Below are 111,126 nucleotides of genomic sequence, written 5' to 3'. Positions count from 1 at the left end.
GCGACCCCTCTTCCCCTACAGAGCTTCAATCTCCAGAGTTCCTTGGGATGAGGATTGATTGTTAAACCAATCTGGCAACTGTAGGAGTCTCCTAATAAAATAAAAAAAGTCCTCATTAAAATTCATTTTAGCATGAATTCCTCCCAAATAGACACATTTTAGTTTACAATTTCCCCTTATATATACATTTTTGCAAAGCAATTTCCCCCTAATATAATGCATTTTGTATGTTATTTTTACTACTATAATACATTTATTTGCACACTTTACCCTAGTATATGCAGTTTTATATATATTACTTGGGTAGAGAACTACACTGCAAAATATGGAGAAGTGCAAATTTTGAAGGATGCATGTGTTTCGGGTCATGCATTGTTTTGAGAAAGAGTTAATTAGGTAGGTTCATCTTTAAATGTGAAACGAATACAATTTCTCCCTATCCCCAACTGGGGTCAGAATGATCTGTGAATTTCAGTTCTCTCAGTTTCTCATAATCTTAAATTTGGTTCTCTGCATTTCTGCAGCAATTCACAATTTATTTACTTATTTTTTTAAAAAAATTCTCATGAAAATTCTTCAGCATTTTAGTGTGAATTTCCCCTAATAAATACATTTTTGTACGTGGTTTTAATTAACATACACATGTTTGCAATCAATTTCTCCTGATTTAATGCATTTTTGTGTGTGATTTTCACCAGTATAATCATTTTGTACACACTTTCCCCTAATACAATACAGGCATGTTTGTAAACATTGCTTAGTTGGAGAACTGCACCGCAAAATTCAGATAAATGCTAATTTCGAAGGATGGCTGTGATTCAATTCTCATATTATTTTGGAACATGCAAATTTGATACATTTACCTTTAAATGTGAACTGAATTGAATTTCTCCCCCATCCCTAGCTCCAAACAGGGCCAGCACCAGAGGGCAGCCAAGTCGGGCCCTGGCTGAGGGCCCCTCCTTAGGGTAGGTGAATAGCACTCCCTTCTGTGATCTGCGGCAGTGTCGGCTCCCAAACCTGCTGCGAATCGCAGTGAGGGAGTTCCCAGACTTGGCCACCATCTTGGTTGATGGCAGGCTTGCGCTCTCTGCGCAACCAACATTTACTTCAAGGGAGAGGTAGGTGGAGCATGCAGGTGGCCGTCGTAGGCCTGTGTGGTAGCAGGGGGGTGCCTGGGAGTTCCCTATCTGTGACCCATGGCAGGGTCGGGAGCCAACACTGCCATGGATCACAGAAGGGAGCACTACCCACCCACCCTAAGGAGGGGCCGTTCACAGGCCCCTTGGGCCCCAGAAGCCCTCAGCCAGGGCCCGATCTGGCCGTCCTCTGGTCCCAGCCCTGATTATTCCACTTTGGCTTCCCCCAAAGAATCCTGGGAAGTGTCGTTTGTTAAGGGTGCTGAGAATTGTTAGGAGACCCCTAATCCCCCCACAGAGTACAACTGCAACAGTGGTTTAACAGTCAGTCCCTCTTCCCAGGAAACTCTGGGAATTGTTACTTTTTGAGGGGAATAAGGGTCTACTAAAAACTCTCTTCACAAACTACAGTTCCCAGGATTCTTTGAGGGGACTGATGACTGTTTAAAGTAGAATAATAGTGGAATAAATGTATGCTGTGAATGTGGCTCCAGAGGCATCTGTCTGGCAGTTGCGAGAAACCGGATGCTGGACTAGAAGATAGACCTCTGGTCTGATCCTGCAGCAGGGCTCTTTTCATTGCTTATTCTATATTATTTATTTCAGCAATATATGTACCACAACACTGTAGATGGGTGCATGTACCATGAGGTTACAGAAGAGAAGCCAGAGATAAAATCAGTGACAATGAACCATAAATATCAGAAAAGCTCACCTAACTGCCTTCTGTAATATTTCTAATGGGAAGAGCTTGGGCTGCACTGAGCAGGGCGAGGCCAGCCAGTGTCTTGCTCAACACCATTTCCCCAGGCAGAAAAAAAGCCCTGGATTTCCTGACTGAAAGCCCTGTTTTGAAACCCTGCTGCGTCACTCAGACTGAGGCAGATTGGCCTTTGAAAAATCTCTGCCACAAAAGCTCTCCTGGAAGGACAGACGACAAAGACTTGAGAGAGGAGTGGGCAATTGTTTGCTTGTATGTTGGTTGAGGATCACTTCCCCTCAGGAGACTTAGGGGGTCGTATATTGGGGGTGGGAAGGGCTGAAGTCAAAAGTGGGTGGAATGGGTGTATCCATCTTCCTTCTCCCTCTCTCTTTCTCTGTAATACCCCTTTCCTGCCATCCTGTTCTCTCACTCTTTCTTTGTCTCTTTTTGCCACCCTCTCTCTCTCTCTGTTTCTACCCCCTATCCATGCACCCTCCCTCCCTCCCTCTTTCTGCCACCCCATTTCTTTCTCTTTCTGTCTTTTTTCTGTCATTTACTACCATCTCTCCCTCTGTGGTGTAGTGGTTATGCTGTTGGACTATGAATCCCCACACAGGCATGAAGCTCACTGGGTGACCTTGGCCAGTCACTGCCTCTCAGCCTCAGAGGAAGGCAATGGTAAACCCCCTCTGAATACCGCTGACCATGAAAACCCTATTCATAGGGTTGCCATAAGTCGGAATCGACTTGAAGGCAGTCCATTTCCATTTTTCCTCTCTGACACCCCTTTCTCTTTCTCTCTGACCCCCCCTTTTCTCTCTCTTTCTCTCTGACACCCCTTTTTCTCTCTCTTTCTCTCTGACACCCCTTTTCTCTCTTTCTGCCACTTCCTTTCCCCCTCTCTCTTTCAAAGGCCACAGGTTCCCCTCCCTTGGGGGACGAGGTGATTCATTCTCCTGTTATCGTTTTGTGGCTTCTAGGGTGGGTTTGCGAGGGAGTTTTGTTTGTTTATTTCTTTTTCCATTTCCATTGTAATTGTTTTATTCTTTTTGCAAACCACCCTGGGAATAGAACTGAAGGCTGGCATAAGAATACTTAAAATCAATCAAATAAGAAATAAGCAAGCAAGCTCTCAGAATGCATGCTTGCTTACTAAGGAGGACGTCCCATTGAACTTGGTGTGGTTTACTCTTGAGGGAACATTGTATTTTAGTTTGTTACAATTAATGTCTTAGGGCCACCTTTCAGTTCAAAGGCTCTCAGAGTACATGGTTTAAAATGACCAATAAAACAAAACCATGTCACGTAATTATAAAAATTACAATATATATATATATATAAAACAGGTAGTGAAAATAGTACGGGGCGGAATAATAGATTAAAAACTCGGCCGGAGCCTGAGAGATCCTTGAAAAACAGGGAAAGGTGGGAAGGTTTAGTCGCTTGCCAAGTCTTCTAGACTAGTTGTTTGTGTGGATCTCTCTCGATACGGACCCTGATCCAGAACTGCAGCTATTAAGAGTCTGATAAACTATTGAGCTACTGTCCTGGTTTTGGACTAGGTGGACTTTTGATCTGATTCAGCATGGCTCTTCTTGTGTTTTTATCAAAATACCATGCCAGGAGAGATTATTCTGAAGGATATCCACACATACATATAACAGAGCTTGGCAAAGTTACTTTTTTGAACTACAACTCCCATCAGCCCCAGCTAGCATGGCCACTAGATTGGGCTGATGGGAGTTGTAGTTCAAAAAAGTAACTTTTCCAAGCTCTGCATATATATCATGCATGCCATGACAGCCCCCAAAGCCATGCCCCCAAGGACAATCCAAAAATACAAACAGCTATGTTGATCCTATGGATCCGGTGATGGGAATCTTTGGCCCTCCAAATGTTGCTGAACTGTAATTCCCATCAGCCTCACCTAGCATGACCAATGGCCAGAGATGATGGGAGTTGTAGGTCAGCAAATATCTGGAGGGCCCACACCTGCTATAGATATATAGATATACACATACATACACACACATAAGCAGGGTCAGGTGTGGTCAGTGCCTGGTTGGGAGACTGCCTGGGAACCATATATAAGCCGCCTTGGGTTTCTATCATGAAAAGAAAGGCGGGGTGTAAATGTAATAAATAATAATAATAATACCCAATTTATTAGGATCAGCATGACTACAGTCTTATATGCATAGCAAAAATCTGTTAGCTGAAAAGCAATTTTTAACTTATTATTAGCAATGCAAACAATCTTGCAATGAGCTGTTATCATTTGAACTGCTAATGCATAAACAGGCAATCTTTTTGAGCCCAAGAGTCACATGCAGACGTGGGTGGTGCTCGGGGGCTTTGTCTGACTAGGTGTGACTGCACCAGCCATACATATACCCCCCCAACACTCATTCATAAAGGCACGCGTACACACACATGTACACACAAACTAATGGAGAGATAGACGTACAGTGTGGGTCATCTCAGCACATCAATCTCTCCATTAAAATCAAACACCCCAAGTATGCAAAAAAGCTATATGGCAGATTGGAGATGTACAATTTAAATGGGGAAATAGACATGCAGAGATGACCCTCCCCATGCACCTATTTCTCCATTAAAATCACGCCCGAGATTTGGCGGGCTGGAGGGCACGATTTTAATGGACAGACAGATGTGCAACGAACGTCATTCCTGTGTGTCTGTCTGTCTATTAAAATGCAGAAGATGAATGTCCCCATGCTGCTGTGGATTGACAGTTCTAGAGGGGAGGGCAAAGCCTTCCACTACCATTGCCGCTGAACACTGTATTAGCTGTGCTGGAGCAACATCTTTTCCCCTGGGTAGCTTGGCGGGTCACACACACACAGAGAGAGGCCAGGGGTTGTATGTGGCTCACAGGCCATGGATGCCTAGTCCTCATCTAAATAAACAAACCAATCAAGAGGTCTGCATGTTCAGATACAGATGTTATGAGATGGTGGGGGGAAATGGCAGGGAAGGGGTCTTGCCATGCCCTCTTTCTCCTCTGATGGTCTAACTCTGGGTGTGTATTCACCCACAGTTTCTCTGCACCTCTTTCTGATGGGAAGTCATGAATTGTTTCTTCTCACTTCCCTTTTCAAAAGTCCTGGTAGTTAGGACACCAGAGGAGAAAGAGACAGTAGGGAGGGCCAAGACTGTAGAACATGAAAGTTACCTGTTGCAGAAGGGGATGTGGTCTAGATCAGTAGTGCGGTGGCAAATTCAGAAGTGCAGCGTCCCTTCATGATAGTCACACCACACTCCCTCACAGTCACGCTCTCCCATCCCACTTTCCCTCATCTCTCTTACTCTCCTTGTCATCTCAAGAGTCCACATTCCACAACAACAGACATCGCTAGGAGCCAATCAGCATGAAAGGGGAGGCTGTGTGTTAGCTATTGAGAATCATAGAATAGTGAAGTTGGAAGAAGCCTATAAGGCCATCGAGCCTAACCCCCTGCTCAATGCAGGAATCCAACTGAAAGCATCCCTGACAGGTGGCTGTCCAGCTGCTTCTTGAATGCCTGCAGTGTTGGAGAGCCCACCACCTCCCTAGGTCATTGGTTCCATTGTCGTACCATTCTAACTGTTAGGAAGTTTTTCCTGATGTTCAGTTGAAATCTGGCTTCCTGTAACTTGAGCCCATTATTCCGTGTCCTGCACTCTGGGATGATTGAGAAGAGATCCTGGCTCTTCTCTGTGTGACAACCTTTCATGTACTTGAAGAGTGCTGTCACATCTCCCTCACTCTTCTCTTTTCTTCTCAAGGCTAAACATGCCCACTTATTTCAGTCTTTCCTCATAAGGTTTTGTTTCCAGTCCCCTGATCTTCTTCGTTGCCCTCCTCTGAACCTGTTCCAGTTTGTCTGCATCCTTCTTAAAGTGTGATGTCCAGGACTGGATGCAGTATTCAAGATGAGGCCTAGCCAGTGCCAAATAGAGGGGAACCAATACTTCATGCAATTTGGAAACTATACTTCTGTTAATGCAGCCTAAAATAGCATTTGCCTTTTTTGCAGCCACATCACACTGTTGGCTCACATTCAGCTTGTGATCAACAACAATCCCAAGATCCTTCTTGCATGCAGTATTACTGAGCCAAGTACCCCCAGAGCTTGGAAAAGTTACTTGCTGGGGCTGATGGGAGTTGTAGTTCAAAAAAGTTACTTTTCCAAGCTCTGAGTACCCCCATCTTATAACTGTGCATTTAGTTTGTCTTTCCTAGGTGTAGAAATTTGCACTAATCCCTGTTAAATTTCATTCTGTTGTTTTCAGCCTAATGCTCCAGCCTATCAAGATCATTTTGAATTTTGTTTCTGTCTTCCAAAGTATTAACTATCCCTCCCAATTTTGTGTCATCTGCAAATTTGATAAGCATTCCCTGCACTCCTCATCCAAGTCATTAATAAAAATGTTGAAGAGCACTGGGCCCAGGACCAAGCCCTGCGGTACCCCACTCGTTACCTCCCCTCAGTTTGAGAAGGAACCATTAATAAGCACTCTTTGAGTATGATTCTGTAGCCAACTGTGGATCCATCTGATAGTTGTTCAACCAGCCCAAATTTAGCTAGCCTACTTATCAGAATATCCTGGGGTACTTTGTCAAAAGCTTTGCTGAAGTCAAGATATATTATGTCCACATCATTCCCACAGTCTACCAGGGAGGTTGCCTGATCAAAAAAATGATATAAGAAGATTAGTCTGGCAGGATTTGTTCTTCTCAGTGACTGATTCACCTCCTGTCACTCTGATTGGCTCCAGTCAGTACAAAAGGACAAGAACTCTTCTCAGTGGCCTTTTCATGCTGATTGACTCATACATAGGGACCTGGCTGGAACCCTGTGTCCCAAAAAAGTAACAGGTATTTGACTCCTGCAATCCTGGATGACTGCATCCCTGGTCTAGATTCAGAGACAGACACACAGAGAGAGGGGGTGGTTGTGTGGTGATAGCAGAAGCCTGCAGCCTTCACTCCAATTATAACTGCCTTTGGATTATCAGCCTTCATTTCAGCAAAGACTTTGCAAGCCTCAAGAAGGGTGATGAAATCACCTTAGTCAGTCTACAGAAAAAAGACCTCCATATTCTTCTTAAATATGAATGATTCCACAGCCTCATTATTGTTAGCAGGCTGGTGATTATATGTCTGTTTAGGGAGAAGGCAGTATAAGAGAAAATTATTTCAGCAAGGTCATCTATCTATATAATGATATATTCCTCATTGTCTTGATGATAAAACCCACTGAACTCAACTCATTTTATGAATTAACAAAGAATGAGCTAAGGAGCTAGTTCACATTAACCCCCTCCCCGCAAAAAAAAAAACATTCCTGAGCCTTCAATATATGCAGGTCTTCTCTTTTAAAAATTGAAATGAAATTCTGCATAATTTCAGAACATGCTGCGGGGGCAGATCTCTGTTTTGTTTTGAAAAAGTAAGGCCTCACCTGCACCAGACATTTAAAATAGTATTGTATCTCTTTCAACAGTCATGACTTCCCCAAGAATCCTGGGAACTGTAGTTTGTTAAGGGTGCTGAGAGCTGTTAGGAGATCCTTGCTCTACTCACAGAGCTGCAGTTCTCAGAGCGGTTTAATGGTCTGTCTGTCTTTCCAGGGAACTATGGGAACCGTAGTCCTGTGAGGGGAACATTGATGGGATACATTGCTTATTTTAAATTGACTCTTAACAATATAGAAAGCGATCATTTTCTACTAAGTACAACACTGGCATGCTAAGTGGTGGTCAGTAATGTCCATTTAGAATTCCAGTTCCTGCCTAATAAAGATCTAGGCATGTCTGCTAATAAGAGAATTAAATGGTCATCTGTAGTTGATTCAGCTTTAACTCATTTCTTGCAGACTGAGGATTTTGGGGCTGCCCCCATGCTGCTATTCTCTACTCAGGCAGAGCAGTCCAAACTATAGGAAGCCAGTGTAATTTATGCATCATTTACCTCTTATTCAAACTCTAGTTAGGAGCAGGGCTACTGCTGAGCTGGCCTGAGCCTGCCAGAAAGAAAACAAGCCTTTAAAATAAAGTTTGATTTATACCACCTGTTTTACTAGTGTTTTTCCGCCTAGGTTGCCAGGTAAAGTGACTGAACTGAATGGTGTTTGGGATGGAATAAATCTCCCTCTGCTCTGTTCCACCCCCACCATGCCCCTTGAGCTGGGATACAGGATTTATGCCAGCATATCTCCAGCTGAGCCAGGATGTGTGAGTTCAGCTGGCGTAGTGCTGGCTGGGCGCATGCTCAGCCAGAGATTGCTTATCTGGGCTGCTTTGGGGTTTGGATTGTTCGCTGCAGAGACTACAAATGTAGACATTTGTTTAAAAACAAAGGTAACTCCTGGATTTAGCAGCACGTCTATATCAGCAGATCTAAATGACAAAGACACCCCCCCCCCCGTTTTTGAGTAAACAGCTCACTGGACATGTAAGAGCTTTTAAAAAATATTTGGGCATGCCTTTACAGTTGTCTGAAGTATGGTCAGCTCAACAGGACTATGTAGTAGAAAAAACTATTCGGAGTGCTCGATATTTAATGAGTTTCTTCCAAGCACACGTACCTGCTGCGCTTGATGTTTTTAAGGCTAAGCCATTCGCTCAGTTATTTGATGGGATTCAAGTCTGGGCTGGTGCCAATTTAGCTGGCAGTCGTGCAGTCTAAATTCCTTGGACACATTTTCTCCGTATCAGGATGTGTTTTGAATGGTGCGTTGTGATTCGAAGCAGGTCTCCCCTTCATCCTCACACAGGCCTGGGTCATTCAGGACATTTCAATATTAGCCCTGGGTTGAATTAAACCCCTCCTGGCTTGCATCCCATAATTCTGCCTGAACTGCATGAAAGCAGTTTGACGAAAGCCATTGGCTTAAAGTTATGCTTTTTGGACTTTTGACCACAACAGTTACTAAGATGAGGTCTCAGTGAGGCAGAGGTCCCAATGAGACAATTCCTGTTTGATACTTTACAATGGAACCATCTATCTACAATGAGAAAACTGTGCTCCTGATAGGTTTGTTTCCCACCTCATCCTTGTTATACAGTGACATCTTATCTACAAGATCTAACTGTTCTAAAATATAGAAGAGCTCTTTCAAGCACATGATTTGAATGTGCTACTTTCAGTAGCACTTGAAGGCTATTTTAAGAGAGAACTTCATTCCAAAACTGCATATGTCCATGTAGAGATGTTGGCACTGAAACATTGGTTCATGGACGGCAATTTTGCTGTTTTCACAGAGATTTGTGTTGAGAGTGAATCATCCCATTATTACCACCTTTTCCAGGGTGTTCAGCTGATTATTACGTGACTTTTCTCCTTGCAGATCAAGATGAGCTGGTAGCAGCAAAGACCACATAATTACTGGCAGCCCCTATTAAAATAAGGGCCATGATGACTCTTTCTGAGTTTTAAACTGTATCATTTTTAATTTAATTTGGCAATTTTAGCTGCTTAATGTGTTTGGGGAAGGGCTTAGCTCAGTGGCAGAGCACATGCTTTGCCTGCAAAAGGTTCTAGGTTCAATCTCTGGCATCTCTAGGCAGGGCTGGAAAAAAGAGACCTGCCTAAAACCCTGGAGAGATGCTGCCAGTCAGTGTAGACAATACTGAGCTAGATGGACCAATGGTCTAACTCAGTATAAAGTAGCTTCCTATGTTTTTCCCATGTTCATATAACTTTGTACTTTGTATACAAATTGTAATGGCTTGTGAAAATCTCTCTCTCTCTCTCTCTCTCTCAAAAAGGAGACTGAAATAGGCTGATTTGTCCATCCCTAGTTTGGCAGGGGGCAATTTTCATTATGGTGAAGTGGGAATGGTTCAACCCTCTTTCCCATGTGCTACTATCCCAATAGCCATTATATGGAAGAAGTAAAAATTCGACACATTCAGTGCAATCATTCATTTAACGCCATGCCTCTAGGCTGGCCTTTTCACTGGCCACAATCCAACTCAGAGCAATGTCCTCTTAAACCCATTGGTTAATTTAGTTCAAAGACCTTTTCTGGGCCATTCAAAATATATGCCTGTTGTCAGAATCACCTGGGGATGTACCTTCCATGGAGAAAGGCACCATCAGCCTGCCCAGGACCAAATGGGAGAGACCCTAAATTCCTGCTGCTCAGAGAGCTGTCCCACCAACTCATTGCTTGCCCAACCAGTCCCCACATTTCATATTCATGGTCTTTCAGTGTTACAAAATGTACTGACGACAGTTTGCAAAGCATAACCACTTCTGCTTTTCACAGGTATATCTTTCCGGGGAACTCTTTTTTTCCAGCAAAGCTATTCTGATAAAAGAACAGGACAGGTGCATTGGCCCATAGAGACTCCTGGAGAGGGTCTGGCTGAATGCTATAGCCATCACAAGCCAGGAAAGAATCCTTTTCTTCTTGTTGAGCAGGATTCAGCCCCAAGGTAAGAACGTTTAGAAACTTTTCAGAGGGCAGCCACTAAGACCACAAGACTTTTAAAATACTTAATTTGGGGTGTGTTTCACTCATATTGTCTTGGCTTTATTGTCCGTGCAGTCATTTTTTTTCTGATTTTTTGTAGTTCTTCAGTTTGTTCAGCTGGGATATCTCATGGCTGAAGCTTGTTTGGTTATTTTGGAATTTCCTGGTTATGTGATGTGACTTTACAATGTCATAAAAGAGGCCGGTGTTGTTGTTTTATGATGTTCCTGTTCTTGCATTGGAAGGAATCTTATAGAAAGCTATTTTTGCTATTGTATGCCCTTGGTGTACAGATAGGAAACTTTATGAATCGCACAGGACCTTGTACCATGGAGAACGTTGAAGAGTTCTGTGTAGCTGGAAAAAATACCCTGCATATTTGTACATCGCCAAGTTGGTCCAAAATAGATATTACTCTACCTGTTTTCAGTGCCAGACTTACACACAAGCTATTCAGTGTTAGTCCTACTCAAAGCAGACTCACTGAAGTTAATAAATATGAGGAACTCAGGTTCCCTAATTTTATTGGGTCTACTCTGAGTAGAACTTACTTGAATACAACCCTATGTAAGGTATTTCTTAGGGCAGGTGTGGGGAACCTTTAGTCCTCCAGATGCTGTTGAACTACAACTCCCATCATCCCTGGCCATTGACCATGCTTTCTGGGGCTGATGAGAATTCTAGTTCAGCCACATCTGGAGGGCCGTAAGGCGTCAAATTATGAAGGGCTCTAAATACAAAAAAAAATACTAAACTTCAAGTTGTACATAATTGGGGAAAAAAGAGTCTACTTGGAAAACATATGCATTAGTTAGATTGTTAGTTTTTAGTTGCATGCTTGTCTATTTACTATTATATATGTAAATATAAAACATTATTATTTCTATTTTCATTGTGCTTTCTGTTGAAGTAACACAAATTTTCCTGTTCATGCTATGGGGCCTCTTGGCATAGTTTAGGGCCTCAGCATGTTTTTAATCCAGCCCTGCCCATTATATAAACTTGTCCCAAATACTTTGGCCTAATGCAGCAGTGGGGGACCTTTGGCCCTTCAGATGTTGCTGAATTACAACTTCCATCATCCCTAGCCACTGGCTGAGCTTGCTAGGGATGACGGGAGTTGTAGTCCAGCAACATATGGAGGGCCCAAGGTCCTCCACTGCTGGCTTAATGGGATTGTATCCAGAGTAGTATGTGCTTTGGATGCTTGTGGAAAAGAGACTGTTCTTGATGAAGATACTGGGAGTTGTAGTTCAGCAACATCTGTTTATATATAGATTACAAGAAAGAACTCAAACTTGAAGAAGCATCACATAGAAAACTTGGGTAGGGATAGGGGAGAAAAAGAGACTGGATTGATAGCTATTTTGTTGGGAATGGATTTCCTTCATTGAGCAGGGGGTTGGACTAGGTGGTCTAAGGCCTCCTCCAGCTCTGCAATTCAGGGAGAGGCATGCAGCTCAGTGGTGGAGCATCTGTTTAGCATGCAGAAGGTCCCAGGTTCAATCCCTTGCACCTCCAGGTAGGGCTGGGAGAGATTCCTGACTGAAACCCTGGACAGCTGTGGCCAGTCATTACTGACAGAGCAAGGTGGACCAACGGTCCAACTCAACATAAGGCAGGTTCCTATGATTCTATTTTTTTTTCCAAAAAATAAAATTGGGCAATTCCATCATGAACACCCACCGTCTTGTCTGTTTTGATCCTCATCTTGTCCCTGAGAACGTTTCCTCAAATCCTCCACAACACACAATTGTTCCTTGGTAGACAAGTCAACGTGGAATGGATCCCTGACATTAGAAAGTTTGAAAGTTAAAATATAAAGATAAAAACCGACACCCATATTAACATTTTAGATAGAAAGACTAGCCTTTGGCTTTTTATTTCATTTATTCCCCCCCCAAACCCCCCCACAATGAGTATCTGTAAGATTAGTATATTACAAATATGTGTGCAAATATATATTTTATTTATACTAATAACAGAGGTGTTTGTTTAGAGAGATCTAATTTTGGAAAAATCACAAGTCACTTTTGCAATCTGTATGTATGGATAGGAAGTGGTCAAAGAGAACAAACAAGCTGAAATGCTTTGAGGAACCTTGTGTTCTAGGAAGACGAATGTGTGGCTTGAGCTCTCAGTCTTGCTTTCAAATTACAATCCCAAGCATGCTTATTCAGAGTAGGATCAATGCTAGTCCTATTCAGAATAGACCCATTACAATTAATGGTCATCACTTAGGTTCATGAATTTCAATGGGCCTACTTTGAGCAGAACTTAAATACAACCCTCAGTCAAACCCTTCCAAGTTTAATGAGTCTGCAATGTGTACACATTTACCTAGGAGGAAGCCCTTATGAATTGACTAGAGATACTGTTCTACATCGACATGCACGGGATCGCGCTGTTTGGTACCTGTAGGTTGGATCCAACATTAGTCCTACTCAAAGGAGACCTACTGAAACAAAAGGACTCAAGCTACTTGTGTCCGTTGATTTTGATCAGTCTACTCTGAGTAGGACTAACGTTAGATACAACCCTGTGCTAGAACCAGAGGCTTACAGGGAAGGAAATAGTAACAGCAAGAATTTGCGATGGCAGATCATGTTTCCTTGATGGGAAGGCACTTTGGGGCATTTATCTTGGTAAGCTATTACATTTTGGTTCCTCTCTAATTTCCTGTACATTACAGTGGCCACCAGTGATTCACTTCTATTTAAAAATGGAGAGAGAGAAACTATAGGAGTTTCCAGACTTGCTGTTTATTGTGCACTCACACTTATAATGTTTGCATAAAAGTTGTCCAGAAGTTATACAACATCATCACGTCATCCAGTAGTGTAGTGGCAAATTCAGAAGTGCAGGGTCCCTTCATGGTAATCATAGCCATACCCCTTCTAAGATTATACAACCTAATATTATAGAATAACCTGGCCAGGTTTGAAAACTGCTTTCTGCTTCTCTATTCTTGCTAATGCCTTCTCTCAGAACAGATGTCCCTAGGAGCCAATTGGCATGAAAGGGGAGTGTGTTAACTACTGAGAAGAGTCTTCTCAGTGACTAACTCACCTCCCTTCACTCTGATTGGCCCCAATCAGCAGGAAAGGACAAGGAAGCATGCTAGAAGACTCTTCTCAGTGGCTAACACATTCTCCTTTCATGCTGATTGGCTCATAGGATGCTGGAGACAAAGGGACCCTGCTCCCAAAAATGTAAAGGGCCTAAGACACCCCAGAAACCTGGACAACTACAACCCTGATGTAATTGATTGATTGAGCACTGATCCTGATATGTTTGTGTAGATATTATACAACACTGGCAGCTAGTAGTTATAAAAATATTATCACACATAATTAAAATGCGCAGTAAGAACAATTTCATCAAAACATTAAAATAAACATCCATAATTAATTAAAATGTAAAAATAGACAAGGCCTTCCTTCAAGGTGATCTCCTATTTTTTCTTTGTGACAATTCAGTAAGGACAGTTTAGGCTGAGAGATAATGACTGGTCCAAGGTTATGTAATGAACTTCATGGCTGAGTGGAGATTCGAACCTAGGTTTCAATATTTCTAATCAGAAAAGTGATGGGATCATTGCACTAGAACATGGGGGATAGCAACCAAATTTTGTGCAAATAAACAGCCCTGTGCCTAGGAATTTTGATGCGTCTTCACTTGAACCCAGGGTAAGTAGTAGCAGCCTGTTCTGTAACTATATTGGGATCTTTTTAGTTTTTTTAAAACAAGCAAGCAAGCAAAGGGAAGGATGTGATAATGGTTTATAAAATTATGCATAAATGTGGAGAAAATGGATTGTTGTTGTTATGTGCCTCCAAGTCGACTACGACTTATGGCGACCCTATGAATCAGCGACCTCCAAGAGCATCTATCATGAACCACCCTGTTCAGATCTTGTAAGTTCAGGTCTGTGGCTTCCTTTATGGAATCAATCCACCTCTTCTTTGGCCTTCCTCTTTTTCTACTCCCTTCTGTTTTTCCCAGCATTATTATATTTTCTAGTGAATCATGTCTTCTCATGATGTGTCCAAAGTATGATAACCTCAGTTTCATCATTTTAGCTTCTAGTGATAGTTCTGGTTTAATTTGTTCTAACACCCAATTATTTGTCTTTTTCGCAGTCCATGGTATGTGCAAAGCTCTCCTCCAACACCACATTTCAAATGAGTTGATTTTTCTCTTATCCGCTTTTTTCACTGTCCAACTTTCACATCCATACACAGAGATTAGAAATACCATGGTCTGAATGATCCTGACTTTAGTGTTCAGTAATACATCTTTGCATTTGAGGACCTTTTCTAGTTCTCTCACAGCTGCCGTCCCCAGTCCTAGCCTTCTTCTGATTTCTTGACTATTGTCTCCATTTTGGTTAATGACTGTGCCTAGGTATTGATAATCCTTGATAATCATTGTCAACTGTAAAGTTACATAAATCTTCCGTTGTCATTACTTTAGTCTTTTTGACGTTCAGCTGTAGTCCTGCTTTTGTGCTTTCCTCTTTAACTTTCATCAGCATTTGTTTCAAATCATTACTGGTTTCTGCTAGTAGTATGGTATTGTCTCCATATCTTAAATTATTGATATTTCTCCCTCCAATTTTCACACCTCCTTCATCTTGGTCCAATCCTGCTTTCCGTATGATACATTCTGCGTATAGATTAAATAAATAGGGTGATAAAATATACCCCTGTCTCACACCCTTTCCGATGGGGAACCAATTGGTTTCTCCATATTCTGTCCTTACAGTAGCCTCTTGTGCAGAGTATAGGTTGCACATCAGGACAATCAGATGCTGTAGCACCCCCATTTCGTTTAAAGCATTCCATAGTTTTTCATGATCTACACAGTCAAAGGCTTTGCTGTAATCTATAAAGCACAGGGTGATTTTCTCCTGAAATTCCTTGCTCCGTTCCATAATCCAATGTATGTTTGCGATATGATCTCTGGTGCCTCTTCCCTTTCTAAATCCAGCTTGGACGTCTGGCATTTCTCACTCCATATATGGTATGAGCCTTTGTTGTAGAATCTTGAGCATTACTTTACTTGCATGGGATATTAAGGCAATAGTTCGATAATTACTGCATTCCCTGGGATCCCCTTTCTTTGGAATGGGGATATATATGGAATGCTACCAGTCTGTGGGCCATTGTTTAGTTTTCCCTATTTCTTGACAGATTTTTGTCAAAATTTGGACAGATTCAGTCTCAGTAGCTTGTAGCAACTCTATTGGTATGCCATCTATTCCTGGTGATTTGTTTCTTCCAAGTATTTTAAGAGCAGCTCTTTTTTTAACAAAACAACACAAATTGCTACAGACATGTGGAGAACTGAATTTAAGACTGGAAGGAGAAACCAAGAAAACTGAAACTTATAGATCCTTCCTTCCCTACCTATCAGTCAGGTTGACTATGTGTTATCCTCCCACCCACCCTTGCACCCGGATCAGAGGCAATTTACCTCTGAATACAAGTTGCTAGCGAACAACAGCAGGAGTGGGCTGTGGCGCTCATGGCCTGCTTATAGATTTCTCCCAGAGGTATCTTGTTGGCCACAGTGGGAAACAGGAAGCTGGACTAGGATCCTTTGGTCTGAATTAGAGTATGACTCAATGGAGATGGAGAAACCTTCCCCACAATTTTCAATCTTTCCCTGCAATGCACAGCCACAGAGGAGCGTCGGGTGCATTTTAGGTCACTTTCTCCAGGAGGAACTACTTGTTGTTCATAAGGTGTAACACTTAGCTCTACTCGCAGTTTGAGAGGCTGAATAATGCTCCATGGTGAAGTGTGTATGCATGCCTGAGAATAAGCCCCAGAATCTTTTGTGGCACCCAGAGATTCCATAGCAGACAAAGATGTGAAAAGGATTCCCTGAATGTAGGCATATTGAAACAAAACACTGCTCTGTTCTAAGTCTAGCTCCTTTTCAATTCCCTACCATACTCTCCTAAATCTCAACCTGGCTTCTTTGATCCTATCCCTAATAAACCACTTAGAGGTCTTTACATTCGAGAGGCGCAGACATTTTATTAAAAAAATAATAGGTATAGGTGGACAGAAAAGAATGTAAAATTTCATTTTCTACCTTCAGTGTTATGCAGGTATGCAGTACATCTCCACGTCCCCAAGGGCCCATAGGGGGAGAGAACACTCTCATTTGGTCCTCTTAAACTATGAAAGATTCTCTGGAGGGCTAATTGTTAAACCACTCTTATCAAATTATCCTGCTAGGTCTCCTAGAAGCAATTCTCAGGCCCCATCCGCACTATACATTTAAAGCACTATCATACCACTTTAAACAGTCATGGCTTCCCCCAAAGAATCCTGGGGATTTTCGTTTGTTAAGGGTACCAGGAATGGTAGCTCTTTTAGGGATAAATTATAGGGTTCTTCGGGGAACATAATGTGCTTTAAATATATGGGGTGGGTGCAGCCTTAGACAAAGATACTGTCGTAATTGAAATAATGAATGAAATTGCTCTAATATCTTCTCCACAGTAAAATATTATAGGAACATGGGAAGTTGCCTTATGCTATTTCAGACCATTGGTCCATCTAGGTCACTATTGTCTACGCTGATTGACAGTTCTCTCTAGGTTTTCGTACAGGGGTCTCTCGCAGCCCTACCTGGAGATGCCAGGGATTGAAACTGGAACCTTCCGCATGTAAAGGAGATGCTCTGCCGTGAAGCCATGACAGTATCTCGGTTAACAAAAATCTCTGCTAATCTCCCCATAGTGTTGTACGAACTCACATGATTAGCATGACTATATGAGCTGCCATGGAACTGGGCTCCTTCTGGGAGGAAGGGTGGGATATAAATTTAATAAATAAATAACAAACTTCCAGTAGTTGTGAGAAGGCTATGAGCTAGTTTGAATTACGATGGGGGTACATGTCAGTTCAACTCTTATAACAATCTTTGCATCTAGAAGTGATCCATTAGTACTGTTCATATATGTTACAGGATACATGATAGTGCCAATATGTTGGTTCCCCGTATGCCATGGGAAACTGCATGCCTGATCCATGTCTTCATGCTGTGGCCTTTTCCTGTGATCTGAATACTGCTTGGGGGGAAAAGACTGAATTAAAATAGCCTACCTTCTGGCAGAAGAACCAAACAAATATTTGTGTTTTGATTGTCTTGTTTTTGTAAACCACGCAGAAAGCTCTGCTGAAGGGTGATATCTTTTAAATAAAGAAGTCAATCCTTTAGTTTGGTGGGCCCCTATGCTTTGGAACTCGCTGATTATTAACATTAGGCAGACACCTTCACTATTTTAGATGCTTGCTAAACACTTTTATTTCACCAAGCCTATCCAGACTCATAATTTAGGGAGCAATTCTGACTATGGGAAGCCAGCCGAATTGATGATGGCTTAAATTAAGCCAGTTTAAAGTATGGCAGATCCAAACCCCATTCAGAAGCAAGGCCACTGCCACCTGACTTGGCTCAACCCTGGCAGGGGGAAAACGAGGCTTTAAAATACAATTTGATTTACACCACCCTTTTTTATATATATACGTTACATCAGGCTGAGCAGGGATGAGGGTCTCTGGCTGGGCCATGGTTGGAGGCTTATGCCAGCATAGCCCTGGTTCAGCCAGAGATCTGCCAGTTGCTCGCCTCCATAGCAGTCTTGATGCCCCTTTCACATCTACTGTAGTCCCCAATGAGGTGTCCAGTGCAACATCTGCTGCAACTTCTTGGGAACGGTTTCAGTTGATGAGGCCTGATGACGTAGACAAGGTGCTTTCAATGATGCGGCCAGCAATGTGTCCTCTTGACCTTTGCCCTTCTTGGCTTATTAAAGCTTGCCTCGGGGGGTTGACCGAGTGCATCCAGGGTGTGGTCAATGCATCATTGCGGGAGGGAGTGGTTCTGGGCGCCTTGAAAGAGGCGGTGATCCGACCACTCCTGAAAAAGCCCACCCTGGACCCATTGGTTTATGACAACTACCGACCGGTTGCAAATACCCCCTTTTTAGGAAAGGTGATTGAGAGGGTTGTGGCGCAGCAATTGCAAGTACTCTTGGATGAAACACATTATCTTGACCCATCCCAGTCTGGGTTCAGGCCTGGTTATGGGACTGAATTGGCCTTGGTTGCCCTGATGGATGACCTTTATCGGGAGAAGGACAGGGGGAGTGTGACCCTGTTATTCTTACTTGATCTCTCAGCGGCTTTTGATACTATTAACCATGGTATCCTTCTGGGCCGACTTGGTGAGATGGGTATTGGAGGAACTGTTTTACAGTGGTTCCAATCTTGTCTCCAAGGTCTCTCTCAGAGAATAGCAATGGATGACTATCTTTTGCCCCCCTGGCAGTTGTACTGTGGGGTGCTGCAGGGTACCATCTTGTCCCCCATGCTGTTTAACATCTATATGAAGCCCTTGGGAGCAGTCATCAGGAGCTTTGGGGTGAGGTGTCAGCAGTATGCTGACGATACCCAGCTCTATTTCTCTGTAACATCTGAATCGAGAGAGGCTGTGCAAGCCCTGGACAGCTGCCTGGACTCGGTGGTGGGCTGGATGAGGGCCAATAAACTGAGTCTGAATCCTAGCAAGACGGAGGTGCTGTGGGTTGGTGTTTCCCAAGTTTGGATAATTGGTCAGTTGCCTGCTTTGGATTGGGTTGTACTCCCTCTGAAAGAGCAGTTCCGTAGTCTGGGCATGCTCCTGGATCCATCTTTGTCGCTAGAGGCGCTGGACCGGGATAGCCTGACAATTGTTGTCCATGCACTGGTAAACTCCAGGCTGGATTACTGTAATGCGCTCTATGCGGGACTGCCCTTGAGGTTGGTCCGGAAGCTGCAGCTAGTGCAAAATGCAGCAGCGACACTGCTCACTGGGGCAGGGTATCGCCAACATGTCACCCTGCTGCTGAAAGAACTGCACTGGCTGCACATTTGCTACTGGGCCAAGTTCAAGGTTCTAGTTTTGGTGTACAAAGCCCTACACAGCTCGGGACCAGGATACCTGAAAGACCGTCTTACCCCTTATATACCCAGCCGATCACTGCACTCTGCAGGTGAGGGCCTCCTGCAGATACCATCTTAATCAGGAGGTTCGTTCTGCACAATATAGGAAATGGACATTTAGTGTGGCAGCACCTACCCTGTGGAATCCCCTCCCCTTCAATATTAGGCAGACGCCATCTCTGCTATCTTTTCGGCGCCTTTTGAAGACTTTCCTCTTCCAACAAGCCTTTTAAGTTGAGACCTATCCCAGTCTGCGTCTGTTAGAATTGCTTTTAATATGTCTTTTAATATGTCTTTAACCCTTTTTTTCTTTTACAGATGTTTTTAAAGGTTTTTTTAAAATGTTTTTAACGTTGTTTTGTTTTAATGTATTTTAATGTTGTTTTGTTTTAATGTATTTTAGAGGTTTTTATGATGTTTTAAAGTGTTTTTAGTGTTTCTGTTTGCCGCCCTGGGCTCCTGCTGGAAGGAAGGGTGGGGTATAAATAAAATAAATAAATACATAAATAGATGTTTATTTTTTTTTGATTAAGCGGTTTTTGCATTTTTCTGTCAAAAAATAAAATAAATCAAATAGCAGTCAGAGAGTGGTGATGCTGCAAAATTCTTCAAAGGGAGAGTCATTCTTTCAGTAACTACTTTCTTCACTTCTCATTCTTTCAGTTTCTTGGGATCCTAAAGTGGACAGCAGAGTTACAAAGAGACTGACATTTTTGGAAAAAGAAGCAAGATGAGGTGTCCCCTTGAAGTCTTGATTCTTGGACTGGTCTCAACCTGCCTCCTTTGGGAAGGTAAGGAGAAGGCTGTGAGGGCTGAGCTATGGGAACAGCACAGAGGCTACATCAAGGATGGAAGAGAAATTTGATTCGGTTCACGTTTAAAGCTGAATCTATCAAATTTTCACTTTCCAAAACAATATGAGAACTGAAACACAGACATCCCTCGAAATTTGCAGTTGTCCAAATTTTGTTAGGCAGTTCTCCAGCCAAACGGGGAAAGTGCATAAAAAAATGAATATGTTAGTGTAAATAAGATTACAAAAATGCATTATGTTAGGAGAAATTGCTTGCACTAATGTAGACTTCAGTCAACGCGCATACACAAATGAATTTATTAGGAGAAATTTGCACTAAAATGCTGAAGAATGTTCATGAGGATTTCTCCTTGCAAATAGCTGCAGAAATGTGGAGAACTCAATTTCAGATTGGAAAAATGAGAAACAACCAAAAGTGACAGGTTTTTCCATCCTTAGGCTACACTCAGAATGATCCAAAATTTTTCAGGAATGGGGGACAGGGGGGAAGGGACTGGTCTTCTGATGGTTGAGTTTCTCATCTTCGCCTCCATGCAGGTGTGCAATGCAAAACCAGTGAATTCACTCTGATGGTCCCCAAAGAAGTTGTGTCAGTGCATGAGAGACTCTGTGTCATCATCCCCTGCAGTTTCACTTACCGAAGGTTAATGGACACTGATGAATTGCATGGATATTGGTATCGCAAAGGCAGGAACCCTTCCTGGCATGATCCTGCAGTGGCCACCACCGATGGGAAGAGAGCAATAGAAGACTTCGCTCACAATCGCTTTAGTCTGTTGGGGGACTTGGAAAAAGAGAACTGTTCCCTCATGATCATTGATGCCCAGCAAATAGACCAAGGGGAATATTTTTTCAGAATGGAGAAAGGCTATTTAAAATATAGTTACCCGGAAACAATATCTGTGGAAGTGACAGGTGAGTGCCTGCAAGCCTGCCTGGCTGTCTGCCAAAGCCCCCAGCTGCCCATGACCCTTTTACGTGGGATACAAATAGTAGCAATAAAATACACAAATAAAATCCCCATCAGTTCAGGACCACACAAACACACAATGCAAGATGATCCACAGGGCACCCTGGGCACAGATGCGGAAGCAACAAGGTGCAATGCGATGCGCTTCACAAGCAGAAACAAAAGGGGGCAAATATTAGACTGGATGTTGCAGCCGTGAGGTCAGCTTGTAGCCCCAGTTCCAAGATGGAGACTGAAGGCGGGATAAATCCCTCCCAGGTGCTGCAGATACCAGATTACACACCTGGTGTTCTGGGATAAAGAAGCAATGGCTGATCCCCTTTTTTGAGAAATGAAAGTATGGCTTTTGTGAGTGCATGAAGGAAGTGCTCCCCCCTCCCCCCATACACAGCCCCAAATGACCTTTAGCCATATCTCCATGATGGGGCATCCTTAACCTGAAAGATAACTAGCAGAGCCTGTTCTTGTGTCCATGGAATTAACAAAGGATGTGGCTTCTTTTACCACTGTTTTCTCATCCGTACCCATTTTTCATGCTGCTCAAAATGCCACACTTCTCCATAAAGGTATCCAGAGATCCTGAGCTGCGCAGATAAAGATGCACTTTCCAACATAAAAAATGTAGCAAAGGGATCCTGGCTTTAAACTACAAGAAGTGACCAGAAACCCATTGCCTCTTCTTCTGAAGTGATCCCAGTGTCCACCATGAATACAAGGCTGGCCGGGGTAACTATATACTGATGCCTCTTTTTTCTTCATAGGTAGCAGAAACCCCAAAATACAAATACCGGGAAAGCTTCAGGCAGAACGTCCTGTAAATATCACTTGCACGGCCCCACTGAGTTGTTTCCAGAAGCCAAACATCACTTGGGCAGGCATTTCTGGAAGCATCACCTCAAGGATCCATGTGTTGCCCAGAAATATCAAGCTTCGCAGCACCTTCACACCCTCAGCTGAGGACGATGGCCAGCAGCTCACCTGCATTGCCAAATATGACAGTGGAACTAATCCTGTGCAAATGGAGAAGAGCCTCCAGCTGAACATCAGTTGTGAGTAGGGACGGGGGAGAAATTTGATTCAGTTTGCATTTAAAGGGGAATTTATCAAATTCACACTTTCTGAAACAAGATGAGAATCGAAACAGCCATCCTTTGAAATTTGCAATTATCTGAATGTTGCAATGCAGTTCACCAACCAAGCCATGGTTTTAAAATGCATGTATTAGGGGGAAATGTACATAAAAATGAATGGAATGCATTATATTAGGATAGATTGCTTTAAAAAAATGAGTACGTTAGGCAAAACTCCCTACAAAAAATGTTTGTATTAGGAGAAATTTGTAGAGATAATGGGAAGCACAGTCCAGCAACACCTGGAGGGCATCAGGTTCTCCATCTCTGCACTAGAGGCAGCAGGGAAGCATGGAGTCAATGACGATTAGAGGAGAAAGCTGCAAAGTCTTGGTGGGGGCTGAGTCGGGCAAACAAAGCAGGCCAGATGTGGCCTGCAGGACTACTCACTAAGGAAGATGTGTGTAAGTGTGATATCCTGGGATCAGGCTCTCTCCCAGCCTTTGTTAAATCCTCCTCAGATGGGTTTATTCACCCAAAGGGCTTGTGCTTGTCTTCCAGACCCACCTCAGATGCTACGGTTCAGCGGGGAACTTCGACACTCCAATGGAAGTAAGTTTTCTGTGCATTCGTTATCCACACCATGATATAGTCCCAGAAATAAAGGTGGCAGCTTAACCCACAGTTCCTTGAGGCAAATAGCAATAAATTTGTGTGTGTCCACATGCATGCGCATGCTTCGAAGCATGGGCCCTTCATGGGTAAGGTCATGTGTCTGGAAAGTAAACACTGTCCAGCAGATAAAGCATTGCATGTGAGGCAAGAGAGTCCCAGTGAAGGTGTAGGTCCCGAGCCAATCACTGAGATCATCTGGGGGAGCACTGTTAGTTGTCTCCTGTGGACCAGAAGCCCCACTCATGTCAATGAGGAGTTGCGTCTTCAGTTTAGTGGGCCCAACTCTATGGAACCTCCAGTTGAAATCGGGCAGGTATTATCCCTGCTACATTTCAGGCACTTGGTTAAAACTCTTTTCTTCTAGGAGGCCTTTGCCCCATGAATGCTGTTCTGATGCTTTACTCTCTGGTGTTTAATTTATATTTTAAATTTTTTATACTGTATGTTTTTATTTTGTAAGCCACTTTGGGACCCAGATGTTGAAAAGCAGGATATACGTTTTTAAAATAGATAAACCAATTGAAATCCCATCTCTGCCATGGATCCTCTCTGTGCCCTTGGGCATCACAAATGCCCAGCCTCTGTTTCCTGCCTGTAAAACAGGCACAGCAATGACCTGCACCAGAGGATTTGGTAACCCCAACAGTCTTCTTGGGAACAACTTCCTCCTCACACAAGCAAGATGCATCCACTTTATTTTGTGTGGCACCCGGAAAGGATTGGATAATTACTGTTTTCTTAGCCTGGAGTGGGAGGGCGGCCAGGTCAAAGTTTGAGAACTGCTGTGGCATCCCATTGTCCCTTTGGGAATCTCACAGGTAGGAGGAACTTCACAAATGCTTCCAGGATTGAAGCCCAGGAAGGTGACTGCATCAAACTGCACTGCAAGGCAGACGGCAACCCCTCGGCCAACGTGACCTGGGTGAAGGAATCGCAACACTCAGGGACTCTGCAGCTCACATCAGATAATACTCTGAAGCTTTCCAATGTGAAACTGGAGAACAAGGGGAGATACAGATGCCAGGCACAGAACACAGAGGGCTCTGCCGAGGCCACTTTCCGGATCTATCTAGCATGTAAGTGAAGCAAAACGGGGGTCCACACAGAGGGATGTTGCTGGGAGATAAAAGCTGTCAAGGAGATCCTGAGGCTTGTCCTCAAAGGGGGCATTTGGGAATGTCGGGAATGACTTTAGAATTTCTTCCTGGGCCATTGTTGGGGTTCACAACAGTGGCAAATATGGGAGCTTGGCCTGGTATATTCAGTGGCATAGTGGCAAATTCAGAAATGCAGGATCCCTTCATGATAGTCACACCACAGCCACTCACAGCCATGCTTCCTCACAGCTCTGCCCCCGTCTAAGATTATAGAATACAATGGGCTTTCAGTCTCTTACTTTGTTTGGAGTACTTCCCTTACTGCACCACTCAATGCAGATCTCCATGTGTTGCATTTCAGCTAGATTTACTATTTTGTGTGCATGTACATGGGCTACTGTACTAAGATGTTGTACATCAAAGAACTTCCTTTGCTGAGTTTTCCTTCTTGATTATCATACTAAGGCTCAGATTAACTGCATTTGGACAGAGCTTATGGGTTTTAAGAGGAAAGTTAAACATGCAGATTCCTGATCCTAACCCTCTGGTGTTGGCTGCAACACACGCACGCACACACACTTAGGCACTTTCATTTTCATTTCAACTTACTATGTACAACACATGTTATATAGAACATCATGAAAAGCTGAAACACCATCATACACATTTCTCACCCCCCAAACATATTTTTTCTCTCATTCCCTCCTGTTCCCCTACCACTCTTGGCTTTGGGCTATCTAGCATGTAAGTGAAGCAAAACTGGGGTCCACACAGAGGGATGTTGCTGAGGGATAAAAGCTGTCAAGGAGATCCTGAGACTTGTCCTCAAAGGGGGCATTGTTGGGAATGTCGGGAATGACTTTAGAATTCCTTCTTGCAGTGGGATCAGGGGTCTTGGGTCTTGGGGAGGAGTCTTAGATCCCTAATTTTTGGGGAGCATGGTCCCAGCAGGGTCCCTATGCCTCCAGCATCCTACGAGCCAATCAGCATGAAAGGGGAGTGGGTTAGCCACTGATAAGAGTCTTCTAACATTTTCTTTGTCCTTTCCTGCTGATTGGAGCCAATCAGAGTGAAAGGAGGTGAGTCAGCCACTGAGAAGATTTTTCTCAGTAGCTAATAAACTCCCCTTTCATGCTTATTGGCTCTGAGGAACATCTGTTGTTATTTATTTATTTATTTATTTTATTTTATTTATAGACCGCCCATAGTGAATAGCTCTCTGGGCGGTGAACAGCAGAGTTAAAATACAAAGTTACAATAAAACATACAAGGTCAGAACAAGGTAGAGTAAAAAACATTGAATATAAAACATGAACGTTAAAATGCCTGGGAGTATAACCAGGTCTTAACCTGGCGCCTAAAAGAAAGTACCGTAGGCGCCAGGCGTATCTCCTCAGGTAAGCTGTTCCATAGTTCGGGGGCCACCACAGAAAAGGCCCTGGATCTAATAACAATCCTCCGGGCATCCTGATGGGTTGGGTTGGCAGAAGGCATTAATAAGGTTCTCATTCTCAACCTAGCAGCAGCACACACACACACACACACACACACACACACACACGCTCACGCTCACGCTCACGCTCACGCTCACGCTCTCACGCTCTCACGCTCACGCTCTCACGCTCTCACGCTCTCACGCTCTCACACTCTCACACTCTCACACTCTCACACTCTCACACTCACACACTCACACACTCACACACTCACACTCATACACTCACACTCACACACACACAAAGGGAGGAGGGGGAGTGGCTGTGACTATCATGAAGGGACCCTGCACTTCTGAATTTGCTACTACACTACTTAGTGGGCCATTGTTGGGGTTCACAGGTGTGGTGAATATGGGACTTTGGGGTCGTATATTGCTGCAAAGGAATCAGGTTGCACTATAAAACCCCTTCCTGCATAGGGACTGTTGGGGTTTTGCTCCCATAACTTCCCCAAACCATGCAATCATTCTTTATATTTCCCCACTTCACTTTAGGAACACTTCCTGCAGACATCAGTTACACAGTTAGTGAGGTTCACTACCCCTTAAAAAAAAAACAATTACAGGTTTCGCATATCTGACATTTTTCATGTCCCAAGTTTGAGAATCACTGGTCTAGTAGGATGAATAAGTTGGAGTTGCTCCTTTTTTATTTCAACCTGAAAAATCAGTCACTGAACCTCTAAGACCTCAAATTCTGACACTGTATTCAAAATGGCAGCCCCCAAATCAAACCACATAAAAGTACATTTGCCAGCAAAGTATACAGAGCCCAAAGTAGAAAGAATGTGGTTAGACCTAATGTACTCAATCTGGCCTTTGTAGAAAGTGGAAACCAGGGCAAGGGCTGGCAAAGACCCTGATGCTGACTATTCCATCTGATCCTTTTCCAGACAGCCCTAGGCCATGTGAACAGGATCCTTCCCACTGCTGGAGAGAGGACAACAGCTTCTGGTGCAACTGTTCCATCTGCTCCTATCCTGCCCCCAGGATTCAGTGGCAGGTGGATGGGGAGACCTTGGAGGGAAACACCACCAAAGGGAAGTGGCAGGTCACTTCTTGGAATGAGGAGGAAGTAGCCGCCAGTACTCTGCACTTGACAGGGAACTGGGATGGAGAGCACCCTGTTGTCTGCCAAGGAACCAACCCCAGCGGAGAACTTCCCATGAAGTTCTTCCTGTTTAGTTCAGGTATGTCTCTGGGATGCAGAGCGGTCCAGTACCATTGCCAAGAGCCCTGTTCCAGAGAACAGCCATGCTCGCAGGCCACATAAAGGGTTGCCAACAGATGCAGTGCATAAAGACCAGCCTTAAAACACACGCAGACACAACCCACTAACAATACATTTATATGGGGGTGAAAGGTAAGAATACCATGTTTATGTTGTTCAGACAATCAAAGAGCTCTGCCGAATTGTGTATTAATGTGTGTGTGTTAACATGTATGAAGGGTATGTGAAGGTGAGTATGTTTATATACATATATTGAGGGGGCACACACGCATGCATGCATGCATGCATGCACACACTTTAACACACACATCATACATGTTAACACACTCGAACACAGAGCTCCTCCAGATGAACTGTTTGTTTAGCATTCTTTCCAAATGCAGAAAGCTTATGCAGACTATGCCTGGTCTTCATTGGGCATTAGCTCTGATTCGCTTATGGGGTGGTTATTCAACAACGAGCACGCATCCAGATTTGTTTGAGGGATCTTTACATGGCTTCCCATTAAGTATTCGTTCATCCCACAGTTTTCAATGCATTTCCCTAGCATGTTCCTAGCTGCAAAAAGTCTGTTTTAAAAGTAGATTTAGTGCATTAAGGTGACAGAACACTTGAATCCACTTGAATTGCACAAATCTAAATTTCTGGTATGTGCATGAATCCCTCCCACGAACAGTGACAGGCTGGCGGCCCTTATCTTCCTTGCATGGGACTATAGAGCAATATTGATTGAATTAAGATAAGCTCTTTTTTCCCCAAAGAAACCAGTCAGAGAATGGACAGATGACTCAGCTGTCCCAAATATGAATTAAATATGGGCCAATAGTGGTTTATTTCCATTCTGGATAATAATTAATTCCTGCAAAGAGAGCCATTGGACTTTGGGACTGCTTGGAATCTGCAGAGTCTGGCCTGGATGTTTAGCGCACTGCCCTCTCTGTCCCAGATGCAGTGACTAGAGATGGGGGAGAAATTCAATTCCATTTGCATTTGAAGGCGAACTTACCAAACGTTCACTTTCTGAACCTTTATGAGAACCGAAACACAGCCGTTGTTCAAAAGCTGCACTTCTTCAAATTTTGCAATGCTGTTCTCCAGCCATCTAATACGTATAAAAATGCATGTGTTAGGCAGGGTAAAAGGCATATATTGGTGAAAATAACAAACAAAAATGCATTATATTAGAGAACATTGCTTGCAAAATATGTATATTAGTCCAAACTGAACATAAAAATATGTTTATTAGGAGAAATGTGCATTAAAATGCCAATGAATTTTCATGAGGGTTTTTCAAAAAATAAAAATTTGCAAACTGCTGGAGAGCTGCGTAGAACTGAATTTAAAAATGGAAAAATCAGAAACTTGGAAAACCGAAATGACAGATTTGTCCATTCCTAGTGTTTACTCAGTGGCATGGGAAAGCCACTCTGTACATGTTCAGAGGCACCTATTTCTTTACTCGCATCTTGTGGACTTGTAAATAGCTTCTCCAAGCGAGGGAGGGTGTTTTCCCTGGCTGAAACAAAGCCCCAACTCTACATCTATATGCTCTCTAAAGTTGAGGGTTTTATGATCCATTCCCCAATCTTCTGAAGAGCTTCCAGCATCTGCCCTGGAGGCAAGCCCAACTGAGATTTCATTAAGTGTATCAGCGTTAATAACTTTAATTTTAGAGATAAATGATTGCTATTAGAATAATTTAGTGCTGAACTCTTAAAAGATCATTATTTTCGTTATAACAGCTTAGCAAAAAAGAAAAGAAAAAAGATTAGCACCACTACTTCCATGTATTTGTTTTTAATTGAAGAGATAATGCCTTCGATCTTTTAAAATAATCACAATGATTTTAAGTGCTATTTTAACTGGGGATAATGTTGGCAATTACCGCCCATTTAATGCTAGGCAGACCACTGGCAGATGTGGATGCATGCAGTGGATGCTGTGTTTGTAAAAGATGCTCCGATGGCTCTTTGGGGCAATGTGGTGGTAGTTAAGACTGCAGTCCCACTTTCCTAATACCCACTGCTTCTGAGTGGAGATGTGTAAGATTTCACTGGCACAGTCCGAGGTAAGAGCCTGGAAGCTGGGGTGGCCACTGACACATCTCTCCCCCCCCCAAAGAAATGCATCACCAAAAAAGAGGACAAAAAGAGGACACATTTGCCTGAAATTTGCATATGTATCAATGCAAATTTAGGGGAGGAAACCCTATGATTGCAATGGAAATTCAATACATCTCTCCATAATGGGAAAGACTCTGACCGGGTGACTTGTGTGTTGACCCAGTCTGCTGCTGCTGGGCAATTTCAATGCCCTTCCTGTTCTCCCTTCTTAGAGTCCTTTATGTTCAAAATGAACTTGAATGGGAGAGTCCTTCAATCAGAGGACACCTTCAAGTAGAGGACTGTCCTCTATAAAGTAGGACACATGGCCACCCTCCTTAAAGCCCTTGGTTCAAAATTTCACATCAGCTGTGAACTCACTGATGGCGATGACCAAGGCAGGATCTTTCTGCCTCGGTCTTCCATCTGCAATATGGGAACAACAGGGACAGAGGAAGCAACCTTATATTGCATCGGGCCATTGGCCCATCTGGCCCAGTACTGTCAACAACGTTGACTGGCAGTGGCAGCCGATCTCCTGGGTTTCATACAAGAGTTTCACCACCACACCTCCTCCTCTAGGCCCTCAGCATTTTCCGCCTGAGGCACCTGTCTGCTTATCGATAGCCCTGGTTGCTTTTAGCTCTCTGGGATGAACAGAATGAAGCCCCTTTGACCGTTGGGTTGCGATGGGGAGAAAAGGAAAAGAGGAAGCTGGCTCTGTTCTTCTTCATCGTATCTGTTTTTCTCAAAACCAACAGGGAACATTCTGAAACAGAACATAATCAGTGGAGTGTTTGGCGCCCTTATCATGTTCACTGCCGTCATGTTCATTGTTCTGTTCGTCTTCTTGTGTTCCAAAAAGTAAGTAATGCTGAGCATTTGTTTGTTTCCGGAGCACTTGAGGGACGGCTGAGAGTTGGGTTTTTTGCAACTGGAGGCTGATGGAATGGAAAGCTCCATCTGGAGTGACTCTTGATCCACTTTGGCACTCTGGGGTGGCGGGAAGAGAGGACCCATTGCTGTAGTTAGTGGCTGGTTCACACCTCAAAACCAATGCAGTGATGACTGTGTGGGCTGAGTAGATTTTGAGCCCATCACCCCCTTGTGAAGAATCCTACAGGGATGATTGGGGGGAGGGGGCTTTCTGGCTTGCAAGAACGGCACATTTGTGCTGGCCAGTTGTTCAGATCTTTTCAGGCGCTCATCCTTTCCCAGGGAGACTGAGCAGACATGACACGTCTGCTTGGGCGATGTCATCCCGGCAAGTGCCCCTATTGCGGGCTTTTCCCTAGCAATCAGACCGCTAATTTGGATTGCTTGGGAATTGTCAGGTCCTGGCAAGGGGCAGTGATCCAGGCAATCAGGGTTCATACACGGGAAGGGGAGCAAGTTCGTGGGACAGGTGGGTCAGAAACATGTACATTGTTTGGACTCTAGCCCCAGACATCGAGCCCCAGAGACAGTAGAGGTTGGTCCATTACAGGCAATGGGGCACTGCCCCACCAGCCTCAGTCCATCCTCAGCCAGCCCCCACCTGCCTGCCACCCTGTCAGCTTCCTCCTCCTCAATCACAGGGCACATCCACATCAGACATTTATTCCACTTTGAACACTCACAGCTTTCCCCAAAGAATCCTGGGAACTGAGGTTTGTGAAAGGTGCTGAGAGTTGTTTAGGAGACCATTATTCCTCTCGCAAGCTCCACTTCCCAGAATTCACTGGAAAGAGGAGCTGACTGTTAAACCACTCTGGCCACTGGAGCTCTGTCAGGGGAAGTCTTCTAACACTCAGCACTCTTCACCAACTACATTTCCCAGGATTCTTTGGGGGAAGCCATGACTGTTTAAACTGGAATAAATCTAGTGTGGATGTGGCCTCGGTGTTGCCCTTATAGAACAACCCAGGGCAGAGGATGGGGAAATTAAAATCTAATGGCTTTGCCTGGTTTTGACTTCATCTATCATAAGAGCCTATCACAGGCTCTTATCTATCATAACGGCATCGGACCGCAATATCTGATGGAACGCCTCTCTCACTATGTACCTACCCGTTCACTGCGCTCGACATCTAAGGCCCTTCTCCGGGTCCCAACTTATAGGGAGGCCCGGAGAACAACAATTAGATCTAGGGCCTTTTCAGTGGTGGCCCCCGAATTATGGAATGCCCTCCCAGATGAGATACGCCTGGCGCCTTCTTTGTTATCTTTTCGGCGCCAGGTAAAAACCTACCTCTTCGCCCAGGCATTTTAAACTTTTAAACTTAAATTTAATTTAATTTTAAACTTAACTGTAATTGTATTTTTATTTTATTCGTATTTAATTTTGTTTTTAAATATGTTTTATATTGTATGTTTTAATCCACACTTGTTCGTTTTTTAAATGTGGTTTTATTTTGCTGTACACCGCCCTGAGAGCTTGTTGCTATAGGGCGGTTTAAAAGCGTAATTAAATAAATAAATAAATAAATAAGAGTAGGCTCCACCTACTGTTGGTCTTCCTGCTTTCTGCCCTATCAGTCCCCATGGGCACCAGACTCCATTGCCCAGAGGAGCAATCTCAGAGAGGGCATGTGGCAACCTCATCAGCCAAGAAATAGATTACTCAAGCTGAGGAGCATGTTCTGAGGCCTAGGGATTTTAGAGATTGGCAAGCAGTCTTGTATTCACCCAGAGAAGGACTATAGCTCAAGAGAAGGACCGTAGCTCAGTGGTAGAGCATCTGCCTTGTAGCCTTGTATGCAGAAGGTCTCAGGTTCAATCTCCATATCTCTGTGTAGGGCTGGGAATGTCCTCTGTCTAAAGCCCTGGAGAGCTGCTGCCAGTCAGAGCAGGCAATGCTGAGGTAGATGGACCAATGGTCTGCCTTGGCCCACAAGCAGGACTTGAAAGCAAGAGCCAGGACTGGCACCTGGCATGACTGGGACCTTGGGAACCAGCCTGCCCCGGGCCCATGGCACCCGCCCGCATGTGCCACCTACCTCTTCCACTGTGGTGAATGCTGGCCATACTGTGCATGCATACCTGCCATTGACCAAGGTGGTGGGGGCTTCCCTAAGGGGCTGATGCCTCCACCACCATCTTGGTTGATGGACACATGCATGCTATGCATGTGCACTTCCTGCCATCAGCCAAGATGACAGCCATCTTGGTTGATGGCAGATATGTGCGCATAGCGCGCACAGCATTCACCACAATGGGAGAGGTAGGTGGGGCATGTAGGCAGGCATTGCGGGCCTGCAAGGTTGTATGGGTGGGAGCTCCCTCTCTGCAATCTGCAGCAGGAGGCAACACTGCCACGGATTGCAGAATGGGAGCGCTACCCCTCCCTAAGGAGGGGCCCTTCAGGGGCCGACCTGGGCACCCTTTGGCGCCGGCCCTGGCAAGAGCACTCTTCCCACTTCTGATTCTCAACGAGTGGCATTAAGAGGCATACTGCCTCTGACAGTGAAGGTAGTTTTATGTACTTTTCTGGGGGAAGACAGCTGTTGTGTGTGATATCACTAACAGGTCTATCAGCAGTCCTTTCCCTGTCTCCCTGTGCTTGTAAATCTCTCTATCTCTCTTTGGAAAGATGACCTACAATTGGGATAGAGGAAACTGTCAGTTTCAGTTCCTCACTTTTCCAGTCTTCACAGTTCTGCATCACTTTGCTTTTTTTAAAAAAAAGGTCTTCAAGGAAATTTATCAGTATTGTTCACATTTTTCCTAATATACGCATTTTTGGAGGCACCTTTCCCTAATGTAATGCACTTTGATGTGTTGTTTTCACAAATACAGTGCATTTTTCATGGACATTTCCCCCCAATATAACTTTTTTTGTACACTTTACTTGGTTGGTGGATTGCATCACAAAATTTGGAGATGTGCACAGTTCTAATAATAGCTGTGTTTTGGAAAGTGTAAATTAGCTTGTTTTGCATTAAAAAGAATCTAATTTCTCACCCATCCTTACTTACAACAGAGCTTTCTGTAAGATTTGTTTTAAAAGCTTCCTTTGCATTTCGTACGGAGGCTCATCTCTTCCTCTTTGTTTATGTGCCGTTTGCAACATTTCAGTCTCGTTAATGTATTCTTCTCTTACTCTGCCTGCTTCTTCATTAATTCAAGTATGAAGAAATCTTTATGAATTCCCCCACATATAAGCTTTATTAGTTTCCCATACAGTTAGTTTATCCTTCTCAGGAGTATTATTAAGTCTGAAAAATCCCCTTAGTTCATCAGTACGCAACCTCGTTGTCTGACAATAACAAATTATTTAATTTCCTCAAGCAAAGTTGCTCTTATTTATAATTGATCAAGTTAAATATGTTGTGTTGCAATCAGTTTTTATACTGAAGTATCTATTGGGAAGCCGGCCAAATATATTTCTTAAGCAGGGAAGAGATCAGACCTATGAAACCTGCCTTAATACTGACTTAGTTTGCATGATCAAATCCTGACTTAAGAAGCCATGATATGCACCACCTCTGAGCACCTGCACACAGCTCTTTTGCTGCTGGAGGCAGTATGGCTCTGAATTTCAGATGCTGGGGAACACAAGCGGGGAGAGAGCTGTTGCACTCAGGTCCTTCTTATGGGCTTCCTGCAGGCATCTGGTTGGCCACTGTGAGAACACGATGCTGGACTAGGTGGGCCTTTGACCCGATCCAGCTGGGCTGTTCTTATGCTCTGCACAAGCAGGGAAACAATCTGAGATGCTGCAGTTAACTGCAAGTTTCCGTTATGTCCAAACTGGGAAAATGAAACAAACCAGTTTTCATAAGCCAAAGTTAACCCATAGCTCCATATCCTGGCTTGTTTGGAAGTAGAGTTGCCAGGTTCATGGCCTGAGACTGATCCTGTATCTTTAGGAGAAGAGAAAGTCAGCCAAGTGCAGGTGTTCTTACAACACTGTAATGGGAAAAACCACAAGGTGCAATTCTCCCTTCCCCCTGCACAACTTTTAAAGATACCAAAGACCTCTTGGAGGCTGGGCCTGGCAACCAAGAGGTCTTCTGTATCTTTCAAAGTTGTGCAGCGGAAAGGGAGAATTCCACCTTGTGGTTTTTCCCATTGCAGCATTGCAAGAACACCTGCACTTGGCTAACTTTCTCTTCTCCTAAAGATGCAGGATCAGTCTCAGGCCATGAACCTGGCAACCCTATTTGGAAGCCACTGACCTTAGTTTCCTGGTGAAGATGTAATCTTAACTTTGGTTAATTGATTGTTTCTCCACCTGCGCAAGGAAGGAGCAGAGTAGGAGCAAAGAGACTGAATTCAAGTGCTCAGGGTATCTTGGCTAGGATTTGACTGCCCAACCATAGCCACTGTGTCAGACCATTAGCCTATTTAGCCCAGCATTGCACTCTGATGGGCAGTGACTCTCAACAAAGTGCTTTCCTAGCATTCTTCCTTGGTGCCCCTTTTAAACAGGAGGTGCTCAGGCAGCTTTACCCAACTTGGTAGCCTCCTTGTGGTGTTGGATTTCAACTCCCATCGCCCCTGACAATTGGTCATGCCGGCTGGAGGCTGATTGGTGTTGTTCGAGAAAGGTCGTAGTTCAGCAGTGCAGCACATGCTTTGTGTACCAAAGCTCCCAGGTTCAGTTCCTAGCATCTCCAAGGAAGGCTAGGAGAGACCCTTGCCTGAAACCGCAGACAGCTGCTGCCAGTCATTGTGGACTATACTGAGCTAGATGGACCAATGGTCTGAGTCGTTAGCAGCTTCCTATGTACAACATCTGGAGGGCACCAGGTTGGGGAAAGCTATGCTAGGGACTGAATCAGGAACTTTCTGCATGGGCTTTACTACTGAGCTAGGTGCCTTCCCCAATTTTGGAACGCTTCCTTATGTCTATTGGAGCAGCAAATGTAAGTTGGATTCTTCCAGGCACCGGTAGTTCAGAAACATTGTATCCATTTATTAAACATTTTAGAAGCATGAGGTGTTATAAATATTACTCAGAACATCTGTCAAGATAAGCTATCCATAACACTATTCAAGTATCCCCTTCTTTGAAGTTAATAAAATATCACTCAAGTTTTCCAAATCTCTCTCTTTCTCTCTCTGTGCGCACACACGCTTTGGCGCATGAGCGCACATAAGTATTAGCTTTGCTAAGGAATAGTTCTCCTCCATCATAAGAGCCTCCTTTCCTTTTTAATATATTTGTGAATCAACACAAAATCCAAATTTATTTGGTTTTCCTTGACATTGCAATGCCTGGAATGTAACAAATTCTGATGCCTTAGGCTTAAATCAATATGCATTTCCTGAATTATTAATATATTCTTACTCTCCTTGCATACCTTTTGAAACATTTTCCCCCTCTCCATTACTTATCACCTTATGTAAGCCACAAGAGGGCAGAAGACAAATCAGGACCTTATAGAGGGAAAAAACCTGGGTGATTTCCTGTAGATCCCCCGGGGTTTTCTGACTCCCACTTTTTGTAGCATTTGTACCAACAAAATAGCACCTTCTCCCTACTGCTGCTGTTTAAATTAGACTGATGAGATGAAGAAAGCTTTAGGGAAAAGCCAGGACTGGATCTTTGTGTAAGCTCAGTTCTGGTACCAAATATACGTTCTTGGGCTGGGTACATGCTTAGAGGCATCCTGTTCCTTAATTCTGTGTTGCCTCACCTGAATCCACTATTTGTGGTTCTAGTAAAAACAACAACAAGGTAGATCTTGCCAGCCCAAACTCCTGATTTAACCCATTAGCATTTATTAGCATGCATATAATCACAAGCTGCAACTTATGACTAAAGACAGAAAAACTGCAACAAGAACCAGAGAAAATTATGTATATTGTGCAAGCAAATCATACTATGGTCGTAGCACCTATGGACGGCAAGATACCATAAGACAGTGGTTCCCAAACCTTTTCCTCCCATGGACCACTTGAAAATGGCAGAGGATCTTGGTGGACCACTTAATAATTTTTCTGCCTGCTGTATCAATTGTAATGTGCTCTGCCTTCTGCTGTACAGTTTTTAATTGTACTGTGATTGCTTCTTATAATTCTCATATATTGTATTTTATTGTATTACACTTTGAATTCCATAGAATATGAAAAATAAAAGAAGCAATCACAGTACAATTAAAAATAATTATTAATATATAATGTGATAGATGGGCCATCTCCCATCTTCAACCACAAATCCACAGACATGCCATGTTCCACCTGAATGAAGCTCATGGGCCACTGGTGATCCATGGGCCACAATTTGGGAACCGCTGTGAGTCCTGTGCCCGGACCTTCCAATGGTGCACACGGGTGTGAACACAGGAACATTGCCATGCTGGTATGGGTTATGGACATCCCCATGCCAAGTTCTTACCCAGCCTTCTCCATTTGGACAAGCAACCTATTTTGGCCTTAAGCTATATATACATTAATCATCATCATCACTACCACCACCATAATAATACACGAGAGAGCTTGTGTTCCTTGACTTGAATGGGATGGTTCCATCTATTTCCACTTCATGTCATCTTTGCATGTGCTCATTCACAAGTCCATTCCATCCCATTTTCATATCACTCTGCAAATTTAAAAAATGCATGAAAACTTTATTTTTTTAATGTATTCCTCTCCCGTATGCTCACACACAACATGCATTGATGTGCATGCATTTTAAACTAAAATATGCATTTTGGTACTTTTTTTTAGTTGAGAACTGTATCATAAAATGCAGAGAAGTGTGAAAAGTGAAGGATAACAGAGTTCAAATCTGCTTACTAATCACCTAAAATTGTAGACTGAACAAAATCCTCAAGCATCCCTACCCTTTACAGAGTGGAGGTAGGAGAGGTGGATGGGAATACAGGAAGGGCACACAGGCCTCCTGTTTTTAGTAAGAAATAGATGGCTCTGAAAGTGTGCAGAGTACCTTTCCCACACCACTGAGTGACCACCTCTGGGACAGAGATGGAGGTGGGGTTCATTTCCAGGTCAGAAACTGGAGCTTCCGAGCAATACTGAGACCTGACACCTCTGCTTGCAAGAATTAATCACTGCCCGAAATGGCAATAAATCGCTATCCGTCCATGAATAACAGAAGGTTGGGACTGTTGGGCCTTCTCTCTGTATTCTAGCTGGCTTCTTTGCGAAAAGGAGTTACTCAAACTAAATGAATTAGCAGAGCACATGCTTTGCAATCGTAAGGTCTAACGCCCAGTCCACAGCACTGCCAATTAAAATATCTGACTCAACAGGCTGGAAAAAAGACTGTATGTCTGAGAGCTGCTGCCTGTTAGATGGGACAATACTGTACTGTAGAAGCAGATCACTGGATGGGCTGCTGCACTAGCTTCCCAACAGGTGAGCTGCTGTGGCTTACCGGAAAGAGGGCAGTGCAAGGTGGTGGGCTGGTCAGCATAGTGCAAATGCACCAGCAGGAGTGATTGGCTCCACAAGTGAGTTTGCACCATGCCATCCTCCCCCTTCCCCCTTTACCTACTGGTAACCATCAGCGACACAACTGCTGGGAAGCGAGGGTACCAACTCTGTTCTACCTGGCGAGCCGCTTCTGCTGGATGAAGTGGACCAAAGGACTAAGGGCCAAATTACACAGGGGCATGTCATGGGGCAAAGGTGTAGGGGGAAAGCAGAACTCTGTGATGTCCAAGGGCAACTTTTCTCACCTTGGGCCCCCAGCTGTTGCTGGACTACAATTCCCATTATTCTGACCACTGGCTATGTTTAGGCTGATGGGAGTTGTAGTCCAACAACATCTGGGGACCGAAAAGTTGGGAAAAGCTATTCTAAGGGGTCATCTGAATTCAAGCTCACTGTCTGTGGTAGGAGTAGATCTATCCCCATAGGAGGTGGTAGAATTAACTAGGGATGGATGAGAAATTTGATTCAGTTTGCGTTTCAAGCCAAATCTATCAGATTCACACTTTCCAAAACAATATGAGAACCGAAACACAGCCATCTTTTGAAATTTGCACTTATCCAAATTTTGGGATGCAGTTTGCCAACCGCTGTTTACAAAAATGCATAAGTTTGGGGAAAGTGTGCATAAAAATGAATATATGAGTGAAAATAACATACAAAAATGCATTATGACAAACTGCTTGCAAAAATAATCAAAACTGCCTATAAATGTGTTTATTAGGATAACTCATTAAAATGCTAGAGAATTTTCATGAGTTTTTTTAAAAAATAGGAAATAGCTACAGAAATGTGGAGAACCGAATTTCAGATGGAAAAATGAGAAACAGAGAACTGAAATTAACAGATCTTTCCATCCACAGAAGCAACTAATATCCCATATCAGTAGGAATGATTCTCCTGTATCCATGTATGTATCTGCACCGCTTACCATCAGTTTGGGATTATTCCATTTTGTTCGCATAGCAGCGTCTTTGGGATTGTGGTTCTGCAACAGAACCCAAAATATCTCTAGGCGTTTTATGAAATATACAGTGTTAATTATCAAAGCTGCTTAAAGCAGTGCTGTTCATTGATAAGGCTTCCTATTAAACACGGAAATAATTTTTCCAGGTTTCATGATTAATTTTCTCCTTCAACCAGTTCAGGTAAGCCTCTTCACTTCTCATGTTCCCCCCCCCTTACTCTGTTGTCTAATTCATCATTGTTCTCTTCTGTCTTTTCTTCTCTACCACTTTCAACTTCAACTACTTTTCTAACTGAATCTAGCTGTAAATCTCTCTGCTAATCTCCTTCAGCTCTTTGTTTATGCTGTCAGGATTCACTGTCTGTCTCTCTAAGACTGCAATCCAGTGCACTCTTTCTTTCAACTCGTTTGGGTTTACTACAGAATAACATGCATAGGATCAGATTGCAATGCACGTATCCTTGTTTCCAGCCTTGCCTCATCCCCACCCCACCTTTTTTATTTTGCAATAAACTATCTCATGGTTTTTATTTGTGTTTCCCTCACCCTTGCTAATGCTGAAGCACAGGCCTCCCACCCTTTTTTCTTCTGAAAAAATATTAATCTTGGTTTCCTCATCCCTTCCGTGGGGCAGGAGAGGGGTGTTGTGTCGTGTGTAGGGCTGGTTTAGCACTAAAAGAGAGATGTGATTATCTCCTTGAGGAGTTGGTGAGTGTCTGGAAGGGCCCTTATAACAAGGGAAGAAATAGGAGCAGACCAACAAAGCCAGTTCATCTGTGCACACCACACTTTGGTACTTTGGGTGACTCAATGCAAGTTGTGATATACACCAGTGGTGGCTAGTGCCCCATGTGTCTGGTAGGGCAGGAAGCAGGGAGGCCTACAGTAGGTGGCAGCAGAGCCAATGACAGGTTGTAAGTAATAGCATGCTCAGTTGGGGGCTGGCTGAGAGCAGACTGTGATTGGTGGGGCATTGTCCCATTCTCCCTAGCTGACCAGCCTCCTCTGACTTACACCACTGCTGATAAAGCCGATCTTGAGGTTCAGCACGTTTATCACTGTCACATGTGTGATTTCTAATTGAGGGGAGATATAATGACGAGACTCGAGGTGGCCTGCTGTCAGTTGAATGAAAAGGAAATGAAATCTCTCTGCAGGGGCCGGAGGGAGAGAAAATCTGTGCCTGACTCGGAATCTTACACAAAACCCTCAGCTCATGTCCACAGCAAGCTTCCCCCAGATCTCAAGGTTTGTGCAGCATCTGCTTCTCAATGATCACTTTTAAGCCATCCACATCAGCACTTTGACAGCACGCAGCCAAAAACAGTGTGGTCGTGTATTTGCCTGAACATGCAAGCACCAAACTGTGTAGGGAGGGCAGGGGTATGGATGCAAGCCTCAACGCCCCCCTCTAAATCATCATTGTCGTGCACACTCCCCCCCACTCGGCCCTTGACCTTCCCCCATGTTACACAAGGAAGGTCTGCTTAGGGATTCCACTCACTTGAAAACACAAGGTAGAACCCTTTTGTTTATCAGATTGCATGGAGCAGAGGTGGGAGATCCTCAAGCCTGGGGGCTGAATGTGGCCCTCCAGGCCCCGTGTATCTGGCCCTTGGGACTCTGCTAAGGCTACACCATCCTAGGCCGCACACCATCCCAGGTCCCACCCCTCACTGACCTTACTCTGCAGCCTCCTCTAGTGATTGTACCTGCCTGGAATGTGTCCTTGAAGTGTGATAATACGTCTTGCTTGCCTGGATGGGGATTGGTCCATATCTGGCCACACCCATCACTGATATGTGGTCCTGACATTTTGCCCGCAAGGGAGTGTGGCTCTTGGACTCAAAAAGCTTCCCCACCACTGACATGGAGAGTTCTATGGGGGTGGATGGCACATATGATGACACTGGGAACAGGGCTTGTGTGGTTGCCCATGTGTCCTCCCCCCCACATTCTGGTGCTCCTGTGGGCCAGGGGTAACTGTGTATCCCTTTGTTCATACACATCCATCAAAATTCCAGTTTTTAAAACATTTTAAAACAAAATGATTTGGGGAACTTTCTAGGTTAGAAACCAGACAATAAAGGAAGTACATGATAGAGATTTTGGAGAGAGAGAAGAAAAAGCTACCCTCTCTCATAACGGTTGGAATTCAGGGTACCCCTGTGAAACTGATTGGGAGTAGATCTGGGAGCATGAAAAGGAAGTACTGGGTTGATCTGAATATAGACCACACTTTCCCCCACAAATCTGGCTTGTATAAAACCTGAGTGCAGCTTATGATCGTGCTCATATAGGTAGAGAAGCTGTGATTGAAGATGATCTTAAATTGGGAGAATTTAAGATCATTTCAGGGAAGGGCCATAGCACAGTGCTAGAGGGTCTGCTTCACATGCAGAAGGTCCCAGGTTAAATCTCCGGCATCTGCAGGTAGAACTGGGAATATACCTAGTCTGGAATCTTGGAGAGCTGCTGTCAGTCAATGTAGACAGTACTGAGCTAGATAGACCAATGGTCTGACTCAGTATAAGGCAGCTTTCTCTGTTCCTATGAGAAGCCAGCAGGGCAGGTACCAGAGGGTGGCCTGGTTGGGCCCTGGCTGAGGGCCCCTGCAGCCCAGAGGGGCCCCTGGGTCCCTCCTTAGGGTCAGAGGGTAGCATTCCTCTTCCATGATCCGTGGCAGCATTCCTTTTCCATGTTCCGTGGCAGCGTCATGCATACATGTCATCAACCAAGATGGTGGCAGAGGTATCAGCTCCTTAGGGAAGCCCCCACCACCATCTTGGTTGATGGTAGGCATGCATGTGCAGCACACACATCATTCACTGCAACAGGAGAGGTAGATGGGGCATGTGGGCAGGCACCACAGGCCCGGGGCAGGCTGGAGAACCTTCCCAATGGTTGAGAACTTTTGACATTGAAGCAGATGCTTGTAGGAAGTGGAAGGCTCTCCTTCTGTGGAAGCAGTGGCGGCTAATGGCTCCATGTCAGTGGGGAAGTGCAATCTGCTCTAGGTTTTAGTTCAAACTTTCAAGGAGCTGTCCAACGTGTCAAAACTATTATAGGAGTAGTTTTCAGCACCTTGGGCCGCTCCTTGAAAGTTTGGACTAAAACCTAGAGTGGATTCCACTGCCCCACTCACATGGAGCCATTAGCCGCCAGTGTGTGGAAGCATTTAAGCAGATCTTTAAGATCTTCTTCTGTAGTTGCATCTTGCACTGAGGATTGTGCACTGAGGAGAGGAGAGAGTTCAAATGAGATTACTTAGTTGTTGCTTGCACTGTGAAACAAAGCTAGAGACAGTTGTAAGCTAATAGCAAATGTTTGATTGAGTTTTAATACAAGAGACCTCCATCATTGTGAACCTTCCAAATTGTTCTGTTTCATCCTCTCTCTGAAGCAGGCCCACACCCCATCACTCCTTGTTCTTTCCAGCCCAGCTTTTCAAAAGTTACCTCTCACTATTATCTCCAAGGTCCCTTCCTGATCTATAATTTTATAGCAATATACATCCTCCATATTCAGAGGCAGTACACCTTTGAATAATAGCATTGGACACAAACTTCAGATTCTCCCAGTGGATTTCCTGAAACATCTGGCTAGACATTGTAGGAAACAGGAAGCTGATCTAGACCAGATGAACTGTTAAGAACATAAGAGCCCAGCTGGATGAGGCCAGTTGCCTGTCTAGTCCAGCTTCCTGTTCCACAGTGGCCAACCAGATGCCTATGGGAAGCTGGGAAGCAGAATCTGAGCACAACAGCGCTCTCCTGCAACAACTATTGTTGGTCTGATCCAGCAAGATTCTACTTTATGTTCTTCTATGAAATTTAAAATGTGTAGCTGCAATCTTTCACCGGATGAGCTGTTTAAATCCCAATCAGTGGGTTTTAAGAAGCTGGCCTATCTGCAGGATTAAAGCCTATTTTTTAAGTTCTCAATGACAAATCTCAAAAGTAAGTGAACTTTGGAAATAAATGAATGAATTCTGAAATGTTGGATTCAGGTGGTCAAATTTCATCAGACTTTGCATTTATGTTAAATTCTGTTTCGGTGCTAAATAAGCCGCTGCAAACATACATCATGTATTTGAGTTGCAGAACTGGATTCTTTGGAGTGCAGAAGCTTGTCTGTCTTGGCTATGAATCTTGGATCTGTTTGTTCTTAAGGATCACAGCCCAGTTCAAGGGCAAGCTTTAAGAGTACCACCATCTCAGGTTTTGTATAATGCTGGGTTGTTGTTTTTGACCAATAGAATAACAGCCTCACAGTCCTGAATCAGGAAGAGGAAGGCAACAATGTTCCTGAAGCCCCTGAAGAGATGGAGGAATCCCCTCGAGAAGCCTCCAACAATCCTGAAGACTTGCATTACGCAACTGTTACATTTGGTGTGCTGAAACCTGTATCAGAAGTCACTTTGGAAGACTCCAAAACGGAATATGCCGAAATCAAGCAGTTGTAGTCCACAGAAGTTACAAGAGGAACTGGAATGGCAGATTTAAAGGCCTGTCTTGAGTCTATTTGACACTGTGGATAAAAGAGGTCATCTCCTGGGTCTAATTTGCTGTATGTCCTCAGAAGAAATAATCTCCTTGCTGTGGGAGAGGGCAGTTACCCTTTTTGCTTTTGTCGAGTTTTCTGTACCCTCCTTGGGAGGCAGAGGCTGCCCATTATTTTCTCCACCACTGAAACACCAGACCAATAGATGTTCCCTTTAACAGCAGCCTGATCTGCAGCAAGTAGGGTGTGATGCAGGGCGACAACCCATAGCTCAGGGGCAATGCTTTGCATGCACAAGGTTCGGGGTTCAGTCCTCCAGCTCAAGGGTCTGAGGTTTCAGGAATGAGAAAAGATCCCTGCTTGAAACCATCCCTGTCAGTAGGGCCGGCCCTACCATTAGACAGAGTGAGGGAACCACCTCAGGTGCCAAATGCTAGAAGAATGCAGGGACATTTCCCAGCTGTTTGCCAGTTTTGAAGTAAGATTCAGCTTCCACTCTATGCAGCTTCTGTATGTGGAAAGTGGGGGACGGCTTCTTGTCCGCACCAGGCAGCAAAAAGTCTTGGGATGGCCCTGGCCATCAGATCAAATGGTCACCTCCACATTGTATATTTACAGCACATGGCTTCCCCCAAGAATCCTGGGAACTGTAGTTTGTCCAGGGTGCTGGGAATTGTAGCTCTGTGAGGGGCAAACTTCTTTGGGAAGGTCCATGTGCCTTAAATTAAATGTACAGCATGGATGTGAGCAACAGCATTCAGCTGAAGGCAGTTTCAAAAGCTCAGTCAGCAGATTCATGTTTAGCTCCCTCCCACAAAAAGCTCTGCCCCTGATTTCTATGTCTCAAACTTCTGTTAAAAGCAGAGGAGCAAATCTGGGCAGGGTTTCTTTCTCAGGCTGTTGGCAACCTTCACTCGTGTCTCTGCAGGACATTGTGGGATCTCATCAAACACAGATGAGGTGGCAATCCCAAAATCTGACCCCTTGGTGTGTGTTTTGCTAATTGCCCAAAGATTGACATCTCGTAGCACAATCCTGTGTGCGCAGACTTTGATTTACAGCCTGCTGCAGACTTTGAATGGGATCCTCACAATCCCAGTGTTGTTTTTCATTAAACAAAAGCACACACAAAATATCATTTACTACAAGCTCATAAATAACCGCATAGCCGGTTGCTTGTGGAAAGTCGGAGCCGTCCCTGGTGTAGTCACAACTTTTGCTGGCTAGTGTATATAGTGGAGGCTGATCTATTAGGGCAAGTTGGACACTGCCCCACCAACCTCAGTCTGCCCTCAGCCAGCTCCCACCTCCCTGCCTGCCCTCTTACTTAACAACTAGTCCAGGGAGTCGTGGCACTGCCTGCCAGCTTCCTCCTCCTTAATCTCAGGGTTGATCTTGTAGAACTCAACAGGGAGGAGGATGGGAGACAAATTTAGAATTAGTTGGCTATGCCTGTCATTGGCTGTGGCTCCACCTACTGTTGGGCTCCCTGTCTTCTGCCCCACCAATTCCAATGGGCACCAGCCACCACTGCTAGTACACATGGTCTTCAGCTCATGTATGTAGGGATAACAAGACCGAAGTGGACACATAGATAAAAGGATGCATCACTAGCCTTCATCCCAAGCAAGCCCTGGTATATTGCAGGTAGATGTGCTGTGCCTGGTCTGGAGAGGGGAAAGTTCAAATCTCTATTGCCCCTTGATACTCACCTCTTGGCCATAGGAACATCAGAAGCTGCCTTGTGCTAGTCAGGCCATTGGTCCATCTATCTCAGCATTGTCTACAAAGGCTGGCAGTGGCTCCTTATGGTTTTAGACAAGGGTCTCTCCTAGATCTGCCTGTAGCAGTGGTGGCTGGTGGCTCCATGTCAGCAGGGCAGTGGAATCCACTCTGGGCTTTAGTCCAGACTTTCAAGAACCTTTGCAAGGTGTGGGAACCTGTCATGGAGCCACCAGCCGCGACTGACCTGGAGATGCTAGAGACTTAACCTGGGACCTTCTGCGATCAAAGCATCTGCTCCTTCACTTGTCCCTTGTCTTAAGCTACATAGCAAGTGTAAGGATAAAGTAGAATATTCCCATTAAAATAATGAGGAATCTCTAGCTTGTGGGCCTAAATAGGCCCACCAGGCCTCCCTATTTGGCCCATGAGGCTGTTTTGGCCAAGCCCACCTGTCCTGCACCTGATATTAGATATTATGTCAGGTGTGGGCAGGTAAAGTTGTGGCTAGGATGAAAAGGGCTTTGCAGCTTATATTAACCCCAGGATAACCTCCTATGTGGAGATTGGGCTGACTTCTTCCTTGGTGTCATTTAGATGCCCATTAAAGACTGGGTTGTGCCTATGACGTGATCAGTTTCTGGTTTATTTATTTTTACTTTCCCTTAAACTTTTAAAAATCTGGGGTCCCGTCCCTCTGCATGTGTGTATGCGCACACACAGCATAACAATGGAGCCAATCACCTCAGGAGGTGGTGGGCTCTCCAGCACTAGAGGCATTCAAGAAGCAGCTGGACAGCCACCTGTTGGGTATGCTTTAGTTTGGATTTCTGCATTGAGCAGGAGGTTGGACTCAATGCCCTTATAGACCCCTTCCAACTCTACGATTCTGTGATTCTACACTTTTAACTCTATTGGGATCAGTGGAGACTGCTGGCTCTGATGTCAGTGGGGCAGTGAATCCACTCCAGGTATTAGTCCAAGCTTTCAAGGAGCTGTCCAAGGTGTTTTCAGCATCTTCGACCTAAAACCCAGAGCGGATTCACTGCCCCACTGACATTGGAGCTACCAGTCTCCACTGATTGGCATGGTTTCTTTTGAAAACTATATTCTTAGTTTGTAAATTGTATATTACATTCTTTTTGATTTTTTATGATGATTGTAAATGGTAAAACAAAACAAAAAAATGATGCCAATTACGGGACAGACATTGCAGTACAGAGAGAGTTCAAATAAAGAAATGACAACTATCTTTCCCTGAGCTCTTTGAAAGAAAAATGAGGGACAACAGGGATGGGGAGACAAATATCTTTTGCACACCACCTGTGAGTTCACATTGGAAAGCATTACAATGGTGCACCTTGGATGGCCATTCCCATGACCCATCCATCACCACACTGCAGCCCGGCACAAGCCAGGCTGCAAAATTCTCTGGCTGTATGAACAAGCCCTTTCCCTCCTCTTTAAATAAATAGCCACTCCCATCGATTCAGCTGGTTGGGCTTATTTTGTATGCGTGCAGGCATGCTGTGTGATGTCACAATACCAGTGTGATGCCAAGATCCACAGAGAGGAGCTTTTTTTGGTCGGGGAAGTGTGAGGAGGATGAGTCAGTGTGAGAAATCACATGGCAACAGTGACATCAGCTGGCAGAGAAGGGAGAGAGAGGAAACTGGCCAAGGATAATGGTGATGCAAACGATTCAACCCAAGTGAGCCTGGATTTTATGAAGCTGTCCTTGGTCTGTCGAATTGGACTGGCAGCTACTCTCCAATAAGAGATTTTCCCCTTCACTAGAGATGTCGAGGGATAAAGCTGGGACCCTCTGCATGCATTGCAAAGCATGTGCTCTGGCCTTGAGAAGGGCCCTTTCTCATCCCCTTCATGCACAAGTGGTCATTTTCTCCAGAGGCTCTCTTTCACCTATGCGGCAGAATTAGAGCAGAGGTGTCATGCTCAAATGTTTGTTCACATTTTAAATTTTTTTATTGATTTTTGATAATATAAAGAAACATAACATACTTAACAACAAACCAGTCCATGGATGATACAATAAAATAGCATCATAAGTAAGTGTGGGCAAGCAACAGCGACCCAGTAATAACAGCAGAAAGGCATGTACAATCAGGCACTAAAGAACAACTAAAATAAAGCATACAGTAGGGCCCCGCTTATATGGCGGGTTAGGGACCAGGCCCCGGCTGTAAAGCGGAAATTGCCATAAAGCGGAACCCATTGACTTTAATGGGTTGCATCGCGTGAAAATGATGCCAAAATACCGCAAAATGCCGCAAAACGGCAAAATTGGCTTTAAAATGGGGAATTTCCCCTGATTGAAAGCTGCCGCATCAGCGGAACGCCATAAAGCAGAATGCCGTTAAGCGGGGCTCTACTGTAATACAACAAATAAGGCAGATCCGGATCTGAGGAGACATGATAGAAGTGTATAAAATTATGCATGGCATTGAGAAAGTGGATAGAGAAACGTTCTTCTTCCTCTCTCATAATACTAGAACTCGTGGACATTCCAAGAAGCTGAATGTTGGAAGATTCAGGACAGACAAAAGGAAGTTCTTCTTTACTCAGCGCACAGTTAAACTATGGAATTTGCTCCCACAAGATGCAGTAATGGCCACCAGCTTGATGGCTTTAAAAGAAGATTAGACAAATTCATGGAGGATAGGGCTATCAATGGCTACTAGCCATGATGGCTGTGCTCTGCCACCCTAGTCAGAGTCAGCATGCTTCTGAAAACCAGTTGCCGGAAGCCTCAGGAGGGGAGAGTGTTCTTGCACTCGGGTCCTGCTTGCGGGCTTCCCCCAGGCACCTGGATGGCCACTGTGAGAACAGGATGCTGGACTAGATAGGCCACTGGCCTGATCCAGCAGGCTCTTTTTATGTTCTTATCCTTTAACAACAAATTTGATCAACTCCAATTGCAACAGAGAAATCAGGAACCTTTAAACAAAGTTAGAAAGGGCCACCACATTTCAGCAAATTTAACCCGTGTTTTTTGGAAAATGTGTGGGGTGTCTGATGGGGAAGTTGTGCAGCTAGAAACTCTGCTTTAAAAAACAACCCTGTAGCCTGTTTCTGATCTGTGACGCTTTCATCTGTGTTCACCCACCAGTCTGTTCCATTCCATCTCTGCAAGAATCTGTGAATTTTAGCTTAATCAACATGAACATTTGAATTTGAACACTGATTGACATGATGACCCTGGAGTCAGATTCCCCTTCTTCAGGGAAGGCTGGTCACTCAGAAATCAGAAGGGGAATTGCAGCCAGGGCTAGGAATGCTTCCACAGGATGAGCATATGGTACCTGTGGCCCTCCAGCCCAATGATGTTGCATTGCCATCCTCTGACTCAGAGGGCTCACCACAGAATCTTACCTGTTCTGCTGGAGTAAAAGATTGATGGAGCAGGCTGGGCCCCTTTCAGTGAAGGCAGAGCTTGCAGTTGGGACAGAAGTGCTCAGGGCTCAGTCTAAGGTTGACTGTTGCTGAAGCAACATCAGAGCTCTGCTCATTTCTAGTAGCCCAGTCCAGCCAGGCATTTATTTTCTCTCAAAATACGCATCTTTCATTGGAGTTTTGTATATTCATTCATTCATTCATTTGTATGCTGCCTTTCCACAAAAAAATTGTGCTCAAGGAGGCTTACAACAAGGTGAACAGAAATACGTCTCAAAAACAATTGCAAAAACAATTTCCTGATAACAAAAAATAATAAAACAATAACATAACAACAAATATAACAGCAAGCAAAAACAACGTTTCAATTTTATGAACATAATAAAGCAATCTTTAAATATATAACAATATATAACAGCAGAGTGCAGAAATGTTTAGTCTGGTAAGGCTATTGAAAGGTTGAAAGAACAAAGAAACTTAAGGTCTATTACTCGTGGAAGACAAAGCTATTCTGAGTACAGACATACATGTGACCATTATGGAGTCATGAGGTTAACCCTAACTTTAACTCTAACTAACAAGAAGGAGGAAGGAAGTAAAGCCTGAGAAAAATAATCTATATATCAACAAGTAGTTACTAAAGAAGCAATCTGTAAGGGAAGAATAGGTTGCCTTTCTGTCTATTCCTCCCCTCCCCCCCCCCCGTTCAGGTTGTTACAAGCATTGGCGCTTTACTCCCAACATCTTTAACCACATATTTTCTCAAAATAACATACTTTAAGACAGCTGCCCTGGCACCTTCAAGGTGTGTTGAGCTAGCTCCCCAATCAGCCCCAGCCAGCACAGCGATGTTGTTGTCCTAAAACATCTGGAGGGTGCCAGGTTAACAAAGGTGTTTTCAAAGGTATTTTGATATGTTATTTGAGCCAAGGACCGTGTCAGGACAAGCTGGTGGATTATTAAGTTCCAGTGTGCAGGAGGTGCAAATCTGATCAGTTCATACTGGAATTTACAAAGACGGAATTCCTCAAACATTGTTACTTACAAGTGAAAAGGGCCTTATTAGCGGGTAGAAAGAGGTGTAAGGCAACCTTAATAGAGTTGTGGAAAAAAATTTCACCTCTACTAGTAGGCACTTTATGGGCCATTTCACGCTTTATGCTGCACATCACACAACTGGGAGAAGCTGCTCAAATGAACATATTTGCAAACTCTTATTTTAGGCATACATATAAAATGTTTAACAAATGTAAGGTGTAAAGGCGGCCCTTGATGAGTGTCGGTGAAACATTTATTCCATTTTTATTACCAAGAGTTGCTAATAAAATGATGCCATCTGCCATTGGACCAGCTTTTTAAATAAAATAACGTATATGTTTAAAATAGCTGTACTGCTTTGTTCCTGGAGCTCTGAGTGCTGCAGCCTGAGATCTTTTTGCAATTAAGCATGGCTTGATTCAAAACAAGCTGCCATTCTATACCCACTTCTCGGGGAGTTGGCCTCACTAGGAATGGGGAAGAAATTAGATCCAGTTTGCTTTTAAAGGCAAGCCTATAATAATTCACATTTTCCAAAGTGACATGCGATCCAAAACACAGCCATCCTTGGACATTTGCACTTCTATGAATTTTGCAATGCAGTTCTCCAGCCAAATAATGTGTACCATATACAATGGTGAAGTGCTCATAAAATGCATATATTCAAGAAAATAATGTACAAAAATTCAATAATTAGGTAAAATATAAGTATTAGGGGAAATATTCATCAAAAATGTATATGAGGCAAAATGATATAGAATGAAATGAAATAAATATAGAAAGAAGTGTATATTAGGAGAAAGGTGTCCTGAAAAGCTTTTTTTAAAAAATTGCCAACTGATGTGGAAACGTGGAGAACAGAATTTATGATTAGAAAAATGAGAAATGAAGAGAAGCCAGAATTGTTGGATTGCCCATCCCTGCACCTCACCCACTGAACTCTGTGGGACTGAACAGATTGCAAACTTATATTTGTTAACTCAAAAGTAAGTCTCCCTGTGTTCAGTGGGGCTTACTCTGCCTTAGACTGCAGCCCTAAGTACACTTACTTGTGGGGAAAGGCTGCAGTCCAATACACACTTACCTGGGAGTAAGTCCCATTGAACCCAATGCAGCTTACTTCTGAGACTGTAGATGTGGATTGCAGCCTTAGCCCCGTTGAAGACAGCAGAGCTTCCTTTGGAACAAACATGCATAGAATTGCCCTGTAAGTCTGCACAACACTTCCTCCATTCCATTTCAAGACTATTACAAACTGCAGACTGCCTTCACCCACCCAACTACCCCCTATTATGCTCAGCAACACCCGCTCCCAATTTCCTTTCCTTTTCTGCTTTTGCTTTTACATCCAGCCTGATAGATCTGGTGCACTCAAAAGCTTACTCATTCCTCTGTGAGCTTTTAAGTAGTTCTAAGAAGAGTATTTTGCTAGTGTTATTTTTAACCTCCCTGCCACCTCAGTGGTCCAACGCTGCTACTTGCCAGGTTTGTTAAGCTTTCATCAGATCTTTCACTGGTGCACTGCAAGGAAACCCCAGCAGGTGACACTATGCACAAGCATATGATGCCCCAAACTCCACTGTAGCTGCTGCTGCTGCCAGCAGATTCTCTCTTTCTCTCCTGTAAGCATGTTTGTCAATGCATGAATCTTTCATACAAAGAGTGTGTGGGAAAGCATTCTACAGAGGGGTCAGGAATTGCCTGGGGATCCAGGCAGAGATCATGCCTCAGGGCCTGACTTCTGTTTGAGTATTTATTTATGTGAAGGCCAGGGACACTTAACTGCTTTCCCAAACATCCGTTTTCTGCTAACGTGAGTTCAATTTTCTGAACCTGCTTGGAATGACAGAGCTCAGCCATTTACTGAAATATGGAAGAGAGTGCCTCTGACCATCTGCAGAGTGTGATTCTCTCACCACAAGTGCCATGTCCACCTGAGTTTCTTTCTTAGTGCTCCGCTCCTGTGCCTTGAACCGTGGACTGAGACAGAAACACACCAGCTGAAGCTTCTCCTGGTGTGAGGATAGGGAAAAGCTTTGGCCTATTGATTTCTCTCTGCACATGGTGCTGTGAAAGACACAGGAACAAGACCATTTAAAATGCAGCCCTATGCACAAGCACTCCTGTCACCAAACCTCTAATTTTGACTTAGGCGGGCTGGTACAGCACAGTATAGCACAGTGGGGAGGAGAGCCTGGCTGGGAATCCAGAGTCTGTGAGTTCAAATCCCCACTCGTGTCTCCTGGGTGTTAAGGGCCAGCTAAAGATCATCCGCACAGTGAGTGGCTCAGGGGTTACGTGCCCTGCCACCTGTGCAGCCGTGGGCAAGCTGCAGAGTCCCAAGGAGCCCAGTTGCCTCCCAGCTGGCAGTTGCGGACAAGAAAGTGGCTGGCTTGTGCAGCTGTGGCAAGCTGAGCAGGCCCTAGCCAGCTTGGGGGGACTAGCCTCAGAGGGAGGCAACGGTAAACCCCCTCTGAATACCGCTTACCATGAAATCCCTATTCATAGGATCGCCATAAGTTGGTATGGACTTGAAGGCAGTCCATTTCCATCTTTTCAAGGAACCTTATATAGTTTTACCAGAGTCAGATCCTTGGTCCATCTAGTTCTGTACTGTCTGGGAGGGAATGGAATTCAATACTCAGCCCATCCCTAATGGACAGCCTTGTGCCTCAGGTAGGGATGGATGTGTCTGCCATCCAAATTCCCCCAGATTCTCGTTTCCAAGTTCCTTTCTCCCCATTTATGCATACGTTTGCAAAGTTATTTTTTAAAAAAAGTCTGCATGAAAATTCACACACATTTTCATGTGCATTTCTCTCAATACATGCACTTTTGTTCAGACTTTTGCCAAGTATATGCATTCTTGCTAGCAATGTTTCCCTAGTAGAATGCATTTGAGGATGCCGTTTTTACTGGTATGCATATTGTTGCATGCAGCTTTCACTAACAAACACATATTGATACGCATTCGTTGGTTGAAGAGCTGCATTGTAAAATTGGGAGAAGTGCACATTTGAAAGGTTCCTAACAAATTTCTACCCCATCAATAGTCTCAGATGGCAATCCCAAAACTGCCTCTATGCCATTGACTCCAAACTAGGGATGGAAGCATCTGTCAATTTTGCTTCTCTGAGTTTCTCATTTTTCCAGTTTTAAATTTAGCTCTCCACATTCCTGCAGCAATTTGTTTTTTTTAAAAAAATCCTCATGGAAATGCTTCAACATTTTAGTGCAAATTTCTCCTAATACACACATATTATGCCTTGGTAAGTGCCACCAATAAGTTGTATACAAAAGCGGTAAGGACAGCAAAGAAGCTTTATTTTGCTGCCTCTATTAGATCATCCCTATGCCGCCCAGCGGAGCTTTTTAAAGTCGTGCGTGGGCTCTTACATTCTGGCCCCCACGATACTACGGAAACATCGGAAGCCCGCTGCAACGAAATTGCTGGACACTTTCAAGATAAGATCGCATGTATCCGCAGGGATCTTGACTCCGATGTTGCAACAGATTAATCCATTGAAGTGTCCAGAGCACGGCCTTGTCCTTCATTATTGGATGAGTTTCAGTTGGTGCAGCTCGAGGAAGTGGACAAGGTGCTTGGAATGGTTCGGGCAACCACGTCTGTTCTGGATCCTTGCCCATCTTGGCTAGTGAAAGCTAGCAGGGCTGGGACCACCGGTTGGGCCAAGGAAGTGGTTAATGCCTCCTTGAGGGAGGGAGTAGTCCCTGGTAGCCTCAAGGAGGCAGTAGTGAGACCTCTTTTAAAGAAACCCACCTTGGACCCAGATAACTTGAACAACTATAGACCAGTGGCGAATGTCCCTTTTTTGGGCAAGGTTTTGGAACGGGTGCTTGCCAGCCAGCTCCAGGCGCTCTTGGATGAAATCGATTATCTAGATCCGTTTCAATCCGGTTTTAGGCCTGGTTTTGGCACTGAAACAGCCTTGGTCGCCCTGTATGATGACCTTTGTCGGGAGAGGGACAGGGGGAGTGTGACTCTGTTGATTCTCCTTGATCTCTCAGTGGCGTTTGATACCATCGACCATGGTATCCTTCTGGGGAGACTCGCGGAGTTGGGTGTCGGGGGCACTGCTTGGCAGTGGTTCTGCTCCTGCTTCGCGGACTGTCACCAGAAGGTAGTGCTTGGGGAACATCACTCGACACCATGGATTCTCCATTGTGGAGTCCCTCAGGGGTCGGTCTTGTCCCCCATGCTTTTCAACATCTACATGCAGCCGCTGGGTGTGGTCATCAGGAGTTTTGGAGTGCGTTGCCATCAATATGCTGATGACACGCAGCTCTATTTCTCCTTTTCATCTTCTTCAGGTGAGTCTGTTGATGTGCTGAACCGTTGCCTGACCGCGATAATGGACTGGATGAGAGCTAATAAACTGAGACTCAATCCAGACAAGACCGAGACACTGCTGGTGAACGCCTTCCCTGCTCAGATGGTGGATGTTCACCCTGTTCTGGATGGGGTTACACTCCCCCTGAAAGAACAGGTACGTAGTTTGGGGGTTCTTTTCGATTCTTCCTTGTCTCTCGAGGCCCAAGTGGCCTCGGTGGCACGGAATGCATTTTACCATCTTCGTCTGGTAGCCCAACTACGCCCCTATCTGGACAGGGAGGACCTCGCCTCCGTTGTTCATGCTCTGGTAACTTCAAGATTGGATTACTGTAATGCGCTCTACGTAGGGCTGCCCTTGAAGACAGTTCGGAAGCTTCAGCTGGTGCAGAACGCGGCTTCCAGACTATTGACGAGGACCAGTCGGTCTTCGCATATAACACCTATTCTGGCGCGTCTGCACTGGCTCCCTATTTGCTTCCGGGCGAGATTCAAGGTGCTGGTTTTGACCTATAAAGCCTTACACGGCGTGGGACCTCAATATCTTGTGGAACGCCTCTCTCGCTATGAACCTACCCGTTCACTTCGTTCAGAATCTAAGGCCCTCCTCCGGGTACCAGCTCATCGGGAAGCCTGGAGGGTGGTTACTAGATCTAGGGCCTTTTCTGTGGTGGCCCCTGAGTTGTGGAACAGCCTCCCCGAAGAGGTACGCCTGGCGCCTACACTTCTATCTTTCCGGCGCCAGGTAAAGACCTTTTTATGCTCCCAGGCATTTTAATCTTTTAATTTTCTTAATCTTTCTACTTTTAATATGTATCCTTCTTAATTTGTGTTGTATTTCGTTTTTGTTGTGCTTTCTGTTGTTTGTTTGTACATGTTTTTGTGATTTTTTACTATGATATATTGTATTTTATCTTGTTTGTTCACCGCCCTGAGAGCTATTCTGCTAAGGGCGGTATATAAATTGAAATAATAAATATTACTGTGTAGTCTTGATTAATGTACACATTTCTGCAAACAGTTTCGCTTGATACAATGCATTCCTGCATGCTGTATTCAGTCATATATTCATTTTCAGGTACACTTTCCCCTGATAATATGCATTTTTGTAAACACTGATTGGAGAACTGCATCACAAAACTCTGGTAAAGTGCAGACTTTGAAGGCTGGCTGTGTTTCGGTTCTCATATTGTTTCAGAAAGTGTGAATGTGAGAGATTCAGGGTTCTGGTTTTGGTGTACAAAGCCCTATGCAGCTTGGGACCAGGTTACCTGAAAGATCTTCTTACCCCTTATATACCCAGTCGATCACTGCACTCTGCAGGTGAGGGCCTCCTGCAGATACCATCAGGAGATCTGTTCTGCACAACATAGGAAGCAGACTTTTAGTTTTGTGGCACCGACACTTTGGAATTCCCTCCCCTTAAATATTAGACAGGAACCATCTCTGTTATCTTTTCGGCCCCTTATGAAGACCTTCCTCTTTCAACAAGCCTTTTAAATAGAGACCTTATCACCATTTGTTGGAATTGCATTTTAAGATTTTTTTAAAAATTTTTTTAAAAAGATGTTTTGTTTTAATATGTTTTAAAGTCTTTTGTTTTAAAGATGTTTTAGAGAGCTTGTAGTGTTCTTGTTTGCTGTCCTAGGCTCCTTCTGGGAGGAAGGGCGGGATATAAATTTAATAAACACATAATAAATAAATTCAGGTTTAAATGTGATCTGAATTGAATTTCTCCCTCCTCCCTCCTCCAAACCCGGACTTTGCCTCTGCATGTATTCTGCTCCTCTGCTTCACTGAGCCCCGCAGCTTCCTGCCTAAAGTTTTCCATTCCTGTTCTCCGGTGCCCCAATCTGTCTTCCTTCTAGCTGCTCCGGGGGGAATATCATTCTCGGGGGAGAAGGGGAAACAGTTTTATCCGATGGCCACTAAAGTTCTCTGGGTGTTTTTTCCCTCTCTCTCTTTTTATTTGATCATTTATTCATGAAGGCATTAAAGCTGATGTACGACTCGCTCGGGATCCCCTCCTCCATTCCCCAAACAAAATCAAAATCGGGTCACCAGCAAATTTATTAGTCCTCTGTGAAGTCCCCGAAACTAGCCTCAGGGGAACTGTAGCCACAGCGTGAGTTTTGACTGCATTCTAACACAGTACTGTAGTAAGCTGGAAAATCTGTATTGGCCTGGCTTCCCCCTCAGAGATAGGCAATAGAAAGGGCAAATTTTAGGGGGTAAGATTTGAGCAACGAGATATTGAATAAGCCCGGGCTCCTTTATAATACTCACTGCAGTATTGCAGTGCCCACCCACTGGCTGCGGCTGATTTTAATTAGGGAGTCCTTTGGACTCAAGCCATTTGCAAACGGGGCTGCATTATCCCCCTGGGTGGCCAACAAAATGTGACATGGATGCCACAAGTGGGACTGGCAGTGAGAATCTGCGCCATGTCTGGACTGGGCAATGCAGGAGAGTCTATGGGCCTGGATACAACACAGATCAGGGTAGGGAACCTTTTTCAGCCGGAGGGACTCATTCCCTTCTAGGCAACCTCCCTGGGGCCACATGCTGGTAGTGGGTGGGGCCAGAGGCAAAAGTGGGAGGAGCATTAAGGTCTTATGAGAGTTCAAGGACGTATTCTAGCTTCAGGGAGGAATGTCTCGAGTGGCAGGAGGCAGATTGACTTACTTACTGTAAGTCAAGCTCAGTAGGGTTTACTTTCTGGCAAGGATGCTTTGAATTGCAGTTTGACAGGCACGTCTCCGGGTTGCAAACTGGCATGCCAGCTGTGTACGGTGAGCGGCCACTTATGCATAGCCAACACAGAGAGGAAAAGCATCACCAATAAAGGGCAGCAACAGAGAACGCAGGATGTGCTAATTTTATGTACAGTTGAAAACATAGAAAACAATTACTATGATTGAAATGGAAACTCTCATCCTAGGGACTAGGTAGCCTGTGTTCCTGCTCAGTCTGCTGCCCTGGTGTGAATTATGTCTGGGAAGATTCCAGGCCCTCCCTCCTTGCCGTTTCGTTTGTTGTTAAACTGGACCTGGACCAGACAGCCAGTCAAATAGAGGCCATTTTCAAAGACAGGGTGGGACTTTGTAAAGCAGGCCATGTGGACACCCTATTACTGTGGCCAGGACTAGGAGAGGCAAAGAAGAACAAGGGTTTGCCCCTCTGGGTATCTCTCTGGCAGAAGCACCTTCCTGGCAGGTGGGTCACTGTTATTTACTGGGAGGGAGAGGGGCAAGGCAGCAGGGAGGTCAGAACCTTGGACTGCTCCTTGAAAGTTCCGACTCAAATCCAGAGTGGATTCTACTGCCCCACTGATGTGGAGCCAGGAGCTGCCACTGAGCGCCAGATAGACACCACCAGTGTGTTTGTCCTGTGCCAACCTCCTTGCCACCTCATCCCTCCTCTCCCTCCCGGGAAGCAACAGCACCCGCCTGCCTGGAAGCTAGCATCGCTTCTGCTCTCTGCCTACCCTTGCATGGCAGGCATCGGTCCTGAGTGCTTGTCATTTGGAGAGCAGGTGGGCTTCGGTCCAATGCCAGGAGTCCCTTCCAAAGACAGAGAGGTGCTCTGGACCACCCCACTGCTTTTCCAGCTGGAGAGCATGCCTAGACGGTGACAGTGGGCACCTCCTTTTCCGGTCGCCACTTACTGCAAACCCATCAGCCAGCTTCTCTTTATTTCCCAACCTTCGACACCAATTTCACAGCAAGCTGATTCCATCATTCCAGGCCTTTCTGTGCCTGTTAATCATCCTTCTTCCCCATCTCCCCCCCCCTCCCGCCACTTCTCCATTTCTTGTCTCAGGCCAGGCCACTGGGTTCACCAGGGAGACACCCAAAGCTTGCCTGCTTCTCTTAGCTATCTGCATTCGCAGACTTTATGGGCTTGTGTCTGTTTTCTCCATTGCTGGCAATGACAATCTGCAGAGCTATCAGTTAGTCGGAAAAGATAAAAGGGGGGAAGAGTGCTAGATCAGACATGATTTGATTAGAATAGGTTCATTGGATTGGGAGATTCAGATTGATAGATAGATCGATTGATAGATTGATCGCTAGATCGATCGCTTGATTAATCGCTAGATCGCTAGATCGATCGATCGATAGATAGGCCTAAGAAACTTTGCGGCATAAGGCAGAAAACCAGCCACCCTCACACACAATTATTCATTGGGAGTATGGAATGAACACCAGCTCCTTTTGTACAACTCTCCTGTCCTTTTAGGGTGACTGCATGTCCTACTTTACAGAGGGCAGGCCTCTGCTTGCAGGTGTTGTCTGTTTGGAGGACTACCTGGTCCAAGTTGGCCTGGTTTCAAGACGGGAAAAAAACACATGGTAAACAAGTATAGCTTTGAGTAAAGAAGGTTGCGCTTAGAGTGCAATTCTATATAAGTCTAGTCTTCTATTCTGAAGTAAGTCCTGCTGAATCTAGTGGAGGAGGCATCAGGATGGACAAATCTGTCAGTTTGTGCTTTCCCTCCATGTCTCGTTTTTCCAATCCTAACTTCAGTTTGCAATTTTTTTAAAAAAAAAAGTCCCCATGAAAATTCATCAGCATTTCCATGCGACTGTCCCCTAATGTAAACATTTTTGTATGTAATGTCGCATAGTATACACATTTTGGCAAAGAATATTTTCCCTAATATTCTAAAACAGGGTTTAGGAGTCACCCATCAACCATTAGCAGATTGAAGAGGCACACAGGTCACCTGAACACTGTCTTCCCCACTATGATGAGAGGGATTGGATTTCTATTGAAATTATATGGTAGTAATCCTTTCTAAATTTGCATCTATATATATACATTAGCACAGGGGTACTCAGGGATCTATGCACCAAGTTCTACTCAGAATAGACCCACTGAAATTAATGGACCTAAGTTAGTCATAGACAGCTGGTATAACACAGAGGGGAGGAGAGCCTGGCTAGTCCAGAGTCTGTGAGTTCAAATCCCCGCTCATGTCCCCTGGGTGTCAAGGGCCAGCTAAAGATCACCCCCACAGGGAGTGGCTCAGGGGTTATGTGCCCTGCCACCTGTGCAGCCGTGGGCAAGCTGCATAGTCCCAAGGAGCCCAGTTGCCCCCCAACTGGCAGTTGCGGACAAGGAAGGGGCTGGCTTGTGCAGTTGTGGCAAGCTGAGCAGGCCCTAGCCAGCTGGGGAGGACTAGCCTCAGAGAGAGGCAATGGTAAACCCCCTCTGAATACTGCTTACCATGAAAACCCTATTCACAGGGTCGCTATAAGTCGGGATCGACTTGAAGGCAGTCCATTTCCATTTCAAGTTAGCCATATCCATTAATTTAAGAACATAAGAAGAGCCTGCTGGATCAGGCCAGTGGCCTGTCTTGTCCAGCATCCTGTTCTAATAGCTGCCAACCAGTTGCCCATGGGAAACCTGCAAGCAGGATCTGAGTGCAACAGCGGTCTCCCCTCCTGTGGTTTTCAGCAACTTCCTCCAGCAATGGAGGTAGAACATAGCTAATATGGTGAGTAGCCACCAATATCCTTCTCCTTCATGAATTTGTCTAAACCTCTTTTAAAGCCATCCAAGTTGGCAACCTTCAACGCCTCTTCCACCATTCAGCTTCATTGAGAGATGGGGGAAAAACTTTTCTCCGTCTACTTTCTCCATACACCTCTATCATGTTTCCTCTTACTCACCTTTTCTCTAAACTAAAAAGGCCCAAATGCTGTAACCTTTCCTCACAGAAGAGTTGCTCCATCCACTTCATCCCCTCGCAGAGCTACAATTCCCATAGTGGTTTAACAGTCATTCCCTCTTCCCAGGGAAATCTGGGAACTGTAGCCCTGTGAGGGGAATAGGGATCTCCTAAAAACTCTCAGCACAGAAATGACTGTTTAAAAGTGATATGATACTGCTTTAAATGTCTAGTGCAGATGGGGCCATAGTCTAATCACCAAGTAAGCTTTGTGCAAGGAAATCAGAATGAATGCTGAATAAACAGGTTGTCTGGAGAAACTCAAATCTAAACATCCTCCCCTTGTATCACAGACACCCTTTCCCAATCATTACATCTTTCTTTCCCCATTAACAAGATTCAGCAGCACAAAGACATGCACCTCTCTCTAACCACTGAAACTCACTCTCCCCCTATAGCCAAGATCGAAAGCCAAGAACCCAAACTTCCACCTCTTCCTCCACTGCCCTCCCCCCGACAGGCCTGCACACTCTTAACCACTAGACCTCACTTCTTGCATTGCCAATTAAATTCTCTGACTGCTGTGCACATTATTGGTTCTAAATTTTTATTTTCCTTTGGAAATTGCCCTGTAATCTGCTTTGTAATCGCCATAGTGCTAATTATGCAGATGGAATGCAAATGAGGCACTAATCATAGTGAGGTTATGGGGGAACGGCAAAGCATTTAAAGGTTGGGGAGGGGGCACGAGAAGCGACAGCCTGTGGGGGCTGAAGTCCTCGGGCGTGTGAGGGTTACAGAACACTCAAGACAGCGGAGCAGGCGGCGCAAGGAGAACATGTTATATGGACTCACTCACCCCTCCTGCACTGTAACCAACTGACCCCTAAGAAATATCACAGGCGATAAAATTGACCTTGAAACAGGAATGCTTTCCCTTTTGTGTGGGTACAAAAGACACATCCAGAGCAGGTATAGTCCTAAGTCTTTAGGTAAGCCCATAAACAGAAATGTGGCCATGAGGCCGGAGGGGGCAAGGAATAATTGTAGAGCAGGCAGAACATAAATACTGGTAGCCCAATACATTCAACGTCATTTAATTACTTCTCAGTGAGCGTTTGAACAGAAGGCCGCCTGAACGCTTTCCCTGAGATTTTCCTCCATAGAGTTCCACAAGTTAAAAAAGGACTAAAGGCTTATTTTTAAAAATTAAAGCTGGAAATTCAAGGAGGGGGCCCAGACTGTCCCTGAGGGAGCCAGAAGCTCACAGCCTCCCTTTCTGCATCTTCAGTCCTGTATTTGGGGCCTACTGCTACATTTTTCTTCCTCTCCTTCAAACTGTCTGGAGCTCCCTCACTTCCCAGGGGGCCATGTTGTTTGAAATGGTTTGTTATTTGTCACCTTCAAGCTGAGAAAATGCAGGGCAGAACTATTTTAAATAATTTTTAAAAATGGTAGTAGGAGTGAGGAATTGGATTCAAGCAGCAGACAAGACCCTTATCGCCTCTATCCCCTGCCCTCTGGACCAAGTTTGACAAGTGGATGAGGCCTGCACACTGGAGGTCCCTGGTTCAATCCCTGATGTCTCCAGGTAAAAGAATCAGGCAGGTGATGGGGGCACAACAAATCTACATAAAAAGAGAAACAGACTTTTTGCCGTTAGGAAAGTGTCAGGGAAATGCATTAAAAAGTGTGGAACGAACAAATTATTAACAGGAGTATATATAAACACCCAGCAAGCAAATCAGTATGAATGCTAGTTGTCATAATGCCTCCTTAAAGGTATGGAAGGATCTGTCCGTTTTGGTTCTCTCCGTTTCTTATTTTTCAAATCTTAAATTCAGTTCTCCACATTGCTGCTGCAATTGCAAGATTTTTTAAAAAATGTTTTTCGAAAAATCCTCCTGGAAATTCTTAAGCATTTTAGTGCTAACAAACCCAATTTTATATACAGTTTGACCAATGTACACATTTTTACAAGCAATTTCTCGTAATCTATGTATTTTTGTAAATGTTGGTTGGTCGGTGAATTGCACTGCAAAATTCAGGTAAGTGTGACTTTCAAAGGATGGTTGTTTCAGTTCTCATATTGTTTTGGAAAGGGCAAATTTGATAGATTTGGCTTCAAATGCAAACTGAATTTAATATATTCTTTATCCCTACCTCCAGTTGAACAAATCAGAAAGAAATTCTCAGTAAAGACTGGATATAATCTAACCTCTCACATAAGCTTTGTGCAAGCAAATCAGGATGAATGCTCAATAAATAGATCATCTGGAGGAGACTTCAAATCCCAACTATCAAGTTAACGGAGTGACTTGTGGCTAGTCAGTAGCTCTCAACGTACTCCACCTCAGAGGATTGTTGTGAGGATAAAATTGGAGTAGGAAAAAAAAACTATGTACACTACCTTGAGCTCCTTGGAGGAAAGGCAGGATATGATACAAAATAAAATAAACCCTGGAATAGGGTTGTTGGAGAAATTTGGTTCAGTTTCCATTTAAAGCCAAATTTATCAAATTTGCACTTTCCGAAACAACTTGAGAACCGAAACACAGCCATCTGCCAAAATTTGCATTTCTCCGAATATTGCAGCGCAGTTCTCCAACTAGGCAACGTTTGCAAAAATGCATATATTAGAGGAAAGTGTCTGTAAAAAGGGATATATTAATGAAAATAGCATACAAAAATGCATTAGGAGAAAATGCTTGCAAAATGTGTACATTGGTCAACAGTGCATGCAAAAATATGTTTTGTAAAATAAAGTCTTAAGAGAAGAAAGTCTTAAGAGAAGAAATAAATTTCATGAGGATTTTAAAACAAATTCACAAATTGCTGCAGAAATATGGAGAACTGAATTTAATACTGGAGAAATGACAAGCTGAGAGGACAGAAATTGACAGATCCTTCCATCCCTACCCTGGAAAAGAAAAAAAAGGGGGGGGACAAAGAACATGCACAAAATGCTCTCCCTGCCCCAAACACATGGAACCATAGGCAAGAGAATGCACAGGTCTGGCTGCAGAGCATGTGGTTTACAGGCAAACCGCTGGTGTGCCCCAGCAGCACTCAGCATCTTTAAACCAAAAACCTGGCAGCCAGTCTGAGTCTTCATCTACAGTTTCCAGGAAACGCAACTGACAATGAAAGGTTTCTTTCCCCCTCGCTCATTCATTGCTGGGAAGTCTCCCACTGCTGTCAGTGAGTCTTTCCAGCTGTTACGGTCTAAACAAAAACAAAGGAGGGGTGATGGAAGCTGGAAGGCAACTGCAGAGGAGCCATTAGCACCATCATGCCACCCTCATTAGCTCCACCGTTTCCCTTGTGAGTTCAGAGTTCTTTCCTTCTTTGGGTGCGATCCAGCCAAAGTTAGTTAGAGGTCTAGTTGACAATGAAGCAGTAAAACAGTGGCTGGGCCTTATCATGCTTGACCGCAAGGAGGGGCCCACATGACGGAATGAGCCAGAGCGGTGCATAGAGGTTAGAGCATTGGACCATGACCTGGGAGACCAGGGTTCAAATCCCCACTCATCCATGAAGCTCACTGGGTGACCTTGGGCCAGTCACAATCTCTCAATCTAACCTACCTCACAGGGTTGTTGTGAGGATAAAAGGAAGATGGGGGGGAGAACCATGTACCTCACCCTCAGCTGCTTGGAAGAAAGATGGGATATAAATGTAAGAATATAAATAAATAAATAAATAAGTGCTCCTTCATACCAAATAACCACTCCACATTCCTTCACATAGAAAAGAGTGATAGCACAGCCTCTAGCGATTTTTTCTTAATATGACACCTCTCTCTTTCTCTCTCTCTCACTCTCTTGGGGCTCCTCAGACATCCTTTTGAATATGCATTCATCATCATGATGATGATGAAGGTGATCCCTGAGAAGAGGGTTTGATTATTAAGCCAGTCTGGAAAGTGTAACTCTGTGAGGCGAATAGGGGTGTCTTAACAATTCTGAGCACCCTTAACAAACTACGGTTCCCAGGATTCTTTGGGGGAAGCCATGACTGTTTAAAGGGGCATGATTTTCCTATTGCAGATGGGGCCAAAATCCACCACTAATGCACTGTTATTGCATCACTGCAGAATTTCCTGGCAAACAAACACCAGTCTGGCAGGGCCCCTGTGGTCAGAAGTGGCACATCGAAGACACAGCTTTGCCTCATTAAGAGCTAATCACAAGAGTCAGCTTATAGTAAGGTGGCCGGGTAGCCTACTGTACAGAGGATATTCCTCTACATGAAGTCATCCTCTATTCGAAGGGCTGCCCAGTCCAACCCTCCAAATAGCTGGATATGGCTTAGAAGAGGGTAATTAACATGATCAAAGGAATGGAGAAACTTGTCTATGAAGAACATTTGGGGCTTTTCAGTTTGGGGTGAAAAGGCGACGAAGAGGGGATGTGAAAGAGGTGTCTAAAATTATGCATTGTGTGAAGGGTTTATAGGGCTGTGCGCAGCCCCCTTTACCCACCCCATGGCTCCAATTTGGGGGGGGTCTTCAGGCTAACCTGCCCTAGATTGTCCTTGGGATGACCTCCCTGCTCCGCTTCAGATTTGCTCCCAAATAAGTTTGGGAGTAGGGCTATGTGACGTCCTTCCCCGGTTCTCCCTGTTAGGTTCCCACCTGCTTGTGGCTACTGCCTTTCACTAGGCACCACCAGGGATACCACCAGTCCGGACCGTCCTTTATATGGTTTCTCACTCTGCTCTAGCACAGATCTCACTAGATCCCCCTGCTAGGCAGCACCACCAGTCACGTCCTATAACCAATACTCCCAGAGACTTTGCCTGAGTCTCTCTCTAGCTGGTTACTTTTGTGACTGCGTGCTTATGCTGTTCCCAACCCCGTATCTTTATAGATAACGCATACAACTCTGGGTTGCTCTGGATACTTGAATTGTTATTATTCCTCCCTTCACCGCTGCCACCATTAGATACTGTTTCTGTTCAGCCTTGGTAATTACCTTGCCCTCTCTTCTGGTATGCATATCCCCCAGCCAAGGATCAGGCCTTTGGTAAACCAAATAAGTATTTATTAAATATCAGAAATAACAAGATTAGTTTTAGAATGTTTCACAAGCGTATGGTTTCATCTATTCCTGTTTTGTACTTGACTTATTATTAATCAGAACTCCAACTCCCTCTTTCTCCACACTCCTGACCTCCACCCTCAAACACCTCTTTCTCCACACTCCCAACATCCACCCTCAAACACCTCTTTCTCCACACTCCCAACATCCACCACCAAACACCTTCTTCTCCACCCTACTAACATCCACCCAGATTCAACTGTCATTCTTCCATTTATACTCCCAGCCACTCAAACGCTCAGCCAATCATCCAGCATTCTACTGCTCATGTACTCCCCCCTCCTCTTTCACTCCACTTACCATATGTCTTCTATATAAACAACACTTACCATATTTACCCTACAAGCAGGAACATCACAGGCTACTGTTTAATTAGGATTGTGAAACCCTAATTAAACATGTAGCTGGGACAGCGGTGGAAAAAGGAGACCTTGTGTCTCAGCCTCCTCCCTGCAAATGAGACAGGGGTCAATTCTGCGATGCCTCTCCCCACAATCAATGTCCCGGTGGAGGCATTGGGGAGAAGCATTGCAGCACCCTGCAGAATTGACCCCTCCACTGATGAGCAGAGGGGGTGAGCCCATGCTGGTGACGCTCCGCAAATGGCATTCTTAAAGGAAAGCTGTTTGCAGAGCATCAGCCACACCATGCAGAACCCACCCCTTCACTGAACAGCTGATCAGTGGGGAGGCAATTCTGTGCTGGTGATGCTAAGCAAACACTTGCACAGAATTCTGCAATACCGTGCAGAATCGCCGATGGATCGATCTTGCTGAGGGGGGGGAGGAGGCGGCAGGCAGATCAGAAGCTAGGCCTACCTTCTCCAGGGAGACACAGCCAGGGATCGGGGTAGGTCTTGGTCTTGTTTCCCCGCTCTGCCTGCTTCCTCTTCCTGTCTTGCGCCCCGTCCCTTGACAGACACAGATTGCTCCGGGTCATCCCACCTGACCCGTAGCAGTTGGTGGCTGTCTGAACCCAACTTGGCCAAGGCCCAAACGCCTCTGAAGAGGCCTGATTCGCCTCAGGCCTCAGCCGAACACGGAGCACAGCCCTAGCGTTTTTCTCCCTTTGCCATAATACTAGAAGAACCTATGGTCATCCAGTGAAGTTGAATGTTGGAAGATTCAGGGCAGACACACACAGCACACAGTTAAACTGCAGAAGTCACTCCCACAAGAGGCAGTGACGGCCACCAACTTGGACGGCTTTAAAAGAGGATTCAACAAATTCTTGGAGGATGAGGCTGTCAATGGCTACTAACCCAGATGGTTGTGCACTACCTCAGCTGTCAAAGACAGGATGCCTCTGGATTAGGGCTGTGCACTGGATTCGGCCGAGGCCTGAGGCCAGAGCTAAATCTGGACCATTTGGACCTTGTTGGGCCTCGACCGAACCGCATGTAGACAGCTACATATTTGCTATGGGTCTGATTGGATGACCCAGAGCAATCTGGGGCTGCCGGCGGATGGGGCATCAGGCAGGAACAAGAGGCAGCCATGGCTTTCCTTCCTGCTTGAGCACCACCCCATAGGATCACCGGGTCAACCCAGGGCAGGTCAGCCTGATGTGCCCCCCTCTGGATCGGAGCCATGGGGCAGATCGGGTAGCCTGTACACTGCCCTATTCTGGATGCCAGTTGCAAGAGGGGAAAGAGCTTCTGTGCTCATGTCCTCCTTGTAGGGTTTTCCAGAGTTGTTGGCCACTGTGAGAAACAGAATGGTGGACTAGATGCGCCACTGCCCTGATCCAGCTGCAGTTGTTTGTCTGTTCTTGTTGAAAGATAAAGAATCCTAAAAAGGTGGTGGCCTTGAACAGTTAGCAACTAGGCAGCAGACTGAGGAGGAGCACACATCACACAGCTCCCCCACTAAGGTGAGATGTAGTATATTTCAGTCTATCTATTTTTATTTTTTGCATAAGGGGTCCATACTCCACCGAGGCCTAAATCCTGCTGACATCAATGGGATTCAGGTTAGCAAGGAGTGGGGAAAGTTTTTCCGCCCAAGGTCAACAGTCCCTCATGGGCAATCTCTTGAGTCCCCCTTGCCGCTGGTGGATGGGGCCAGAGGCAGAAGTGGGCTTTGTATAGTGGGCTACATTGCAGCTACACAAAAGGCAAGGATCATCGGAAGCTGCCTTATACTGAGTCCAACTGTTGGTTCACCTAATTCAGTATTGTCTACACTGGCTGGCAGCGGCTCTCCAGGGTTTCAGGCAGGAGTCCTTCTCAGCCCTGCCTGGAGACAGGGATGAAAAGGTCTGTCCATTTCGGTTCTCTGTTTCTCATTTTTTTCAATCTTAAATTCAGTTCTCAACAATTCTGCAGCAATTCTCAGGCACATGTTACCAAATTCTTCCAAGGTACACAGGAAGTGGATTGGACTGTGAAAGACCAACCCAAATTGTGTTTGCATTTGGACAAATTTGTAGGCCAGTCCAGTATCTCAGAGAGGAGGTCAGGTCTCCAGCTCCCCTGATGCATTCACTATAGCTGCTCAATTTCCCTGCTTTTAAAAGGTTGAAAGAAATATTTCTTGGCTATAGGTACTTTCTTAAACCACAAGGTTTTTTGCCTATTAGTGAATTTCTCTGCTTTTTAATCCGGGAGGTAAGAAATGGGATCCTGTCCAAGTTTGCTGAGAATGGATTGATTATTTGCTTGCTTATTGAGTCCAGTGGGATTTATTCCCCTGCAATCATGCTTAGGACAGATGAAACTAATCACACAGGATGGAGAGGGGAGGGGGAGGAGAGCAGGAAGGAGGGGGAGGAGGAAGGCAGGTTTGATTATTTGCATGTTTATTGAGTTCAGTGGGATTTACTCTTGTGCAATCATGCTTAGGACAGGTAAAATTGACCATGGGGGGGGAGGAGAAGAGAGAGAGGGATGGACGGAGGGAGGGAGGGCTGGACTTGGCAGGGAGAGGAAAGGTAGGTCTGATCATTTGCATGCATGTTGAGTTCAATGGGATTTACTCCCATGCAGTCATGGTTAGGATAGGTAAAACTGACCATGGGGGAGGAGGAGAGTGAGGGGAGAAGGGAGGGGAAGGAGGAGGGGGAAGGAGGGAATTTAAAGGGATAGGGGAGGGGGAAGGAGGGGCAAATGAAGGGGGAGGGAAGGGGCAAGAGGGAGGGGATAGGAGGGAGGGGGAGGGTAAGTTTGATCAGTTGCATGCTTTTTGAGTTCAGTGGGATTTACTCTCCGTGTCATCTCTGAGTCCACATTCCACTACAACAGACAGTAGCTGTGTGTTAGCTACTGTGAAGAGTCTTCTCAAAGGCTGACTCATCTCCTTTCACTGTGATTGGCTCCAATTAACACGAAAGGACAAGGACTCTTTCTCAGTGGCTAACATGCTCTCCTTTCATGAGGATTGGCTCATGCATAGGGACCTAGCTGGGACCCTGCTTCTGAGAAAGTAAGGGGTCTGCAACCTCCAGCGACCCTGGAAGACTACACTGCCTCCTCTGAGCTACAGTATAGTCATGTCTGAAATATAATGAGCACATTAGTATATGAATTTTTCCCAAGGAGAGAATGCATAGTTATGTTCTCCTTCTCTTTACCAACCCCCCTCCCTGTTTTACACACACACACCATGGGATAACAGCACCATAAGAAGAAGCTCTTGTCTGCATTCATAGCCATCTTTTCAAGTGAAATGGCTCCAGGTATCTCCAAAAGCCAATTAATTAGTTGACAAATGAGTGCCTAATCCAATTAAGATCCATTTTCCAGAGTGTAATGAAAAGGGTTTCAACAGAGGAAAAGGTAGCAGTGGAGTTAATTTTTTAAATGGTCAATTTGGCCTCCGAACAGGAAAAATAATCATAATATCTTAAAAGTGTTTATACAGAAATTGGTCACCAACCACTGAGAAGCATCTGCCTCCGAAGAAGATGAGGCAGGGACCTGGCATTACAGCAGTCCTTCAGATATGGAGAAATATGTGCCTCTGTTGGGGAGAGAATGTGGCAGATGCCTAACAGCACCATTTCAGGGCAGATAAAATCTGTTCCATGCTTTACAGCAACTAGGAAACATGTTCAACTTGGAGAAGAGCAGATAAGGCTGGCTCTGCCGTTAGGCCGAACGCGGAGGCCTCGTCAGGTGGCAGATGTGATGGGGTGATGAGCAAACATTGCTGTGTGACCCATGAGGCCTGCATTGCACCCCCTAATCGAATTTGCTGCTCTTGGGTGGTGTGGAGGTGTCTCTTGCATTGCCAGTATTAAAAGAAAAATTCCCTGCCGGCCTGGTTGACTTTTGTATATGGAATGCAGGAAGCATCTCCTTCATTTCAGGCAGCTAAGGCCCCATCTGCATTATACATTTAAAGCAGAATCATATCACTTTAAACAGTCATGGCTTCCCCCAAAGAACTGTGGGAGCTGTAGTTTGTTAAGGGTACATAGGAACATAGGAAGCTGTCTTATACTGAGTCAGACCATTGGTCCATCTAGCTCAGTATTGTCTACATCAGCCTTTCCCAACTAGTGGGCCACGAAATGTTGATGGACCACAACTCCCATCAGCCTCAGCCAGCATTGCCAATGGTCAGGAAAGATGGGAATTGTGGTCCAGCAACATCTGGTGGCCCACTAGTTGGGAAATGCTGGTCTACACTGACTGGCAGTGGCAGGGTGTTGAGAGTTGTTAGGAGACTTCTGTTTCCTTCACTGAGCTACCATTCCCAGAGTTCCCAGCAAACAGGAATTGTTAGACCACTTGCTCTGCCCCATATCCAGCCTTGGCTCAATTCGGGCTTTTTGAACCCTAATTAAACATATGGTCATATTTGTGTGTGTGTGTGAGGTAGATATGCTTACAGTTGCCAGGCCCGGCCTCCAAGAGGTCTTCTGTATCTTTCAAAGTTGTGCAGGGGGAAGGTAGAATTCCACCTTGTGGTTTTTCCCATTACTGTGTTGCAAGAACACCTGCACTTGATTGACTTACTCTTCTCCTAAAGATACAGGATCAGTCTCAAGCCCTGAACCTGGCAACCCTAGATATGCTGCATTTCCTTCACCCTACCACCTGAGATCAGGAGGGTTTGATCCTGCAGGGTCCTGCATGTTCACGAGGGCTTTCCCTGCAGGGAAGGCGCTCACAGACTATCAGCAACCTGCACCTTTTCTGCCTTTTCCCCTCCCGATGCCTGCCTCTCCTTCCTGCTTGATGCTCTGTCACCTGATTGCACTGGGCCACTTGACTTGACCCACAGCAATCTGTCTCAGCCAGACTGACTGGAGCGGTGCCCAAATCCCCACCTCCTGAATTGGCCCAGTTTGATTTGGGCCTCAGCCAAGTCTGATGCACAGCCCTAATAAAGGAAAGGAAATGGAACCATCATCATTTCCTTTCTTGTCAGGGATATTTGTGGCTTCAGCTCACAATGCATGGTGTAGGGATGGTGGAGAAATTCGATTCAGTTTGCATTTAAAGCCAAATTTACCAAATTTGCACTTTCCGAAACAACCTGAGAACCGAATTGCTTGCAAAAGTGTGTATATTAGTCAAAACATACAGTAGGGTTAGTAGGAGAAATTCTCACAGAAATGCTGCAGAATTTTTTGAAAAATATTCACATATTGCTGCAGAAATATGGAGAAGTGAATGTAAGACTGGATAAAATGAGAAAGGGAGAAAACTGAAATTGACAGATCCATCCCTAGTGTGGTATAATAATGGCAGGCAGTAGCAGCTCAGCCTGCCTGTCGGTTTAAGTAAAGGCTCCTTCAGAAGATCTGATGGCTTAACTTTCATCCTGATTTGTCCAGTCTACTGAGGAATTGTGCTGCTTTGTTTATGGGAGAGCCAGGGTGGTGTAGTGGTTAGAGTGCTGGACCAGGACCTGGAAGTCCAGGGTTCAAAATCCATCTCAGCTATGAGGCTCACTGGGTGATCTTGGGCCAGTCACTGCCCCTCAGCCTAGCCTACCTCACAGGGTTGTTGTGGGGATTAAATGAGAAGGGAGGAACCATGTATGCCACCTTGAGCGCCTTCGAGAAAAGGTGGGATAAAATGCAATTAATAATTCAGTCTATGGTCTGAAGGCACATGAGGCCACCACCTTGCTGAAGCGAAACAGGTCTGAGTATGGTTGATGCTTGGATGAGAGACTTCCTGGTAACGACATATATGCCATCTGGGGTTCTGTGATGAAAGAAAGATGAGGTATAGATGTAAGAAAATAATAAATGACAATGAGCCTTTGTCCTGCATTCAACCTGATTTGCTTGTGGGGTGTTTATACATCTTCCTATTAATAATTCATTCATCTCACGCTTTCCATTGTATTTTCCTGGCTCTTGCCTAATTGCAAAAAGTTTTGTTTTTTAAAGTGGATTTGTTGCGCTAGGGTCCCAGAATGCTGTAATCCAGTTTCATTGTGCATATGACTGGTATGTGCTTAAATCTCTCCCTCAGAATATTGGAGGTCTGGAGGCAATCTAAGGCTACAATCCAATACATGTCTACTCAGAAGTAAGCTCCATTGGGTTCAATGGGACTTACTCCCAGGTAAGTGTGTATTGGATTGCAGCCTAAATTATTTAAAAAGAAAACAGAAAAACACTTCGCTGCCCACCTTGATTTGTAGTAAGAATCCCTCCACCCTCCATCGCCTGAAAGGAATCGTGTTGTGCACCTTATTTATCTTTATTTTTTTTGTGGGGGAGGGTAATGATGTGATGGTTAATGAATGGGGTTACCTGAAGAGAAAATCATCTGGATCATCTGGGTGGGAAATTAATTGGAGGTAATGGGGCAAATTAACTGAGCTCCTTTGAGTGATCAGGGTTGGATGGAAATTAATTGAACAATTTTTAGTGAGGGTGATTTGGCTACGAAATTATTTGGCTTGCCTTCTGTGAAATTCTAGTAATTATTTCTAAACTTGAATGTATGCATATAAATTAGCATATGTAAATATATGCAGATTTGTGTATATGGACCTGGGTCCCACATCTTTTAAGTAACTGGCAAGGCACCTACCTTAGGGTGTACTCCCATGCCATTGGTGTGTGTGTGTGTGTGTGTGTGTGTGTGTGTGTGCGTGCGCGCGCGCGCGCAGCCTCCCTCTAGGTAGGATGCTGATGATGTAGACAGTGGCGGCTGGTGGCTCCATGTTAGTGGGACAGTAGAATCCATTCCAGGCTTTAATCTGAAGTTTCAGGGAGCAAGCACCTTGGAAGTTCAGACTAAAACCTGGAGCTAATTCTACTGCTTCGCTAACATGGAGCTACCAGCCACCACTGCATGTAGGGGGAAAGAGCCACATGATCAGCCCTAATCCACATGGTTGTGATATTCACACATGCTCCTTAGCAGCATTGTTGCATCATGGGAAAGTGGAAGCACATGAGTGTGTAAGAAAAAGGGGGCCTTCTACTTTACAAACATTGCTTCCACACCAGTGCCCTTTAATGCTTCTGAGGTGTGGCTTTTCCACAGCCAGAAATGGAATCTAAACAATAGTTCCACACAGCACTTAATATACCATTATAATCTCTAGTAATGCTCATCGCCCCAGTCAAGAACCTACTAAAATGTTTCCTCAGAAGTCATTTCTGTTTAACAAAAGACCTCATCATATTTAATTATAGCCTTCCTTCTTGCAGCTTCTGCCTTTAATTGTTTCCTGTTCAGCATGGCCAGAGGCTCTTAATTGACCATTAATTACTCATTTCTTATTCCGTTTGTCATAGGGATTTAATTACTGGTTTTCTCTCAATTTTCTTTTCTGGAATTGCAAAATAGCTCCGTTTCACAATTAAAGAATGAAAACTAAAACCATGAATGAGAGGAATAACTTATTAACACTATCCCCGTTGGGGGAGGGGGGAGAACAAGAACTGACTAATTAAGAATTAGTTTGGTTATTTCACCAGGAAGCCCTACCTGTGCTGAACAGGAAGTAAAGGCAGAAGCCACTAGGAGAAAGCTTCTAATTAAATGTACAAAAGCCTTGAGAAGCCTTGGCAGTGATTTGCTAGTCCACACTAGGCAGAAAAACACAAATAACATCTTGAAAAAACATAGGAGAGTAACACAAAAAAGACTGGAATGCAACAGGCCAGCAATGATGCTTGGATTCTCTGTAAAAGGATGGTAAACTCCAGGCTAAGCCACTAGTGTGGCAGTAACCTAAGTGACAAGACTTCCCGCAAAGAATCTGCAGAAATTTGGCGAGGTTTTGAAATTCCCAGCCTGCACACACAGGCTGAACTACAATGTTCAGTATTTAAAACCTACACTCTGGAACTTCCATAATGAAGCAGGTACTGCAGTGTGAAAGGAATGTTAGAAATCGGAACAAAGTGCTACCATGATCATCACTAAAACAAATGCAATAATCCCCATGTCTGAATGTAGCCCCAGCGCTACCTAGGCCACATTCATACCATAGATATGTTATTCCACTTTCAACACCATGGCTTCCCCCAAAGCATCCTGTGAAGGGTAGTTGGTGAAGGGTGCTGGGGAGACCCGTCTTCCCTTCAAAGAGCTACAATTCCCAGAGTGGTTTAATGGTCAGTCCCAAGAGAACTCTGGCAACTGTAGCTCTACAAGGAGAACTGGAGTATTGTAAGAACTCTCAGCACCGTTCACAAACTACCCTTCCCAGGATGCTTTGGGGGGAAGAAGCCATGCCTGATTAAAGTGGAATAATAGTGGACTAAACGTAGGGAGTGAATGTGGTCCTTGTGAAGCTGCTATGATGTCATTTACTACACAGAGGGATTGTGGGGAAGGGGTGAACTGCAACCGAACAGACATTTAGCAGGTGAAACTTTTGCCATTGCTGAGCTCCATGCCAGGAAAAGCCTCACCAGCTAAATATCTGCATGGTACACCTCTGTTAAAGGCATGGAAGAGCAGAACTAATATACAACGTGACAACCTTACCCACAGCATGGATTGTGTGATGGGACCTGTAGACGAGCTGAATGGAAGTAGTGGTCAGCCCAAGACATTTCAGCATCAGAAGCAGAGCCTTAAAGGGCCAGCACTTCAAAATGTCTAGCGGGACCATTCAGACACCAGTTCCTGCCTTCATCTATCCCCCTTGCTGTGGTGCCCACTGTGTTGCTTCACACTTATGCATGGTAGGGCCAACTCTGGGTGGGAGGTATGACATCAGCCTACTTTTCTGCCTCTAGGCAGTAGAGAGCCAGTCTGGCATAGTGGTTAGAGTGCTGGAGTAGAATCTGGGAGAGCAGGGTTCAAACCCCCACTCAGCCATGAAGCTCACTTGGGCCAGCCACAAGTCTCTCAGACTAACCCTAACTCACAGGGCTGTTGTTATGAGAAAATTGTGGTGGGGGGGAGGAGAACCATTTATGCTGCCTTGAGCTCCTTGGAGGAAAGGAGGGTTATAAATGTAGTGATGCATGAGTAAATAATAAAGCAGGGATGGGGAACCTGTGCTCCCCAAGATGTTGCTGGACTACAGCTCCCATCACCCTTGATCATTGGCCGTGCTGGTTGGGGCTGATGGGAGTTGGTGTTCAACAGCATCTGGAGGGCTGCAGGTTTCCCACCCCTGCAGTAAAGGGAAAACTGGAATCTCCATCAGGGATCCTGGCAGCCCTATATCAGGGGCCAGGCCTTGCTAGGGGGTTCCTTCGTGTGCTAAAAGCCATGGCTGAATGGAAGCAAAGTCATCAAAAGGCCTTGCAGCAAGTTCTTTAGTGCGGTCTTCCATTAACTAGGATTCTTTCATTTCGCTCAAGGGCTCAGTCATTCTGGCAAAAAGAGCAGATATTGATCAGAAGGAGAGGAGATGGAGGTGAAGAATTTACAGTCTGGCATCTCATTGCAGCTTTTTGTGTGTTTCCAGCTGGGCAGGGTAGATCTTCCCTCTGCCTGCAAGGATGTCCGTGCACTGTCATGCGGTCCAGAGTCGAGATTCTGGCGCAATATTTGCAGAGCACCATTTACAAGGATGCTTGTTGCCACACTTGTACACCACAGTTTGGTGCTCATATCTCGATAAAAATACCATGGATGCCAGCACAAAATAGCTGCTATAGGCAGCAAAAAAAGGAAGGCGCCGGTACTCTGAACTGGTGAATCCTGTCACACACACAAAAAATGCCATGGGATGTGGAATTTCAGCTTGCATTTCAGTTTTAAGAAAAGGGCGACGTTCTAGCCCTTAGAGCAGCCTTTCCCAACCAGTGTGCCTCCAGATGTTGTTGAACCACAACTCCCATCAGCCTCAGCCAGCATTGCCAATGGTCAGGAAAAATGGGAATTGTGGTCCAACAACATCTGGAGGCACACTAGTTGGGAAAGGCTGCCTTAGAGATGCAAACTGAGGCACAGAGCTCCAGCGGTGTGGATGCCACAGCATTTTTACTTAGCTGAAGTAAACAGAACTGTTTATCTGTTGTGTAATTTTAGTTTGAGATGATATAGAGGGTTTTTAATATTCTAGTAAGTCACTCCCTCTGAACTTACGAGACTATGCTCTCTTAGATATCATGCTAATAGGCAGTGGAAGAGACAATATTTCATGCATTTGCCTCTAACGCTTTTTTAAAAAAAAGTAATCTAAGCTAGTGATCCTCAACATACCTTGTGGCAATGAATGTATGCTATAAATCTGCCTGGTGCTGAATCAGCCCATTGGTCAATCTGACCCAGTATAACCTAATGTGATTGGCAGTGAAAGTCTCAGGCAGAGGTCTTCCGAAGCCTTTTAACCAGATATACCAGGGATTGAACCTGGGGCCTTTTTGTGCATAAAATGTGCACTATCTTGCAGGCATAGTCCTTCCTTCTCCCACTGGTAAAACCAAGGAGGCCTGCATAATCCCTAGCTAGGGATGAATGGATCAGCCTATTTCCATTCTGTGACAGTTTTGCATGTCATTCCATCCTACCTTCTGCATATTTAGAGAAGCCACACACAGAGGGGAAAAAATCACATTTAAATTCTTTGCATTTTTGAACATATTTTTCCCCAAGATCCACATCCCCTTAAAATACACATTTTTGTATGCATTTCTATGCACTTCCTCCCAAAATATGATTTTTTTCGTGAAAACTTTGCATTTTTGTACTCATTTTGTGAACTGAAAGCGCATTGCAAAATTTGGAGAAGAGTCCCTGATTTTTAACTGTGTTCTGAACTTCTGAAGCATGTATTTTTGAACTGTAAATTAGATCAGTGGGCCTTAAAATATGAATTGAACAAAATTCTCTTCAACCCTGTCCCCAGAATCCTTTACAAGAGCACAAGGGGCTACTCCTCCCTGGGGATTCAAGGATTTATCCATTTAAGTTCTCTCAGTTTCTCATTTTCCCAATCTTAAATTCAGTTCTCCACATTTCTGCAGCAATTTGTGGTTGTTGTTCGTTTGTTTTAAAAAAACTCATGAAAATTCTTTAGCATTTAATGTGAATTTCTTCTAACATACATTTTTGCATGCAATTTTGACTAACATACACATTTTTGCGTGCAATTTCTCCCAATATAATGCGTTTTTGTATTTGACTTTCACTCATATATCCATTTTTATGGACACTTTTCCCCAATATATGCATTTTTGTAAACATTGGTTGGAGAACTGCATCGCAAAATTTGGATAAGTGCAAATTTCAGTTCTCATATTGTTTTCGAAAATGCGAATTTGATGGATTTGGCTTTCAATGTGGGCTCAATCAAATTTCTTCCCCTTCCTTACTCCTCCCCTTCCAGGGCTACTGATGGTCCTCAGGAGACCTAACTCAGAGGATCTCCACTATGACCATTAGAGACACTGCCTTTCCATGGACCAGAGAGCCCTTTTCATGTGCTCCAAGATCTTCTAAAGCCCAGAATAACTTATAGTTTAATGGTGCTTCTATTCTGTGCTTTGCTTAACGGCGGGGAAAGGAACATGTCTCTTTGGAGCCATGATGGATCATCCAATTTAGCCCCAACAAAATGAAGTGTGAGTGAAGCCACTGACAAACTAGTGGGGAATTAATTTCCATCAGGGTTAACTAGTGGAGCGCTACAGCAGGGATATTTTTAAGGGAGGCATATGCAAGAAGATCACGTAATGCAGATTAGTTACCTCTTAACACCCTTTAAGCAGCTTGTCACGCTCACAACCATGATAGGTCATATAGGGTGGTTTTCCCTCCCCCCTTTTCAATTTGTGTTCTTATGGTGAATCTTATCTACATTAGTGGTTGTGCAGATTGAAGCAGAGGAGGGTAGTTATTCCAGGTTAATTAACTTAGAATGTTACCAGTATAATCTTACATATGTATGGGTAAGGGTTGTTTATATATTTTAATGGGGATTTGCACAGGAGAGGCTCAATTGCCTTTTCTACTGTTGCTGGTTACTGCAACGTGACTGTACATTGCCACAAAACAATTGGCTTTTATTATCTTCTGTGTTCCCTTCCAACATCTATTAGGGCTGTCAGCAGATAAAAGAAATCTTTGGTCGATTAATCATTTTAGTTGACATAATTAAAATACTGTATGTTGAGTCAATTTGCATTTGTGTAAAAGCAACAGTTCTGAAACAATACTGTCTTTGTTTTTAGATGCACATATATGTCATAGCAGGCAGGGAAAGGTTGTGGCTCAGTGGCAGAGCATATGTTTTGCATGCAGAAGGCCCTAGGTTCAATCTCTGGTATCTCTATGTAGGGTTGGGAATTACTCCTGTCTGAAAGCCTGGGGAGCTGCTGCCAGTTAGTGTTGCCTAATGATTATTTGGTACCCTTCAGTCCATAATATCAGCAGTAGCAGCTGATGACTCCATGTCTGTGGGGCGGTGGAATCCACTCTGGGGTTCAGTCTGAACTTTGAAACCCAGAGCAGATTCCGCCGCCCCACTGACTTGGAGCCACCAGCCAACACTACATAGCAGTCCATTAGTGAGACTGCTCAGAGATCTGTGTTGGCTGCTGATTTGTTACCAGCTCAAGTTCAAGGTGCTACTGTTCCTATATAAAGCCCTTAACAGCTTAGGACCAGTTTACTTATGGGAAAACCTTACCCCATATATGCCCACTTTGATCTGCGGAACTGGCACTGTTGCATAATAGTTGTAAAAAATCGATCTTTTAGTGCGGCAACACCTACACTTTGGAACTCACTGCCTAGTGACGTATGGCAGAAAAGGGAAATCCCCCTTTTAAGATGGTGCTTACTACCTGTATTTCCATTATTTATCTGCTGCCTGAGTAATCAAGGGAACATTTTAGTGGTTGTTTAAAGGCATTTTAATCAATCTAGCTGGTTAAAATGTTAACTCAGGGTTGTAGTCGCCTAAGTCCTACTCAGAATAGACCCATTGAAATGAATGAACCTAAGCTAGTCATGTCTATCAACTTCAGTGGGTCTACTCTGAGTAGGACTAGTGTTGAATACCATCCTCAGAACCCTGGTGAGGTGAGAGGCAGGTCACTGCCACGAGTATATTCACCTGTGATACTCATGTGCAGGATGGTCAACACTCTTTTCAAGTCTGTGAAAAGGCCCTCAGAGGCCATTTTCATGGCCTTTTTCCTGATGTGGCCACCATTACTGTAAGTGGAAGCAGCCGGTATTGCCAACTTTTCAAGCAGCCACAGTTGGCGTGTTTTTAACAACCACTAGGTGCGCAGACATTACTGAAGGTACATGATATGTTTGTACAGGTCCCCTTGGCAGGCCTCATACTTGCTCCATATACACTAAGAACACACATTATTATTATTATTTAATTAAACGGTTTACAACCAATTACAAAAAATTATAAACACATATAATTAAAATCCACAATAAAACAGTTCCATCAAAACATTAAAATGAACAGCCACAATTAAAATGTGCAATAAAACAAGCCCATTAAAACAGTATAATTAAAAGAGTTAAAAGCAGAGGGGATGAACCAGTGGCTCTCTGGATGATGCTCTGGATAAATGTTTGGCCACTAGCCATGCTATCTAGGCCTGATGAGAGCTGGAGTCCAACAACATCTGGAGTGCACCAGGTTGCAGGGGGTTCCTCTGGTGAACCCCCATTCAATTTACCCCATCTGAAATGTGTGTGTGGAGGGGTGGAAGAGAAGAAGTGTTAACCCGATGCCAAATGCTTCACAGAGCACATGTAGCCTTCCTGCTTTCTATTGTGACAGGCTCCTGGACTCTTGACAACTGGGTGAGAGGCAGAAATTTCACCAGGGTTGCATCTCAGCATTTCACCGGGGTTGCCTCGCCCCTTCACAGCAACTCCATGTTAAGAAAGGGGAACCTGATGAATTTCAGCCTGCCATTAAAGGGCAAGAACTCTGCCGTAAAAGGTGGCAAAACTGAGCCCATTTGAAGGAACAGGTGCAGAAATGCAGAACAGGTCAGGTGTGAGAGAGAGAGAGAGAGAGAGAGAGAGAGAGAGAGAGAGAGAGAAGAACATATTTGCTCTGGGCCCACTCAGGCCTCTTGCTGTGCATTTAGAAAAAGATTGCATATCCCCTGGCCTTGTTTGTTGCTATGCCAGGCTAGCACCAAACGGGTTATATATGACTGGCTTTGCTTCTGGCCTCAGTTCCAGTGGCAGCTGAGCAGCATCTCTCCCCACCCCCCTCATCTCCTTATCATCAGAAGCCACAGGCCTTGGATGCTGTCCATATCCCTCCCTTTTGTCCCCCTCCCCATCCTTGTTCTTCCCAGCAGGAGGGGGTAGCTAGCTGGCACAGAAGGCCCAACTTGAAAGCTGGCAGTAGCTAATACTGACCCTGGAATGCCTTGACAACATTGCTTCCAAAGTGTTGTATCTCTCCATCACCTCATTTGCACAGGCACGTGCATAGGCACACATACACATATGAGTACTGCCCCCCATTCCACCATCCTGACTTTTCCTTTGATTCTTCTCAAGCTCAAAACCTACATCGGCATAAGGAGATTCCCCCAAAGTCCCCATTTCCCTAGACAGCTCAGAGAGAGGAGAAGTAGAAACGTAACATGTGAGAACCCAAGCAAACTGTTAAAATCATGGCCTTCGAAGAGGCCACTTGAACGTCCTCTAGATGAATGATAGGCGACTCTGACCATTTTGGTTTCTCACAGTTTGTCATCTTTCCTGCCTTAAATTCAGCTCTCTACATTTTCACATCCGTTTGTGATTTTTTTAAACAAGAGTCCTCATGTAAATTCATCAGCATTTTCGTGAGAGTTTCTCCCATTTTGCACATTGTTGTATGCAAATTTGCCTACTATAATCATTTTTGCAAAGCATTCCCCCCCTAATAGAATGCATTTTGGTATGATCAGACTATCAGTGCCTACTGGTCATCATGAGGGTTATTTATTTATCTCTGTTTATTTAACAGGATTTAGATACCACAATATCATCAAAACCTCTAAGTGATTTCCATAAAAATGTGTATTTATTTATTTTTATTTACTTACATTTATATCCCACCTTTCTTTCATCAAGGAACCCAAGGCGGCATACATTTGGTTCCCAGGTGATCTTCCATCCAGGCACTGATCAGCCCCAGATCTGCTTAGCTTCAGCAGGTGGTAGCTTCATGTGCCTTCAGACCATGCCCTGGTCATACCCAATACCAATTTCCACTATACCTTGAAATTAAGGATAAAATCAGATGTTAAAAAACAACTTATTTTTTCAGATTAAAATCAACAATATAAAATAAAATTGCAGATTATACAGCCACAACAGTAGCCAGCATGGATTTTTTGCATCCCACAATGTTAAATTGAAAATACCCTCCCATGCCATTCTGATGCTTCCCATGAGCTCATTTAAAAACAAAACCTTACAAAACTTACAGTTCTGAGCTCAGAAACGCTTGCTTAACAACCCCCTAAGTTTTCATGGTGATACACAAAACAGTCAGAGAGAATAGAGAGTTCAAAGTCTAAAAAGAGAGAGAGAAAAACCAGACCCCTTTTGGACTTTTTTCTGTGAGTTCTCATAATCTGTTGAAATTAATTAAAAATCAGCCATGTTCAGAGTACCTGTACTGACCTTGCCCCATACTCTGACCTTCATCTTCTGCAGTTTAAAAGTTAAAAAAATGCCAGTTGATTTTTAATTAATTTAAGAAATTTAGCATTGAACTCAATGATAATGTTGGGCATGCTCAGTAAGAATGAACTGTCAGTGTTCTAAAAGCCAGACTCACAGCTGCTTGGCTTGGCTAATCAGGGGGCCACACCCACACCAGACCTTTATTCCACTTGAGACAGTCATGGCTTCCCCCAGAGAATCCTGGGAAGTGGAGTTTGGGAAGGGTGCTGAGAGGAGAAGAGTGAAGAGGAAGGGGAAGAGTGGCCAGAGTGGTTTAGCAGTCAGCCACTCTGACTGAAGCTCTGTGAGGGGAACAGGGCGTCTCCTAGCAACTCTCAGCACCCTTCACCAACTACACTTCCCAGGATTCTTTGGGAGAAGCCATGACTGTCTAAAGTGAAATAAAAGTCTGGTGTGGATGTGACCAGTGACAGCTTTGGTTTAAATTTGGGTGGGAGGCTACATGTCCCTGCTGTAGAATAAAAAGGTGGGGGAAACCCTGAAAAAGAATGATACTGTTCACAATGTTTTCCTTTTGGAAAGGAAAAGAGCTTCCCCTCTGCCCAGTGCCCATCCACCCAACCTCCTCCCCTCCCCCTGCCCTCCTCCTCTGCTCCCTGCCCCTCTCCCAGGGCAGTTTCATCTATCCTAAGCATGATTTTACAGGAGTAAATCCCACTGAACTCAAAAAGCATGCAACTGATCAAACCTCCCCTCCCCCTCCCTCCTATCCCCTCCCTCTTGCCCCTTCCCTCCCCCTTCCTTTGCCCCTTCCCCTTGCCTATCCCTTTAAATCCCCTCCTTCCCCCTCCTTCTCCCCCTCCCCTCTCCCCTCCCCCTCCTCCTGCCCCATGGTCAGTTTTATCTTAACCATGACTGTATGGGAGTAAATCCCACTGAACTCAATATGCATGCAAATGATCAGACCTACCTTTTCTCTCCTTCCCCTTTCCTCTCCCTTCCTCCTCCCTTCTTCCTTCCCTCCCATCTTCCTACTTCTCCTCCCCTGCCTAGTCCAGCCCTCCCTCCGTCCCTCCCTCCCTCTTCCCCCTCCCCCCATGGTCAATTTTACCTGTCCTAAGCATGATTGCACAGGAGTAAATCCCACTGAACTCAATAAACATGCAAATGATCAAACCTGCCCTCCTCCTCCCCTCCCCCTCCTTCATGCTTCCATCCCCCTCCTCACCTCTGCCCTTCCTCTTCCTCCCCTCCCCATCCCCCTGTGGTCAGTTTCTCCTATCCTAAGCATGATTGCAGGGGAGTAAATCTCACTGAACTCAATAAGCTTGCAAATAATCAATCCATTCTCAGCAAACTTGCACAGGATCCCATTTCTTACCTCCCGGATTAAAAAGCAGAGAAATTCACTAACAGGGAAAAAGCCCTTGTGGTTTAAGAACATACGTATACCAACAGATATTTCTATCAAACTTTTAAAAGCAGGGAAATTGGGCAGCTATAGTGAATGCACCAGGGGAGCAGGAGGCCTGACCCCCTCTCTGAGATATTTTATTGCCCTACAAATTTGTCCAAATGCAAACACAATTTGGGTTGGTCTTCCACAGTCCAATCCACTTCCTGTGTAGCTTGGAAGAATTTGATAATATGTGCCTCTGAGCATATGGACAGTGCAATCAGCCCAAATAACAGAAACAAGACATGTGCTGTGCTGATCTTGTTTCAGCAGGGAGGAAACAACAATATTAAGACAGTTGATATAGTTCAGGTAGTCACTTTAAATATGTTTGATTTACTTTGCAATTTTAGTGAAATTTCCTATAGTAAATCATTTTCTTTTGATTCTGTTTCTGTGAATATGTGAAGTACATCAACACTTTGCAACACTAAAAAATCTCCGAAAACAATTGTGGAATAATGGCACTGACTATTCTGCAGAATAGCTTCCAATGGACATGAGGAGTGTCTCAGTTTGCACAAGATAAAATAGTGGGAGGTGAAATATATTCTAGCAAATTTCTAGGTGTGCTCTATGTTTTTAATTGACCATGCTTACCTTTCCTTAAGTGGAGTAGTTTAAGCATAGCAGGCCAAAAACATGCATCTTGGGCAGGCCAAATTTGTTGTTTCCAACAGCTAGAGTCATTGCTTAAGTAGTAGCATATTGCAATCAGTCTGATTTTACATCAAACCACAATTTCAGATTCACCTATTAATGCATCCAAAATAGAAATAGAACATAACCTCCAGTTTGAAACACAAAAGGCTGTCTTCACCTTCATATGACATTGACCAATTAAAAGGCTTTGAAATTAATACAAATAAATTTGACACAGATTTCTAGGATGAATAATGAGAGAAATATAATTTTCTAGGTTAGATTTTCTGTAGAAACAGTGGTAACACAGGAAAGAAGCAAAGTAAGAAGAACAAAGTAAGAAGAACATACAAAATGTAATTATCTTTGGAGATGGCAGGTGTTGCCACCATTCACCTGCCTGCCTGCCAGCTACTTCAGGTGGAAATGTGTTGAGGCAAAAGCATGTTGGACAGTTCCTGGAAAGCTCAGACTAAAACCCGGAGCAGATTTCCTGCCACCATTGACATCGGAGTCACCATTCTCCCCTGCTTCCAGGGAAGCTCATCTGCCATGAAAGCATGTTGGACAGCTCCTTGAAAGTTTGGACTAAAACACAGGGCAGATTCACTGCCCCACTGACATTGGACCCCCCAGTCTCCACTGAGTAGTATAGCAGCTATTTTGCATGCAGACTTTCTTGTTAGAGCTGGACCTGTTTCTTCTCAGAAACACTGGAGAGCCGTTGCAGGTCAGTATTAGCAACACTGATCTAGATGAACCAGTGCTCCGGCTCAGTGTAAGGCAGCTTCCTATGCTCAAGAGTTGCCAAGAAGGCACTTGCAGACTCACATGCCTGAACTCAGTAAATATGCGTACAAAAATGTGTACTTTAGGAGAAATTTGTGTGGGTAGATTGCTTAAAAAGTGTAAATGGGGTGGAAAGGTGGTGAACCAAACTTATACTGGAAACATGAGAAAGTGGGAGAAACTGAAATGGGTCAGGTTCTGTGCACCTGAAAGTGCATAACTTTGAGATGAAGGATCTGTCTCTCTAACACAGAGGTTGCCAGCCTTTGGGAGTCTGTGGATGCACTGCAGACCATACACATACTACAAGCAAGCACATGCTGCACCCTATTCTATCGGCCCCAAGTCTAATTTCAGTGGGGAGAAAGGGCCTTGTGGGGGCCAGGAAAGACCTGTGGGGCACATGTGTGCCTGCGGTCACTATGTGGGCAACCCCTACTGTCTTTATCTCTGAGGTCAGATGACCTCTTTGCCACTACTTTTTCTGTGTATGTACATTTGTAAATGAAGGATGGGGAATCCTTAATTCCAGCCCTGACCAGCCCTTCATTAATGTCTAGCCCTCTGGATGTTGCTGGACTACAATTCCCATCATTCTCGACCATTGTCCATGCTGCCTGGGGCTGGTGGGAGATGGAATCTAACAACATCTGGAAGGCCACAGATTCCCTTTTGTTGCTGTACACAAAGCAGATATTACAAAGACACCATCGATCTCCAGTGTTTCCAACCAAAGGGAATTAACCCACCAGTCACAGGTAGATCGATCGATCGATCGATCGAATCTATCTATCTATCTATCTATCTATCTATCTATCTATCTATCTATCTATCTATCTATCTATCTATCTATCTATCTATCTATCTATCTATCTATCTATCTATCTATCTATCTATCTATCTATATCTATCTATCTATCTATCTGTCTGTCTGTCTGTCTGTCTGTCTGTCTGTCTTAAGGTTAAGCAATGTGGTGTTGTGCACTACAACTCCCATCAGCCACAGTGAGCATGGCTAATGTTCAGAAATGATGGGAGTTGTAGTCCACATCATCTGGAGGGTATCACTTTGGCTTCCCCGATCTATCTATCTATCTGGGAGGTTTGGGGGCAGTGACAGCGATGGACCTGATGAAGGGACAGCCAGGATATTTATTGAGCCCAACATAATACTGCCTAATGGCCCTTAGTGAGGAAAGACCCCCATTTCCCCAATGTTAGGTCCATCCAGTATGGAAAAATTATACTTTTTCTTGCGGCAGGGAGTAGGACGGGGAACTCACCCCAAAGAGGTGAAGCCAACAATTTCCCCTCTTAGCCAGGGGGGACAATGTGGGGGGAACTTGGTAGCAAATGAAGTTAAATACCCTATTGTCACAGGGAAATTAACACCTTATAAATCACCCCGACAGGCGCTGGTTAAGGACAATTTTCTTCCTGTCAGGTCTCCTGGTGCATGATGTATTGGACAATATTTCCCAGGCTGCGCAGAGAGGTTTAGGCCTGAGGTGTTGCCATAACAACATAATTTTGGTCAGAGGTTTTATCTATATTGTTCCCTTCTCAATATGGATATAATAGAAATATTTGGGGTCAGGTTGAACCTTGACGAGACAAAGATTCGGCTGCATGAAAAAAAAACCCTGCCACCCTAATGTGTGCAGGGCATAGGTCACAAGCAACTGTGGGCTTTGAGGTTAATACAGTTGTGATTGTGCGTTACGGTTGTCTCCTCTCTATCATCTCAGCTGGCCCTTTGAGTGAGCCTGCATGTCCCTGAAACTTTTCTCCCTCCTCCTCCTCCTCCTCACAGCATCCCTTGTCAGGTTTACCTTGCTCATCTCCATAGCAACCACTCAAAATGGATCCATGTTGCTGTTCCCATTTTACAGATGGGGGAAACCAAGGATGAGGGATAGCGGAACATTTTTGTGAGAGGTGCGTAATTTCCTTTTGAATGACCTGCCTTTCTGTGGTGGGCCCCCACAAATGTACAATGACTGGATGCAGAGGAGTAGTAGTAGTAGTAGTTCTGTGCTCTAAGGAGTAGTGTAGAAGTTCAGATACGGGCAGCTTCATCACAGAGAGGAGGGGAAAGCTGTTCCTGCCTGAGGAACTCAACGGTAATGCACAGGCTTTGCATCACTGTGTGCAGAAGGTCTCAGGTCCAATCCCTGGCACCTCCCATGGTAAGGATCAGGTTGCAAGTGAGGAGAAAGACCTCTTCCTGAGACCCTGGGGCAGTGGAGACTGGTGGCTCCTATGTCAGTGGCCAGTGAATGTGCTCCAGGTTTTAGTCCAAAGTTTCAAGCAGCTGTCCAAGGTGCTGAAACATATTCCTGTGGGACTCTCCTAAGAAATCTCTGCCTTCTTAACAAGCTACAGTTTCCCAGGATTCCTTGGGGAAAGCCATGACTGTTTAAGAGAGCCAGTGTGGCGTAGTGGTTGGACTATGACCTGGGAGACCAGGGTTCGAATTTGCACACAGCCACAAAGCTCACCGGGTGACCTTGGGCCAGTCACTGCCTCTCAGCCTCAGAGGAAGGCAATGGCAAACCACCTCTGAATACCGCTTACCATGAAAACCCTATTCATAGGGTCGCTGTAAGTCGGGATCGACTTGAAGGCAGTCCATTTCCATTTTCGTAACTGTTTAAAGTGATATCAGAGTGCTTGAAATGTATGGTGCAGATGTGGCCAAGGAATTCTATGCAGGTGAGTGTGCCCAGAATAGAAACCAAGTTGAGTTGCAGGAGGAGGGCTAGTCTTTCCTGATCAGCCTAACCTACCTCAGAAGGTCTTTGGGAAAAGAATGAGGTATAAAATGTAATGGTCTGACCAGGGTATGGTCTGAAGGCACATGAGGACACCACCTTGCTGAAGCTAAGTACATCTTGGTCTTGTTGGTGCCTGGATGGGAGATCACCTGGGAACCACATGTAAGCTGCCTTGGTTTCCTTATTGAAAGAAAGGCAGAGTATAAATGTAAATAAATAAATAATAGCATAAATATTTGTGGTTGATGCAGCAGCCAGGATCAGGTTGTTAAGCATGGTATTTGCTAGATCAAGGATGGGAAAATGCTTTGAACCTGAGGGGTGCTCATTGCCTTATGGGTAATCTTCCAGAGTTGGCATGGCAGTGGTGGGCAGGGCCACAGGCAAAAGTAGGCAGGTCCAGAGGCAAGCATGGGTGGAGCAACAGACATGACTTTTTCCTTTGTACGGTAGACTCGGTTCCAACCATGCAAATCTCAGAGGTTTCTACACACCAGAGATGGGGGAGAAATTTGATTCAGTTCACATTACAGCCACATTTATCAAATCTGTATATTCCGAAACAATATGAGACCCACAAGACAGGCATCCTTCAAAATTTGCACTTATCTGCATTGTGCAGGGCAGTTCTCCAACCAAACAGTATTTACGAAAATGTACATATTAAGCGAAGATGTGCTGGAAAATGAATATATTGGTGAAAGCAACGTATGAAAATTCATTACATTAGGAGAACTGCAAACATCTTTACATTAGTCAAAACTGTGTTTATTTGTAGTCAAAACCACACAATTGTATTTATTAAGAGAAATGCTGAAGAATTTTCACAAGGACTGTTTTTCTTCAAAAACAAATTGCCAATTGCTGCATCAATGTGGAGAACTGAATTTAAAATGGGAAGAATAAGAAACTGAGAGAACAAAAATGGAAAGACTCTCCTATCCCTACTACACATATGCATGCATGTGCACACGCATGTGCGCACCTCCCCACAAGTTCTCCATCCAGGCAAGCAAAAGGCATAATCACAGTTCAAAGACACAGTCCAGCTAGGCAAAAGTGCTCAAGATGGGTGCAGAGCAGGGAAACAGTGCAAAGGGGAAAGCCAGAAGCATGTCTGTTCAAAAGCGACGCTTTGGTCTCCTCTTCCATGCCTGCCAACTGGGCTCTACACCGCAGAGTCCAGCCATGTGTGACAGGAGTTTGTATATCTAAAAGCTGTGTTTATTAACTCCAGATAATTTTTGGCTAATATTAGCTTGCAAGCTCCATAATAACTTCTTCATCCCCACATCATAAACCTCTGACCTTCTCCTCCAGCATCTTTGAAGCAATAAAAAAACACACCCACCCATAAATACTTTGCGCCGGGGACTGACTGACCAGCTATTACAAACAGCAAGCAAGAAGGGGCACCGTGACCATATTTTCCCAGGGTCGTTACAATGGATTATATTCATGTGGTACGTCTGCGGTGACTTCTTTGCTTCTCTTTCGTCCTCAGACTGTCATCCCTCCCTGTCTTATTAGTGAACCTGAAGGATGTGTGTTCTGGTGCTATAAGAAAGGGCTGACATATTTGTCTGCTTTTTGGAGACCACTTTTTCTGCTTTGATGTCTGCCAAAGAAGCCCTGAGCAACCTCTGCTCCTTGGAGAGGATGCCGGGCATATTCTAGGACAGGTGGGGGACATTTTTCAGCCCAAGGGCCACGTTACCGTCTGGGCAATCTTCCAGGAGTCACATGCCAGTGGTGGGCGGGCAAAAGGCTAAAGTGGGCAGAGCAACGAAGATACATGTTACCTTTGTCCAGTAGGCTGGTTTCTATGCACGCTTGCACACACCTCGGCATCCTCCATCCAGACAATCAAGAGGCATTATCGGCATTCAAGGACACATTCCAGCCAGACAAAACCACTCAGGGTGTGAAGCAGGGTCACTGAGGGGTGTGTCCTGGGGAGAGTTCCAAGGTCCTGATGGAAAGACCTGGAGGGACACATTTGGACTGATGGGCTTGAGGTTCCCCACCTCCTGTTCGAGGATATCCACTGGGACTCAAATTGGGGGAGTAATAAAAGGGAGGGTCCCTTATTGAAACCCACCCTTACACTCAGTTTTAGCCAAATCCTGACCTCCACTCTGTAGCCTCTAAACTAAGGAGGCCCTCACCAAAGTTAGTAATCCAAGCACTGATGTGCACAGTTCATGGCCCAGGCCACATCCTCACTTTGTGTGAGCCAGGATTCAACAGGTATACTTGTCGTCCTTGTCATGGCAAGTCTGGCACCACCATCGGGCAAATGTGCTAAGTGACCTGCCTTCCTCCCACCTTTGAAGCAGCAGAGGTGGCCAAGATGGTCCATGCAGTTGCATGGTGATCCTTACCACCTCCTCAGCTCCTGGAGAACCTTGGCCATGCAGGGCCAAGCCAGCAACCTCCACCGGTCTTTCTTGTTCCGGAGCAGGAAAGGACGTCAGGGAGAACATTGGTGGCCATCATCACTGCTTGAAGGTGCCCTGTATACTTTTAGGCAATGCATGCTTCATTCACCTGGCTGTTCTCTTGTAGGTTGGTAGCACATTGGGCACCTCGGGCCAAAGGCAGTCCATGTCTCTTCAGGCAGTGGTGCCCAACAGTGAACACTCTCTTGGGAGATGTGGAGGGTGGGTGGGGGAGGAGAAGAGGAAGTTGATGACTATAATTTTTTTACTTGATCAGCATGGCTGTCTTCCAAATATTGTTGACCCCTGGACTGAGCGCACACTTTACACTTTACAACAACCCTGTGAGGTAGGTTTACACTTTACAACAACCCTGTGAGGTAGGTTAGGCTGAGAGATAGTGAATGGCTCAAGGTCGCTCAGGAAGCTTCACACCTGGAGAGAGATTTTATCCCTGGTATTTCTGGTCCTAGTTTTAACAACATTGCCATGCTAGCTTCTAAGGGTGGTGAGGTTTCCTTTTCACTTTTGGGTCTTGGAAGAGGACTTGGCCTCTTTTGTGTTAGAAGGTGAAGGGGCAGCAGTGTAGAGGTGAATCCAGATGTGCAGGGTCCCTTCATGACAGCCATGCCACACCCCCTCACAGCCACACCTCCTTGCTTGCTTGCTCTCAGTCATCTCAACACTCCTCAGTCCTTCCTGTATGTGCCGTCTTCCAACAACCATAGACATTCCTAGGAGCCAATCAGAATGAATGGGGATTAGCTACTGGGAAGAGTCTTCTCAGTGGCTGACTCACCTCCTTTCACTCTGACTGTCTTCAATCAGCAGGAAAGGACAAGGAAGCATGTTAGAAGATTCTTCACAGTGGTCAACACACTCCTCTTTCATGCTGATTGGCTCGTAGGATGCTGTTGACATAGGGACCCTGCTGGAATCTGCTCCCAAAAAAGTAAGGGGTCTAAGACCCCCCCCAAGATCCTGGACAACTACACTCCTGTGAAGGGGTGATATAATCCTGAGCATGAAAATGGTACCCTTTGATTGTGCATAGAAAGTCTCAGTGTGGGAAGACCTTGGCTTACGTCGATTGGATACAAAGGAGGATGAAATTTGTATCTGCTTGGGAGTTTGAAAAGTTGCATCTGCCTAAATGCCCTTTTAAATGCAATGCATGGGCTATATCTTCCTTTTCATCTAAGTGTCCCATGCCGGAGGCATTGCTGGGGTGAAAAGCAGTTAAAAAAGAAAGAAACAAAGAAAGAAAGAAAGAAAGAAAGAAAGAAAGAAAGAAAGAAAGAAAGAAAGAAAGAAAGAAAGAAAGAAAGAAAGAAAGAAAGAAAGAAAGAAAGAAAATGAATTGTTAGCCTTCAAGTGGCCATTAGGGACACAGATGGAGGGGATGGGAGGGGGAGAATTCTGCAAAGGTGATCGATTTGGGTGGGGTATATCAATTATGGAACCTGTTTGCTAAACGTCTGTTAATTAGAATTGAGGACGTCGATGGGAATTACGGTCTTGAATAAATACCACAACCAAACATATGGCTTTGTTAGACTTAATAGGACAATTACTGCAAGTTCGATACAAATTAATAATTTATCCTTGAAATTATTTTTCTCCAAGGTTTAAGTAATGTTGCAATCAGATCTATGCATTGGTATTGATGGGCCGAAGGAGCATTTGCAGCCGGAGGAAGGGGGAGACAAGTGGGCACTGAATTAGTTATGGTGTGATGGGGAGACCTGACTAGGAATGCCAGGGATCAGTTTGTGGTTCAGCTCTGGACCCACTATGCAAGAAGGAACACTCATCTCTTTGCATTGGATTGCGATCTCTTTTAGGGTATATTAGGTTTATTAGATTGACTGATTTATTAGAGTTTGTACTTGCCCTTTACCATCAGATCCCAGGGCAGATTACAACAATGAAATATACAATTATAAAACAATCACCTGCCCCTCATCCCAATCCTTATCCAGCTGTTGAAAGAATTGCACTGGCTGCCAATTAGCTACTGGGTGCTGGTTTTGGTGGATAAAGCCCTATGCAGCTTGGACCAGGACACCTGAAAGATCGTCTCACCCCTTATATACACAACCAGTCACTGAACTCTGCAGGTGAGGGCCTCCTGCAGATAGCATCTCATCAGGAAGTCCATTCTGCACAACAAAGGAAGCGGAAGTGCCAAAGTGTTAGGGCACTTACCCTTTGGAATTCCCTCCCCTTAAATATTAAACAGGCATTGGCTCTGTTGTCTTTTTGGTGCCACCTGAAGACCTTCCTCTCCCAACAAGCCTTTTAAGTGGATACCTTATTCCAGTCTGCATCTGTATTGTAAGTGTTTCTAAAGATGTTTTAAAAGATTTTTTGCTTTTAAGATTTTAAGTTGTTTGGTTTTTAAGATTTTTTAAAAGATGTTTATCACTTGTTGTTTGCCACCCTGGGCTCCCTTTGGGAGGAAGAGCGGGATATGAACTAAATAAACAAATAAATCAGTTACAACCATATATAAAAAAATTAAAAACAGTTCCATATACAAAAACAATCCCATATATAAAAACAATGCAAACATTTGAAAAACAATTCTAGATGTAAAAACAGTTACAGGTAATTCTGACATAGATGCAGACAGAGATTAAGATCTCCACCTAAAAGGCTTGTTGTAAGAGGAAGGTGTCTTCAGTAGATGCCTAAAAAACCACAGAGATGGTGCCTGTCTACTATATAACTGGAGGGAATTCCAAAAGGTAGTTGCTACAACATTAAAGACCTGATTCTATCTAATATCATGTGGCACAGACCTCCTGATAAGAAGATCGATGGGGTATATAATGGATGAGACAATATTTTATTTATGTATTGCTTCACACAAGAAGAAGTCCCAAAGTGATTTACAATGAGAATAAAATACAGTATAAAATACAGAATAAAATATAGTAGGAAAAATACATAAACCTATTAAAAACATGTTGTCGTTCACAAGTTGAATATGAGCCAACAGTGTAATATGGATACAAGAAAGGCAAATGCTATTTTAGGCTGCATTAACAGAAGTATAGTTTCCAAATCACATGAAGTATTGGTTCCTCTCTATTTGGCACTAGTTAGGTCTCATCTCGAGTACTGTGTCAAGTTCTGGACATCACACTTTAAGAAGGATGCAGACAAACTGGAACGGCTTCAGAGAAGGGCAACAAGGATGATCATGGGACTTGAAACAAAGCCCAATGAAGAGAGGCTGAAAGAACTGGGCATGTTTAGCCTTGAGAAGAGAAGACTGAGGGGAGATATGATAGCATTCTTCAAGTCCTTGAAAGATTGTCGCACAGAAGAGGGCCAGGATCTCTTCTCGATCATCCCAGAGTGCAGGACACGGAATAATAGGCTCAAGTTACAGGAAGCCAGATTTCAAATGAACATCAGGAAACACTTCTTAACTGTTAGAGCAGTATGACAATGGAATCAATGACCTAGGGAGGTGGTGGGCTCTCCAACGCTGGAGGCATTCAGGAGGCAGCTGGATAGCCACCTGTCAGGTATGCTTTAATTTGGATTCCTGAATTGAGCAGGGGGCTGAATTCAATGGCCTTATAGGCTCCTTCCAACTCTACGGTTCTGTGATTCTATGATATCAGAGTAAAAACATCCAATCAGTGAGGCTGCCCAAATGCTTGGAAAAACAAACATGTCTTTGTTTGGTACCAAAACGATGACCAAATGTGCACCAGATGGGCCTCCCAGGGAAGGGCATTCCACGGTAGGAACTATAGTCCAAATTACAGAAAGTTTATTGACAACTTTCTGTACAGGCTTCCATCAAAGATTCCGGGACAGTTTGCAACATTAAAACCAGAATATAATCGGAACAGGTCTCTACTTAAAAACACAATAAAATAGTAATTGGAGTAGCAGGAAGATTAAATTCTGATAGTGCTGGCCCAGCAGTAAGGCAGAGCGAGGTGGCTTCCTCGGGCAGCAGATACTCGGGGGCGGGGGCACAGTGATGAAACCTTGGAGGACAGCAGGTTCAGCTTCACATAGTTTTCCAGGTGCCACTCTTGCCTACTCTTGCCCGCATCTCTGTGGTGCTGATCTCTTGGCCAATCTCAACCTGGAAAAGGGATGTGGTAACAGGATATATGTGGGTGGGGGACACACAGAGGAGACCCCAGAGAGTGACATGCAGCCCTTGAGTCACAGGTTTCCTATATGTGTCTTCAGCTTCTTAGAGCCCTCCAATGCAGACTAGGGGCCCGATACTCTATATGTGTAAAACAATATCAGATCACTTTAAACAGTCATGGCTTCTCCCAAGGAATCCTGGGAACTGTAGTTTGTTAAGCGTTCCAAGATTTGTGAGGAGACCCATATTCCCCTCACAGAGCTACAATTCTCAGCGTGGTTTAACAATCAGTTCCTCTTCACAGACAACTGTAGGAGGGGAACAGTGGTCCCCTAACAGTTCTCAGCACCCTTAGAAAACTATAGTTCCCAGCATTCTTTGGAGGAAGCCATGACTGTTTAAAATGGTATATTACTGCTTTAAACATGTAGCCAGATGGAGCCAGATTGGGGACATGCAACATTGGCCTCTGCAATTGGCCGGGAGTATGAAACCTCTAGCCTGGCAATCACTGGGGATCACATTATGTCCTGCTTGCTGACTTCTCAGAGTCATGTGGCTGGACTCGATGGGCCTTTGACCTCATCCATCAGGGCCTCTTCCTAGGTTCTGCCCATATACTGTGTACACAGATCAACGGAGATCAGATTTGTGATGGTAAGAGGGAGGATAGGAGGTGGGGGAGGAAGAGAGGCGATGAGCTGTGTGCACGACTCTAATACCCAGGATAATCATGCACCATATTTCACCTTGGAAGTCTCTGTTCTGAGTGGGAGCGGTTCTTGTGTTGACGAGGCGGCATGAAGGATTCCTCCTGCTGCCTGTGGGTTGGCAAGTGGGAGGGAAGCATGAAAATCGATGAGAATATCAGCGTCTGTGGTTTGAGAGACACAGAAATAGACCGCAGCAGAGATGCATCATCTTTGACAGTCACCATTTCTGCCTTTGTGTCTTTCACCCACGAGCAGGAAGTGAGTCAAAGGACAGGGCTCCATTGTGTGTTCAATATGGGCCAGGGCCAGCCTGCACTCTTAAAATCTTGGCCTCTTCCTTGTAGCTCTTGTCCTTTTTTTAATATACATCTTACCTCTAGATAGGGATGGGAAGATCTCTCAATGGAAAAATCCTACCATCTTACCTAGGGGAAGAGATAGAAAGATCTGACCATTTTGGTTCTCTCCATTTCCCTTTTCCCCCAAAACTTAAATCCAGTTCTCCACATTTCTGTAGCAATTTGTGATTTTTTTAAAAAAAATCCTCATGAAAATTCTTCAACATTTTAGTGTGAATTTCACATTTTTGTGCAAAGACAGTGTGAAGAAAACAAATTTTGTATGTGGTTTTGACTAGCGTGCACATTTTTGAAAGCACTTCCTCCTAATATAATGCATTTTTGTGTGTTATTTTCACCAATATATTCATTTTTGTGCACTGTCTCCCCTAAAATATGCATTTTTGCAAGCATTGTTTGGTTGGAGAACTGCATCGCTGAATTGGGATAAGTGTGAACTGGGAAGGATGGGCATGTTTCTGTTTTCATAATGTTTTGGAAAGTGCAAACTTGAGGGACTAGGCTTTAAATGTGAATGGAATTGAATTTCTCTTCCATTCCAACCTTGAGGAGATCACATGAGACAGGAATAGAGAGATTCCAGCCTGTAGATCTAACATGCCCCACCAGGCCTTAACCTGGCACTCTCCCCAGACCACAGCTCCTTCCTCAAGGGCATACCCTACCCTATCCCAATGAGCTGCCTACACACCAGGATGGGGATGAAAATTGCATACTCCCCATTCTTCAGTTGACCGGTGTGGATCAGCTGAGGAGTGAGGAGGGCCTGATCTTCATCCCCGTTGCAGTGCGCTGGGTAGAGAGGTTTAAATCTCTACCCTGTGTGCCACTCTTGGGACGAAAACCACCCCTCCTCAGCTGATTGGAGCAGATCAGTTGAGAAGTGATGGGCAGTTAAGATTCCATTCAGAAGATTCACATTGTAAGAGGAACCTTGAAAGTTTTTCTGAGTGTAACTTTGGCAGCTGCACCAAGAAAGCTAGAGCTAAAAAGAAGAATCTGCAAGCAAATCAAAAGTCAGGAAGACTCTCCAGTTTCTCAGGTGCTGTTTTCGATTGTGAAATTTCAAGTTCAGACTTCAAATCTGGATACTGGATGTGAAATATTACCTGACAATTTGGAATCCAAATGCTTTTGGAGTAAGCTTACTTTTGCCTCTTTGTCAATCCCTCACTCCAAGCTGTTGGATGAGCTGCCATGATGTTCACAGAATATTTAAAAACATTCTAAGCTGTCAGGGGGAAACAGTCAGCAGTAGAATGTTGATAAACACTGTAGACTTTATGCGGGCAGTGAAACAACCTGGCTGAGAAACAACTTGCTTGAGGTCAAGAGATTGACAGAATTGCCTGTGTGCTGTAGATGGAGCTTCGAATGTTGGTATACTGTGAAGTTAAAGTTGTAATGAGATTAAAATCACGCAGGGAATGGATTAAATTTCATATTTTTATTTGAATTAACCAGCCAAATCTTTGGCTGCAGGTTTCTCATTAAGATACTAATGCAATATGCAAGTGAAACACACACACACACACACAGATAATAGGCACCATGTCAGTTAAGCAGACAAAGTGTGTGTGTGTGTGTTTGGTCTAGTACCTAGCACAGTAGTGTTAATCCTGATGTCACAGCCTCAGTGCCTATTTCATATGTTTTTGGTCCTGTCATATATTTTTAAAGATACATTGGGAAATCATAAAAAGGTGCACATCGAGTACCTTCATCTATCAACTGAAGTTTGTAGTCTTAATTCCCACAGAGGATTTGGGGATCAGTTACCCTATTTACTTCTTCTACCAGTCCACAATGGGTCAATTATCAGTACTAATAAGCCCTAAGCAGTTATGAGGGTTGGTCACTGTAGATGGGGCTCTCCGACAGCTTTATCTTCCCAGTTTGGCTTGACGAAGATGCTCTGAAATGGGTCTTCCTGGTTCAGAAGTTCTCTGAGCCTGGGCTAGTCAGTTCTTTCAAGGGCATGAAAGCAACATTGATGGTTTCCTATTGATCTGAACGCTGTACTGGCTGCATCGATACAGCCCAAGTAACCTAGAAATCACTTGGGAATCGACCAGACAGTAAACTGGCCAAATGATTTCCTATGGTGAGCGTGCACGCGCGTGCGCGCACACACACACACACACACACACACACACACACACACACGGGTGGAGATGGAGGGAATGAGTGGCACAAGATCTAGTGCAGGTGGGGATATGCACTCTAGAAGCACACATTCCTTGGGGCTGTGCCAAAGAGTGGGGAGAAGAAGGAAACTGCCTTCTCCAGCTCTGCTTTAGAACTGAGGAAAAAGATCCGAGCCTGCGTTCAGCTGACCTCAGCCTCCAACCAGTGCTGTAGTGGAGGCAGAATGCAGGAGAGTGCAGCTCTGGGACTCCCCCCCACCCAGAGTAGGAACAGTGATGTCATCTGTCAGAGCTCCAGAGTAAAGGATGGACTTTCCTGGTTCAAGCATATGAACAAAGTGATGAGGCTTTCAAGTAGGGATGTGAGGAGTTGCCAATTTCTGTTCTGGCCCGTGTTCATTGCATGCAGCGTTGTTTCCACTCTGCTGCAGTTTGGCTTCCGACAAAAATGACATTATTCATCTCTCTGTCTGCTGTGGCAGAATTTTATATAATTAATTATGCCATTAATTATGTTATCCCACACCATTCATTTCAATGGAATGCAAAGTCATCAGTTGTGTATCCTCTGTAGTCTGAAAACAGCAATGGTGAATACTAGTCTTGTTTGCTGGATTGATTTCTTTGCAGACAGGGGACAAATAAGGGAACATTGGCAATTTCTGATCCCATTTATGCTGGAATTCTCTGACATCCGTACTTTCAAGTTTATGACAGATTGGGCACACAAGGAGTTACCATTGGTCCCTCTTCCTCAGTATTATCTACACTGACTGGCAGTGGCTTTCCAGAGTTCCAGGCAGGGGAATCTTTCCTAGCCATACCTAGAGTTGCCAGAGACTGAACCTGTAACTTGCTAAACAGGTGCTGTATCACTGAACCATGCCCCCCCCGATTAGCATAGAGGAAGTCAGAGAATGAGGAAAATAATCAAGCAGAGGCTGGTCACTTCTTTCCTTTTCTTTGATGGGGATCCTACTTCACACTAGCACTTTAAGTGGTCCCAATGGTTTGCAAGATTGTTTGTTTTCCAATGAGAAGCTAAAGGTTGCCTTTCAGCTGGCTGAAGATCTTCTGTTAAAGCTCAAGTTGAACTGATGCAGTCAGAAGTAAGCAAGAAGGGATGGGGAGGGAGGAGGAGGGGAAGCAAGCTTGGCCATCAGTTCTGAAAGCTGCAGTTCTTATAATGATTAGCTGGAATGGAAACTGTTCAGGTAGCCTGATGGAATGGCTGTCACTACGTGAGAATTGAGAGGAGCCAAAGACAGCTGGTCTCACAGCAGAGGCAATGGGATAGCTCTGCTTCCCTTCTGTTCATGGGCTCTGCAGCCTGATGGAATTGCTGCTGCCAGATTACAGCTGTGGAGAGCCAAAAATGATGAAATTCCTTCAAAAAAATTGTCCTCCTGACACCTTGGCTATTACATATTACATGCCAGGAAAAGTCTGCCCTGTTCTCTTGGGCTTGTAATGGCCATTTGATCTGTCAAGAATCAATCACAGAAGGAACTAGCAAAGCCATAAAGGAAAGAGGACTTCTGAACATGGACAAGGTGTATTTCTGTCACTGCATTGCTCACCTCACTAATCTATATTGTTGTTGCTGCTGCTGCTGCTGCTGCTGCTGTTAATAATAATATTAATAATAATAATAATAATATCCTGCCCGTCCTCCCAGGAGGAGCCCAGGGCTGCTGAACTCTTAAGGTAGAACAGAAGGGCTGTGGCTCAGCAACAGAGCACCCGCCTTGCATGCAGAAGGTCCTCGGGTCAATCGTCAGCCTCTCCAGATAGGCTGGGAACGTCCTTTGCCTGAAACCCTACAGAGGGTGGGGAAATAAATAACCATTAGCCTGTGCAGCTATTACATTTATCCTAACTTCATCCCCTTTGATCCCACCTTCTTCTCTGTTACCCTTTAGACAGATCAAGTTAATTGATAATAGTTAATCTTATACATTAATGTGTTTAAAATGATTCTCCTAATCCAACCCCGTTAGTCTCTTCATCTGTTTAATCTAGTTAAAGCATTACATTGTAATCCTTAATCTGCGTACTGGAAGATTTCTCTCCTCTCCCCACCCCACTTACTCTCTCTTTTTACCTTCCAGCACCATTAAGTATGGGATTGATTAGGACAGAAGCTCTGGACCAAGGCCGCTGGGGAGAGGGATAGCAGAGAATTTCCAAGTGGCCAGTGGAGGCTGGTGGCTCCGATGTCAGTGAGGCAGTGAATCCTCTCCGGGTTTTAATCCGAACTTTCAAGGAGCTGTCCAAGGTGCTTTCTGTTTAAAATGGCTGAGGGTCTTGGCAGACCACTTTATTATTTTTCTGCCTGTTGTAGCAATTGTAATGTGTGGTGCTAGATATTGTTATGATTTTAAATTTATTTTTACAGACAGGCTGCGAACCACCTGTATTGAGCAGGGGGTGGGACTCGATGGCCTTAGAGGCCCCTTCCAACTCTATGATTCTATACTATGAAACTTGCGGACCACTGGTGGCCCACAGACCACAGTTTGGGAACCCCTGGTCAACATGGACTGGCAGCGTATCCAGGATTTCAGGGGACACTACCAGGCCTCCCTGAGCTGCTGGGGATTGAACCTGGGACTGTCTGGATGCAAAAAAGATACCCTACCAATGAGCTAAGGCTGTTTTATATTATTCCTAATGCCATGTAGTTTTTCTGTATCCAAAAATGGGGCAAGAATTCACCCCAGGTGCACTTTTAATTGCAGATTTTGCATAGAAGTAGACCTAAAATATGTTCCTTCTTGGACATTGCCACTTGCATGATAGTAAACAATATCCCTAAATTTCAGCTGTAGACCTTTTGTATTTTTTTTCTCACTGTACAAAAATGTTTGGGAGTAAAAATATCTCAAAATTTCTAATTGAACCCTTGTATGTGGGGTTCTTTTTTAAAAAAAATCCCATTCAATGTAACATAAAATTCCAATAAAACTGATCCAGAGAAGGAGACGTAAATACCCATATACAGAGTTTTCTTTCTGAAAACCCCAGAGTGGGTGAGACAGAAACTATCCCAAAGAAATTTCTAGTGATTCCTATTTTCGATCCTTTTAAAACTCCAGTCAGTGGAAAGTATTGGGAATGGAGACTAAATGTCCAGTGGGGTTTTTCAAATAAAAATGTACATAGGGAAGCACAGTTAAGATCCCCCCACTCTCTCTCACACGCACACACACAAGCACGTGGCTTGTTGTGGGGCATTTTACAACCCCGATATAAACTGGAATTTGCCTTGGGGTAGTACACTGTCCCCTAACCCTTCTGTATTACATTTTTGTGTTTCTGTTGAGGGTTTTTGTTTTTATGCTTGTCAATACTTTATTTTGGACTTGAAATTCTGCTAACATCAGTAAAAAAAGAAAGCAATTGGCCTCATGGGATTAAGGGGTGGGGCTTGTGGCATAAGGGATGGGCCTTTGGCATGCCTGCCTTTCTTAGCTCCACCTTCCAAGTTCAACCTTGATCCCCCCCACACACACACACCTTCCCTTTCATTTTCATTGCCTCCTCCTTTTCATCCTCTCTATCTCTGTTCTTCCCATCTGGGCTGACTGAAAGGAGAAGGCTTCTTCGTACCTGTTAACCATCTTGGGCTCACCATCCATGAAGCCACTTAAGACCTTCATTACTATGTGTGGCACGAGTTTAATGAAGTGGTTGAGCTCTTGTACGGCATAATGAGGAGTACTCTGCAAGGCTCATTATATTTGCTTCCCCTTTTCGGCAGATTCTGTTTCTGTATTCCAGAATTCAAAGAAACAATAACTAGAGAGAAGCCCTCCCTCCTTCAAAATATTATTAATAATAATGTTTTTTTAAAAAAAATAGAACACTCCTGCTTCTTTTGAAGTGATAACCCTGATTATGAATCCAGTGAAAGCTTTTGCTCCCATTGCATCTTACTGGAAATGAGGCTTAGAAGATCTCAGTGGCAACTGGTGCCCATTGGGACTGGTGGGTTAGAAGGTGACAAGGCATTTTTAAAGTAATAGCTGTGTGTCCAAATGGACACCTAGTCTTAGCTGTTGGACACCTAGTGGACACGAACAGACATATAAAATTTAACCAAGAACACAAATTCAGATTGGATTCTAAATAGATATTTTTGGGGGAGGGGGAGCGAAAGAAAACCTTTGCGGGAAGGTAAAGCATTGCTCTTTTACTACAAAGTATAAAGATGTATGGGAAGCTCACAATCAGTCCTGTGCACAATAGCCCTCTCTCCCACTTGTGATCCCCATGAACTGATCCCAGAAGTAACACAACAACCTCATCATAACTAATAGCCGTTAATAGCCTCATGCCCCATGAATTTGCCTAATCCTCTTTTAAAGGGTCTAGGTTGGTGGCCATGTGTCTTTTATACCTTTGAGCTTCCTCTCGTGAGCTGTGATCACATGAGCTACACCAAACAGCATTAGGGGTCATTGTGCAGCTCCCATTTATTTTGATGAGCAAGAGATTTTCCCACTGGATTGTTCATTAATGGGACTGAGTGTTTTTAGTACAGCTGCTAGTCCTGATGGCTCCATGCTACCTCCACATTCAGAGGCATTGTGCCTGTGGATACTAATTGCCGGGAAACATGAGCAGGAGAGGGCTATTGTCCTTGCGCCCTGCTTGTACACTTCCCAGAGGAATCTGATTGGTCACTGTGGGAACAGAATGTTGGACAGGTAGGGGCCTTTGGTTTAATCCAGCAGGGCTCTTCTTATGTTCTTATGTTTTTCCACCTCAAGCAGCAACATTCCACGGGCTGACCCCTGACCGTTAAAATTGTTGGCAAAGTATTGCAAATTCTGTATGATTCTGTCCCCAACCCTTCCTCAAACAACTGTCAGCAATCGTAATGCAAACTGTGATTTCTTCAGAGTGTTGTATTGTTGGTCAGGGCATGGAATATATAGCCCTGAATGTTATCTGAACTAACATTTCCATCTGGTTATAATTTCATCATCATCATCATCATCATCATCATTATCTTTATTTATACTCCGCCCTTTTTCCAAAATGGAACTCAAGGTGGCTTCCAGATTTCATTCTCCTTGCCAGATACCAAACAGGAAAACAGTTCATTGGGATGGAGAGAGAGAGAGAGAGAGAGAGAGAGATTGGGTGCTTTTTATTCTTCCTATATTTTCTATTAACCATGCTTTTTATTTAAAAAGAGAGTGAGTACCTTTTCTTTTAGAAATCTGCACATGCTCAAAGATATCCTCTCCTTAAACTGATTTGGTTTATTAGCCACTGAATTTATGTTCTGCCTTTCTCCCAAGGCACTCACATTAGCAAACATTTTGCCCCCAACCTCACAACGACCCTATGAGGCAGGTCAGAGAGAGAGAGAGACTGTGAGCTTCGTGGCTGTGTAGATATTTGAACTGGGCCTCTTTAACCTTAGTCTGCCCCTCTAACCCAGGAGTGGGAATCCTATGGTCCTCCATGTGTTGTTGGATTACACCTTTCCTCATCCATGACCCTTGGCCATGCTGGCTGCATTATAATGAGACCTGGAAGCCCTGTGGAGCTGCTGCCAGTCAGAATAGACAATAATGGGCTAGATAAATGAAGAAACTATATATGTAGGGGGGAGGGAGAAATTCAGTTCAGTTTGCGCTGAAAGGTGAACCTGTCTAATTCACATTTTCTGAAATAGTACACGAACTGAAACACAGCCCTCATCTGAAATTCGCAATTCTCAAAATTTAGCAGCACAGTGCTCCAGCCAAGCAATGCATACAAAAATGCATTTACTCAGGTAAAGTGTGCATGAAAATGCATACATTGGTGAGAAAAGTATTATGTTAGGGGAATTATGTAGGCATTATATTAGGGAAAACTGCTCTGCAAAAAAATGTGCTCATTAGGCAAAACTGCATACAAACCAGTGGCGGCTGGTGGCTCCATGTCAGTGGGGCAGTGGAATCCGCTCTGGGTTTTTATCTGAACTTAGATAGCTCTTTGAAAGTTTGGACTAAAATCCAGAGCAGACATGGAGCCACCGGCCACCACTGAGAGAAACGTGCATATTAGAAGAAGTTCACACTAAAATGCTGATGAATTTACATGAGGACTTTTAAAAATAATATCTCCGATGCGGAAATACGGAGAACTGAAGATTGGAAAAATGAGAGAGGACCTGAAATCGACCGATTTGCTCATCCCTGGGTATACAGCCCCTTCAATGGTCCTCCGATGCTTCAGGCAGAGAGTCTTTCTTAACCGTTGACATGAGGGCCATTAAACCGGAGATGGCTAGGCAGCCCTGTAGCCAGCCTTCCTTGTTGGGTGGGGCAACCATATTTCTAGGTGGAGCATTTTGGGGTTGGAGGCGCATAGTGCCAGCCAATCCCCACCGCCTTCACTAGTGGAGAGGATGTGAGAGCCGGGGCAGGGGAAGGGAAAGGCAGTAACTTTCCCCCCTCATTCCTCCTCCATGCAGAGTGTGTGTTAACTTACGTAATGAACTATGTAAAGGACAAGAATGAAATGACTGGCATATTTTTTGTTTCACAAGAAAAAAGGATATGAAGAATACAGTGAACAAGGAGATGCCAAAAGGTGTTAACTCATTCTTGAGGGTCCATTCTTCTAGTTTTGTTCCTGACCTTTAAATTTGCCTTGCTATTGTACAATCAATTGAAAACTTTTTGACTGGTTGCTATACAATGAAGTGAAAACTAATTGTAGAAAGCAATTGGATTTTTTTTTTTTTACTGGTTGCTGGGTGGATTTTTCTGCCCAGAAAACCTGGAAAAGTCTCATGCTAAGCTGCACACATTGGGAAAATCAGAAATTAGGCCTGAGTTACAGCCTAGGTGACCAGCCAGGTAGCTAGCTAGTTATACTGCGGTATTCCTCTAAGGCTCTTTGGATCCTTTGCCGTAAAGTACTCAAGAAAAAGAAGAAAAAATAGCCACTATGATTGTGAGCATAGTGAGTGCTTTAAAAGAGTAAAGGGTAACTTAGAGTTGATATTTTTTCAGATCACTTTTAAGTTATCTCTTTATTTTACCCTTTAGCTATAAGCACTCAATCCTGCTGTACTCATCACGTTAACTGAAGAATAGACAAACTCTTACTTCTTACTGATGGCACATATTCTTCTTTATTGTTGGCTGGATAGAGAATACAACTGAAGCTGAAACAGAAAAGCAGAGCAAAGTCCAAGCGGTGTAGTCTAACCCTAGCCAATAATACATTCTAATATTTAACTCTACTGGTCATATTACTATAACGGCTTTTTTTCTTTTTCTTTTTAGGATCATTTAAGTAATTAAAGGAGATTGTGATAATGAAAATCCATCCTCAGTAAGAGAAAGTTATGAGTGAGCAGGGTTTGGGGGGTTCTTCCAGATGAAGCTTTTGTTCTGCACTTGCCCCTCCTTATTTAATGAATTCTTCAGGGGGTCCTAATCTTAAATTGCTCCTGTTCTTAAAACAAGCTCATTCTTTAAACGGAGTCTGTTGTCATCTGTCAGGTCACAAATTAAGAAGACAATTTTACCAAAAACTCCAGGGGGGAGAGGAATGAGGCACAGCTCTAGGGTGCTAGGAATCTGCCTCTGGGATATTCTGCTTGCAGGCAGGCAGATAACCAGTGAGGTATGGTCCTTCTGGAACCCTCTTTTTTCTACCACAAAACAATGGAATGGCACTCTGGACATGCTTATAGGCATGTTTCCCTTAAAAAGTCAGACCACCGTATCTCTCTCCTTTTTAAAATGGATTGAGAGAGGAATCTAAGGGAAGAATCAAACAGGGGAAGGCAGAAGGCTGAAAACCAGGATTACACAACTCTCTGTTAAATCATCCCCCCCGGTGCAGTGGCAGCTGGTGGCTTCACGTCAGTGGGGTAGTGAAACCCACTCTACATTTTAATCCATAGGTTCAGCACATTGGACAGCTCCTCAAAAGTTTGGCCTAAAACCTGGTGTGGATTCCACTGCCCCACTGACATGGAGCCACCAGCCACCATTGCTTGGGCTATCTGTGAGTTTCCCTCACTCCACTCCAAGAAATCTCCTAGAGGGGAGGTACAATCAGGAAGACATACCAACAGCAACAATTGTCCCTTTTGTTTGTTGTTACTTTGTGTCTGCTAGTAATAAATACAATCGGTTTGGGTTTGGGTGGTCTCTGCAGGAGGTGGGGGCAAATCCCACAGTCCAGCTAAGGTTGGGGTAGAGGGTGTGGTGGTCCTGTGTATGTGTTGGAGGGGGACTGAATCAGGACTCCAGTGGTCTGTTCCTAGAGCATTGCTATGGGTTTCCTCCTCCAGTACAATGGACATAATGAATCCCTAATTAATTAAATGTCTGTTGCAACCACCATTAGCATTTGCCATTTATTTAGCAAATGAGTGATAGGCACTACACAGGAACAACAAGGCCCCTCCCCAGAGGGCAAGCTGTATGGCAGGAGTGGCTAACCTGTGGCCCTCCAGATGCTGCTGGACTAAAGCTCCCATCACCCCGACCATTGGCCAAGCTGGCTGGGGCTGATGGGTGTTGGAGTCCAAAATGTCTGGAAGGCAGCAGGTCAGGGAAAGCTGGTGCAGACCATCCCAGACTAGATGGACAAAGTATGATCTGGCATTTTGAACGGATAACAAAGTCTGAGAGTTCCTTTCTTCGCTTCCATTGAATCAGGCTGCTGTTCAAAGGACGGGAGCAGAGCTATAAATACGGTGGCAGATCAGATTACTCATCCTAACCCATTCTGTCTAACAATATGCCCGACTAATATGAGCAGCAGCATAGCTAGGGATAGCTGGTGCCCATTGAAACTGGCAGGGCGGAAGGCAGGCAGCCCAACTGTAGGAGCACCCAGAGCCAATGATGGGCAGAACCAATTAATTCTGGTTTTGTCCCAATCCTCCTCCCTGCTGAGTTCTGCAAGGGCAACCCTGAGGCTGAGGAGGGTGAGGAAACTGATAGGCAGTGCCACCCCCTATACTGTGTAAGTAAGGAAGTAGGGGGCTGGCTGAGGGCAGACTGAGTTTGGGGGTGCCCCACTTGTCCTAATGGACTCTACGTATAGTGTAGTGCCTGAGAGTGAGGAACAGGCCAGGATCTCCTTGGTTTAACTTTCACCTGTGCCGTGAACTCATGTCATGGCTTTAGGCCAGGAATGGGGAATCTTAGGCCAAGGGGCTGAAAGCGGCATTCCACATCTCTCAGGGTTCTCCCCAGCCTGCCCCTCTCACTGGCCCTGCTCTGCCCTCTCTTGTCAAGCCTGTCTGAAATGCATCCCTGAACTGGGACGAGGCCTCTTGCTCTCCTGAATGGAGAATGGAGAGACGTGTCTCTGTGCGCATGGACATGGATGTGGTAGAAACCTGTGGCTTTTGTGTGCTTGGAAATGGAGCTTGCTGTCCAAAGGTACGAGTCACATCCATTGCCCCACCCACTTTCACCAGGTCCTCCCTCTGAGGGAGCCTCGGAGGGTGGTTACAAGGGATAGGGCCTTTTCAGATGTGGTTCCGCATCTGTGGAATGTGCTCCTCAGTGAGGCTCTTGCTGACATCTTTTCAGCGCCAGGTAAAGACTTCTTTATTCCAGGCATTTGATAGACTGAGATGATGCTTATATTAGTATGCTGCAAAAAAAGAGAGTCAAGGGGGCCCAAATATCTAAAAGCTATAGTCTATTAGAACAAGACATATGAATAGAAAATTAACAATATCTAAAAACAGAATTTATTATAAAAACAAATAAATGAAATCTATTAGTAGAAGGATAAATGATACAAAAATGCACAGGTTTCACAACACAAAGAATACATTATCGTTATCATCATTATCATCATAATTGAAATGGAAATAAACTGCCTTTAAGTTGATCCCAACTTATGGCAACCCTGTGAATAGGGATTTCATGGTAAGCGGTATTCAGAGGGGGTTTACCATTGCCTCCCTCTGAGGCTAGTCCTCCCCAGCTGGCTAGGGCCTGCTCAGCTTGCCACAGCTGCACAAGCCGGCCCCTTCCTTGTCTGCAGCTGCCAGCTGGGGGGCAACTGGGCTCCTTGGGAATATGCAGCTGGCCCATGGTGGTAGTGATTTTAACTGACCCTTGACACCCAGGAGACCCGAGCAGGGATTTGAACTCACAGACTCTGGACTCCCAGCCAGGCTCTCCTCCCCACTGTGCTATACCAGCTGTTTCATCATTATCATATCATCATCATTATATCCTGCCCTTCCTCTTAGAAGGAGCCCAGGGCGGCAAACAAACACTCTAAAACATCTTAAAAACAACCTTTAAAATATATTAGAAAAATATATACATAAAATGCTCTAAATCTGAATGGGAGAAAAAGCTGAGCAAGAACTATGCACGAATCAAAGTAGGACAGGGCCTGTATATAGCACATAAGAATGTACTATATGTGTGTATAGTTCAATCAATAATCAATATTGTTTGCACAGTTGATTTTATTGCACAGTAGCCTATCTGGATTATGTGCCAAATGCATTTCAGTTTCTTAGACTTCTTCGGCAGCCTGTTCTGTTGTAGTGTCCTTTGGACATGAGTTCACCTGATACAATTATAAATAATTTTATAAAAATATGTATATTGAAAGCAAGCAATAAACAAACTCCCCCCAATGTGCTCAATGGTTTAAAACCATATTTTGTTCACCACTTGCAATCTAGGAATTGCTTTGTAAATATGAAATAAAGCAGTCCTGTTATCCAGTAATTGCTAGTGTATGCCATATTTTTTGATAATCTGTAAAAGAGAGTGCATGGAAAATGAGTAGCCATATCCCAAATATAAAATATATATGTAAGTATATTTTTAAAATCATAAAAAGCATGATATTATATATTTATTTTGGTTTTAACAATGTTGTAAGTCGCTTAGAGACCTTCAGGTAACAAGTGACTAATAAATCTAATTAACAATAATAATAATTTTGCATTTGGCCCCCAGAAGAAAAGATTACCCAACCCTGCTTTAAGTAAACCTCAGTCTCCCATCTGCAACAGGAGGATCATACTGACCTACTTTGCTGAGTTACTGTAAACCAGATCACAAGAGGATAATGAACTGCTTTACCCTCAACAGCACTATTCAGTGATGCTAAGTATTAAAAATAATATTCTCCTTCATTTTGTCAGCACAGCCAATGGGGATTTCCTCTTTAAATTCATATTTCTGGCACTGTCGAGGGTGCAAGACCACTGGGGCACATTGATTCTGGCTTCAAGGTCGTTCTTGCTCCTGCCAAGTGGCCAAGGACCAAGCCACAAGAGTTGTAGGTGGTTCTCCTGCTGCGTAATGCTTGCTGTTTTCTATTTCTATTGCAACGTCTCTTGATCTTGTGTTTTATTGTGTTTTTAACTCGTCAGCCACTTTGAAGGCCCTTGGGTGGCAAAGCAGCCTCAAAACATTAATATAATCAAATAATATATAAACAGCAGACGGCAACGAATTTGGAAAGACAGCGGCTGAGTTATTTCCTAAGAAGTCAACAGTTAAATTGAAATTAGGATATGCGGGGGGGGGGGAACGAAGGTGTGTAAATTCTAGATAGCTCCAGTGGGTAAATTACACAATTTAGCCAAAAGGCATTTATTATAGGAAGGAATGGGGAAAGGTTTGGTGCAAAGCAAGACAACTCAGAAGGGAGGGGGAGGGAACAGGAGAAGGGCAATTCAATCTCACATGGTATAATTCCAAGAAAAACTCCATGTTTTTTTAAAAAAAACATCCAAGGGTTTCTGCCATCTGTACGTATGGGGCACAGATATCTGGAACACATTTTGCCAGTTTCCCCACTTTGAGCAGAAGATGCCTCACTGTAAGGCTGGTCTCCTTCATGGCAAATCCCTGGCTGTGCTCCAGAGAACTTCATCAGTAGACTGCGTTCATTCACTATGCTGGGCACCTGAATCTGTGCATGTGTTTATCTGCCAAACCAACTGTCAAGGGCAGTGCTCTTGTGGAGGTGCAGGAAAAATAAAATGAGGGCATAGAATTCAGCTGGCTGAGAATCTCAGTTCTCTCTCTTCTTAAAAGCAAGTTTCTAGCCCTTATTGTCACAAAGAACGTGCAGGTGGTGTATGCTGAAATCTTAGAAGTTCAGAGAGTTGTCATGTGCCTTTCCTAACTCCTTACCCTGCCTAACTGCAACACAGGAGAAATAGTGCAGTTTTGGAAGGCAAATAATTGTACACATTTTTAAGGCAAGATTTGAATTGTCTGGGTGCAGAGTTTTATCTATCTATTTTTTTGCAGTAAAGAATATACACACTCCTGGCTTGAATGTTATCACTCAGCTGTTTGTGATGTGCGTGTTACACAGTGTGTATGAGCGGTAGGGGATGTTTTCAAACCCAGGATCCCAGCAATCAGTTGACGGATCTGGACCGGGGTCAGGAGTACAGCAGACAAAGGCAAAAACTAGATTCCTAGGGCTATATGTGGGCTGGGCAACTCCCCATTCTGCCAGCCAATTAGAGGGCTGATGTTGTATCCTCCCGTTTTTTTCTATTCCTAAAAAAAAAAGAGTATGGGAAGCCTGCAAACTAGTTCCCAGCTCCAAACCATAAAATTCCTTGTTCAATATGATTGTGGTAATATCCATATGTTACAGAATGCACCTACTGAATCCATCCAGAACGGATCACAGAGGGCAGCCTCTGTTGTTTAAAAACTGTGCAGCACTGTTGTGCAGCCTTGTAAACAAGCCAGCAGACATTACTAGCCTGCTATGATGCTAGTAGTCTGTGATTCCCTGTTATCCATGGGAAAGGAGAAGTCCTTTCGCCTGCAGCCTACATAAAAACATAACTTTTAGCCTCTTGGCATGCTAGGGAAAAAAGCCTTATACTAGACAGGCAGAGGAGGAATTGAGTAATGCTTCCCACCTCTGTCATGAACCTGTAATGGTCATGAGTTATTAAAAATCTAATAGCAATACTTTGGCTCCAGTAAGGGACTCTGGGAGACGGTTACAGTTGGAAAAGACAAGCCTTTGCCAATTTGCAAATCTGAGTTTCACTTCCCAGCTGAAGATGGTTAGAGAAGCTTTAACAAGCTGCACCTGTTTATCTTTGCTGATTAGCAAGTGCCTGGTACCCAAGGTCATCCTTGGCCTGTACAGTTGGAAAACACAGTTGGGAGGGGGGCCTGAAGGCGCGAAAATGTGAGAAACATCGAGAAGAAAGTTACATCAGCCAATTCCTGATTGGTCAATTAATCTTGGACCGTTAGGATCCTTTTCCCTTAAGTATAGGGCTAGAGACCCATAGCCTTTGTTCTCTGTTACACCACATTACAACTGCTGGGCACCATTCCTCGAATGGGTTATGTGAGAGAATGAACGCCACCATTAATCGAATGTTAAGGGCGTATGTGTTAGAACATCCTAAAGATTGGGATGTAGCTTTACCTTTCCTGATGTTCGCCTATAGGGCTACTCCCTCTGCCAGCTTGGGCTATAGCCCCAACCAGCTAGTTTTTGGAAGGGATCTGGTGGGGCCTTTGTCATTGCTCAAGAATGAGTGGGAAGGAAGGTTGGAAGCTATGCCTGTGTCGGTAGTAACTTACCTCCACAATTTACAGAATATTCTAAGAGATGTTTTGGCTGTCGCTCATGAGAATTTGGGGGAGGCTCAACAACAGCAGAAGGCCCATTATGTTGCTCAAGCTAAAGAAAGACAATTTGTTGTGGGGTCAGACATTTTGGTACTAAAGGCCCAAGTGGACAATAAGTTATCGGTGGCCTGGGAAGGCCCTTTGATTGTCAAGGCCCAGTTGACAATCAATTATTTGCTAACTGACCCTAAATCCCATAAGAAACCTAAAGTATACCATGTGGATATGATGAAGCAATATTTTTCTAGGAAATACCTGGTTTTGACTTGCACTCCTGCTTTTGAGGTTGCTGAAGACGCTTTATCTCGTTTACCTGTTCCAGTTGACTGATATTTGACTTCTGCCTATTCCACTGACTGATTTCCCGGCTCTGATGACCTCTGGACTGTTTTTAGACCTTGTTTTATTCTTTTACGCTTTTAACATGTTTTATGGACTTTTATAAGATTTTATGGCTTATGACCTTTTTTGAACTTGGACCAGCTTTTGGATTACCCCATTTTTTATTCTATTTCTTTATTTTTTAATAAAGTCTTCTTTTCTTGGTTGTTTAGGGGTCCCTTAATTTTCTTGCTGTTATTTTGTAACTTTGTTGGATTTTTTGAATATATTTAGAAGGCATAAGTCAAGAAGTAGCTCACCTGCTTAAAATGTATTAATCCTTTCTTTTTTTTTATTGCTGTATATAGTGCAATGTCGATATATTGATGGAATTTTTGATTGTTCCCTTATCCCTGGTTGCTGTGGCGATGACGCAGAACTATCCAGAGTTCTGACATCATCTTCCCGAAAAGGGGCGTGTCATGAACCTGTAATGGTCATGAGTTATTAAAAATCTAATAGCAATACTTTGGCTCCAGTAAGGGACTCTGGGAGACGGTTACAGTTGGAAAAGACAAGCCTTTGCCAATTTGCAAATCTCAGTTTCACTTCCCAGCTGACGATGGTTAGAGAAGCCTTAACAAGCTGCACCTGTTTATCTTTGCTGATTAGCAAGTACCTGGTACCCAAGGTCATCCTTGGCCTGTACAGTTGGAAAACACAGTTGGGAGGGGGGCCTGAAGGCGCGAAAATGTGAGAAACATCGAGAAGAAAGTTACATCAGCCAATTCCTGATTGGTCAATTAATCTTGGACCGTTAGGATCCTTTTCCCTTAAGTATAGGGCTAGAGACCCATAGCCTTTGTTCTCTGTTCTCTGCCTATGCTGACTGGCACCAGAGTTCCAAACCTTTCTGCCTTATGGTTCCAGGGGTTGCTTATGGGAAGGCAACCTATGTCTGGTTCCATTGCTTTATGTTGAACATCCATCTCTCTTAGGAGAGGTGCCACGCAACCAACTACCTCGTGTGTAAGTAGTTAGGTGAGTTAGTTTGTTATTTTCTTGTTGTGTGTATGAATTCTCTTGTAAGAACCTAAACCCCTGTTGGGTGAATGGTCTTAAAGGATTACTTGCTGCTATATGTAATGTGCACTTATATATCTTAATAAAGCTACTTCTATTTAACCTGGTGTGTTCAATTGAGAGAAGGGGTGGTTCTGGATTCAGTACCTTGACCAATCTCAGTCACTAACTACCAAAGAGGGTTAAGAAGTTAAAGGCTTGGATTTTAAGTGTTAAACCAGAGGTGCCTGGCAAGGAGTGTAACTGTGACTCTTGCCTTTTAGGACCTTGGTTTTATATATCTTTTGGGCTCAGAGATCCCCTGGCTCTGAGTGGACCAGTATACAGGGGTGGTGGCAGCCTACCTTCTACCTTGCAGGGTTGTTGTGAGCGTACACAGCCTTGGCAAGGGTGAAGTAATAGCTTTTTTGGTTCCAGTCTCATTTCCCTAAGGGTGGGGGTCTGAGTCTGATGCATGAACCCAGTACCTTGAGGGTCCGGGGGTCATGACAACCTCTGCCAGCCCTCTGCATTTTCATCCTGGCTGCAAAGGGGTTTGCTTTCCCCTGTGGCTACTCCAGAAACTGAGTGGGCTGTTGCAGAAGGGATAGAGCAACCTGTCCTGTCACCTCCAACCCTGTCAGTTGCCTGCATGGAATTTCATGCATTTGCCTTCCATTAATTCCTGGTCACCTTTGATTAAGGTACAAGAC

General features: G+C 44.4%; 1 protein-coding gene across 6 annotated transcripts; it reads left to right on the top strand.

Annotated features, from left to right (window-relative positions):
• The first annotated feature begins 10,168 nt into the window (after positions 1-10,168).
• Positions 10,169-102,734, top strand: LOC133370748 (sialic acid-binding Ig-like lectin 13). 6 transcript variants are annotated; one of them, XR_009759196.1, is made up of 10 exons: positions 10,169-10,290; positions 19,997-20,124; positions 20,685-21,062; positions 21,879-22,166; positions 22,749-22,799; positions 23,681-23,938; positions 26,345-26,641; positions 38,280-38,314; positions 39,291-39,381; positions 42,392-42,478. XR_009759196.1 is itself a non-coding variant. In XM_061597484.1 (10 exons), the coding sequence occupies exons 2-10, from the start codon at positions 20,064-20,066 to the stop codon at positions 42,596-42,598; spliced, it is 1,734 nt and encodes a 577-aa protein (XP_061453468.1). In that variant the 5' UTR covers positions 10,169-10,290; positions 19,997-20,063; the 3' UTR covers positions 42,599-45,579. The 6 variants fall into 6 exon arrangements, 5 of the variants coding, with proteins under 5 accessions (XP_061453468.1, XP_061453471.1, XP_061453472.1 ...); XM_061597484.1 differs by lacking the exon at positions 38,280-38,314 and adding an exon at positions 29,546-29,648 and having other exon boundaries at positions 42,392-45,579; XM_061597487.1 differs by lacking the exon at positions 39,291-39,381 and adding an exon at positions 29,546-29,648 and having other exon boundaries at positions 42,392-42,457.
• Positions 102,735-111,126: the final 8,392 nt, after the last annotated feature.

Source organism: Rhineura floridana, chromosome 15 (genome assembly GCF_030035675.1).
Source record: "Rhineura floridana isolate rRhiFlo1 chromosome 15, rRhiFlo1.hap2, whole genome shotgun sequence".
In the NCBI taxonomy this organism is placed as follows: domain Eukaryota; kingdom Metazoa; phylum Chordata; class Lepidosauria; order Squamata; family Rhineuridae; genus Rhineura; species Rhineura floridana.
This window is presented reverse-complemented; position numbering and strand designations above follow the sequence as displayed.

Excerpts from the sequence above, each read along its gene's own strand:
- LOC133370748 (XM_061597484.1), top strand. The coding sequence starts at position 20,064 with ATGAGGTGTCCCCTTGAAGTCTTGATTCTTGGACTGGTCTCAACCTGC. Across the intron at positions 21,063-21,878 it reads AATATCTGTGGAAGTGACAG|GTAGCAGAAACCCCAAAATA; the intron begins GTGAGTGCCTGC and ends TTTTCTTCATAG. Across the intron at positions 29,649-39,290 it reads GTCTTCTTGTGTTCCAAAAA|GGGCCGGAGGGAGAGAAAAT; the intron begins GTAAGTAATGCT and ends ATCTCTCTGCAG.